Raw genomic sequence first — 144179 nt, 5'->3', positions numbered from 1 at the left:
ATCTCCAAACTCAGTGGCCAGTCACCTAACTCAAGTTGGACGTGCTAAGATCGACCCAGTCTGGAAAAGAGAAATTTCCCATGAGTGGTCATCCCACTTCCGGTTGTCTTGTCTATGTCCAAAACTCTCTCCCTTTACACTGTCTGAACTGGAAGATGCTTTGAAGAGGGTTAAACCGGGAACAGCTGCTGGCTATGATAACATAACCCCAGAACTCATTCTTAACTTGGGCCCCGCGGCAAAGAAGTGGCTCACTACATTCCTGTCCCACATCTTGGAATCCGAATCTATGCCCAAAATTTGGCGTCGTACCAAGATAATAGCAGTTTTGAAACCAAAGAAAGACCCAACACTGACCGCCAGCTATAGACCAATTTCTCTCCTCTCCGTGTGTTACAAACTCCTTGAGAGGCTGCTTCTGTCACGTATTTCTCCTCTTACAGAGAAATTCCTATCACCCGCCCAAGCTGGTTTCCGCCCAGAAGATCTACCTGCCAACAAGCCCTGGCCCTCTCAACTTACATTGAAATTGGATTCTAGAAGAAGTTAAAGACGGGGGCTGTCTTTGTTGATCTCACAGCAGCCTATGACACGGTCTGGCACCGTGGTCTCCTAGTCAAGATCTCAAGATGCCTGCCTCCATGGGTGGCCAACACTATATCGTTTCTTCTCCAAAACAGGAGATTCCGGGTGCATCTGGGTGACAAGTCTAGCAGATGGAGACTTGTCTCAAGTGGCCTCCCCCAGGGCTCTGTTCTGGCTCCTACGCTATTTAATATTTACATCAATGACCTCCCAGAAACTTCTTCAAGGAAGTTCATCTACGCCGATGACATCTGCTGTGCAACTCAGGAATCCAAGTTTGACATCCTCGAGGAAACACTCATGAAAGACATGTCTCTGATATCTGATTACTGTAAAAAATGGCGACTAATCCTAGCACTGCAAAAACGGTATCATCTGTTTTCCATCTACACCATGCCTCGGCCTCGCGTGAGCTTAATGTGCAGCTTGCCGATACGAGAATCCGTCATGAAGCCCAGCCAGTCTATCTTGGCATTACTCTCGATCGCACTCTGTCATTTCACGAACATCTCATAAAAACTGCAGCAAAGGTGGGCGCGAGGAATAACATCATTGCAAGACTGGCCAGCTCCTCATGGGGCACGAGCGCTTTCACACTACGATCATCATCTCTGGCATTATGCAATTCCACTGCAGAATACTGTGCCCCAGTATGCTTCTGTAGCCCCCATGTCCACTTGGTTGATTCCAAATTATATTCCTCCATGAGGTTAATTTCTGGAACCATCCGTTCCACCCCAGTTCCATGGCTGCCAGTTCTTAGCAACATTGCCCCAACAGATATTCGTCGGGATGTGCCATCATCTAAGTTCATTTCCCACGTCTTCGCTCGACCAGACCTGCCAATATACGTGGATATCTTCACCCACCCTGTCCAAAGCTTGAAGTCTGGTCACCCAATCTGGTCCCCTACACCTACACTGAACTTCTCTGTTCCAGACTCTTGGAAACAGAGTTGGCAGTCAGCTGAGGTAAAGACCAAACACCTCATCACAGACCCCTGCAAGCGTCAACCCGGCTTTGACCTAGCACGTTATGATTGGGCCCTCCTTAATTGCTATTGAACAGGCCATGGCCGGTGCGCCGCTATGTTCCATCGCTGGGGAGCCAGAGACCCGAACTGCCCCTGCGTCTCCAGACAGACTATGACCCACATAGTCAACAACTGCCACCTCTCCAGATTCAAAGGAGGTCTCGAAACTTTACATCAGGCGCAACCTGACGCTGTTGACTGGCTTCGAAAGAAGGGCAAACGCTAGAAGAAGAAGAAGAAGACCAGACCATGAAGAAAACCAAACTAAAGGGTAGTTATAAGAGTTACTTCCTAATGAGTGGTTTGAAAGCAAGTTCTATGCCATATATATGATAATTAAATGTATTTTCTGTGTACTATATACACTGATTTAATATGCAAGGATTAATATAATGCAGAAGTTCATAAAGTTATATTATTTGATGTTCATTAATAAATACATGCTACAGAAAATATATTTATTGATCCTGGAAATATTTTAACAGGAAAGAATGACAAGAAATTTAAGTTAAAATAGCTAATATTGAAGAGAATTTATATATATATATATATATTTCACCAGAGCACTGCTCAGCTCTGGTTTATGGTGGTGTGGAGAATGAACCTGGGACTTTGGAGCCTCTCTCTTGAGAGTCTGTTTGCATAACAATTATGCTATTTGCCCCACCCAAGAGTTTTTTTTTAAAAAAGTTTTACATTCTCCTGCAGGTAAGGACTGGGGCTTGAACTTGGGTTCTTGTGCATATTAATGTGTGCATTCTACTGTATGTGCCAATGCCTTTCTCCCACATTCCTCAACTTTTTTTTAAAGATTTATTTATTAATGAGAGAGAAAGATCACTGTTCTGAGTAATTGACCTCAGGACCTCATGTTTGCAGGCCCTGTGCTCCCCTGCTTTACCCACCACTCCTTGAGATATTAAGTGCTCCCGTTTTTTCCTTCACTATATTATTTTTTCTTCAATAAATATGTGTCAAGTGGGGAATAAATGAATTGTCTACCTCTTGCATGGAGGGTTTTGTCTCTGCCTCACCATCTTGCCTCTTGTATCTTAGCAACCAGCCAAGTGCCTGGTAAAAGCTAATATATGCTCAGTAGACATGGGTTAACTTTCTGGCAGGTTTTGAATATTACAAAAGTGAGGGCATTGTAAATGTCTTCTCTTTCAGATACATCCCCAGACTGTCCTTATTCAGAGTGTGAGTCTTTGGGTTGTGTGGCTGCTGAGGGATCTGAATGAAAAAGTGACTGTCATGTGGGTTTTGCAATGCAAGTCAGAGCTTGCAGAAAAGCATATGTGCATTGAGGCAGCTTAGAAAACTCTGACCCAGTTCATTTCTGTCTGTTTGCTTAAATCCCTATACTCTCCCTGCACTTTACTCTGTGTGTTTCTTACCTTGACCAACTCTTGGACTACTTGAAAAGTAACCCATACTCTTGGTGATCAGTAAATTGTAAAAGGCAGTAGCCTTGAAATTCCCTTTTTATGCAGTTGTTTGTTAAGTGCTTTTAGTATGAGTTGCTTGTAGTATGAGGTGGAAAATTCCTTGCCCCTTCCCCCTTGAATAAGCAGGACCTAATCAGTGAAGGCCACCCATTGTTCGAAGGACCCTGCCTGGGGACAAGCCTTATCAGGACCTAATCAGTGAAGGCCACCCATTGTCTTGTAAGTTGTTTGAAGGACCCTGCATGGGGACAAGCCTTATCAGGACCTTTGCACAGACTTTGTGGTGTGCTGTCTACTGGATGGGTGGTCATAGCCGATGGCAGGAGGATGTGGCAACCCTGCCTGGTTGAATTCTATTGGTTGTGTGATCTTACTATATTTGAAAATAGCCCGCGCTTTGCTTTGAATGGATCATGCTTTTGCTAAGTTTGAAATGATTGGATCTTGTGTTTGCTATAGCCTGTTATTGGATGTAGGTTGATAAGGTGATGTGCTCCCCCTCCCTGAGTGTAGTCTGAATTCCTATAAATTGTATGGTTTGAGCCCTGTTCGGGGTCGAGCTTGGTAGACTAACACCAGTCACCATCTCGGCCCGGATTGCAATTCGCCAATAAACATCTTTGCTTCCTTACAGTGGATGGTGGTTTGGTTTATGCTCGCTAACATTTGGAGGCTCCAGCGAGATCCCTCAGATGGGAATTCCTGAGGACACCCCATCCCGGGTCCGGACCCTCAGAGGCCTTGGAAGCCCTGCCCGGCGCCGGTAAGTTAGGCCTAAATTTTGTGCGGTACCGTTTTGTTTTCAGTTTTGTGCCTCCGGAGGACTGGTAGATCAGGCCTGATTTTTGGTGCACGTCCCCGCGGGGCCTGAAGGTCTGTGGATTGCGGGACGCCGCGGTGTAATCCCAGACCGCGGTGCTGAGAAGTGACGACTTCCAGGCCGTTGGGGCAGGTCAGACTGGTGACGAATCTGAAAGAGGATCGACACCCTAGGGATCTGGAAGAAGATCCGACAGCCCCGGTTAGGCAGGGTGGTAATAGGACTTGAGAGATAGTTCACGCCCTGACCGCGATTTGTCTTGTGTGGCCACTCTCTGTCTGTCCTTTTTCTTTCTCTCACCCTTTGGCAATTCGCGAAAAGGCTGAGCTTGATAGTGCAGCTGAGGGGGTCTGGCCAGAGCTACTCTCTGGTGATTCCCGAAGGCCTAACTGGCAATATTCCTTAGTAGCAGTGGCTGGAATGGTAATTGCCCAATCTTGACTGAATGGATGGTCTGCTGCGTGTGTGTGAATGTTATGTGCCTCACGGCCTGAAAAGCTACGGGGCTTGAGTGGGCTCTAACCTGCGTGTCCGTGGGGTCGTTTCAGCTAAGTGGGGGTTCTCAATGTAGTTGAGACCTAGACCGGGGATCATACGGTCACCCCTAAGCTAAGACCCCTTAAGGTCCCGCGAGGGGCCCGGCCAGGCGAGCATAGTTGTGTGCCTGACATCCGTCAGATGTCAGTTCCTTTTCCCCACTTACAATCTGCCTTGTTGGTCTCGCAGCATTTGCGGTTTGTCTTTTTGTTTGTCTCCTTCCCTTATTTTGTGTTACGGTACCACAGGAGGTTAAAGGTTAAAAAATTTTAGAAAAACTGGAGTCTCCATTAATAAAAACTACTTGCAACCTAAAAAGGGAAGAAGGTCCCAAGTGGACACCCTTTGGGTTGATAGGGAAAAAGTGTGTGAGAATGAGAAAACGGTGTGCCAGCTGGCTGTAAGAAAAAGTATAAAAAGAATCCGTGAAATCTGGGGTGTTAGATATTGTCTGGACATTTGTTAAGCGCGCTTGTCTGTCTGTGTGTGTCTTGTCTGTTTGTCAGTCTGTGTTTCGTGTTCACTTACTTTCACTTTGCAGGAATGGGCCAGGCGGCATCTACCCCACTGGACCTGGTTACTCATAGTTTGGGGGTAGGAGTGCATAAATATAAACTCATGACTTTTTGTTCCTCAGAGAGGCTCACCTTCGATGTAAGATGTGTTTCTGTGCTTTTTTGTGTCCCTGTGTCTTTTTGGTCAACATTAAGAAATCATCTCAGAGCGACGGGACCAGATTTGGTTCCGGCCTGAAGTTGCCAGCTGAATTTTGCCTTGTCTTTGTCTCTCTTTTAAGCCTGAGTAGCAGAATCATGTCCTCAGGCTAGTCCAGGCAGGACCCTGAGGGTGCCACCCCGCCCTCACAGGAGTCAGGCTGGCTGGTCACAGCAGGGGCCTGGAGCCAGGCCAGGCAGCAGCTCTAGTGCAGGGGCGACACCCCGCCCTGCCTCGGTGTGGCTGTGACCTGGGATGGGCCCATGGGTGCAGATGGGTGATAGTGCTAGCATGTGTGTGGCTTTACCCATGCCCCCGGAGCTGACTGGAGCTGTCTGAAAACTGTCCTTGGTCCTCTTGGGCTCCTCGTGGAGAGAAGCTGAAAGAATTTGTTTCTTCTTCCTTGTTTTTTTAGGGCTAGTTAAGGTTGTCCTAGGAGCTATTGGATAAAAAGAAAAATCTTAGTATATAAATGTGAGATGTTTCATCTTGAAAAATTGTGTGAGTGCAGATCTAAATTTGTGTTTGACCAGGTATGTTGCTAAGATGTGTCTGTACTGGTTAAAAGCTGCTCTTTTCCCTTAAACAATCAGCCCAGATATATAAATGATAAAAAGGTGGCTATGAGATGTCTTACATGTTTATATGTGTGTTTTAGGTTTGTTTTTGTGGCCTAAAAATGTTAATCTTAAGGTTAAAAGTGTAAGTAACTTTAAAGCTGCATTCTTATCAAAGTTCTTAAAAAAAGAGTTTTCAATACAGTTCTTATGTGGTAATATAAGGGTAAAAAATTCATTTGCTAAGACAGCTAAAGATTTAAAGTCTTGAGTATTTAATGTGACAATTCATCTTCTCCAAATTGATATGCAAATTATCTATTTTATAGATATTGGTCCACAGCAAATTTGGCATTTGTCTGACATTGAAAATGCTTTGAGAAGTCACTAGTATGTGTTAACTCTCTAAGTAATTAGAGTTTGTTTAAAGTTTAAAGAAAAATTTAGTTAAACTGAATTTGGTTTAGAGATCCTGGTTATGGAAATTGCTACAGGAGGTTAAAAAAATAACTTTTAAATGTATGCTCTTTAAAATTCAAACAGAGTCTCTCAAGTTAGGTATCATACACTGAAGATGTGTCTCTATCTCTTGTGTGAAAAATGGCAGGAAGGTTATTGACATGTAAACGTTTTAAAATACCTTCTCAACTAAAGAAGTAGAACTGGCTTAGGTGAGTGCAAAATAACACATTGGTTATATTAATGATTTTCTAGCCTGAGGCTTTTGCTCTGGTTTTATATCTTTCTGCTTTTAAAAATTATCTGGTTTGTTTTAAGACACTGTCAGAGATTTATTCTTGACAAATGGTATTTTTGGTCTGATAGATTTGTTTTGGCAAATCCTGATTTAACAAAATTATTATTTTAAATATTTAAGTTATGAGGTTTATTTTAGCCCTTTAAGTTGCCATATTAGAGTTCTAAGGGGTAAAATCTATTAAGAGTTTTATATCTACACTTATTCATGATAGCTTTGTGATGAGTAAAGATCTTAACAAAAACTGTTTTGATATTGTGCTTAAATTGTCCAAGCAGTTTAAAATAATGCTAAAAAATGGTGATCATTTTATTATGTCAACACATTAGATATTGACTTTATATACTATACTGGTATATCTGTTTGTTAAAAAGACCTTCTAAAATTACATAGAGATGTATAGGCAAATTCTGGTCATTAGATTGTCAGTTTTGGTAAGCTCTTAATCTGGTTTTGTGTATGTCTTACTGGTTACAAATGTACGAGTACGGCAGTGATACCCCTTCAATCATACTGCCAGGTTCTCTTAGGGGGTCTCCAAGAGGCAGTAAAATGGCCCACAAATTTCTCTAAGGTAAATAGAATGACACTAAACTGGGCCTTTTGTTGCTCAAATCTGCCCCAGGTGTTAGAAAAAAGTTACAGAAGACAGAAAGATTTTAAAGAAAAGCTGAGAGATTGCTCAGAGGGTTTTTAAGAAGTTGGTAAATGTTTTGACATTAGACTTTGGAAAGAAAGAAAGGAAGAAAGAAAGAAAGAGAAAGTTGGGGCAGTGCCCAGAGGGAAAAGGAAAGTCAGAAAATAGGGGCTAAGGGTAGAGAAAGATCAGTGATGTTACTGCAAAGAAAAAGGACACTGGAAGAAAGGCTGTTTTATCAACAAGCCATTTAGACTGCTGGTGGATGAACTTAAAGGCATAAGCCGGGGAGTGCTGACCCAAAAACTTAGGCCATGGCACAGACCCATTGCCTATTTGTCAAATATTGGACCCTGTGGCTGCTGGATGGACAAAATGCCTGAGGACAATAGCACCTGTGGCACAGCTGGTAAGGAAAGCAGACAAGCCATCACTGGGGCAAGTCCAATGCCCACCTAACCTGCTACCAAGTTCTGTTCCTAGACCAGCCATGGGTGAAATTCAGTGCTGCCACCAGCCTGAACCCTGCCACCCTGATGTTGGAGACGGATCCTGAGGCTCCCTACAAAAGCATGACTGCCAAGAGGTATGCCTTTGCTACATGGCGTGTGCATGGAGCATGTGGGGAGAGAAGATTCCTGACTCCCACCGGGAAGATGATCCAGCAAAAGAACCTACTGGAGGCCGCATGGACCCTGCAAGAAGCAGCCGTGACCCATTGTTCCGGACATCAGAAAAGAAACTAGAGGGCAGATGAAGCCACTTGTGCAGCTACACAACAAGCAGGGCCAGCCTTGACATTGATTCTACTAGGCTCCCTGCTTCCAAAGGACCCTGGATACAGTAAGGAGAAATAAGATGGGCAAGAGATTAGGACTAGAGACTAAATAGATTTTACAGAAGTAAAATCAGAGACTTTTGGGTATAAGTACTTGCTGATATTTATAGACACATTTTCAAGTTGGGTAGAGGTTTAACCAATAAAGTCTGAGGGGGCATAGATGGTGAGCAAGAAAATTTTAGATAAAACAGTGCCCAGGTGGAGAGTTCCCTCTCACCATTGGTTCTGGTAAGCAGACATTCACTGTTTTTGTGTCTCAGTTAGTGGCCCGAGAAATGGGAACAAATTGGAAATTTCATTATGCTAACGAGCCCCATATCCCTGGGCAGGTAGAGAGATAAATTAGACCTTAAAGGAGACTTTAACTAAATTAACCCTTGAAACTGGCAGGGGATGGGTATCGCTCCTGGCTCAGGCCCTTCTGAGAGTACACTGTCTCCCATTGTAAACAAACTGTCTCCCTTTGAAATGGTTTTTGGCAGACTGCTGCTGTCATGATCTGTGATGCTCTTGTCTCTGATCTATCCCACAACTGTTACCAAGTTCTTACAGATCTCCAGACTATATTGCAGGACAATTAGAGTGCTGTGCTACAAGCCTTTGGGAAGGACCCTGTCACCTGCTGCCTGCTCCACAAGGCACACCCAGTGAGAAAGACCTTATATTGTGATCCTGAGTACACCAACTGCTGCAAAGGTTGCCGGAAAGTGCCACTAGATTCATCACACTCCTTTGAAGAGGACAGTTGCTGATCCCACTGACCCAAAAGAAAAAAAGATGAAGATGAATCAAAGATTTGATTCTCGGCTAAGACAAGTGGGGAATGTAAAAGGCAGTAGCCTTGAAATTCCCTTTTTATGCAGTTGTTTGTTAAGTGCTTTTAGTATGAGTTGCTTGTAGTATGAGGTGGAAAATTCCTTGCCCCTTCCCCCTTGAATAAGCAGGACCTAATCAGTGAAGGCCACCCATTGTCTTGTAAGTTGTTCGAAGGACCCTGCATGGGGACAAGCCTTATCAGGACCTTTGCACAGACTTTGTGGTGTGCTGTCTACTGGATGGGTGGTCATAGCCGATGGCAGGAGGATGTGGCAACCCTGCCTGGTTGAATTCTATTGGTTGTGTGATCTTACTATATTTGAAAATAGCCCGCGCTTTGCTTTGAATGGATCATGCTTTTGCTAAGTTTGAAATGATTGGATCTTGTGTTTGCTATAGCCTGTTATTGGATGTAGGTTGATAAGGTGATGTGCTCCCCCTCCCTGAGTGTAGTCTGAATTCCTATAAATTGTATGGTTTGAGCCCTGTTCGGGGTCGAGCTTGGTAGACTAACACCAGTCACCATCTCGGCCCGGATTGCAATTCGTCAATAAACATCTTTGCTTCCTTACAGTGGATGGTGGTTTGATTTATGCTCGCTAACATAAATAAGAGAGAAAAATAAGCAAAATAATTCCCTGAACTCTTCCTCCCCCTTCACATACGATGTCACATGGTTCCCAAACAATCACAGCCAACACTTTAGTGTATCTTTCCTCAAAGACTTATACAGGCTTGCACAGTATACTTATGCCAGGGAACAAACTTCATAGTTAACTTTGTACCACCTGGCATATAAGTTTGGCATTGTTCCCACTGAACTTTTCTCCTGTTTTTTGCAGAGCAGATTGTTGGCAGGGAAATAGCCTGGGTGCCCTAGCTTTGCTGTGGACTGAAGCCTGTGTGTTCTGCACCCCGAGTAGAGTCCAACTAGTCTCTAGTCTCTGTTGGGACAGACTGGGGAGCAGGATGGAACAGTTGTTTCTTTCTTTTTTTTTTCCTCCAGAGTTACTGCCTGCATTACGAATCCACGGGAGGCTATTTTCCCCATTTTGTTTCCCTTATTGTTGTGCTTGTTGTAGTTGTTTTTGTTGGCATAGCTGTTGTTGTTGATGTTGTTGCATAGGATAGAGAGAAATGGAGGGAGGAGGGGAATACAGAGAGTGGGAGAGAAAGATAGACACCTGGAGACCTGCTTCAACACTTAGGAAATTACCTCCAGCAGGTGGGGAGCTAGGGCTTGAATCAGGATCCTTACTCTGGCCCTTGGGTTTTGTGCCATGTGCATTTAAACTGCTGCACTACTGCCCAGCTCCCCGGAGCAGCTGTTTCTATTACTGATGAAGTTCTAGTTCTTGCCTTCGGCAAGGTGTTGTTTTCGACGGGTTATGTTGTTTTCGCCAGGCTGGCTTCACGGGCGGGTAACAGACGACCAGGGACTCATGGTTGAGCTGTAGGCAGTATCTCTTTATTCATGCAGGACGCAGCACTAAGACGAGCTAAGTTAAACTCAAAGTACAGTACAGTACAACTCACAATGCTGTCTTTATATATACTTGCCAAGTAGTGTGGAAACAGGATGTGACATAGAGAGGGTGGAGAGAAAAGTGACTGGCGAAAATCAGAGTGTGACAAGGAGGGGGTGGAGCAGGCGAGAATCCTATCACTGAACCACAAATGCCCTGGAGGGAGGGTGGTACTTGTTAACAGTGGTTATGTAAATAGAATGAAGTGGTTATGTAAATAGAATAGTGTTAAGCAGGGGGGATTTAAACCAAATGAAACATAAGGGGTCTCATGCATACCAACAACAAGGTATACATGACTGTGTTTAAGGTGTGAGAAGTCATAGCTAGCAGTGAAGAGTGTGAAAAACAACAGTGCAGGATGGTGGGGCAGGTAAGGGAATGGAGGGGCAACTGGATAAAGAAGTGTCAAGTGCGATGAGACAAATACTGCTTTGTAATTTAAAAAAAGACCATTGGAGGTGATGATGCTGAGTGAAATAAGGGAGAGAAAGGCAGCTACCATTTGGTTTTGCTCATGTGTGGAATATAGAGGGTTGAAACACAAACTTAGGAAAGGAGGGGGTAAGGGATGGAAGGGAGGGGGAAAAGAGGAGGAGAAATGATAAATAATGAAGGAGAATGAAGAAAGGAGAAGACAGGTGAAGGGGGTGGGTGGTAAGAGGAGCCAAATTGTCTCTAAGACTTTGTGAGGTGGGTCAGGTGGCAGCACACATGACCTGAAGCACAAGGACCAGTGTAAGCATCCTGGTTTTAACCCCAGGGTATTCACCTACAGGGGGCTGCTTGACAAGTGGTGAAGCAGGTCTGCAGGTGTCTACCTTTCTCTGTTCCTCTCTGTCTTCCCCTCCTCTCTCCATTTCTCTCTTTCCTATCCAGCAACAACGATGTCAATAACAACAATAATAACCACAAGGATGATAAAACAACAAGGGCAACAAAAAGGGGGGGGGGGCACAAAAACCTCTAGGACTGGTGGAGGCACCAAGCCCCAGCAATAACACCAGAAACAAAACAAAACAAAAAAAACTTTGTGAGAACTATGGTTATTTTGTGGTGGGGGTAGGGTGTCACATAACTCTGGTGGTGGGTGTAATGTGCAACTATACCCTTGTAATCTTATCATCTTGTCAGCCACTATCAGATCACTGATGATGATAATACTGAAAAAGGTTCATCCCAGCTATAAACTCATTTTTTAGGTTAAGAACAGAACATTAAAAAAAAAGTCAACCTAAACTGGAGTTTGTGTATTGCACCAAAGTAAAAGATTATGGGGTGGGTGAGTGGTAGAGTACAGGTCCTGGAAAAGGATGACAGAGGACCTAGTGGGGGTTGTATTGTAATGTGTAAAACTGAGAAATGTAACTGAGAAATGTTATGCATGTACAAGCTATTGTATTTACTATGGAATGTAAAACATTAATCCCCCAATAAGTGAAAACATAAAAATTAAAATGAAATAAAAAAGTATGAAAGGGGGAAAAACCTTCAACAGAGAAAGCCAGAATGACAACCTGTGGAGCAGATCTGACAGCAGCATTCTAGCAACGGGGTGGGGGCTGGGGGCCCAGGTGATGACCTCTGAGCCTTTGTTCTTTGTTGCTTGCTTGCCTGGCCACGCCCCTTCGGCAGGTTGCCCACATTTTCTCTCTGAATCCTGAGAGTGTAGGAGGGCAGGAACCCAGCTCCATTGTAGCACTGCCCTTCTGGCACTCTTGCCCTAAATACTGAGCCCAGAGGGTGTGGAGGGGAGTCTAGGAAGAGCCTTTGCCCTATATTAAAAAAAAAAAAAATCAAATTGCCCATTCAGTTTTAGTGTAATTTGGAGGCACAGCCAGAAGTCAGACAACCCCAGTGCCTGCCTTGGTGGGCGAGCCCCACCGCCCACCTCCGTGGGGAGGGTGGAAACCATGCGCCCTGCGGACAAGACAGGCCTCGGCCCTTCTGCCGCCATGGGTGCCACTGCAGAAGAGTTGACCATCTGGCGACAGCACATGAATAAGAACAAGCTGCATACCCTAGCTCGGCTGAGCCGGGATGGTAAGGACACCACCCACCCCTCTGTGTCCCTCTCCGTGGGCAGGCTGGTGGGGCTGGGGGGCGGGTAGGGGGAACCCACACTCTGACAGCCTGGGGTGCCCCAAAATCTGATATGATCTGTATACTGGCAACAAGTCTGTGCCCAATAAATGCCACTCACCACAGCCACCTCCAAGCTTCCTGGCCAGGAAAAGACGGCCGGTGGCATCCCTGAATCCTGGGCTTGTGTTTTGTTAAGAAACTGGGGTGAGGAGGGCCCAGGTTCAAGGCCCCAGTTCCCACCTTCAGAGGGTGGAGATTTTTAGGAGCAGTGGAGCAGTGCTGCAGGTATCTCTTCAGTTTCTCTTGCACTTTCTCTCTGTTTTCCCCCTCTGTTGGAAAGTAAGTGGGGGTGAACGTAAAAAGAGCTGCTTAATGTTTGGGAGAGGACCAGAGCAGCATCTCCTAGAAGACTTTCTAGGCTTGTTTGAAAGTGAACCCCAAGGGGGTGCTGAGCTCTTGGCAAAACAGGTGCCTCATGAATGGCACCACCATTACCATTAAGTCACTGGGCTCTTGCCCAGACTCTCACTAAATGATGTGAGATAAACCAGGAAGAGGCATCTCTTCTTTCCCTTCCTTGGCATCTATTCGACTTCCATATTTTTATAAGAACTTTATTCTGCTGTCAGGAACAGGAGAGCTATGGTGTTTTGGTTCACTGGAAGTCATCTTCCTCTGTTGGACATTTAATTACTTTCCCAGTTTTCATATTTCCATTAAATTATAGTTAAAACATTTCTTACTAAACATCGGTTATTTTTTTTCCCCCAAACAAATTCTGAAATGAAACATAACAGGTAATGGTTTTATGGGTCTTCTTTTTAAAAATTATTTTAAAAATATTTATTTACTTATTTCCTTTTGTTGTTCTTGTTTTATTGTTATTGTTGTTGCTATTAATGTCATAGTTGTTGGATAGGACACAGAGAAATTGAGAGAGGAGAAAGATAGATAGCTGCAGCTGACCTGCTTCACCCCTTTAAGCCACTGCGCTACAGTCCGACTCCCGATGTTATGTGTCTTAAGAAATCTATGCCTGGGCAAATTTCTCATTTTTTTTCTTGATTTCTTTCTGATTTCTGCTAGTATTCCTTCCACCAAGCCATTTGGCTAGAGGTCAGGTTGCCTGGGAGATGATTATGTCACAAAGGCCACCCTGACTGCCAGTCCCCAGGTCATAAAGGCTTGTATTGTTATATGGGAAGCTGGGGAATGTTATGCATGTAAAAACGATTGTATTTACTGTTGAATGTAAAACACTAATTCCCCAATAAAGAAAAAAAATGACATTTGTGAACTGTGAAAAAAAAAAAAAACGTGGGCACTGTTGGGGAGACCAGTATGTGACAAAGGTCAGCCTGGATGCCAGGTCCCAGGTCATAAAGGTGGACATTTCCCAGCACCTCCAAGTGTATGGCTGTGTGCTGGGTACTGGGGAACTGATCAAAGTCAAACTTTTTTTTTTTAGTTTATAACCTAGTAGGGGGAGATACACAAAACCCAGTAAGCACAGATATAAACACACATGTACAGTGAGTGTGAGCTGTAATTTGTATGGTTACTAGGAATGCTATTTTTTAAAATTTCCTTATTGGGGGATTAATGTTTTCCAGTTAACAGTAAATACAATAGTTTGTAGATGAATAACATTTCTCAAGTTTTCCACATAACAATACAACCCCCACTAGGTACTCTGCCATCATGTTCCAGGATCTGAACTACAAGGAAGACTTTTACAGAGGGCGAGGGTGGGGTATGTTTCAATGTTGACTAGAGAAGGGGGAGATGTGAAGTGAGAATCAGGATCAGTGGAGCAGGAGGGGAGGATTTTCTTTGGTAGAGGGAACAAGGAGAACAAACACACTTGACTGAGGGTGGGTGGACAGTGTGTGAAAGGAGGTGAATGACAACACTATGGCTGCTGTCTGACTGGGCATGGAAGTATGTGATTTTTTTCCCACCAAGGTTATAGTTGGGGTGTCGTGTTGGTAATACAAAGTCAGCACTCTTGGCAGCCATATTTTCCTTTTAAGACAGCAGAATTTAGAGAGTAGGGAGAGAGAAAGATAGTCACCTGTAGTCCTGTTTCATTGTTTGTAAAACATCCGCACTGCTGGTGGAGAGCCAGGACTCAAACTCAGGTCCTTGCACAGGTCCTTGCACAAAAAACTATGTGCACTTAACTGGGTGCATGACACGCAGCCAAAGTGTCTGTTTAATGAGAGGGAAAAGTCATGTTATTTGGGGCACTGTCAGTCACATCACATAGGTTGGCATTGAAGATAATCCTAATGAGGGGGTAGAAGAGGAATGAACTCCCAAGATCTGTGCTGGGAAACACTGGCTCAGGTGGTAGTGTGGAGAATTAAGTGGAGGTCGGGAGTGCCTTTAAGAGTGATCTAAGTGACAGCTCAGGTGGTGGCACAGTGGATAAGATGTTGGACTCTCGTGTATTTGTTATACTTTTGCATAGAGAGTGCAAAAGCTCACAAGAACAAAATTTCATTTAAGGAGTTGGAGGCTGGGCTTGGACCTGGATAGCACACATGCAAAGTACTTCATTGTCCAAGGAAGCATTTTGCTAACTCAATTTGTTGGATTTTCAAGCTTGAGGTCTTGAGAATAATTCCATGGCATCCTATGTGCCAGAATGGTTCTCTGGTTCTGTCTCTTTCTCTCTACTTATTCTTTTCCTCATAGGGTTCCCCCTCCCCACCCCTCCTCGTGTTTTAAACTTTAATCAGGAAAATGAAAAGGCCACGCACTAGTGAAGCATGTGCGCCACTTAGGCAACAATGGATGACCTAACGTGGAACAATTGTTTCCTTTCAAAGTTATCTAAGAGAGAAAGGATGGCAACTTGGCATGAATTGGTAGAATGAAGTGTAGAACGTGGACAGACTCAAAGTCCAGTGGGACATGAAAATCTATTGGTTACGTTGATGGAGTACACGACAGGATAAAACAGAGAGGAACTTTCCAAGCAGCTTTTGAGCTCGGGTCTATGCAAGTGAATCAAGTGATGATGCTATTCGTCGAGAGCAAAAACCTGAATCGAAAACAAGATTTAATGGAAGCCCGATTCTAGTTTTGAGTGAGTTGTGTGTGGTTTTTCCCAGAGCACTGACCTTTGCAGGCTTATGGTTGTGCTGGGAATTGACCCTTGCACCTCAGAGCTTCAGGCTTGAGTCTTTTTGTATAACCATTGTGCTATTTATTTCTCCAATCGAAGCATATCGATTGTGGGATATTCAGGTAGGAAGTCAAAAGGTGATTGTGTGTATGTTGGTGGTAGGGGGTTGACAGGAGGGAACCTAGGCTTCTGAATTTGCCTTTGGCAGAGATCTGCATAGTGATGGTTGGCAAGGTCCTGGGCATGATGTAAGCAGAGGGCATGGAGGGAAAAAAGAGAATGTGGGGCTAGACCTCAACAAGCTCCAGCACTGATGTCAAAACTGAGCAAGTGAACCTGCTGAGGGAACTGAAAAGAAATGGCAGAGAGACATAGGGAATCCCAAGAGAGAATGATGCCACAAAGCCAGCCTTTGATGCCACAAGCCCTCATCTCCAGGGCACAGTGGATGCAGGCTCAGTGAGCTTGTTGGCAAGGTAACAGTGTCAGTGACTGCTGCAAAAGCCTCATTGGTTGAAGGGTAGAGAAGTATTTTTAAATATAAAAGTCATATTCCAATTCTCTGACACACTGACATATTGGGTCATCAGAAAAACTAGTTCGAAATCAAGTCTGTAAGGTTTCTAAATCTATACCAACTGAATTGCAGAGGCCTGAAACTATTCTAGAGGGGGGCAAGCGGTAGCTCACCGGCTTATGTGCACATAGTGCAAACTGCAAGGAGCTGCACAATCATACCATTTCAACCCCTTGGTTCCTCATGAGCAGGGGAGTCTATTCACAAGTGGTGAAGCAGGTCTGCAGGTGCCTACCTTTCTCCTCTCTGCAGTATTTTCTCCTCTCAGTTTCTCTCTGTCCTATCCAAGAAAAGAAAAAAAAACGGTGTCCAGGGGCAATGGGTTCATAGTGTAGGTACTAAGCTCCAACAGCCCTGGAGGAAAAAAAAAGAAAAAGAAAAACTTCTGAGAGTGAATACTGTGCATGTGTTCTCTGTCTTCAATGAGAAGTAGGAAATATCAGGTCAAAGGAATTTAATGTTGTTCTTATTAGAACATCTACTAGATTCTTAAAAGCAAAACCACACAGTGGATTTGTATAGTATCCAGATGAAGAAACATGACTCTTACATTTCCAATTTAGCTCTCACAAGCCTTTCTACTCGCATTTGGTTGCAAGAAATACTGTTTCTCTGGGTCCCAACTAGGTCATTTTCTTTTTGAATAGATGTGTTTCCTGAAATCTGAGCTGCCTGCCACAAATCTATGTGAAAGACAGTGATTTTGACGCACTAACTTGGAAAGGGCTCCCTTAGATCCAAATAGTGAGATTCTGTTTTATTCCTATGTATATTTGATCATGATGAAAATTTTAACTTGGTGGGTACAAGTTGGACTAGGTTGGAGGATCTCTTTTGTGCTTAGCTTCCAGGAGGAGAATTCTTTGGTGATGAAAATATGACAGGATAGAGGAAATAAATGATCAGATTCAGAGCTTGTTTGGAGGTTCTAGCAGGGGAGCACAGCTACTCTTATGCCCTCAACCAAAGACCAGTCACTTCTACTTAGGGAAGGCCATCCTCCTCGACCGAGTGCAGGACATTGGGAGGATCACACATGGAGTGGTGAGGGAGGAAGGTGACACCCGCCTAGCCAGCCAGATCAGCCAAATCAACCTGACAATCAATGGGGTGACAGATGTCACAGCCAGATTGCCCTCACATGCCCTGATTAGTTTTAATACATTGATTAGCTATGATTTAGACCATGTTTTAGAGGATAGGGCAAAAATCTTAGTATTTGACTTACTTACCTTTAGTACTTGGCTTATCATAGCATATGTTTTGGGGTAGGTTTCCACCACCAAGTTTGTCTCCAATGTCCATAAGAGCAATTACTAGTTCTCCTTGAACAACCTGTGCTTCCTTCCTCGGACATCAGAAAGACTGTGTATAACCTCCACATACTGGAAGTGAAAGACTATGGTATCTCTGTCTCGGGTAGTGGTTTGGGGGTGGAGGAAATATTCCAATGAATTGAGTGAGAGTTTGCTTTATTCCAGAAAGACTTTCTTCGAGCACACATCATGATGTGCTATTTCTTACATATTTACAGAGCTTAGCAGGGGTAAAGTTAAAAAATCAGGGAAACAGACTTTCAGGAAGGACCTTATTTTCTGTCTGTTCCTAGCTGAGAATGACTTGCTATTTGACAGAGTGTTTTCCATTTGAATTTGGATAGTGACAGGGGCACTTACATAAATAAAATTATGTTTTTGTTTTCTTTGAATTTCAGAAGTCTCTATGATATGGAGCTATGTTTGTGACTTTATTCTACAACAGCTGAGGCTGCAAAAGGTAGGACTTAGGAAGGTGACAAGGCAGTAGAGCACAGACCCTGCACACATGCCTGAGATCTTGAGTGTGAAGCCTGGCACTGACTGTGCTGGTGTGGTGCTCTGGTATCATGCTCTCTCACCTCTCTCTGTCTCTGTCTCTCTCTCTCTCCATATATATATATATATATACATATATATATATATATATATATATATATATGCAACTATGGCATCCCTATAGCTTCTCTTAATATTATAGCCTTTGAGCTAGAAATGGACCTACTCTATGATCTTGCAATTCCTCTCCTGGGGATATATTCTAAGGAACCCAACATACCCATCTAAAATATCTGTGTACACATATGTTCTTGGCAGAACAATTTGTAATAGCCAAAACCTGGAAGCAACCCAGGTGTCCAACAATAGATTAGTGGCTGAGCAAGCTGTGGCATATATATATATATATATATATATATATATATATATATATATATATATATATATAATCTACTTAGCTATAAAAATGGTGTTCACCTTTTTCAGCTGATCTTGGATGGACCTTGAAAAATTCATGTTAAGTGAAGTAAGTCAGAAACAGAAGGATGAATGTGGGTTGATTGCACTCTCAGGAAGAAGTTAAAAATCAAGATTAGAAAGGAAAACACAAGTAGAACCTGAACTGGAATGGGTGCATTGCACAAAAGTAAAAGACTCTAGAGTGGGTGGATGGGGAGAATACAGATCCAAGAAGGATGACAGAGGACTTAATGGGGGTTGTATTATTATATGGAAAAATGGGAAATGTTATGCATGTACAAACTATTATATTTACTGTTGAATGTGAAACATTAATTCCCCAATAATTTTTTTAAAAAGAAAAAATATATCATAGCCTTCTAATTGGTTATATTTTATGCAAAAATCATGTGAAAACTTTGAGTCTAAAATTCTCTCAGGATTCTTCTTTATTATCCCTTCAGAGAAGTCAGCATCTTTTCTTCCCACCTTTTTGCTGCATTTCTAGGGGATCTACATACCTGCTTTTGGGACATTTACTTTTATGTGGCAAAAACTAGATGCTGGGAACAGGTTTAGCTCTATCCAGATACCGATCTTTATCATGTCAGAGAAGCTATTGCAGCTACACGGACTACGACAAACTAAAATCCACACACCTGGTAAGTCCCTTTACTGGCTAAGCCTTCCCATTAAAAGAGAGACAGTTACTTCTGAGTATCTGCCATCCGCTCACTGTCTTTCCCGCACACAACTGTCCTTTTCTCTTCCAGGGGATATCCCCGTTGTACCACTGAATTTTATCATGGTTGCCATAGCGGGGCATTATAGCAGGGACACAGTCGAAGGATGCATTAAAGAAACTCTGCAGCTCTTATCACGATCAATCTGCACACGAAAGAAAGTTGAATTTACTTTCCAAGGAATCGGTATCCTTACAATTGAAAATGACAAAGTAAAAATGAAATTTTTTCAGGACTTCTTGTCTGCAGTGAATACAAGTGGCAATCTGGAGAAAGATATTGCAAAGGTAATATTGACCTTCTAATTGTTTCTCTTTCTTACAGTTCTCTGTTGTCTACAGAGGTGTCATCCTTCAGTTGTTGGTCTGTCTTAGATGACAAGTGCCCCATGGGCAAAGAAATGCTTGATTCTAAGTGTCTTACTCAGAGTCGATTCACAAGCAGTGAAGCAGGTCTGCAGGTGTCTATGATTCTCTCCCCCTCTCCATCTTCCCCTCCTCTCTCCATTTTTCTCTGTCCTACCCAAAAACAAAGACTTCAATAACTACAATAACTACAACAATAAAACAACAGGGGCAATAAAAAAGAGAATAAATAAATATAAAAATAGATAAAAGTATCTCACACACATAATTTCTTTTTGATTATTTTTCTTGGGGAATTAATGTTTTACATTCAACAGTAAATACAATAGTTTGTACATGCATAACATTTCTCAGTTTTCCACATAACAATAAAATCCCCACATGGTTCTCTGTCATCCTTTTTGGACCTGTACTCAACCACCACTGCACCACGGAATCTTTTACATTCTTCTTCTAGCGTTTGCCCTTCTTCCGTAGCCAGTCAACAGCGTCAGGTTGAGCCTGATGTCTGCTTGTTGCTGGCTTTGAAAGTGACTGGGATCCAATGTGGATTCAGTCGGCTAGGAAGGATCGTCAGTTTCCCCAATAAATGGGTACTCACGGGATGCACCATGAGAAGGTTGATCCAATGCAATATACCAACTCCAGTTCAATTTCTACTTGTGTTTTCTGATCTTGTTTTTAAGCTTCTGCCTGAGAGTGGGATCATCCATATTCATCCTTCTGTTTTTGACTTATTTCACTTAACATGGTTTCTTCAAGATCCATCCAATATGGGCTGAAAACGGTAAAATCACCATTTTTAAAACCTGAGTAGTACTCCATTGTGTTTATAGACCACAACTTGCTCAGCCACTCAACTGTTATTGGACACCTTTGTTGCTTCCAGGTTTTGGCTATTACAAATTGTGCTGCCAAGAACATAGGTATACACACATCTTTTTTGGATGGGCATGTTGGGTTCCTTAGGATATATCTCCAGGAGAGGAATTGCAGGATCATAGGGTAGGTCCATTTCTAGCCTTCTGGAAGTTCTCCAGACTGTTCTCCATAGAGGTTGCACCAAGGAACAGCAGCGCAGGGGGGTTCTTTTGACCCCACAACCTTGTAGCATTTGTTGCTGCTACCTTTTCTGATGTATGACATTTTCATAGGAGCGAAGTGGTATCTAACGGTTGTCTTTATTTGCATTTCTCTGACAGTCAAAAACTTGGAGCATTTTTTAATTTGTTTCTTGGTCTTTTGGATCTCTTCTGTGGTGAATATTCTGTCTATGTCTTCTCCCCACTTTTGGATGGCGTCATTTGTTTTCTTGTGATTGAGGCTGGTAAGCTCTTTATATATTTTGGTTATTAGCCTCTTGTTTGATGCATGGCATGTGACGATCTTCTCCCATTCTGTGAGGGATCTCTTGGTTTGGGTATTGGTTTCTTTTGCTGTGCAGAAGCTTTTTAATTTGATGAAGTCCGATAGGTGTATATTTGCCTTAGTCTACTTTGTAACTGGATTCATTTCATTGAAGATGTCTTTAATATTTATATGGAAAAGAGTTCTGCCAATATTTTCCTCTGAGTATCTGATAGGTTCTGCTCTAACATCTAAGTCCCTGATCCATTTAGAATTTACTTGTGTGTTTTGTGATTCACATTCATTCCTCTGCATGTTTCAACCCATTTTTCCAACACCATTTGTTGAAGAGACTCTGCTTTCCCCTTTAATAGTCTGGGCACCTTTGTCAAAAATTAGATGTCCAATGTGTAGGGGCTTTCTTCTGGGTTCTTGGTTCTATTCCACTGGGTAGTGTGTCTATTCATGTTCCATTACCAAGCATGTTTGATTACAATGGCACCATAAAAGAATTTGAGATCAGGGAGTATGATCCCTCCAGTTCTGTTCTATCTTAAGATTATTGTTGACAATTCTAGGTCTTTTCTGGTTCCAGATAAACATTTGTAGAATTTGTTCTATTCTCCTACAAAATGTGTTTGAATTCTTGATGGGGATAGCATTAAATTTGTATATGGCCTTGGGTAGTATATTCACTTTAATAATGATAATTCTTCCAACCCATAAACATGGAATTATCTTTCCACTTCTTTGTGCCTTTTTTTCAATTTCCTTGATTAGTGACTCATACTTTTTAGTATACAAGCCTTTCACTTCTTTGGTTAGGTTTATTCCTAGACATTTTATTGTTTGTTGTTGTTGTAGTAAAAAGAACTGATTTCTCAATTTTTCTTCTTCTAACGTAGTGTTTGCATAGAAGAATGCCACTGAATTTGAATGTTAATTTTGCAGCCTGACACCTTACTGTATTGCTTGATGATTTCCTAAAGCTTCTTGCTGGATTTCCTAGGCTTATCTATGTATACTATCAGGTCATCTGCAAATAGGGAGAGTTTGATGTCTTCTCTTCCAATCTGTATGCCTTTAATTCCTTGCTCCTGCTTGAATGCTAGGGCAAAAACTTCCAACACTATGTTGAATAGTAATGGTGATAGTAGGCAGCCCTGTCTAATACCTGATATGTGTGGAAATGCTTACAGTTTTTCACCATTGACTATGATTTTGGCTGTGGGATTCTGAGGGATCAGAGCTCCAGGACACATTGGTGGGGTTATCTGTCCAGGGAAGTCTGGTGGCATCATGCTAGCATCTGCATCCTGGTGGCTGAAAAGAGAGTTAACATATAAAGACAAACATGTTGTTGACTGATTATGAACCTAAAGGCTTGAGTGGTACAGATGAAGAGTTGGGGTTGGTCTCCATTCTGTGGATATCTAATGGGCATATTTTAGTTATATTCATTTTTCTAGCTTTATTTTTTTATTTATGAAAGGAGACATTAACAGAACTGTAGGATAATAGAGGTACAACTGCGCACAATTCCCACCACCCGATCTCCATAACCCATCTCCTCCCCTGATAGCTTTCCTATTCTCTATCCCTCTGGGAGTATGGACCCAGGGTCATTGTGGGTTGCAGAAGGTGGAAGGTCTGGCTTCTGTAATTGCTTCCCTGCTGACCATGGGTGCTGACTGGTCGATCCATACTCCCAGTCTGCCTCTCTCTTTCCCTAGTAGGGTTGGTCTCTGGGGAAGTGGGATTCAGGTCACATTGGTGGAGACTTCAGTCCAGGGAAGTCTGGTCGGCATCATTCTGGCATCTGGAACCTGGTAACTAAAAAGAGAGTTAACATACAAAGCCGAACAAATTGTTGAACAATCATGGACTTAAAGGCTGGAATAGTGCAGATGAGGTGTTGGGGGGGTACTCACTGCAGACTCTTGTGTACTTCTGCTTTCAGGTGTATATTTTTCCCTGGTTTATGGACACATGTGAACATGTGCTTTATCTCAGGGGATCTGGTCTATATCTAGGATTGGGGACTTTGTTGGGGAGTGGACCACCTGGAATGGAATTAGAGAATACTATGAAAGGAAAGGTCTTACCTGAGTGATGAAGCTGAAGGGTTGTTGTCCCACACCTGAAGTCTCTGGACACAGTCTGAAGTGAAGCATGCTGGGGTGGCCTGATAGTGACAAAGAGTCATTGTTAAAGTATGCTAGTCTCTTGCCCTTATTGAGCTTTTGCAGTCCTTGCTTTGATAAGGATATCTTGGCAGTAAGTATAATAGGAAATAGGGAACGAACTTCCCTATTCTTTATCCCTCTGAGAGTATGGACTCAGGATCATTATGAGGTACAGAGTGTGGAAGGTCTGGCTTCTGTAATTGCTTCCCCACTGAACATTGGCATTGGCTGGTCAATCCATATTCCCAGCCTGTCTCTCTCTTTCCCTAGTGGGGCAGAGATCTGAGATAGGTGTGGCTCCAGGTAGAGTCGTCTGTCCAGGGAAGTCGGTTGGCATCATGGTATCATCTGGAACCTGGTGGCTGAAAAAGAGTTAATATAGAAAGCTGAACATATTCTTGACTAATCATGAACCTAAAGGCAAGGATATTGCAGATGAAGATTTGGGGTCTCTATTTTGGAAAAAGCAGGTCTATTTTAGGTTTATCCAAGGGGTTCATTTTTGCCTGAACCTAACAGGTAATATGCAGGTGGACACAGGTTATTGTCTGGGGAAATGGTGTAATAGTTGGAAAAGGGACTAGAAAGCTGGATCTGGGAGAAGAGTAGGGAGATCGTTATTAAATGGACGGTAAGCTTGAGGCTTTAGTCACTGAGCACCCAACAAGCCAGCCTTCCAGTAGCATTGCTTCCAGGGAGCCTTTGAGTCATCTATGTCCTGGAATGTAGACCAGGTATAAATCTCCTCTCTCCCTATTTTCCAGAAAACTCAAAATGTCAATTCAACTATAGCAAACATCAAAACTTCGAAGAGAAATCCAAACTGTGTTCTTTCCTTCCCCAGGTGAGTGCCTTGCCCCATAGGTTCCATGGACCTATCAACTCTGGCCTCCCAAACTCTCTGCCAACCACATACCACTCTGACAGCCCTGTACTGAATCTGGTGACAGAACTAGAAAAGACACATTCAAACTGAAACCAAAACCCAGAGGCATCCCCTCCTCCACCCCCCCCCCCCCGGAGTACTTTTGAGACCTCAGTTTAGAAGAGGCAGGTCACAGTCAGACTCAGGCTAAAAAAGAAAAGAGTCTTCAGTCTGTGACTTCTGCATAACAAAGTCCAGGCACTCACTCATGGAAGAGAAGTAGGTTTATTTCAGTATTATCATGCTGGCTGGGGTGCTGCTCAGAACTGAGAATTCTCCTAGTATCTTATTCAGATCCAGTGAGCAGGCAAACATTTTGGTCCATTCCTAGAATTGAATTTGAATTAAAAGGAAATAATGAAACACTGGAAAAAATTGAACAACCTAAACTGAGGAAATCCGTGTTAAGAATGAAGTCAGACAAAGATGATGTGCAAGGTAAGCCAAAGATTTTAGCTGTCTTCTCTTTTCTGCTAAGCAGCAGGGCATTGTTGCTGAGCAACTCCTGTGCCGAAAATCAGTACCATTAGAGTTATAAGAAATGTGTTCTTCTAAGAAACTGGTCTTCTAGAATTTTCTTTTTTTTTTTAATTTTATAATTATTTATTTTCCCTTTTGTTGCCTGTTTTTTATTGTTGTTGTAGTTGTTATTGTCATTGATGTCCTTCTTGGATAGGACAGAGAAATGGAGAAAGGAGGGGAAGACAGAGAGGGGGAGAGAAAGGCAGACACCTGCAAACCTACTTCACTGCTTGTGAAGGGACTCCTCTGCAAGTGGGGAGCCAGGGGCTTGAACCAGGATACTTATACCCGTCCTTGTGTTTTGTGCAATCTGCATTTAACCGGCTGCGCTATTGCCCGACTCCCAAGAAATATGCTCTTCTAAGAAACAGCTCTTCTAGGGAGTCAGGCGGTAGCACAGCGGGTTAAGCGCAGGTGGCTAAGCACAAGGACTAGTGTAAGGATCCCGGTTCGAGCCCCCGGCTCCCCACCTGCAGGGGAATTGCTTCACAAACGGTGAAACTGGACTGCAGGTGTCTATCTTTCTCTCCCCTTCTTGGTCTTCCCCTCCTCTCTCCATTTCTCTCTGTCCTGTCCAACAACAATGGGATCAACAACAACTACAACAATAAAAACAAAAAAAGAAGAGCTCTTCTAGAATTTTCTATCACACCTTAACTAAAATCCATGAGATTCTCAACTAAGACTCTTTGCTGTCTCTCTACTACTTAAAAGACTCAAGTTCATATGGCTACCGGGGGAGTGGAGTGGCCTAGGTAGGTAACAGAAATACATCAAGTGAGCTGCATGTAACATGTTCCATATATATATTCTGAGTATGAGTTTTACAACTGTCTTATATGGCTTAATAGAAAATAGTAGGATTCTCATGTCTGTAGCTGATGTGACTTTGGTTGAAACATATGTAGAAATAACAAAGGTTTTATTTATTTTTTCTAAGTTACTAGAGATAGCTAGAAGTTGCCAGACAATGTTTTGAGGACTGTTCCTTTCATAAAGAGATACTATTTGTTATCTTAAGTTGTTATTTATGCAATCTTTTCCTTTCATTTTCTTCCTTTCTCTCTCTCTCTCTGTATCTGTCTCTGTGTCTCTCTACCAGGGATTGAACCTGTGATTTCAGAGCATCAGACACAAAAAAGTCTTTGGCATAACCACTATGCGATCTCCCTGGCCCATTATGCATTATATTAAGCACTTAGCACAGTTGGTGTAGAGTAAGAATGTGTTATATGTTCCTATTGTAATTTTCTCTCTTCATTGTATCTATGACCATTAAAGCCTCAAAGGAAACGACTGAAAGGAAACTTAACTCTATCTCTTATTCCGCAGACAACTTTCTACCTAGACCTCCAGGTCAAAAACCCATTCCAGCAACTGGAAATATTGTTCCCATAATATTGCCTATCTCAGTGGAGCCTAATAAGACTGTCTTTACAAAAACAGGGACCAAAAGGTAACATGCTGGTCTTTTGTGGAGTGTGGGGATTACACTGTACTAAGTGTAGTTTGAGTCTTATCTTGATTCAGGGATATTAGATGTTTCCATCCATGCCTTCACATGGTGTCCCTGCATTTGTGCTCCATGGTGAGGACTGCAGGGATGTCCAGGGCTCACAGTCTATCAGAGGGAAGCTAGGTGTGCATGGTCGTCAGCAGTGCCAAACACACTGGAGACCTCACTTACCTTGTTTAACTTTGCTTTAGAATGTTAATTCCACAGGCAGAAGGTGTGTGTGTGTGTGTGTGTGTGTGTGTGTGTGTGTGTGTGTGTGTGTGTGCGTGTTCACTGTACCTCCCATGCCTGAGAAAGTGCAGTCAGTAATGCTCAAAAGTCAAGTGTAAACAAGCATGCTGAGATTGAAATCCAGGGTTATCAGACACATAGGTCACTAACCTATACAATGCAGAGCTCAGAAGAGAACCACTCAGCTGTCTTCCATTGGCTATATTTGCCTCTAATTTCACTCTAGATGTGAAATTGTGTTGTTGTTTTTTAATTATTTATTTATTTATTCCTTTTTTCTGACATTGTTGTTTTATTGTTGTAGTTATTGTTGTCTTTATTGTTGGATAGGTCATAGAGAGATGGAGAGAGAAGGGGAAGACAGAGAGAGGGGAGAGAAAGATAGATACTTGCAGTTCTGCTTCACTTCTTGTGAAGCGACTACCCTGCAAGTGGGGAGCCAGGAACTCAAACTGGGATTATTAGGCCGCTCCTTTTGTTTGCGCCATGTGCACTTAACCCGCTGTGCTACTGCCCGACTCCCTGTTGTTGTTTTCTTATAGTGTGCCACATCCACCCAGTCCATCAAAGAACACCAAAACAGAACCTAAGACCTCTGAGACTACAACTTGTAGGGATCATGAGAGAGCAGGACAGGTACCAGTCTCCTCAGACAAGCAAATGATGGGGGTGGGTGCCACTGAACACAAACAGGGCTGGGAGAACAAGGGTTCTGAGTGAACATAGACCCTGCACATCAAGTGGGATTGTGGCCACTCCTGCAACCCGAGGACTCAGCCTATCAAACCCATCATGCCAATCGCTGTTAAATGTCCTTTTATCAAACACACTCCTGAGACTGGAGAAATCCAGTCATGGGGGAGGCACAGGAAGAAGTGTGAAGATAAGAAAGCAAAAGATAGGAACAGACCCTTGGTGTCATTGTAGGAACTTTGTTACGTGTGTATGCAGCGCACTAAGGCCAACAGTGCACTGTATTCTAAAGTCGAGAACAAAGAAGAACAGGACGAGCAATTTCTACATCAATACCAGATAATGAACAACAAGGACACTGCATTCAAAGACCAGGTAGTGTTATGCATTGATTGAGAGGTGGTGCAGTAGGGGCAGCAGACAAGACAAGGCCACTGCAGATGTCCTGCGCATGTCTCCCTGGCAGTGTGCCAAATCAGGCATTTCATGTGAGAATAAAGTTTGGGTCATGGCCAGGTTTCCAGGAACAGACTAAAGTCTTGTTTGGTGCACTATGTTTAGGAGCTGAAGCTAATTTTTGATCTCTTCACAGCTTATATAAATGCCCTGGGGAGGGGTTTGGAGGATTAATGCCTTTACTCTTCTCTGCTGCATGAGTGCAGGGAAGAACATAGATAGCCACCATTTTCAGCTGCCATTCTGCTTGGCTTGCTTGACCCATCAGGCCTTGGGTTTGAAAAAGAAAGGTCTTGACTGGGAAACATTTTGTCAGGGAGCAAAACAAACATAGAAAAGCCCAATCAGTTTGGACTCATTTGAAACACAGTCTTTGTAGAGAGAAAGGTTAGTAGCCACAGAAACAGAATGACATTTTCAGTGTCTGTTGGTTTTATTTATTTATTTTCTTTTTCCTTGCAAAGTTGAGACTAAAATCAGAAAAAGAAGAATGCATGAAGAATGCTGCATATAACCTTGGTGTCGCAGATGCTATAAAATCACAGAGGAATCAGAAATGCCACTTTTCTGTAAGAATTGTTTCTGCCTCTCACTTGCATATAACCCTGTCTGGGAATGTTTGAACCCACCCTCTGGAGGGCAGATTAAAGGTATTCCAGTGGGCTTTACAAGAGTGACACTTACTTTCTGAGTGGGAGCTCATAGAATCCATAGAATCTTGGGCCCCTCCCCACACCCCCAGAACTGAGGTCTCCACAGGTGTAAGACCCTCAGGTGAGCTTTAGGTGCAGAAGTTTCGAGAAACCTCATTACAGATGGTAGTGAATATGCTTCACCACCATTTTCATGTTTTTAGTCACTTTGGCTTCTTTTTTTATCTACCTAAATCATCCTTTTTTCACACCATTATCTAGTTAACCTGAGAACTCTTGGACATGATAGATAGTCCACTGTATTGCCTTTGTTCACCATGCAGGGCTTTGGGCCTAGGGTAGAGCTTAGTAGAAGAACCTATGATTGCACACCTTTGGCCCTGGGGTTAGATTGTTCACATACACACACACACACACACACACATACACACACACACACATATTCACATCACACACATATACATACATACATACACATACCATGGGGAAGAAAAAAAAGACCTGTGACCTCTGGTCAGTTCTGCTCAGAGTCACCTTGGAGCAGGTGAGTTCAACATGTAGCTGCTTCATCAGCACTTTGAAAAATGACTTTTCTTTCTTTTAGATAGATGTAGAAAGCAACCACAGCACTGAGGCTCCTTCAGTGTGGTAGCGCAGGGCTGAAACCCAGGTCTTACCAACGACAAAGCAGTCACTGTATAAGCCAGCTATTTTCCTAGACCATCAGTTGCTTTCTTGCTCAGCTCAAAGAAATGAACTGCTCCTCTTTCATCCTAGAATCCATACATCTTTGAGAACCGACCAGAAAGTGCTGCTATTGTCACTGAAAAGAAAAATGAGTATACTAAGAACCTTCTTAAACAAATAGATGCCAATAGTAAACTGGCCAAGAAAAAAAAAGAAAGCCAGGAAGTCTTGGAGCAGCTAGAACGGCTGCAACTCAAACAAAAGTGAGTTTTGGTGGACTTGCAGGGAGACTCCGGTGGGGAAGGGTTGGGCAGCACAGCTAGTGCTTCAGCACATCTCAGGCAGCCAACCAGGATCCCCATGCAGCCCGTCATCGCCACCATGCTTAGTGTCAGGACAGCCTTAGTGGCCAGGCACAGTTGTCAGTCAGCACCATGGCCTTTGGCTTTGTGGTCAGTGGTGTTAGTAGAGGAAGAAGGGGCCAGTCTGAGGCAGGGACCCTTCCCAGTGTAGGTTTATCATCAGTCTCTTGGGGGCCCTGGAGCCAAGGTCAGGAGTGTGGGGGCCCAGACTGGAAGCAGGGTTCAGGCCATCATGGAAAGCATTCAACATACTCATACCTGCCATTCTTCTGTAGCTCAGACAGGGATGAACATTTCTCTCATTTCCCACTTCTGAGGAAAGAGAGTGTTTTGTTGCACATGGCTTGAGGCTGAACATTTGAGTCAGGGAGGAGGTTAGGAGAGAAGTGAAGGAAACTGCTGTGGGAAATACTCCCCCAAATGGAGGTAATTCCTGCCTCCATAAAGCTAAACTCTCTCTCTCTCTCTCTCTCTCTCTCTCTCTCTCTCTCTCTCTCTCTCTCCCCCTTCCTCCCTCCTTCCCTCCATTCCTTCCTTATTTGCCACTATGGTTATTTGGGGCCTGGTGCCCTGACACTTCACTATTTTTGACAGTCCTTTCTCCCATCCAAGTACTAACCAGGTCTGACCCTGCTTAGATTCTGAGATCAGATGACATCGGGTGTGTTCAGGGTGGTATGGCCATAAACCTGACAGTCCTTTCTTTGATAGACTGAGAGAGAGAGAGAGAGAGAGAGAGAGAGAGAGAGAGAGAACAGGAGAGACACCTGCAGCACTGTTTCACTGTTTGTGAAGCATCTTCTTTCCAGGTGAGGACCTTGAGCTCAGGTCTTTACACATGGCAGCATGTGTGCTCTCCCAGATAAGACACCACCAGGCTCCAAGGCCCGTCTCAATCAGGTGTAATGGAGGCTTCCAGAAGGAAGTGCCAGCTGTTAATTCCTTGGAACTTATTCCCACTGTAACTTGTTGGGTGTGTTTTGATGATGTTGGTCTCCATTAGAATAAACTGTGGTCTCACCTCCTCCTCTTCCAATTATCAGGATTGATGAACAAAAAGCTGAACTGAAGAAACATCAATTTGAGCAGAGAGAAATGTATAAGAAAGCACTGGAATACCAGGTAAGTGGACGGGTTGCTATTTTGAGAACTGTACACTGCTTCCTAGCACTCTGAACATAGGTGTGTGGAGGGTAGAATACTGGGCCCCCACCCACCTAGCAGGTTTCCTCATGTGAGTTTGGGTGCCCTGGCTCCTTCCTATAAACAGTGGGTCTGTCAGTATACCCCAATGCTGCAGACTTCACACTGGCTCTCTCTGTTCCAGCTGAAACACAGGCCTTCCAGACTGCCCATCTATGAGCCCATGGGCACCTTCACCAACTTTGGGCAGAATGAGAAGACCCTGGAGGCCGAGAAGCGGCAGAGAAATATTGAATACATGAAGCAGCAGGTGGAAGCCGCTGCAGGCCACAAAAGACAGCTTATCCTCAGCCACATAAAAAATCTGCAGCAAGAAAAAGAAATGCTCCAGAAAAACCAAGAAAAGTAAGGGGCCTGGCCCTTCCTTCCCCACCATAATCCTCTCCTCCTTTCTCTCCCTCTCCTCCCCCACCCCTTGACACCGACCTTAGTAGAAACATGTGTGGACAGGTGGAGAGTCATGAATGACCCTAGCTCGCCCCAGCCTGCTTCTCATCTCTACGCCCCTGTCAACTTCTGAGGCTGTTGCATGTCACAAGCCACCTTATGGGATGAGTATATATCCAGGGATTAATGTTTTACATTCAACAGTAAATACAATAGTTTGTACATGCATAACATTTCTCAGTTTTCCACATAACAATACAAACTGCACTAGATGCTCTGTAATCATTTTTGGACATGGACTCTCCCCCCACTGCACCACAGAGTCTTTTACTTTGGTGCAATACAGCAACTGCAGTTCTGGTTCTACTTGTGTTTTCTCTTCTGATCTTGTTTTTCAACTTCTGCCTAGGAGTGAGATCATCCCATACTCATCCTGTTTCTGACTTATTTCATTTAACCTAATTTCTTCACACTCCATCCAAGATGGGCTGAAAATGGTGAAGTCACCATTTTTATCACTGAGTAGTATTCCATAGTGTATATAGACCACAACTTGCTCAGCCACTCATCTGTTGGACACCTGGGTTGCTGGTAGCTATTACAAATTGTGCTGCTATGAACATATGTGTATACAGATCTTTTTGGATGTGTATGTTGGGTTCCTTAGGATATATCCCAGGGAGAGGAATTGCAGGATCATAGGGTAGATCCAAGAGATGTGTTTTTAGATGAGTTAAAGGAAACAAACAGCTTTTGAGTGGGGATTCATTGACAGAAACAAGGTTTTGGCTGAAAGCAAGCGGTTCTGGACCCCTTAACTAGGGTTCACTCTATCTGCTCATGTTATTGACTCTTTTTCTTTTTTTTTTTTGTTGAAAAAAAATTATTTATTTTGGGTTGAGATTGGTAGAAAAGTAGAGAGAAACCTGTTGCACTTTCCTCCTGAAGTTGGGGACCTGAGGCTTGAACGTGGGTCCTTGCACACTACAATGTGTGCCTTCAGCTAGGTGCCCCACCATCTGGACTCCACCTTTACCTCTTATTCCAAAGAGTGAGAGCAAAACCAGATTTCCCACTGAATCCAAAGGAGAGAGGACTAGGCGGGAGATGGTGGCAGTGGATGGAGTCAGACTCTTGCCTTCCCTCCAGGCATTTAGCAGAAAGATGTGCAGAAGAGGATCGAAGGAACACCATCAATCAACACCTGAGAAAAGAATGGGATAAAGATGTTGTGCTGAAGCATCAGCGAGATGAAGATGCCAAGGCCTTTGACAAGTAATTGCCTTCTGGGGTTGCAAGTTGCCTTCTCTCCCCATTTCCTCTCCTCTGATCTGTGGGTCTATAGAGCTTCATGAAAATGAGTGGGGATTGCCAAGGGAACTCCATGGAGGACAGAAGTCTGGGTTTAGTGTGGGGACAGCTGTGCTGCCTGCTAAATGTCTACCAACTGTGTTTTCCTCTGCCTCTACTCAAGGGACCTTTGTTTTCCTTTTGTGGACGGTGGGGAACAGAGTGTGGGGCATTTCTCTTTGGAAATAACAAGTTTCAAGCAGTGAGTTATTTTCCAACCCAGGCTTATGGAGTGTTAAGAGCAGAGCTGAAGAATCATGGGTAAATGGGCAGTCAGATAGGAATGGATTCATGGGTAATGGGTGCTATACTAAGTGAGACACCCAGCAGGAAACAGGAAACAAGACCATCCTCCCAGAGGGTGCCTGTCCCCTCTCCTCAGCCCTGTCTCTCTCTACTCACCACCCAGGAGCAGAGCCTAGGGCCATGGAGGTTGACAGCTAGCCTGGGAAAGTCTGATGATCTTTTGTCTTATTTTCATCTGCCAATGGGGAAAGTTAACATGTGCCTGACTGAGAATGTGAAAAACCTGCAGAATCAGATGGAGCCTATCCCTTCAGATATTAGCAAAGCCTCAATATGCCAAACTTTTTTTTCCTGGACCTTTGGTCAGGCTTATAGTGGAGCTGGGAATTAAACTGAAACTTAAAAGGAAGTGAAAGTCACTTGCAGACCACTATGTTATCTCCCTAGCCCCAAGTATTCTAAATGACCAATTAGCGACTTGTTATCCTAGGTGACCCATGGATAACTCCTCCTCCTCCTTCCTCTCCTCCTACTCTTCTTCCTCTCTCTACTCCTCCTTCACTCTGGCTAATGATGATACAGAGGATTGAACCTGGGACCTCAGAGCCTCAGACATGCAAGTCTTTTGCACAACTGCCATGCTAGCTTTCCCACTGGGATACAATCTGTTCTAGAGAAGATGTTTTGATTTTAGTGGAAGGTGTTTCCTCCCCCTCTCCCATGTAGGGCCGTCATTTGTGGCAGTGAGTGAGAGGAGAAGGGCAGGCTGGGGGCAAGGGGAACAGGTAGTTGGGGGGGGGTCACTGTCCTTGTCTCCTTTTCACAGCTTTGAGGAAGGCCTCTCACTATTACTTGTGCTTCCTCCCCTGCAGGGCCCCAGACAAACTATTTATTTTGGATCAGTGTAATGACTACAAACACTGCAGACAGTGTCAGCGAGACCCGTCCAACAAGGGCAAGACCCACTTCTGGCCTTATAACAAACACTTGCCAGGGTATCGCATGCTCCTGTGATGCCAGAGTCCGATCCTCGCCTCTCAGTTGTCTTGGGACTCCAGCAGGATGCCATCTGGGAGCTTGCGGAGGAGATTGTGTCTGTCCTCCCACCTTTTGTGAATCCATGTGTGCCTGATCACCCCCAGCCTCCCCCTAGTCCACCTGCACCCCAGAGCATAATGTGACAGCTGTGGGGAGGAGTTATGTAGCCTCAACCTAGGGTGTAGTGCTGTCCTCCACCCACACCACCAACATCAATCTAGCCTCAACCTCACAGCACCTGCTGCCAAGGTGGCAGGGGTGAAGGCACCCAGCCTCACCTGAGCTGTGGTGCGCTGCCCTCACACCCGCCCGCCCCCACATCCCTTTCCCTCACAGCCCTGATTTCAGGACAGCTGGTGAGAGTGCTCCCAGCCTAACTCTGGACTATGCATCTGACCTCAACCTCCAGCCTGCACCAGACCACTCTCATCCCTCCCACTAAACTTCCCTATCTCCCAGTCTAAACCCCTTGCCCAACCCTCCCCATTCCTCTATTCCAGCCCATCCCCATCCCACCCCTCCCCCCCTCAAATCCCACACCTCCCACTCTACTCCTCCCTGAACCTACCCCCTCCCCATTACCCCTCCCTCTCCACTCCAAACCTCTCCCATTCCATTCCCTCTCCCCCACTTTACCCCTCCCCCAACCCACCCCTCCCCACTTCACCCCCCATTCCCCTCACTCTCCCCCAGTCTACCACTCCCCAAACCCACTCCCTTCCCAACCACCTCTCTCCTCCCACTCCAACCTTCTCCATTCCACCTCACTCCACCAACCTCCTTCCCCCCACTCCACCAGTTCCCTTCAGTCCAAGCCAACCCTTCTTGTCCACCAGTGCAGCCTCCTGTCCTCTAGGCTCACCCTTGACCCCATATCACTCAATTCCAGGGCAGCTGGGGAGGGGACCCCAGCTTTACCCCCTAGCTATGCAGTGCTGTCTTTATTCTCATGCCCTTGGCACCCAGTCCATGCTACCCAGAGCATCTGCCAAAGAAGCTGGGGAAGAGGCACCCAGCCTCACCTCGCCTGGGGTGTATTCCTGCTTGTGCATGTACCCTCCTTGTGTGTCACCCCCGTCCTTTTCTAAAAAAGCACAACCTCCTCTTGGAATTTATGTTAAAATAATAAAGCATTTCTATGTGCCTGCTTGCTCTTAATCTTTTTTTTTTTTTTCTCATCAAGACTTAACCACTATGGGCTGACTTTTTGAGAGACAGAAGCAGCACTGAATTTCCCTCAATTCTGTGGGTGCCAGGTTTGAACCAGGGTCATGCACATGACAAAGCAGCACACTGTTTTAGTGAGCTATTTTTCCAGTCCATAGTTCTTTGTCTAATGTGGTGCCTTGTTCGAGGTGGAATCCAGGGGCCTCATGCCTGCTCATTGTGACTGAGCTACCTTCCTCGGACAACCTGTAAGTCTGTATGTTTTAGAGAGAAGACAAGATCAAACTACTGTCCCACCATCCATGGAGCCCAATCCAAGGCTTCAGCCCTCCAGGGAATTCTTTCAGACAGAGGGAGAGCAGGAAAGACCCCAGTAGGGCAGCTTCCTCCAGTGTGGTGGGGGTTGGGCTCTAGCAGGGTTGAGTGTAGGGCCAAGCAGGGTCTGTTCAGGGAAGCTTTTCTGCCAGCCTTCCACTGGCCTTTATCCAGGGTGCTCCCATGTAATGGTAGGTCTCCAACTCAGGGCCTCCTGCATCAAGGCTTTATCACAGCTCCCTCCTGGGTCCCTGCATGTAACAACTTTCTGTAGCTAATGGTAAGGAACCCAAGGCCCTGTGCTTGTGTAATTCCATTGCTCAGAGGCCTCCTGGCTTTAAATGTTCCACTGTGTCCAGAGGGGGAGAGAGACTAAAGTTACCCTAGCACCGGTCCCCTGACCATGAAGCTCCCCACCCCTTTTACCATTCATGGTACTCTCATGTGGTACAGGGGCTCGAACCCAGGGCCTTAGTATGAAGAGCTATTTTCTGCCTCTCTCCTCCAGAAAAGTTGCTTGTGAATCTGATCATGCCTCCCTAAGCCTGGACTTTTCTGAAGGAATGAATGTTCTGGAACAACCCCCAACCCCCATGAATCTTTAGCCCGAATCCAGGAGTCATGGGACAGAGCTATGCTTTGGGGACACTACACTGAGTGTCAGCACACTGGGAGATATGGAGAGACTAAGACCTGCACGAAAGGGGCCTGTTGTGGCTGAAAGATGGCAGTGTGGCTCTAGGCAGAGCAGGCAGCAGGGGTTTCCTGAGTGTCTGCTTCCTGTGTCATGCAGTATCATCACTGGCACACTCGATGTCAAGGATTGAAGTCAGGATCTCATGCTTGTGACTCGTGTATTTTAGTTACTGCTCCACCACTCTGCTCTCTCACTTCTCAGCTGCATGTCCTGAACCACTCTCCTCCCGTCCAAGTGACTCCCCACATGGCACACTTCTGTCCCCACCAGCAGCTATGGGCACTGTCAGGGCTGAGCTCCAGGTGGGGCTTTTAGATTTCTCACAAGCTTAGGTTCAGAGCTGGCAACAGAAAGTCTGGAGAAATCCTTAAGCCAGATGTTGAGGGAGGTTCTAAAAAGATGGGCACTTAGGGCCTGTGGGACAAGATGTCCCTGGGCTTCTGCTCTTGAGCAGAGAGTTTAGGGATAGACAGTGACAAGGACAGCCATCAGAGGTCATCTGTATTGTGGGTGTCCCTCCCTTGTCCCTGCCCCCAGCCCTGCAGAAATGGCATCAGACCATCTGCACACTCATGGCTTCCCTAGGCCAGGTGTAGCTGTCCAGTGAGAAGGAGTCGTAGTCAGGAGTGTAGACCAGGGAGAAAACAAACACCTCCTTGTCCAAGGGTTCCGGGCAGTAAGTGGCCAGGTTGTGCTTGTAGGCATATGTGAGGACCTGTGAGATGGTCGGGGTGGGGGATGAACGGCCGTTAGTGTGCCCCTAAGGAGGGCACCAGCTAGGGGAGCAGGGACAGGAGGACTATATACTATGAAGCTCCTCAATTCTAGGAAATGAAAAAACACAAATAATAATTGGGGCCAGGTAATCACACATCTGATTGAGCACATTTGATACAATGCCCAGTGACAAGGGCTCAGGCTCCCAGTCCCCATCTGCAGGAGGGACGCTGCACAAGTGATTGAGCAGTACTGCAGGCATCTCTCTGTCTCTATCTCCCTCTTCCCTTTCAATTTCTGATTCTATCCAACAAATATTGCAAATATTAAAAATGATTGGGGAAATAAATACTTCAGTTATATTCATAGAAGCACTATTTGTATCAACCCAAGTTTCGAAGCAACCAGATGCCCAATGACAGATGAGTCGCTAAGAAAGTGGAGCACTGGTGGAACACTGATCAGCTGTGAAAAATGACAAGGTCATCTCCTTTTCCTCATTGTGGATGGAACTTGAAAGAATCATGTGAAATAAGATCAGCCCCAAAGAGAAGGATGAATACTGGATGATCTCACTCACAGGCAGATCTTAACAGTCAAGGACAGCAAGGGAAAACAAGTAAAATTGAACTGAGTTTCATGTATTGCACAAAAACAGCAAAGGACTCTGGGGAAGGTTGTGGGAAAATGGCCGTGGGGGAGCTTGAAGGGAGGATTTCTGTTGCATGATGGAACAGAAGGACCTAAGTTAAGATTGAGAGTGTTCTGCAGGTGAGAGATTGCACCCATGTGTCAACAACTGTCCTGTAAACCACTATCCAGCCAACATAACAGTAAAAAATTGGTTTAATCAACAAAAAAGATGTAAGGTATATATGTATATGTATATTAATATAAATAACAATATAATAATGTCCTCAGCATTCCTGGAATCATCAAAGATAACTTCACTGCTCCACATTTGTTTTTTCCACCAGGGGCATTTCTGGGGTTCAGTGCCTGCATGGATCCACTCTTCCCTGTGGTTATTATTTTTTAATGAGACAGAGATAGTGATAGATAGAAGTGAGAGACAGAATTAGAGGGAGAGACAGAATTGGAGCCACCTGCAGCACTGCTCCACTGCTTATGAAGATGCCCTTGCAGATGGGGATCGTGGCTTGAACCTAGGTAACCTGTGCTCTCTACGAGGTGAGCTACCACCTGGCCACTCTGATTTACGCTTATGGCCTGGGCTCTCAGGTTCCATTTCTGGTTCTATACAGTCTTCTGTGTATACACATGTACATTAACACATATGTGCATGCATAAGATGCACATGTACACACATGTGCAGCTATGTCTTTCCATACCTGTGTGTGCACAAACATATGTGGGAGCACTGGGTGAGAGCATGGCTGACAGGAAGCAAGGAGGGGACAGCCCAGGTAGCACAGTTCCAGCTTCCTCTGCACCATTCTCCCCTCCTCTCCGCAAGCCACAGAGAAGGCCACTTGCCTCCCTGCCAGTGTCACAGGGCAGATGTCCTCATCTTGATGGTGATTCTCAGAGACACATCTCTGATGGAGCTGAGGGGCGGGTACTGTCTCCCCTGTGACAGGTGCTGCTCTGATACCTCCTGGACATTTTGCTGGGGGGTGGGGTGGGGTGCTCTTGGGGAGGGGAGTAGGGAATGGGAAGAGAGAAAGAAGTTGAGTTTGGCCATTTCCAGAACAAAGCCAAAGTCTGAGCCTTGGCTTGGTGGGGGGTGGGGGGAGGTTGGCACTGACTAAACTCTCAGAAACACTCAGCTTCACTCACTACAACAGGGAGACACCAGCAGTTGAGTACAGGTCCCCCAAGCCCGAGGGTACGCCTTGCATGTGCCAGAGCTCAGCAGTCTCTCTCTCCCTCTCTCTCTCTCCCCTCATCAAAATAAATATTTAGTCAAATATAGCTGTTCTTATGAATGCCCAGAGTTGTCCAGAAAGAATCCATGAAGCACATCAGAGTCTTCTAAGAGTGGAAGCAGCCTAAATGTAATGATAAGCTGAGTAAGTACCAGGATATATATTCCATGGAATACTACTCTGCGTCCAAAAAAACTTGACATTGTGATCTTTGGGGCAACATGGATGGAACTGGAAGTGATTATGCAGGCTCTAGGTCCCAGAGCCTGCCTATTTCAGCCTGCCCACCTACCTGCCCTCCAGCTGCCCACCTGCCTGACCATTCACCTGTCCACTTGGATACCCACCCACTTGCCTGCCAGCCCCACAGCTCTTGGGTCATGTCCATGCCTCCTCCAGGCTCCCAGGCCCCAGGTCATCTTCCCCTGGAGGGCTCATCTGCCCGCTGGTAAGGGCCTTCTGACCTGGATGTTGCAGTAGCACTGCTCAGCTGTGCACTCGGCCCTGCTGGTGGGGTTGCTCAGTGCGAAAATTATGGAGCACTCATGGAAGGAGGCCATGTCCCTGAGGGAAAGCATCTGATAGATATCTTTTATCTTACTTATTTCACTAAGCATAATCAGGTGATTGACACAAACTCTCTCTTCTCAGTCCAATCCTACAATACTACGATATTTTATTTTATTTTATTCTATTTTTTGCCATCAGGGTTCTTGTTGGGACTCTGTGTCTGCACACCTCCACCAGTGGCCCCTTTCCCCTATTTCCTCCAAAGAGAAACACAGAGATAAGGGGGACATTGCAGAATAACTCCAACTTTGGGAATCTCCCCTCCTGCTGCTGCTCCCTTTGGTGACATGGGACTTGAACTCAGGCCTTTAAGTCTGGTCACGTGTGCACTCTGCCAGGAGGGCCCCTGCTGTCCCCATAGTCCCAAGACTTTTACCCAGTAGCTGCTCAACAAAAACGTGGCCTGAGCAAAGAGCTTTGCCAGCATGGAGTCTCAATACCTCCGAGCCTGGCCGACCCTCCTACCTATGATGGTTGTGGGCTTCACTTGCTGCACCACCTCCTCCAAGGAGCCCATCTCAGCATGGTCCTGGGCAAAAGTCTCTTTTTCAGGGCTCAGATGGCTCCTCCCCTGCAAAGACAGAAAGAAAGGGTGTAGCTGTGAGGAACCTGGGGAGAGTTGCTGCATTTGAGCCACAGAGAGCACTCTGTACTTCTTTCTGAGAGAGAGAAATAGAGAGAGAGAGAGAGAGAGAGAGGGACACACACACACACACACACACACACAAGGGTAGCCATCACAGCATCAGAGCTTCTCCCAGTAATGACACCCTCCCATGTGGTGCTAGGGTTTGAATGTGATTCAAGTGCATGGCAAGGCATACACCCTGCCCACTGAAATATATGGCTCTCAGATGCAGGTGTCCATGGTACTTATACTTTAGTATTATTATTATTGCCAGTAGTGTTATTGCCCAGGCTCAGTGCTTACATAACTCCACTACTCTTGGTGGTCACTATTTCCTTGTTCCTTTCTTACCTTCCTCCTCCCTCCTCCTTTTCTTTTCTTTTTTCTCCCTTTCTTTCATGGAGACAGAGAGTGACAGAAAGGGAGTAAGGAGAGACATCTTCAGCCTGTTCTATAATTTGGGAAACTTTTCCTTTGAAGGTCAGGATCAGGCACTTGAAACCTTGAACTCAGGTTCTCACAAATGGGAACCTTTGTGCTCTACCAGGTGTGCCACCTCCTAGCCCCAGTTTTTACATTTTCATCTCTGACCTTTGAACAGTCTCGTGGGTCCCTCTCCCCAGTTTTCTAAGCTAGTGGAATCTGGGACTTGAGTTCAGGCTCTAAGTGACATCTGAGTGGGGTCACTCTGTGCTGCAGGGTAATTATCTTTCTCTCTCCTTTTCCCCTTTCTATTTCTCTCTATCTCTTCCTCTCTACATAAAAAAGGCAGCCAGGACTAATGAAGCAGTGTAGGCACCGAGCCCCAGTGGTAACCCTGGTGGCAAAATCAATCAATCCATCAATCCAAATAAAGAGCAGGCCCTGCCCTCATCCTCCTCCTCTCTCTCCTGCCTGCCAGACTTGCCTCCTCACAGGTGAGCACCCCATCTCCAGCTACTGTAAGATACCCCATGTCTTGCCCCCAGGCCAACCCACCTTGACAATGAGTCCCCTGGAGTCCACCATCCAGATCTTCTTGGTGGCCTCAGCCGCAGGGATGCCTTCCTGCTTCAGGGCCATGACCAGGAGGTGAGTGATGCCCAGGGCAGCCTGGGGGTGCCATACAGGACAGGCTCAGACCCAGGGAGGCAGCAGCCAGCCCTCCTCCCTCCACACCTGGGAGACGCAAGGATCCTCAAATGAGAGAGGGTGCTAAAAGCCCATAGGTCTGGATGTTCCTCCAATGCAGTGCCCGTGCACATGGCAAAGGAGCGCAGTGTCCAGATGAGGCATCGTGCCAGGCTGCCTCTAGGATTCTCCATTTCCTGGCAGCACTTACAACCCCGACTCCTCCCCGCTTCCTTGGAAGACGAACACATGGCTAGAGAGCCGGCTTCTGGTGACCCACAGAGCCGCAAGTATCCCAGCCACTGCCATGGAGGCTGTGCCTGTGACAGAGCAGAGTGGGCTCAGCTACTTGGTGGGGGTGGGGGGTGCCCCGTGTGTCCAGCTGGCTCCTAGAGAGACTGAGGAAGACCTAATTAACAGTCTGTTATGTAAAGACAGAAGCTGCTGTGTAGCCCTCCCACTCAGAAGCAAACATAGTAATGGACCAGATCAAATAATGATAATCTTGTGGATATTAAAACCAGTGAATGGGAACCAGAAGAGAAGAGGGGCTCTTTAGGGAGAGGTAGGAAATCAGGGTCAGGGGATGCTGATTTTCTTTCTCCCAATAAACCCCGCCCCCCAAACACACACACCAGCCCTTTATATTGATTTGCTGTGTGGGGACTCAAGCACAGTCTTTGGCCTACATTTTTATCCCAGTGGATCACCAGGGCCTTACACTACTGCAGACAGGGGAGAAAAGATTCGAACATGAATTTACAGCTTGGTTTGCAGAGCATTTAGATTGTCTGGGGACCTAGTAGGAGTAGGTCTCTTGGGCTGATGAAATCATACTCAACTCAAAGAAACTTCCAAAGCCAAGTCAGGGAGTCACAAATCTGAACTCACAGATCTTATGACACAAAAGATAGATATCTTTCCCCAAATGACAATAGGCCCTCGAAATCCAGCAAAGAAGTCTCTGGTCCCCTTTTTTGGATAGGTATTTCCCCAGAGCCCTCTTTAATGTTGATCTCTTGGAGTCTAAAGATGTGTTTCTGCCAACTTGATGATTTTTTGAGAGCCTGTAAATCTTCCCTAGAAGAATTCCAGGGTTTCCTCAGCCTGGGAACCTATTTCAGCACAGCCTTCTGCCTCTTGGAGGAGGGATTGTGCTCTGACCAGCAGATGGCTCAAAGACCATCATCAGAATAGCCCCAAGGCAGGGCCTTGGTGCTGGGAGTGGAATGTTCTCTCTGGTGGCTGGAATCTGAATAACCCTGACAGTATCCACTGCCAAGGTGCTCTCTGCTCTACTGACAGGCAATTTGCTCCCCCAGGTCACCAAATATAATTTTCCTAGACTTCTGAGCAGCACCTTGACCTTTGACCATTGGTACTCTCTATATCCAGCAGTGTATGTGGCTTCCTGAGCCCCCCAACCCCTTGGCTGCCTAGCTGGCTTTGGGTGTTCTCCCTGGGGTGCCTTTGGAGGAAAAAGTTACTCCCCCCACAACACACAGTTCAGCCCAGAACCTCAAAGGCTGAACAACAAGTCTTGAGCTCTACAACAGAAGGTTTGTTTTTTTCTCCAACATTGACTTTCATGGGGGTTGGGGGTGGCTCTTGGGTGACATATTAAGGACTTAGAAAGGGGGGATCAGAAGTTGGCTCACCCTGTAGAGTGTACACATTACCATATATAAGGTCCTGGGTTCAAGTCCCCCAGCCACCCTAAGGGAGTTTCTGCAGAGGGGTGGGGGCTTCTCAAGTGGTGGAACAGTACTGTGGTATCTCTCCTTCCCTTGAAGTCTTTCATTCTCCATCTCAAGGAAAAAAATGACCATTGGGAGTAGTGGAGTCAGGCAGACACTGAACCCCAGTGATAACCCTGGTGACAAAGAGAGAGAGAGAGAGAGAGAGAGAGAGAGAGACCATAGCACCTCCAGTGTGTGGGGGCTGGGCTCAAACCTGAGTTGTGCACAGGAGAAAGGAGTGCACTATCTGAATGAGCTGTTGTGCCTGTCTCCTTCAAAGCCTCCCACCTTAACCATGTTTCTTTCAAATATGTATATGTATTTCATATATATGTAGTTTATCTTTCTTGCTAACATTTATTTATTTATTTACATTATTTATTTTATCTGATAGAGCAGAGAGAAACTGAGAGGGGGGAGGTAGAGAGAACCTCCAGCACTGCTTCACCACCTACGAAGCTTTCCCCTTGCAGGTAGCAACAGATTGAGGACTTGAACTTGGGTCCTTGCGCATGATAATAAAGCCCTTAACCAGGTGCACCACCACCCAGGCCCCAATACTTCATATATCTGTATGTGTGTATTTCAAATATGTATATTCAAGAGGGATTTCATTATTTATCCATTTATTTTTTAAACAAAGCACTGCTCAGTTCAAACTTATGGTTCTGCTGGGATTGTACCTGTACTTCAGAGGCTCAGGAGTGAAAACCCTTTTGCAAAACCACTGCAATGTCCTTTCAGGATGCTAATCCCCAGATTCTTGGTCACCTGACAAACCCTTCAGATCAACTAGGGAATGAGGGCTGAATAGGGAGCCAATGTGGCCTCCAGTTGAACCATTTATTGTAGAAGGTGGGCTTGTTGGAAGCTAGCCATAGTGACTGGCCAGCTGTCCCTGTGGGCCCATTGTCAGCCCCGTGTCACAGTGAGGCTGAGTTGGGTCACTTAATGGAAGCCACAAGTGGCCACTGGGAGGCATAAAGGTGATGGGACCTGATGTGCCCTCCCCCATCTACCCCTATAGATACAGGGACCAGGGAGAAACCAGGAAAGACCAGGTGGGCTTCCCTCTCCCCAGCCTAGTGCAGAGTTACTGGACTCCAGCAAGGACTCTCCTATCACCACCCCCTTTTTGGTGTCTTCTGGGACATTCCTGGTCCCAGACAGACCAGCAGTAGTCCCCAGAGTCAGAGCTACGTATTTCCTCCCAAATTCTGCAGTGAGTCTACCCAAGGATGAAGGACACATGCCCCCACCCCTACTTCCCAACCTCAACTCCCGGACTGCTTTACTTGGCCTGTTCTGACTCAGCATGCTGGCAGCTCTGCCGGGACCAGAGAGAAAGGCAGGAACATCTGGTGCAGCATGCCCAGACACTGGACTGGCAGTGAGCATGGATGCTCCCCAGAGAGTCCTGTCCCTGTGGAGTGTCCTCTATCTGCAGTCACAGGCCCTAGGGACATCTTTCTAGTCCCCACTGTTGAGGACCCCTCTCTGGATCCTCCTTGGCACTTCCAATCCAGGTCGTGCTTATCAGTGTCTACTAGAAGCCCCTCCCAACCCCTGGGGTCTTCAAGGCCACCAGAAAGGGGACACACTACTCATAGTTCGTCATTCCCTGTAAATGCAGACATGACAGACATATGGTTGAGAGAGAGAGAGAGGAGGGACATCTGCCATACTGCTTCAGTACTCATGAAGCTTCCTGCTGCAGGTGAGGACTGGGGGCTTGAACTTGGGTCCTTGAGCATGATAACCTGTATGATCTACTAGCCATGCCACCATAGGACCCCTATATATTAAGTGCTTTAAACATTTACTGTATCTGCCCCAGGTCTTTGTTAGCTTCTTCTGTGGAGAGAGGCTGAAACTGTAGCTCACTACCAGCTTGTACTAGCTGGTTGCATTATTTAGAATGCCCTTTACATGTTTCATTCCTTTTTTTGGTCACCAGTGTTCTTCATAGGGCTCAATGCCTAAATTATATATATATATATATATATATATATATATATATATATATATATATGTATATATGGTATGATAGACGTCAAGAGACAGAGATAGATTAAGAGAGATAGATAGAAAGAGGAGAGACACCATGGCACTGCTCCATTGCATGAAGCTTCCCTCTTGTAGGTGCTCCCATATGGTGTCCAGAGGCTCGACCCTGCGTCCTTGTACAGTCACAGATATATGCAGTCATGTAATACTCATCTCCCTGGATGCAGCTATGGTCTCCAAGGAGCAGTGGTTTAGCAAAGCCCCAGCACTCTCTCCCAGGTCACAGGGAAGCCTGAGTCATGAGGCAGTGGAGCCACAGTGGCACGCTGGCAGCAGGTGGTCCTGTGTGAGGGAGCCAGTCCCAGATACTCAGTCCCAAGGCAGAACCTACCTTGGATGTCATCACTGAACATGCAGTACTTTTCTCAGTCTTGTTTAGCAGACGGAAAGCATTGGCACTGGCCAAGTCCTCAAACTGGATGAGGCAGTGGATTCCGTATCTGAGTGGAGAAGTCAGTGAGAGTATATGCTACTATGCAAGAGGTCCTGGGTTTGAACCTCAGCCACAACATGTGGGCAAATGTGGATGGGGAGGGACTTCACAAGTAGTGGACCAGCACTGTGGTTTCTCTTCTCTCTGTGTCTCTCCTCTCTATCTCTCTGTCACTCACCCTTTATCTAGAGGAAAGAAAATAAAAAGCTTCTGTGAGCTGTGGAGCTGTGCAGGCACTGAACCCCAGCAATGAGTTGAAAGGGTGAGATACTGAAAGGGATAGAGAGCTAGTGAAGGGGAGACACCTCCACAGCACTGCTCCTCTGCACAGGAAGTGTCTCCCCTGCAGGTGCTCACACACAGTGGCCTGGGATTCAAACCAGGGTCCTCTGGCCACGTAACATGTGCACTCTACCAGACAAGCCCCCTAGTGCCTTGTTGCTCCCTATTTTTTGTTTGGGGTGGGGGCATGAAACAGAAAGAAACAGCACTGGTCCACCAGGCATAAAGTGCCCCTGGTGTTGTGATGCTATCACGTGGTGCTGGGGCTTGAACCCAGCACTTGCAGCTACTCCCAGCTTCTTGAAGAGTCCCTGAAGAGCCACTGAGACACGCAGTTCATTCAGTTCCTCATCCTGTGTCAGGGTGCTCTGCCCCAAGAGAAGCCAGAGCACTGTGGGAGGTGCTGGCTTATTTAGGCCAGAGGACAACCTCTCTGGGCATTTCTGGATGACATCCCTCTGGCTCTTCTCCAAACATCTACCACATTCCTGCCCCTTTGAGCCTCAGTCTCATGTGTCCTCCTCAGCATACTCGTCCCTTCAGATACATTTTCAGCTCCTTTTTCTGGATCTTTCTTTTTGGCTCCAAGTGTGTGTGTGTGTGTGTGTGTAGCTGGTCGATGTGATTTGGGGCAAGACAGAGCAAGAAACTCACTGGCCTTAGCTGGGCTTCCCCTGGGCAGTTCTCCACAGAGTGAGGGCACCCTCATTCCAGGGAGGAGATGTCCCCTCATTAATCTCACAGCCAGTATCCACAGGACCTGCTCACTCACTCAACCTGGCCCCAGGTAGGGGTGAGGCATCCTGAATGCTAGAACCTTTTGTGGGAAGGACACATTTCCCCTCCACTCATAACATCCTGAAGCCTGCCTCCAGTCAGAACAGCTCGGGCCTGGAGGTTTCCCTCTTTGGACTTTAGATGCTGGGTTCCCTCCCCTATGTGCCTCAGGAACCACCCAAGCCCACACCCCACACACACTCACCACTGATGGCCCTTACTGTCTCTGAATTCAGAGGTGAGGTCAGCTCAGTTAATTGTTTCTTTGTTTAAATTTTGACACAGGGTTGGTCCTGGAGCTTGGTGCCTGCACAACAAAACCGCTGGTTCTGGCAGTCACTTGTTTTTCTTCCTTTTTGTAAGTTATAACTTTATTTTATTTATTTATTGCTGGATAGATACAGAAATTGAGAGAGGAGAGGGAGATAGAGAAGGAAAGAGACAGAGACACACATGCAGCTTTATTTCAGTTCTTGTGAAGTTTTACCGTGCAGGTGGGGACCAGGGGTTTGAACCAAGATCCTTGCACACTGCAGTGTGTGCTAAACCAGGTGCACCACTGCCTGCCTCTCTCCCCAACTGTTTTTCTTTTAGTTACTTGTTCAGAGGTAGAGACAGACAGACAGAAGAGAGACACTGGAGCATAGCTCCTAACTTTTCCCTCCCATTCACACCTGCAGGACCATCTTTTCCTTTCTCCTTTTATTTCTTCCTTCCTTCATTTCTTTCTCTCTCTCTCTCTCTCTCTCTCTCTCTCTCTCTCTCTCTCTCTGTCTTTCTTCCTTCCTTCCTTTCTCTCTTTCTCCCTCCCCTCCAACATTGCTTAGCTCTTGTTTATGGTGTGATTGGGGGTTGAACCTGTGACCTCAGAGCCTCAGGCAGGAAAGTATTTGTGTAGAATCCCTGTGCTATCCCCCCAGCCTTATGTTTCTAAGAATTTATCCTAAGAAGATAATCAGGATGGAACACAAACACTGATCCGTAGATACTCAGTGCTAGAACTGGGTTTCTATTTGCCAGGAGATGAGAAACCAGTTGTGGGAGGGAATTTCTTTATGGAACTCTGGATACACCCAGCATCTGATCAAATGACACCTTTCAGCAGGGAGGCAAAGGATACAGCTTAATGGTAATACTAAAAAAAACCCATGCTTGAGGCTCCAAGGTCACAGGTTCAATCCTTAGCACCAACAATAAGCCAGAGCTGATTGGTGCCCTGGCAAAACAAACAAACAGACAGACAGACACAAGCAAACAAACAAAGCAATGACACAGTAGGACAAAAGGTAACTTGGGAGGGAACTCAGAATACACATGACCTTGAGAACAGCTGAATTCTGGTGGCTGGGAAAAGGCATCTTAGGCCTTAAGGATGGCTTTGGTGGAAAAAAGACTGAAGAAAAGAGTCTAGAATGGGAACCACTATTCTACTTTCACCACTTCTCTTCATGTTCTCCATGACTTTAGCTTTTTGGAACCAGGACTAAGGCATGGGTAATTTCATTGCCCAGGACCACATTTTTCAGAAACAGAGAGAGAGAGAGAGAAAGGAAAAGGAGGAGGTGGTGAAGAATGAGTAAAGTCATCACAGCACCTGAATTTCCCCTGCTGCCAAGCATCCCTGTGTGGTGTGGGGGCTCACACCTGGGCCAGGCCCTTGTCCTACTTGGTCTGGCTTCTTTTCCTGGTTCCTTTTAATTTGATGTTTTATTAGTGACTTAATAGTGTGCTGCAAAATCATAGGATAATAGGGGTCTAATACCATACTACCCCTACCATCAGAGTTCTGTGTTTCCATCCCTCTCCAGCAGAAATTGCTATAGTTCTGAGGTCATAGGTGTCGGTTGAGTATATTTTCCTCTCTCTCTCTCTCTCTCTCTCTCTCTCTCTCTCTCTCTCTCTGTGTCTATATATAGGTGTGTATGTAGTTATATTTTTGCCCATTTTTATTCATTTTAATTATTTATTCACTTCCTTTCTAAGTCACACCTACACCTATTACTTCTTCCAAATGTCCTCCCTTTTTCCCCTTTTCTCCAAGATAAGCAAAAAAGTACCTGACTTCCTCTGGTTTTTGAGATTCTCTTCCCTCTCAGTGATGGTATAGAAATAAAGATACTTGGTGACAAACATTTCAGGTCCCAGTGGAATTCAGGTCATCTTCCCGTAACATTTTCCCCCTCTGGGAGTAAGAACCAAAATTCTTTTTGGGGCAACAAAGGAGTTCTGGCTTCTGTAACTACTTCTCTGCTGGACACATATGTTGCCTGGCCTGGCATCTCTCTCTCGCTCTGTCTCTCTCTCTCCTTCTCCGATGTGGCCTGTGCAGAGGAGGTGCCGTGAGGCAGAAGCATCCCTGCCCTTGTGACTCAGGTTGGGGCATTACCTGGTTGTTGGTGCTCACATCCAGCATCACAGGCAGGCACTGGTGTAAGTTGATGCCCCCACATGCTGTGTATAGTGCCAGCTTTCCCACAGGGATGCACATGCCATAGCAGCCCAGGTGCCCCAGGCCAAGGATGCGTTCCCCATCTGTCACCACGACACCTGCAAGACAGGGGGAATGCTTCTGCAGTGGTCCTCCTCTGGATGCCAGCCTACTTGAGCCAGCGTAGGACTCTGACCCCTTGACTCCCCTCTGAGGATTTGTGGTTTCTGCAGGCTCAGTGGAGGGAACCCATCTGTCATCATCCTTCAGAAAAACCAAGGTTACCATGCACCAGGATATGGGTTCAAACCCTCAGCCCCCACTATCCCTGGAAGCCTTTCTCTGGCCCACTCTAACTCTGTCAGGCCTATCAGGTGTGTGAGCCTGTCTTAGCTAAGACAGGATGACTCTTCCCTTGGTGCTGCGGTGGCTTTCTTTCTGGTCCAGGCTGAGAGGACCCAGTGCACCACAAAGTAACAGCACAGAAGAGAAGAACCCTACCTTAATGTCATCCTCAGGCAGAAGTTGAGCATGCTGGCAATGTGGCCCTTGTCATGAATGGTGATGAACAGCCCACTATGGGAGACACAGCCACAGTCACCAGAGGGCGCCAGAGGCCAGGCATGCTAATCACCAGGCTCTGTCCTCAGGCCTGTCTAGAGGTTATCATTTAGGAAGCCACATCTTGAGTGCAAATGGCCTCCCACTAGACTGTTTATTCTGTGGGGCCAGAAAACACCTGTCTTCTCACTGGCGCCACACCCATAGCCTACCCTACCATCACCCTCCACAGGGCACTTGTGAGCTTGTTGGATCCAGGACACTCACATACATACAAGTGCACTGGTCTGCATCTTATGTTTTTGTTTTTATTTTTGTATTTAGTGAATAAAGCCTCTGGGAATATGATCAGAGTGACTTCAAAATGAGGATGACATGGGATAAAAAGTGCCGGGGCATGACCTAGCAGTCCATAAATGAGGATGGAGGTGGGTTACTTTTGCTAGAGAGTGATACTATAGCTAGATATATCCTGCTAACCCCTCGGAGGAACTAGATCCAGCTAACTGGCATGTGGAAACCCTAATCCTAGTGACCTTACTTAGAAATTGGGTTTTTGCTGACAATTTAAGGTAAGAGGCGCTGTCATCTAGTCTGTCAGTTGTCTCCCAAAAAGAGGAAAGAGAGAGACACACAGGGAGAAATGGGTGCCCCAACCAGCAGGGCGGTGAACAGGTGCTAGGAATCCAATGAGACCTGAAATGATGGAACATGAGACACGAAGAATGACAGCAAGACAAGTTTCAGATCAAGCTGCATTTTATTGTGAATACAGGCATTATAAGGCTTTGGGGAAGGAAAGGGAATGCTGGAGGAGGGGGGAGGGTGCTGGGATAGCCTGAGGGTACTTCTTCCCGAGCTAGTGCTCTCTGGGTTGGAGAGAACTCAACTGGAGCCGATCTAGGCTGCTGCGTGGGAGAGGGATCAGGAACTCGTGCCGCACCAACTTTGCAGGAGATACACTCTGGAACTCTCGGAGCTGGAAAGCAATTTCCAAGTGTCTTTAATCAGAAGAGCAGCTGTTTTTATACTCTCCAAGTAGGGTGGAAACAGGATGTGATATAGAGAGGGTGGAGAAAAAAGTGACTGGTGAAAATCAGAGTGTGACAAGGAGGGGGCAGAGCCGGCAAGAATCCTATCACTGAACCACCAATGCCCTGGAGGGAGTGCTTTATGTAAATGTAAAAGTGATTTATGTAAATAGACCAAAGCTTTGAATGGGTTCAGTAAATCCCTATATAGGCATATGGTTAAGCAGAAGCCAGGGGGAGGTGGTATACTACCCAACAGGAGGGGGAGCAAACTACAAAGCGGAATTTTCCTTGCAACAAATGGAAGGAACCAAACTGTGTGTTGACTCACTTGTGTTGACTCACTTGATTACTAATAAATGGTTTACCTGAGGGGAAATGGCCTGCCCAGGGGGGAATTAACACTTGTCTTGAGGGGTTCCGTTGTCTCAAAGCTTATCATCTATAAAGCAGAGAAATGGCTCCTGGCATATCCTCCCTTTTTATAATTTAAAATTGAGGCAGGCAATGGGGGTGAGGAGCAGAGACCCTAACAGCAGGTTTGGTGGGCGTAACCAGAGGAAGGAAGTATTGACCTGATTCCTCCCGTGGAGTGGGTGCAAAACCAACCTGCCCGCATCTTATAAGGCTCTCGGTGTCTTTTTGGGGAGGGGAGGCAGAGCCACAGTTTCTAGGGAAACAATTTTTGTTGCTGACACCAACCTCCATGCAAATCAGGTTTGCTTCACGGGGGACTCAGAGGCGGACGATAGGGTCCTCCCCCTGCAGTGCTTTGCCTTGTACCCCTTACTGGTGTCCTTGCCCTGCCATGGTTGGATGTCTCGATGCATAATTCTGAGTTTTATGCCATCTGAAAAGGGGGTCTGTCATCCTCAGGTTTAGCCAGGCCTCTGTCAGCCAAATCAAGTCTGTGATAATGTATTTGCAAAGGTTTTGATGCCAAGGAGTCAATCTGCCATTTTATAAAATCAGTAATCTTATTAAAATAAAGGACCTTAAGGTAATCATTAACAAAAGACTAATAAGGGTCTCATAAGGGGCTCTGTAGTGACTCAAGACTATTTGTGGTGGAGTCTATAACCTGTTGTAATTTGTCAGAAAATTCATGGGAGAAATATATAGAGTGTCCTAGCGTGCCACCAGCAAGTCTAAGGGAAGCAGTCAGTGGATGTGATGTCTAGGGGAAGAAACACAGCACGTCTGGTCTTCTGGTCAGCGCCAACTGATGAAATTTTTCTCTTCATAGAGGGTCAGCTGTGGAACAAGCAAAACTAGGAGGCAAGGACCAGGTAGAGAAGAATTGACATGAAAATATAGGATGGTGTTGTACCAAAACACAGAGGAGGTGCATACACATTAGAAGTCAAGGTGAGGTTCCTTGAACATCGAGGAACATTTTGAGAAAAGTGAGCAGTCAATAAACATGCAAAGATAAAGTCAGCAGTGGTAGGTCAGCAGAAAGAGAAGACTTGGATAGGCTGGTGAGGTTAGCTGGAGTATCTACTGCCATGGCATCCTTTGTGGTAAGGACTTGCCAACAGGGACTCTGTGGATTTTGCAAGAGCAATGTCATCCACCATAATAAAAGGAAAACAAACATGGACATCCAGTGTTGAAAAAGAGAAAAAGAATATGTCTCTGTGACTGGAAAAGTGGGTGGCTTTGTCAATGAGATACAATAAATGGACAATTCGAATTTTTGTAAATATTAAGAAGATTTAGTATGTTACTTCATTGACACTTTAGCCAACTGAATACTGGGGGGTGCATTTCCCTTTTTTTATTAATTAAGCTTAAGGGTTTTAGTTTTTCTTTTTTTTAATTTTTTTTAATATTTATTTAATTTATTCCCTTTTGTTGCCCTTGTTGTTTTATTGTTGTAGTTATTATTGTTGTTCTCATTGTTGGATAGGACAGAGAGAAATGGAGAGAGGAGGGGAAGACAGAGAGGAGGAGAGAAAGACAGACACCTGCAGACCTGCTTCACCACCTGTGAAGCGACTCCCCTGCAGGTGGGGAGCCGGGGTTCGAACCAGGATCCTTATGCCGGTCCTTGTGCTTTGCGCCACCTGCGCTTAACCCGCTGCGCTACAGCCCGACTCCCAGGGTTTCAGTTTTTCTTGTTTGAGCTGTAGCCCAATAAATTTAGAAAAAATATCAACTGAGAAAAAAAAGTTTTTGTTTACTAAACATGGGCAGGTGAATTACATCAATCTGTCAGAGAGCATTGGCTTTTATCAATGGAGATTAATCTTAAAAGTCTGAATAACAGGATCTTAATTAAACAATGCAGGAGCCAGTAAAGTGCTCTCACTATGGCAGGTCAAGCGTTAAAATATTTAGAGGCTTGTAAAAAAAATGAGAAAAATTTTAGGATATGAGTGACTTTAGGAGTCATCACACACCCATAAATAAAAATAAAAAATGTTTAGTTTTAAATCTTACCATATGAGCAGTCAGTTCTTCATGTGCAGATGTACCTATAATTATTTACTTAGAGAGAGAACTTGTACCAAGTTAATTGATGATCTAATGGTTAGAATTGGCTTGAGTTTTTTTTTTCTATGATTTTAGAAGGCTTTTTATTAGAATATACCAATATGTTATAGAAAGTCAATACCTAAAGTGTTGACATGATAAAATGTTTACCTTTTTTTGGCATTATTTTAAACTGATTAGACAGTTTAAGCACACTATTATACCTTTAGTTTACTAAGATCTTTACTCATCACAAGGCTATCATGGGTAAACATAGATATAAAACTCTTAATAGATTTTGTTCTTTAGAACTCTAATATGACAACTTAAAAGGCTAAAATAAAACCTCATAACTTAAATGTTCAAAATATTAATTTTGTTAAATCAGGATTTGCCAAAACAAATCTTCTATCAGACCAAAAACACCATTTATTACCTTAATTTATCAAGAATAAACCTCTGGCAGTGTCTTAAAACCAGATAATTTTTAAAAGCAGAAAGATATAAAGAGGAAAACCAGAGCAAAAGCCTGTGACATGTAAATAATTAACATAACCATTGTGTTATCTTTTACTAACCCAAGCCAGTATTAAAAACAATTTTAAGTAAAATGTTAAACTTTATTTGCTAGGACCTTTGTTTATCACAAAGCTATCACACCCTTAAGGCAGCTATGAACAAGGGTGGGTACACGACTTAATTGATCTTTCACTTTGACTTGGATAGGTAACTTAAAAAGCTAAGATAAAACTTATAACTAAAATGTTAAAATAAATTTTTACTGTTAACATTTCTTTTAGATGATTATTTTACACTAAATAATTTTGTTGAATCACATCTGTTGAATGAAAATTTTTTATCAGGCCAGGAATATGTTTAACCCTTTTTTTTCCTGGCAAGGCCACTGCTCTACACTGACTGGGTTATTAGAAAGTCAGTTCAAGCATGGAATTAAATTAACAAACAGTGGCAGTTGATATTGAGGTGCTGGTAATATCTACAATTTTCACAAGAGTGAGAGAGACTGTAGAGGCATTTTACCATGCCTAGAGATCTCAGAAAATATTTTAACTAATGAATTGATGTTGATATTAGCTATCAGAAGGACGAAACTGTCTTATATTTTACTCTGGTAAAGGTGTGCCAACTCTATGAGTCCGGATCTTTAAAACCACATTTAGCTTAACTAAATCTTATTTAAAACTTGAAACAACTTTAGTTACTTAGGGGTTAACATACATTAATGAAAACAAGGTTAGCACAGACTTAAAACATACATTTTTGGTGAAAAGAAAATTTTCCCTTTGAAAAACCGCTTTGTTTTTTGGATTTCTAACTCACAGACTATCTAACCAGGTGGGGCTTTTGTAACAAGGGAATGATTGACTGCAGTCTTTGCCAATCTGTGGAGCAGGGGCTCTGAGCCGTGATTGGCTGTGCAGGCGGAACAGGCGGGCTTAGTTTACCGCCGCCGAACAGAGAAAAATCCTTGAAATTTTTTTTCTAGGCTAAGGTACATTTTACAGTTTTAAAGAAAGTGGTCTAATCAGTATTATTGGCCAAATCAAGGACCGGAGCACAAAACGGAGGGGCGGTGGTGTAGGGAGGCAGTTTGGACAAGGAAGAGCATAGGGGTTAGGGTTAGCCAGTTTGAGCCTGGCTCCGAGTAACAGGGAAAGCCAAAACCTGTCTTGATTTAGATGGTTTAGTTTTAGTTTTAGGGATTGGGTTTTTTGGTGAGGCTAAGAATGTAAGCTCTTCTGTAACTGCAGCTATTTCTTTCATTAATTGAAGCTGCTCTCTCCGGTCAGCAAGGACCTTGCGGAGGGTGGAAATTCCTGTAAGGGCTCCTGAGCGTGCCTGCCTGATAGAAGGATTGTCAAGAAGAGGGTCAGGCTGGAGAGCAGGGGCACGGATATAGGGAGGGAAATTAAAGGGAGGAGGACACCAATCAGGATTGTAGTATCTGGCAGCCTCTTTTTCTAGCAAAGCCTCATTCTCTGAGGGAAGTGCTTCAGGAGAGGGGGGGTTTGTAAAACTGGATAGAGGCGGGGAAAGAATGCTGGGTTTCATTCTCATGTGAATTAGCAATAGGAGGGTCAATGGAGAGAACTTCAGTGAGTGCGGTGGAACCTGTAGGGAGGGGAACAGGGCTTTTACTTTCATCTGGTGCTGGGAGGCTTTTATTTTGACTGGGTACTGGGGGATCAAGATCAATAATCACAGAAGGGCATGGGGATGGGGACTTTGTCCTGGACAGCGGACTAGAAAGTTGCCGGAGGACCTTTTCACCCTCTTTAATAAGGTTTTTAATATCAGGGTGATTATTATAAATGTTTAAGATATCATTAAATTCCAGTAACAAACGGCAGAAACAGTTACACGTTCAGGAAAAAAGACTGATAGTGATCATTAATACAGTGACCAATTCTCCAATGTTTTTCATCTATAGTGCCTTCCTGGGGGAACCAGGGGCAAATATTTCCAATATAATCTAAAAACTTCTTTAATTCTTTCTTTTTAACCCTAGTTCCTCGTGTCTTGAGTGACTCTTTGAGTCCTATAATGAATAAATATTGTTTGCTAAATTCATGTCCCATGGTTTTGCTTACCTCAGCCGCTGTGACACTCTCCTCCAGATGCTACTCACGGTCCAGTATCTCTGTGGCTATCTATGCGAGTCTTTGCGTTACCCTCCTTCGGCCAAGGTGACTCATTGAATTCCGGTAGGCCTACCCTCTCCATCAGCGGAGTTTCTAGGTCCAGAAGGCTTCTTCGCCCCACGTTCTGGGTGCCAGAATGCCCCGACCAGCAGGGCGGTGAACAGGGGCTAGGAACCCAATGAGACCTGAAATCAAAGAACATGAGACACGAAGAATGACAGCAAGACAAGTTTCTGATCAAGCAGCAAAATTTTATTGTGAATACAGGCATTATAAGGCTTTGGGGAAGGAGAGGGAATACTGGAGGAGGGGGGAGGGGGAGCAACCTTCAAAGCGGAATGTTCCTTGCAACAAATGGCAGGAACCAAACTGTGTGTTGACTCACTTGTGTTGACTCACTTGATTACTGATAAATGGTTTACCTAAGGAGAAATGGCCTGCCCAGGGGGGAATTAACACTTGTCTTGAGGGGTTCCATTGTCTCAAAGCTTATCATCTATAAAGCAGAGAAATGGCTCCTGGCAAATGGGCATGTAGTGATGATGGCAGACTGCAGGAGAATCTACAAACTAAGGGGGGACTAGGCTTGCTTGTGAAGTTCACAAGCTACAGAGATAAGACAGGACCCCCCCATAGCTTTTAGAAAGCTCATGACCCTACCATTACCTTCATTCCAGGATGCAAGCCTCCAGCAGTGAGATGAGACATTTCACTGTTTGAAGCCACAAGTTCTGATGTATTTTCAGAAACCAGATACTGAGGAATCAAACTCATGCATGTCCTCTGCCTCTGAGCTAGCTCTGCAGTCCATCCCCCACCACAAGCAATTTTTCTGGGAGAAATCATGGTTTACAGGACAGTTACTGACACCTGAGGACAGTTTCTTATCTCCTTGTGATAGATGGAGATCTCAAGGGCCAGTAGACCATGTGAATAAACATTCAGTCACTGGTTATCAGAGAAATGCAAGTAAGAACAACAAAGAGATGTCAGCTGTGAGGATGTCAGACATCAGAAATGACAGAAACACCAAGTGCTGCGAGGGGATGGGGAGAGGGAAAGCCTTCTATACATCTGGGAGAATGCAAATCAAGCCCTGTGGGAAGCAGTCTGGAGATTCTTTTGATTCTTCTTATTTTTCTTTTTATCAATATTTTTAATCATTTTGTTGGGGGATAATGGTGTACACTATAGTTGTTGACACATATAAAATTAAACCAGGCTCCGTGTACATTGTAATGTGTGTGCTCTACCAGGTGTGCCACCACCCAGCCACTGTAGACTCTTCAGAACACTAGAAACAGATATGTTGAGAGGAAGATCCAGATGGTGACTGGAATGTAGCAGCACCAGTGGGCTGTGACATCAACTGCTAGAAAGCATTGAAATCCTGGCTTCAGTGGACAAGCAAGTAGGCATCCTAAAGTAGACCAGGGAGGTGATTATAATTCAATTTGGATTAAAAATTAGATCAAAAAGAAAGGAAAATTCTTGCTTATTTGTCTCAGCCCTCCTCTCCCCATAACCAGACCTCAGGGGTAGAGAGCTGCTGCTAGCAGGTTCCCCATGGAGCTCCTTTCTTTACCAAGATTCATGGCCCACCAGGGTGCCAATAAACCCTGCTTCCAAATTTCTAGGCTATTTTTATTGTTTCTCTGATTTAGGGACTTAGACCCATTCAAGTGACAATTAGCTGATCAAGCAAGCCTCTCCCAGCCTGCTTGAAAGTTTTTTCTTTCTTTTTTTCCACATTCGCTTTGTATTGTGTTTTCTTTCTCAATCAGTTGTCTAGACTAAACTTACATAGGCTAACAGGGAGATGACCAAGCTGTAGACTCATTGCTTGGGCTTTTACTCTGCTCTGTTTTACAAATACTATTATATATACACGCATATCCCTTCCCCCCTCAGGTGACCAAAATTAACTCTTAGTATACTTTCCATTGCTAGATGACAAGAATTATCACCCACTGTGAGAGAAACTTGTCTCACTTTTCATACCTTCTCTATACACTATCGCCCTTCTCTCACATCCAAGCCAATTAAAAAAAATATATATATACATATATATATATATATATATATATATATATATAAACTCTCCTTTCACTGATTTTTTTCCTGTTTTCTCCTTTTCTTTTTTCTTTTCTCTCTTTTTTCCCCCTGTATTCCTTTCTTCCTTCCTCCTCTCTCTGCCTTCTGAATTCACTGATCCTTATTTGTGAACTATTTCAGGAAAGAAGTCTGACTCAGAGGGGACTCTGTGGGTGTCTCTGCTCTACTTCCCCTTCCCCTCTTGCTACCCTAGAATCTACAGTAGACAGTAGATTTGCATAATTGTCTATTCCTGCTATCCCTTTTTTCCTTTCTCTTTCTTTTCCATTTAAATTTGGTTGCTATATTTTCTTGAACTGGAGACATTGTGGGAGTAACTAGTATTGGTTAAACTTCTTCAGTCATTGCTTTAGTTACCATTGTAATTTCTGAGAGTGGTGATTGCATTTGTCATAAAGGTATTTAGTATAGTGTGACTTGTACATAAAACAAAGCAACTGAGGAACAGCAGAACATAAAAATAAAAACACATTAAAATGGGTAGATCAAGGGCAAATAAAACTGCTACTCCGATGAATGAAGACAAGAGCCTAGAAGAAACTACAAATCAGACAGAAGTAACCCTAGATAAGAAAAGCATGCAACAACAACAAAAGCCCTGGACCAGATGGCTTCACAAACGAATTCTACAAAACTTTCAGGAAACAGTTAATACCCATACTTCTTAAGCTATTCCATAAGATTGAAGAAACAGGAATACTGCCTTCCACCTGTTATGAGGACAAGATCACTCTGATACCAAAAGCTTATAGGGACAGAACAAAAAAGGAAAACTATAGACCAATATCTCTGATGAACATAGATGCCAAAATATTAAACAAGATCTTGGCCAACCGGATACAGCAACACATCAAAAAGATTGTGCATCATGACCAAGTGGGATTCATCCCAGGAACGCAAGGCTGGTTCAACATCCGTAAGTCAATCAATGTCATTCACCACATCAATAAAAGCAAAGCCAGAAACCACATGATTATCTCAATAGATACAGAGAGAGCCTTTGACAAAATCCAACACCCATTCATGCTCAAAACTCTACAAAAAATGGGAATAGATGGGAAATTCCTCAAGATAGTGGAGTCTATATATAGCAAACCAACAGCCAACATCATACTCAATGGACAGAAGCTGAAAGCATTCCCCCTCAGATCGGGGACTAGACAGGGCTGTCCACTGTCACCGTTACTCTTCAACATAGTATTGGAAGTTCTTGCCATAGCAATCAGGCAAGAGAAAGAAATCAAAGGAATACAGATTGGAAGGGAAGAAGTCAAGCTCTCACTATTTGATGATATGATATGATATAGATGATATGATAGTATACATAGAAAGACCTAAAGAATCCATTAGAAAATTACTGGAAGTTATTAGGCAATATATTAGGCAAGGTATCAGGCTACAAAATCAATGTACAAAAATCAGTGGCATTTTTGTATGCAAACACTAAATCTGAAGAAGAAGACATCCAGAAATCACTCCCATTTACTGTTTCAGCAAAATCAATCAAATACCTAGGAATAAAGTTGACCAAAGAAGTGAAAGACTTGTATACTGAAAACTATGAGTCGCTACTCAAGGAAATAGAAACTGATACCAAGAAATGGAAAGATATCCCATGCTCATGGATTGGAAGAATAAATATCATCAAAATGAATATTCTCCCCAGAGCTATATACAAATTGAATGCAATACTCATCAAAGTTCCACCAAGCTTCTTTAAGAGAATAGAACAAACACTACAATCATTTCTGGAAACTGAAAACACCTAGAATTGCCAAAACCATCTTGAGGAAAAGAAACAGAAATGGAGGCATCACACTCCCAGACCTTAAACTATATTATAAAGCCATCATCATCAAAACAGCATGGTACTGGAACAAAAATAGGCACACAGACCAGTGGAACAGAATTGAAAGCCCAGAAGTAAATCCCAACACCTATGGGCATCTAATCTTTGATAAGGGGGCCCAAAGGATTAAATGGAAAAAGGAGGCTCTCTTCAGTAAATGGTTCTGGGAAAACTGGGTTGAAACATGCAGAAGAATGAAATTGAACCACTTTATCTCACCAGAAAAAAAAATCACCTCCAAATGGATCAAAGACCTAGATGTCAGACCAGAAACAATCAAATACTTAGAGGAAAACATTGGTAAAACACTTTCCCACCTACACCTCAAGGACATCTTTGATGATTCAAACCCAATTGCAAGGAAGACTAAAGCAGAAACAAACCAATGGGAATACATCAAATTGAAAAGCTTCTGCACATCCAAAGAAACTATCACACAAACAAAGAGACCCCTCACAGAATGGGAGAAGATCTTCACATGCCATATATCAGACAAGAAACTAATCACCAAAATATATAAAGAGCTCAGCAAACTTAGCACCAAAAAAGCAAATGACCCCATCCAGAAATGGGCAGAGGATATGAACAAAACATTCACCTCAGAGGAGATCCAAATGGCTAACAAACATATGAAAAACTGCTCTAGGTCACTGATTGTCAGAGAAATGCAAATTAAGACAACACTAAGATACCACCTCACTCCTGTCAGAATGGCATACATCAAAAAGGACAGCAGCAACAAATGCTGGAGAGGATGTGGGGACAGAGGAACCCTTTTACATTGCTGGTGGGAATGTAAGTTGGTACAACCTCTGTGGAGAGCAGTCTGGAAAACTCTCAGAAGGCTAGACATGGACCTTCCATATGACCCAGTAATTCCTCTCCTGGGCTTATACCCAAGGACTCCATAACACCCAACCAAAAAGAGGTGTGTACTCCTATGTTCATAGCAGCACAATTCATAATAGCTAAAACCTGGAAGCAACCCAGGTGCCCAACCACAGATGAGTGGCTGAGAAAGCTGTGGTATATATACACAATGGAATACTATGCAGCTATCAAGAACAATGAACCCACCTTCTCTGACCCATCTTGGACAGAGCTAGAAGGAATTATGTTAAGTGAGCTAAGTCAGAAAGATAAAGATGAGTATGGGATGATCCCATTCATCAACAGAAGTTGATTAAGAGGATCTGAAAGGGAAACTAAAAGCAGGACCTGATCAAATTGTAAGTAGGGCACCAAAGTAAAAACCCAGTGGTGAGGGGTAGACATGCAGATTCCTGGGCCATTGGGGGGTGGTAGTGGGTGGGAGGGATGGGTCACAGTCCTTTGGTGGTGGGAATGGTTAATGGTTTTTATGTACACTCCTAGCAAAATGTAGACATATAAATCAGTAGTTAATAAATATGAGAGGGGGAAAATCAATTGTATGTCTCAAAGTTTCTCAAAACACAAACTGAATCCTTTTAATATATAGGCTGTGTATTTGATATGCGGACTCTCTCAAAAGCCTAGACCAAGTAGATTAGAAGCATCCAATAGCACAGCTATATGCAAGATACTGGATACTGTACAGCAAACCATAACAAAAGGACTTTTTCAAAGTTAACCCAATTAACGAATAATGTGATGATAACATTAACTATCGATTGTCTTTTTGAACCCTAAGACAGCAGGAACCTCACATCTCCACTATAGAGCCCCTACTTCCCCCAGTCCTGGAACCCTTGGATAGGGCCCACTTTCCCGTATGTATCTCCCAATCCAAACCAAATAATATTGCATCCGCCGATCACAACCTAACCAACGCAACGATTGCCACCACAACATGCTTCACCTCAGACTGTTCTAGAGACTTCACGTGTGGAATGACAATCCTTCAGCTTCATTACTTGGGTTCCAGATGCCACCAGGATGCTGGCCAGGCTTCCCTGGATTGAAGACCCCACCAATGTGTCCTGGAGCTCAGTTTCCCCAGAGACACACCTTACTAGGGAAAGAGACAGGCAGACTGGGAGTATGGACCGACCAGTCAACGCCCATGTTCAGCGGGGAAGCAATTACAGAAGCCAGACCTTCTACCTTCTGCAACCCTCAAAGACCCTGGGTCCATGCTCCCAGAGGGCTAGAGAATGGGAAAGCTATCATGGGAGGGGGTGGGTTATGGAGATTGGGTGGTGGGAATTGTGTGGAGTTGTACCCCTCCTACCTTATGTTTTTGTTCAGTAATCCTTTCTTAAATAAAAAATTTTAAAAAATGAATAAAACACCATAAATTCATAATTTGTTCAAAAGTTTACAAAAAAGAAAAGCATGCAAGCAATAATAAATTTATTAATCACAGAAATGAAAACAACTTTGGAGGAAAGGAATAACAGTATTAGGGAAACAACAGATGAGACCCTCAAGGAAAATACTAACTACCTTGAGGCAATTAGAGAACTGAAAGCTGAAATAGCTGTAATGAAGAAAGCAACCAAGGGAAGGGAAAACAGACTAACAGAGGTAGAAAACAGAATTAACCAGACAGAGGATGAGCTAGAGAAAACTAAGAAAGAGGTGAAAAATCTCAAAAAGATATTGAGAGACACTGAAAACAGAAACAGGGACATATGGGATGGTCTCAAAAGAAGTGACATTCACATAATTGGCCTGCCAGAGGCAGACAGAGAGGAAGGGGAGCAAGCATTCTAGATGAAATAATAGAAGAAAGCTTCCCAGACCTGAACAACAGAAAGGAAATTAAGACCCAAGAGGCTCAAAGAGTCCCAAACCGAATCAACCCAGACCTGAAGACACCAAGACACATCATAGTCACAGTGAAAAGAAGTAAGTATAAAGAAAGAATCCTAAAGGCTGCAAGAGAAAAACAAAATCACATGCAGAGGAAAACCTATAAGACGATCAGCAGACTTCTCTACCCAAACTCTAAAGGCCAGAAGAGAATGGCAAGATATCTATTGAGCCCTGAATGAAAACGGGTTTCAACCAAGGATAATATGTCCCGCTAGATTTTCATTGATACCAAAAGGAGTCATCCAAACTTTCTCTGACAAACAACAGTTAAAGGAAGCAATGGCCACCAAAATGACCCTAAAAGAGGTTCTAAAAGACCTCTTCTAAACAAGAACATCACTATAATACCTGCAACTTATCATATAAAAACTTGTTGAACAATGGCACCACAACACATTAAATCCATAATATCAGTAAATGTCAATGGCTTAAACTCACCCATCAATAGGCACAGAGTGAAAGGTTGGATCAGAAAACATAATCCAACCATATGCTGCTTGCAAGAATCCCACTTGACCCAACAAGAAAAACACAGACTTAGGAAAGGATGGAAAACTCCTACAGGCTAATGGACTACAAAAAAAAAGAAAGAAAAAAAGGCAGGGACAGCCATTCTCATCTCAGACACAATAGATTTTAAATTAAATAAAGTAATAAAAGATAGGCAAGGTGATTACATAATGATTAAAGGATCAATCAGCCAAGACGATATAACAATTATTATATAACAATTATTAACATCTATGCACCCAATGAGGGACCATCTAAATACATCAAACACCTTCTCAAAGAACTTCAAAAATATATCAATAGTAATACAATAATAGTGGGAGACTTTAACACCCCACTCTCACACTTAGATCAACAAAACACAGAATCAACAAACAACAGAATTAAATGAAGAGATAGACAGACTAGACCTCTTGGACATTTTCAGAGCTCTTCTCCCCAAAAAGTTGGAATACACATTCTTTTCAAATCCACACAACACATACCCAAGGATAGACCACATGTTAGGCCAGAAAGACAGCATCAAAAAAATTCAAGATCATTGAAATCATCTCAAGTATCTTCTCAGACCACAGTGGAGTAAAACTAACTTTTAACAACAAACAGAAAATTATTAAAAGTCACAGAATCTGGAAATTAAACAACATACTGCTTAAGAACCACTGGGTCAGAGAGACACTCAAGCAGGAAATACAAATGTTCCTGGAAACAAATGAAAATGAAGGCACAACCTATCAAAATATTTGGCACACAGCTAAAGCAGTAATGAAGGGGAAACTCATAGCCATACAATCACATATTAAACAACAAGAGAAAACTCAAATAAACAACCTTACTGCACACATTAAGGACTTAAAGGAAGAGGAACAAAGGAACCCTAAAGCAACCAGACAGACACAAATCACTAAAATTAGAGCAGAAATAAACAACATAGAAAATAAGAGAACCATACAGAAGATCAATGAAGCCAAATGTTAGTTCTTTGAAAGATTAAACAAGATTGACAAACCCCTAGCCAGACTCACTAAACAAAAAAGGGAGAAGACTCAAATTCATAGAATTGTAAATGATAGAGGAGATATCACAACTGACACCACAGAAATCCAGAAAATCATGCAAGACTTCTATGAAGTACTATACACCACCAAGATGGAAAATCTGGAAGAAATAGAAGAATTCCTAGAAGCATATGCCCTTCCAAAACTGAACCAAGAAGAACTACAAAACTTAAATGCACCAATCACAGACAAAGAAATCGAAACTGTTACTAAGAATCTCCCCAACATAAAAGTCCTGGACCAGATGGATTCACAAATGAATTCTACAAAACCTTCAGGAAACAGTTAATACCCATACTCCTAAAACTTTTCCATAAGATCAAAGAAACAGGGACACTCCCTTCCACCTTCTATGAAGTCAACACCACTCTGATACCCAAAGCAGATAGAGACACAACAAAAAAGGAAAACTACAGAACAATATCTCTGATGAACATAGATGCCAAAATATTCAACAAGATCTTGGCCAACCGGATACAACAGCACATCAAAAAGATTGTTCATCACGACCAAGTGGGATTCATCCCAGGAATGCAAGGCTTGTTCAACATCCATAAGTCAATCAGTGTCATTCACCACATCAATAAAAGCAAAGCCAAAAAAAACATGATTATCTCAATAGATGAAGAGAAAGCCTTTGACAAAATCCAACACCCATTCATGCTGAAAACTCTACAAAAAATGGGAATAGATGGGAAATTCCTAAAGATAATGAAACCCATATATAGCAAACCAACAGACAACATCCTACTCAATGGATAGAAGTTGAAAGCATTTCCCCTCATATCAGGGACTAGACAGGGATGCCCACTATCACCATTACTCTTCAACATAGTATTAGAAGTTCTTGCCATAGCAATCAGGCAAGAGAAAGAAATCAAAGGAATACAGATTGAATACAGCCAGAGTGAAGGAGGAGTAGAGACATGAAGAAGAGTAGGAGGAGAGGAAGGAGGAGAAGGAGTTATCCATGGGTTACTCATGATAACAATCTGTTAATTGGTCATTTAGAATATTTGGGGGCTGGGGATATAGCACAGTGGTTCTTCAAATGACTTTCATTCCCTTTTATGTTCCAGTTTGATTCCCAAATCCACTATAAGCCTGATCTGAGCTCTGGGGGAAAAAAGTTTGGAATATTGAGGCTTTGATAGCATCTCCATCTGTTTTGGCACGTTTTTCACATTTTCAGTCAGGCACGTGTTAACTTTCCCTGTTGACAAATGAAAATAAGACAGGCTAGCTGTCAACCTCCATGGCCCGTGGCTAGAGGCTCTGCTCCTGGGTGGTGAGTAGAGACAGAAGATTGAGGAGAGCTGACAGAAGCCCTCTGGTAGGATGTTCTGGGCCAGTTCCCTGCTAGGAGTCTCACTTTGTATAGCACCCATTACCCATGACTATTCAGCTCCATTTTTTAAAATTGATTTTTATTTAAGAAATGATAAATTAACAAAACCATAGGGTTCATCTCCATTCTTAACCAAGCACCCATTTACCCATGATTCTTCAGCTCTGCTCTAAATTGAAAATTCCATAAGCCTGGGATGGAAAGTCACTCTCCTTGCTTCCAACTTGTTATTTCCTAAGAGAAATGCCCTGTCATCTGATTCCACCCAGGTTTGCCCACCCTCCATAAAAGGAAAACCAATTTCCTCTGAGTAGAGACAGACCAAAACACTGTTGGTAGATTTTTGTTTTCCTCCAGTGTTATTGCTGGGCTCAGTGCCTGCACCATGAATCCACTGCTCCTGGAGGCCATTTTTTACCCCTTTTTGTCGCCCTTGTTGTTGTAGCCTCGCTGTGGTCATTATTATTGCCATTGTTAATGTTGTTCGTTGTTGGAAAGGACAGGGAGAAATGGAGAGAGGAAGGGAAGATAGAGAGGGGGATAGAAGATAGACACCTCCAGACCTGCCTCACCGCCTGTGAAGCAACTCCCCTGCAGGTGGAGAGCCGGGGGCTCCCGGTCCCTGCATTTTGCACCCCATGTGCTTAACCCACTGCGCCACCGCCCAACCCCCACTGTTGGTAGATTTTTAACAGGCAACACAGCTATCCCCACACTAAACCCAAAGTTCTATCCTCCATAGAGTTCACTTGGCAGCCCCCACTCACCTGCATGAAGCCCTGTCAAGCCCCAGATCAGAGTGGCAGAAACGAGGAGAGGAGGCAACTTACAACCCCAGAGGGCAATTACTTGTCAAAAGCCATGGCATCTTCATCTCACTGCTGCTTCAGCACAAAGTCTTTATCCCATTCTTTCTGTAGGCTGAAATTGATTCTATTCCTTCTATCCTGTTCTGCACATCTTTCTGCTAAATGCCTGGAGGGAAGGCAAGAGTCTGACTCCATCCACTGCCACCACCGCACCCCCAAGTCCTCTCTTCTTTGGATTCAGTGGGAAATCTAGTTTTGCTCTCGCTCTTTTAAATAAGAGGTAAAGGCAGAGGCCAGGTGGTGGTGCACCTAGTTAAAGGCACACATTACAGTGTGCAAGGACCCAGGTTCAAACCTCATGTCCCCAGCTTCAAGAGGGAAGTGCAGCAGGTTTCTCTCTGCCTCTCTCCCTATCTCTATACAAGATCGATATTTTTTTCAAAAAATAAAAGGAAAAAAAAGAAAAAGTGTCAATGACATGAGAAGGAACAGCGAACTCTAGCTCTCTGATAACTGAGGGGTCCGGGACTGCTTGCTTTCAGCCAAATCCCTCTTCTGGTCAATCAATTACCACTCAGAACTGTTCATTTCCTTTAACTGATTTAAAATCTCATCTCATAGGGTGACATGTGACATGTGACAGCTTCACAATGTGACTGGGGAGAGTGAGATGAGAACCAGGGTGGGGTGAGCTAGGGCCAGTCATGAACTCTCCATGTGTCCACCCATGTTTCTACTACAGTGTCAAGGGGGTGGGGGAGGAGGGGGAGGGGAAGGAGGAGAGGGTTATGGTGGGGAAGGAAGGCCCACACCACTTACTATTATTAGATTTTCTGCAGCATGTGTTTGTCTTGTTGCTGACTTTCAATGTGGCTCGAGATAATTTTTTTTCTTTTATCTCCTACAGTGGCTTCTGTCTGTTCTTTCATACATTCTATGCTTCACTGCTGCTTTCTCTTTCTTCCCAACGATGGTGTAGGTGCCCATGGGCTTATAGATGGACAGTCTTTAAGGTCTATGTCTCAGCTGGAACATAGAGCCATTGTGAAGGCTGCAGCTTTGGGCTACAGTGACAGACAGAAGTTGTATTTCTTTTTTTTTTTTTTCTTCCCTATGGGGTGTGTGTGTATGTGTGAGCAATCAAACACCAGATCCACAGGTGTGCAATCACAGAGTCTTTCACTACTAAGCTCTACCCCTGGCCCAAAGCCCTGCATGGTGAACAATACAGTGGACTATCTATCATGTCCAGAGAGTTGTCAGGTTAACTAGATAATGGTTTGAAAAGAGGATGATTTAGGCAGATACAAAAAGAAGGCATAGTGACTAAAAACATAAAAATGGTGGTGAAGCATGTTCACTACCATCTGAAATGAGGCTTCTAGAACCTTCTGCACCTACAGTCCACCTGAGATTCTTCCTCATGTGGAGACCTCAGTTCTGGGGGTATGGGGAGGGGCCCAAGATTCTATGGAATAAGCTCCCACCCAGAGAGGAAGTGTCACTCTTGAAAGGCCACTGGCATCCCTTCAATCTGCCCTCCAGAGAGTGGGTTCAAACATTCCAAGACAGGATTATATTCAATAGAGAGGCAGAAACAACTCTTACATAAAAGTGGCATTCTTGTTCTTGTTTGCTCTGATAGCTTCTGCAAGGCTGAGGTTATAGGCTGCATTCATTTTTTTAAATATTTATTTATTTTTATCAATGAGAAAGAGAGAGATAGAGAGAGAGAGAGACACAGAAAGGACAAAACATCACTCTGGTACATGTGCTGCCAGGGATTGAACTCAGGACCTCATGCTTGTGAAACAGAGCTTTGTCCACTATGCCACCTCTGGACCACTAGGCCACACACTTCATAAAATGTTCCTTTTTGGCATTTAGTCTCAACTTTGCAAGGAAAAAGAAAATAAATTTTGAAAGGCTGGAAATGTAATTCTGTTCACGCAGAATACTAATTTTCTAATCTTTCTTTCTACAAAGGCTACATTTCATAGGAGTCCAAATTATCAGCTTTTCTGTGTTTTTTGTTTGTTTGTTTTGTTTTTTGGCTGAGGAGAGGTTTTTCAGTCAAGGCCTTTAATTTTCAAATCCAAGGTCTGGCCCAAGTAAGCCAAGCAGAATGGCACCTGAAAATGTGTGGCCATCTATGTTATTTCCTGCACTCATGCATCAGTGTAGAGTAAACCCTCCATTCATCCTCCAAGCCCTTCGCCAATGCATTTATATAAGCTGTGAGGAGATCAGAAAGTAGCATCAGCTCCTAAACGTAGTGCACCAAACATGCCTTTAGTCTGTTCCTGGAAACTTGGCCATGACCCAAACTTCATTCTCACATGAAACGCCTGATTTGGCACACTGCCAGGCAGATATGCGCAGGACATCTGCAGTGACCTTGTCTTGTCTGCTGCCCCCACTGCACCACCTCTAAATCAAAGCATTGCACTACCTGGTTCTTGAACACTGCTTCCTTCTCCTTAAGCATCCGATATCTCCAGAATCTGCTCATCCTCTAATTCCATTTATGTTTGCCCACACTGTAATATACCGCACTATTGACCTTGTTGCACTACATGCAGAGATAGTATATTTCCTACAATGACACCATGTGTCTGTTCCTACCTTTTGCTTTTTTACCTTCACACTTCTTCTTGTGCTCCCCCAAGAATGGATTTCTCATGAAGTGTGTTTCATTAAAGGAGGTATCAACAGCAATCAGCAAGATGGGTGTGATAGTCTGAGCTCCTTGGTTTGTGGCAGTGGCCACAATTTTGCTTGATTTGCAGTGTCTACATCAACTCAGAATCCTTGTTCTCACAGCCGTCCTCTGGGGATGTGGCAGAGAGATGGTAGAATCACAGGTCTTTGCTAAGCTTTATGAGTGTCCAGAATATCTGCTTGATTAGGCCGGATTCATTAACATAGTAGAAGCACTCTCCTTGTAAGAAAACACAGATTCCCCCCTTTCTCTGCCACCAGAAGGTCTACTTCAGGACAATTTTGAAGAGCCACCTTGGCATGTGAGGAGATTTGGTGCAGGAGAGAAGCCAGGGAAGCTGTGGTGGAGTCCATGGCTAGCTGGAGCTTGTCTTTGAAGTCTTGGGCTTTTACGAGACTGTTATCCAAGGACCCTCTGACCACAAATGTAAGGTTAGAGATATGTAAGGTTGTTTTAGGGTAAGCATCAGAGACCACCTGAGGCCAGTTCAGTGAAATTTGAGTCTTTTTTAAAAAAATATTTATTTATGTATTCCCTTTTGTTGCTCTTTTTTATTATTGTTGCAGCTATTATTATTGCTGTTATTGATATCATCATTGCTGGGTAGGACAGAGAAAAGTGGAGAGAGGAGGGGAAGACAGAGAGGGGGAGAGAAAGACAGACACCTACAGACCTGCTTCACCGCCTGTGAAGTGACTTCCCTGCAGGTGGAGAGCCGGGGTTTGAACCGGATCCTTCAGCCAGTCCTTGCACTTTGTTCCCTGTGTGCTTAACCCACAGTGCTACTGCCCAACGCCCAGAAATTTGAGAGTCTTTATTATATCAACAACTAAAATTACTGCTCAGAGTGCTGTCTGGAGTTTACTGTAGCACAACCATTTATAGAGGCCAGTTCAGGAAGCAAGCTAGGTTACAGAAGCCCAAGATGTGGGGGTTGGGCGGTCTGTTGCTGCAGTCAGGACAACTTGTTATGGAAACAATCAACAATCAACAATTAATAATTTCAGAACACTAGTATCTACTTTTTGTTGGCAAGTAAAGTGGTTGAATAGGTTCAGGTTAAGTCAAGATGGAGTCAGTTACATTAAGGAAGTGGGGATCGTGCCACATTCCCCACTAGTTTTAGGAGATAATACCTAAAATCTTGAAGATCGTCTTTGCCTGGTTTGCCTTTTGGTCTGATATTTTCAGTAATATTATCCAATGATATAATTCTGGTTTTTAACTTGAATTCAATTCTAGTAGTGGGTCAAAATGTTTATCTTGGGAGCTGGACGGTAGTGCAGCGGGTTAAGCGCAGGTGCACTAAGCGCAAGGACTGGCATGAGGATCCCGGTTTGAGCCCCCAGCTCCCCACCTGCAGAGGAGTCGCTTCACAGGTGGTGAAGCAGATCTACAGGTGTCTGTCTTTCTCTCCTCCTCTCTGTCTTCCCCTCCTCTCTCCATTTCTCTCTGTCCTATCCAACAACGACGACATCAACTACAACAACAATAACCACAACAACAATAAAAAGACAACAAGGGCAATAAAAAGGGAAGATGAATAAATAAAATTACAAAAAAAATTTTTTTTTAAAGTTTGTCTCTTCACTGGACCTGAATAGGGCACTAGGAGAATTCTCACTTCTGAGAGCACCCCAGCCAGCCTGATAAATCTGAAATTAACCTGCTTGTCTTCCTGGAGTGAGTGTCTGTACTTGGTTATGTAGAAGTCACAGACTACTGTCCAATGTTTCATTGTTGGTTTTTAACTTGAATTCAATTCTAGGAATGGGTCAAAATGTTGTTCACTGGATCTGAATAGGACATTAGGAGAATACTCATTTCTGAGCAGCACCCCAGCCAGCCTGATAATTCTGACATAAGCCCGTCTCCCAGGAGGGAGTGTCTGGTGTTGGTTATGCAGAAGTCACAGCCTTAGACCCATTCTCTTTTTAGCCTGAGTCTGACTGTGACCTGCCTCTTCTAAACTGAGGTCTGAAAAGGTAATCTTATGCAGGGTGGATGGGGTTGACTTTGGGTTTTGGTATTAGTTTGAATGTCCTTTTTCTAGTTCTGGCACCAGATCCAGTACAGTGGTGTCAGAGTGGTATGCACTTGGCAGAGAACTTTGGAGGTCAGTGTTGGTAGCCTCGTGGAACCTGTGGGGCATTACATTCACCTAGGAAAGGAAGGAACACTGTTTGGATATTTCTTTGAAGCTTCTGTGTTTGCTATACTTACATCCACAGTTTGAGGTTTCTGGAAACTAAGGAGAGAGGAGTGTTACAGCCGGTCTATAGATGACTCACAGGCTTTCTGAAAGCAATGCTACTGGAAGGCTTTCTTGTTGGGTGCTCAGTGACTAAAGCCTTGAGCTTACCATCCAATAAAGAATGTTCTCCCTACTCTTTTCCCTGACCCAGCATTCTAGTCCTTTTTCCAACTATGACACAAAATCCCTAGATAGCCTGGGTCCACCTGCATATTAGATGTCTGGCTCAGGCCAAAATTCCTTCTATCTCCCTCCAAGATGGGTCAGAGAATGTGGGTCCATTATTTTACAGAAATGATTCCCAAAGTGCAAGACTTGAGCCAGTATTTGGTGCATTAGAGGACTTTATTACACCGGTGTATAAGAGACTCCAGGTCCCTCTGAGAAGTTCTCCCCACAGTTTTGTAAAGCACACAGTTTTAGTGAGGCCCCCTTCAGCAGAGGGGTGGAGGGAGCAGGTTTGTTTCACAATTACAAAGTAGGCAGAAACAGACAAAGGCAATCTTTCCAGTAACTGCTATAGATCTTCCTTATCCGTGGTTTGGTTAAAAAGGGGGAGAAAATAGTGCCTATCATGGATCAGTCTTGAGACAGCTCAATTTATTCCCTAGTCATCAGGTACCTTTAGCACTGCTGTCTGGGGCCCATTAGCTTAGCAATGTGGAGGGGAGGAGGGGTAGCAACTACATCCACTGTTTTAATTGCCAAGAGAGCAAGCACAAAGAAAATGCAGTCTGAGGCTATGTCTCCATATTAGAGAGGAAAGGCACTTCTTTACCAGATACATAGATTAAAATATTCACATGGGTAAATCAGGAGAGTATGCACTCTATGTTCATCTCTTTCCCATAATAGTTATTTTTAATAGCTACATTATATATATACATATATATACATATATATATATATATATATATATGTAAATATCACAACTTTCTCAACCACTCATCTGTTGTTGGGCACCTGGGTTGTTTCCAGGGTTTAGCTATTACAAATTGTGCTGCTGAACATAGGTGTACACATATCTTTTTGGTTGGGTGTTATGGAGTCCTTAGGGTATATCCCTATGAGAGGAATTACTGGGTCATAAGGAAGGTCCATGTCTAGCCTTGTAAGAGTTCTCCAGACTGCTCTCCACAGAGGGTGGGCCAGTTTACATTCCCAACAGCACTATAGGAGGTCTCCTTTGTCTGCACAATCTCTCTAGCATTTGTTGCTGCTGTCCTTTTTGATATATGCCATTCTTACATGGGTGAGGTGGTATCTCACTGTTGTCTTTATTTGCATTTCTCTGATAATCAGTGACCTGGAACAATTTTTTCTATGTTTGCTAACCTTTTATCTCTTCTGTAGTGAATATTCTGTTCATCTCCTCTGCCCATTTTTGGATGTGCTCATTTGCTAACACATTTCTAATAATGACTTGTTCTTTGAAATATTAAATCTCCTAAAAGCTTAGACCAAGGAGTACAGAGACAACTGTTTGCATTACTTTCTAAGACATGGTTTTTATAAAAATAGCATTAAAGGACATAAATTATGGTAAGGTTTTCTATGATATAGCAAATCTTAAGAATGGGGTTCTCAAAGTTAACCCAATTGCCAAATAATTTGGTTAGAGCAATCTATTGCCTTCTTAAACCCTAAGACATCAGGAACCTTTCCCTTTCCCTATAAAGCTAGTATTTCTCTCAGTCCTGGAACCTTAAGGGTGGGGCTCACTTTCCAGCATGCTTCTCTCAAGTCATACCAACTGATACTGCATCAACCTCATCAATGCAACCAGTACCACCTTGGCATGTTTCACTTCAGCCTGTGTTCAGAGACGTCAGGCGTTGAATGTCAACTCTTCAGCTTCATTACCTTTCCTAGCTCATAGGTCTCCTAAATTCCATTTCAGGCGGTCTACTTCTTAACAAAGTCTCAAAACCTAGATATAGACCAGGGCCCATGAGATAGGGCATATATACACATGTATTCATAAATTAGGGGAGAATAAATACCTTTAAGCAAAGGTGCACAATATTTTGCAGTGAGTCTATAAGTGAAACAAAGTAGAAAAATTAAAAAGACACCATAAAGTACCTAATCAAATAGTTTCTACTTAGACCTAGATACCTATTTCATCTATTTCCTATTACACTTCCCTCCATCACTCCAAAGCTAACCTTGTCAAAATAAGGACTATTAAAGCTGAAAAAGGGCAAGAGACTGGCATACTTTAATGATGACTCTTTAGTCACTACCAGGCCACCCCATCACCCTAGTCAGGGAGTCCTGGGATTCCCACGGAGACACGATGGGCCTAGACCTCTAAGAGATCCCTGTCACCACTGCCACTGGTCATCTCCATCAGGACCAATATAATGGACCCCTTTGTGGGCCTCTTATGTTGAGGACCTTTCCCTCAAGGTAGATCAACAATGGTAGGACTGTTCAATTATCCAAAGGGAGGTTGGATAACTTACCCTACCTACCAGCCGAGGAAGATAGGTCCTGAAATTAGTGCAGCCTAGAGTGTTTCTAGTAGTGACCACAGAATCTGAGCTCAGACCTACAGGGATGCAGAGGTTACATAGGCTCCTGTGATGAATATGGGCCTCAGATCAAACTGGTGGGATTTACAGTTAACAATATTTATATAGTTTTCCCATATTTGGGAACTACTCTCTTCCCTCATCCAGCTTTCCAGTCCTTTTTGCAACTATGATGCCATCTCCCCAGACAATAATTTGGGTCCACCTGCATATCAGATCTCAGGCTCAGGCAAAAACTAGTAAATAAAATATACCTACCTGCTTTTTCCAAAACAGAGACCCCAAATCTATATCTGCAATATTCTTGCCTTTAGGTTTATGATTAGTCAAAAATTTGATCTTCTTTATATCTTAACTCTTTTTCAGCTACCAATTTCCAGACTGTCGTGAGCATAGACCGAAAAAATGACCCTGATATTCATTAATTAAATAGGAGAAAGAATTCTGCCAGTGGAGACCAAGGCTGTTATTTTATAAGTGCTGCAGTACTCATTTAGTGACACTAGATGGGGCGGCTCTAACAATATGTTACACTTTAACATCACACTCTTAGATTAAATTATTTAAATGCAGTTTATAAATCTCAATAATATTCTGACATCAAATTCTTATAATTACAATTATGTATCCCAAATACCTCCTCAGTATAAGACAGGTAGGTGCGCAGGTAAGGTCATAACAAGTGATGTCCTCAGGTTGAGAAAGCTGGTCCAGGCAGAGTTCTGGTCCGGCTGGGTCCTGGTTCTGGTCCGGCTGGGTCCTGGTTCTGGTCCTGATCTGGTCTGGTGTTGGTCCTGATCTGGTCCATTTCTGGTCCAGGGAGATGGTCTGAATCCTTTACTGGCTTGGTTCGGAATCTGCAGATGCCTCCGTGACTGATGTCAGTGTGTTGATTGCCACGGGGTATGCTGGATGTATTTACAGACTACCATGCAGTTCAAAAGTTGCCATCCATGTTCAAAAGTCTGGGGCTTTTTATTCCTGAGCTAGGCTGGAGTGTGGATTAGGTCATTTCCAGTCAATGAAAATTGGGGGCTTCGTGACATGTACGTCTAACTTTATCAGGCTATACAGATGTAGCGCTTGCCCTGCACAGGACTATATCTTATGCTGGTGTAAGAAGCATTTGAGAGAACTCAGGGGCCGCATAGGGCTTGCCCTGCACAAGACTTTATCTTATGCTGGTCTGCAGGGGGCATTTCAAAGAACGGGGCTTGCTCTACATGTGACATTATCTTATGCGGGTGCAGGAGCATTTCAGGGCGTATGTCCTATATAGGACTGGATGGATCAACCTGCCAATGCCCATGTTCATCGGGGAAGCAATTACAGAAGCCGGACATTGACCTTCTGCACCCCATAATGACCCTGGGTCCATACTCCCAGAGGAGTAAAGAATAGGAAAGCTGAAAAGTGCTCTGGCTAACTTTTAAAAATAAATAAATAAATAATAAAAAGAGCACTTGAGTGTTTAGACCAATATTCCTAGTTCTAGATTGATTTCTTCCACTTGACCCAGCAGGAGCACCACCTGGAGGACACCTATCACTCAGTCTCATAAATATCCATGAGGGCTGAATAGGGCGGCCCTGAGCAGAACAAGGGGCGGCGCCTAGAAACCCATCCCAGGTCACATCCCCCTGGTCTGAGAGCACAACCCAGAGGGGACTTGGCCCGATGGGGCGTGGCCTGGATCAGCGCCCACGGGAGAACTCAACTGGTGCCTGCGCACCTGCCAGAGACTCTTCCACCAACAGGATGGGGGAGGCCAGTCCGGCTTCCTCTAGCTTTTCAATGCCGGTCTCAGTTTAAAAAGTTGGGCTGTGAACATCCCTGTGCATAACGTGAGGGTTTTAATATGGAGCAGTGCGGTGGGCCACCAAGGCCGAATGGGCGAGTCCACAACCCAGACGTCAGTGTCTTCAATGAGGCCCAGCGCAGAGGGCTGGGCAGTGTTCCTGCAGCGTTTGCGTAGGAGCTGGGGTTGAGGGGAAACCCTCGGAGCCCGCCTCTGCTGGCCAGGGGTCCTGCAGGGGTCCAGCGAGGAGAGGCGAGGCGAGGCTAGGCGAGGCGCTGCCTTCAGAGCCGGGCAATCACTCTCAGTCGTGGACGGGACAGACACGTGCGGGCAGGCGCCCTGCGCCCCATTGTCAGCAGTGTGGCGGTCACCCGCCCACGGAGGCTGGGAGCCCTTTGCCACAGTGGTGGCAGCAGGGGAACATGTCCAAGAGGGAGGCGGCTGTGAAGGCAGGAAGCTACATACCTGCCGCTAAGAAGCAGAAGCTGAGCAGCTAGGAGAGGAGAACAGCAACCCGGACCTGTCTGGGGATGAGATTGTGAGTGTGGCGCTGGGGCTGGCAGCACAGGGCTCTGGCTGTGCTCTGCTCCCACCCCGCTGGCAGCAGGGAGTCTGAGCAAGGACTCCTGGCTTCTTGAGGTTCTGGTTTTTACAGACTTATCTCCCTTTCCCTTTCTTCCCTTCCCCTTCTTTCACCACCCCTGGTCATTGATAATTGACATTGATAATTTAATAAATTGAATTAATTAAATTAATAAAATAAATTAATAAAATAAATAACATTGATAATTTTCTAAAACATTGTTAAAAGTTCTGTTAATGAGACTGGAGCAGGAACCTGGCATGTGCGGACTGGGGGTTCGAACCTGCGACCTTGCGTTTGCAAAACCTGCACCCTGCCTGCTGTGCCTCCTCCCCAACTTCCAGAGTCGGATCTATTACTGTTATGATTATGATGACTATTACTAAATTTTTTAAGCTCTGCCATGAACCTTGGTGAATCATCTAGGCCTGTATTGACTGACTGTGTTGAGGCAGTCACGAGACATGGAATAATAATAACAGGTTGGCATTATTAGGGCAAGGGAGACCTGCATAATGGTTCTGCACAATCACTTTTCTGCCTGAGGCTCCAGAGTTCCAAATTCAGCCCCCAGCACCACCAGCAGCCCGTGCTGAGCCATACTCTGATAAAAAGGAAAAGAAAAAAAAAAAAGAATATTACCACTAAGCCCAGTTTCATTGTGAAGTTTCTATCCAGTGAGGTCCTCAAACTGTCTCAGTGACGATGTGTTCAAAGTTGCTCTTCTAAAATATGAAGCCTCTTCTGATAGATCGCAAGATCATAGCTTAAACTGGTTTGTCACAGGAGGCTGGTGTAAGTTTCTCAGGGTGTGTGATGTTTATTTGCTTTGGACCCCTGTTAGGAGTAAGGTTACATCTTACACATCTAGTCCCTAGAGTCTCCATCACTGAAATACACCAGCACAGACACAGCCTTTGCAAGCTAGGCCTTGACTTTCAAAGTATACAAGATAGTGGGGGCTTGCCTGTGGTATTTGTACTTGAAATTTCTGGAGACTGCATTTTACATCATTTTTCCTTTCCTGCTTGAGTTCCAATATTACTCTGTATTGGGAGTTTATATTTTGTTGCCCGTGTTTTATTGTTGTAGTTATTATTGATATCGTTGTTGTTGGATAGGACAGAGAGAGAAATGGAGAGAGGAGGGGAAGACAGAGGGGGGAGAGAAAGACACCTGCAGACCTGCTTCACTGCTTGTGAAGCGACTCCCCTTCGGGAGGGGAAGCAGGGGCTTGAACTGGGATCCTTACACCAGTCCTTGTGTTTTGCACCACCAGGAGTTGACATTTTTTACCTCATTTACTCCTGTCCTTGGGAAATGTTTTATTCTCTTAAATTTTGTTAGGCAAGTTTTTGTAGTGATTAGAAGCTGAGACTGGATACAGTTAGTAGGTTAGAATTCCCACAGATAGGGAGTCGGAGGTATCACAGCAGGTTAAGTGCAAGTGAGTTTGAAACCTGCAGCCCTCCCAAGCAAAAGATCAGTTATGCGAAATAAGCCAGAATATTAAAGAGACTGGCACACATGAGGCCACATAGAGGTAGTATCATTCCGACCATTCTCACTGGGGGTGCTTTCTTTGTATTTTTTGCTGATATGTCAAGTCAACAATTCTAGAATGCACTTGGGACTTTAATGCTTAGAGGACTCTACTGTTTGTAGTGTCCAGTTTCTTCTTTTTTTCTTCTTGTGATAAAGGGTAAGTGACAGATAATGAGATAGACTGTAACACCACTCCACCACTTGGCAAACCCCCCATCCATCCAAGATGTTACCATGTGGTGACTTGTGCTGGCACCTTGGTAAGCCATCTGCTGTCCCCAACCTTCCCCTTTTTTCTTTTCTCTAGATGATAGGTGAGATATAAGAGAGATAGAGAGACAGCAGAGACCCCACAGCACACTCCAATACTCCTGAAGCCCTACCCCCACCCCACAATCTGTCTTCTATGGTAGCCTGGGACTCAGACCCAGGGTCTTAGACATGGTAGCCTGTACACTCCACAGGTGAGCCTGCTGACACCAGCTGGTATGCTTTTTAATCTTTATTTGGAAACAAAAAAGTCTGTTTCTTAGAAAATGCTTTTTCTTTTTAGATCAGTCAGGCTATCCAGTAAAAGTAATTTGCTACTAAAAAAGAGTGTTAACACTTGGTGGATTTTTTTCCCTAAACTTATTCCTTGCAGGATGATGCTGTCAGTGTAGAAAGTGGCACAAATACAGAATGCCCCAATACACCTACAAATACCCTGAATACACATGGAAGGAAAAGCTGGTGGAAGGGAAATGGAAGTCAAAGAAATGTAAATCCTCCTTCAACTGTGTGAATAGTCTCAAGGTACGTGCTGAACACTCAGCATTACAGTTACTTTGCAGTGGAAAGCATCTTTAAGAAACTGTCCAGTTTAGAGTAATTCCAATTTACATTACTCTCAAGTTTTCTGTTTTGTAGTTGAGATACATAGTCATTTTGTATTGCTTAACTTTTTGCTTTGCTTTGTTTTAAATGGGTAATACTTGGCACAGCAGACTATTTTGTCTATGTTTTTATTCAAATTAGCTATTGTGGGAAATGTTACTCTTTTGATAAAAATCTTAAAAAATATAAGGAGCACTTGTTTGTAAAAATAGTTGACCATTTAACCTTAAGTCTCTATGAATCGAGTGATATTTCTGTGCAGTTCATACATATATGTTTTGTTTGTTGCTTGTGATTGCTTTCAAAGAAAAGGGTATAAATGTGGGCTGGGGAGATAGCGTAATAGTTATGCAAAAGAGACTTTCATGTCTGAGGCTCCAAAGATCTCAAGTTCACTCTCCAGCACCACTATAAGCCAGAGCTGAGCAGAAGTAAAAACAAGTGTGTGTGTGGGGGGGTGAGAGTGTGTGTGTAAGGAGAGGGTATAAATGTAATACATTTTTGATTGTTGAGTATTTGGGGAAGACAGACTAGGTTACATAAGTAATTATGCCCTCAGGGGAGACTGGTGGTGGCACACCTGATTTAGTGCCCATTATCTCCAAGTGCAAGTTCAAGGACACAGGTTTGAGCCCACATTCCCCACCTGCAGGGTCACACTTCACAAGCAGTGAAGCACATATTTCTCCCTCCCATTCTCTATCTCCCCTTCCCCTCTCTATTTCTCTCTGTCTTGTCAAACTGGGGAAAAAATGAAAACAAAAAATGGCCACTGGGAGAGGTGGATTAGTAGTGCTGACACGGAATCCCAGCGATAACCCTGGGGGTGGTGAAAATTGCTTCCTCAGTAGATTCTATTGATAAGAGGGAGGGTTGACTGGTGCTTTTAGGTGTTTTCCTCTACATCTGTTCCTTTTCCATTTTGGAGCTGTGGGTTATTGAAACCAGAGTCATTCTTGGGTACCATCTTTTGTCTTAGTGTGCTAGGGTCCTTGGAGGGTCACTGCTGACCTTATTCTCTTGCTATGGCCTTCCTGGCATAGTCAGTCACCAGGGCAGGGATATGCATTACATTGATATGTACTAAAAATGATGTCCACAAGAGGGAGATATCAGGGCACTTCCTTAGTGGTTTGACCACTAGGTTTGCATGGGAGACCTCCATTACACCAAGGTTACTTTGGGAAAGTTGGTAAGAAGCATTACCACTTAAAGAGGAGTCAGAACTTTTGCTCAGTTGTCCACCCTGTTAAACACTGGACCTTGTGCAGAGTGCAGACACTGGAAAACGCTGCCAGAATTAAGACTGGAGCTACTCCCATACCTGATGTGGTGTGTTAGGGCTGCTACAGGGCTCTGGAGGGAGAGCTCCCAAAGCCCACTGATGTCCTGAAGACCACATTCTTTAGCAGAAGGGCTGAGAAGCTGACTGAGGTGTAGGGGGAAAGCACACAGAGGAAGAGTCATTAAAAGTACTGATTTTGATTCAAAATCTTATGATGGTTTAAGAAAATAGAAAGCAAGTTTCAAGCAGTTTTCTAGATAAGTACTTGTCACCAAGCCTCTAAGTTAAGTCTTTGTAACAAAATGTTACCATGCAGCCAGTGTTTGAAAATGTCATAACTGGGGGCCAGGTGGTGGGGCACCTGGTTAAGCACACACAGTACAGTGTGCAAGGACATGGGTTCAAGCCTCTGGTCCCCCCCACAAGCAGGGGGAGAGCTTCGCAAGAGGTAAAGCAGAGTTACAAGTGTCCCAGTCTCTCCCTCTGCTCCCCTCTCAATTACTCTCTATCTCTATCCAATATTAAATAAATAAAATAAATTTCTTCAAAATGTCATAACTGGACTGTTAAGTCTCTTTAGGTATCAGAAAGTGATGATATATAAAACAGTGGCTTCCAGAATTTTGGAAGAATGTTGTATGGAGAAATGGTCAAGTGGCTTACCCTGTTTTTGATTTCTAAAATATTCATTTGTTTTGCTTCATGTTTATTTTATAGGAGGGTCACAACCAGCCACTGTTTGGGGTTCAGGTTAACTGGCTCAGTAAAGAAGGGATCCATTAGTGTTCGCAACTGTAGGAATCAAAAGAGTAAGTCTTCCTGGATGTGAGCTGGTCGATGCAGGTGTGTGCATAAATACTGAATTGTGATGTCTTTGAAGTTTATGTAGTTGGCTTGGCTGTTTTTTGTATAAAGCTACAGGCTCAGGAGATATCAAAATGATTATACAAAAGGCATTCATCTCTGTCTCTTTAAGGACCCAGATAGAAACCCCAGTATCACCCATAGCCAGAGCTGAGCAGTGCTTTGGTTTTGGAGTCTCAGTCTCTGATTAAGTAATTTTAATATATATATGTATATATTTAATTAAATTTTACATGTATATATATATATATATATATATATATTCTAAAAACTGAAGTACTTTAGAAATTGTCCTATCAGGTGAGGGCAGATCACAGAATGATTATGCAAAGAGACTCTTCTTTCTGGGGCTGGGTTGTAGCATGCCTGGTAGAGTGCAGTGTGTAAAGACCCTGATCCAAGTCGCCAACCCCCACCTACAGGGGGAATAGCTTCATGAGTGCGGAAACAGTGTTGTGGGTGTGTTTGCCTTCCTTTTCCTCTTAATTTCTGTCTCTTTCCACTATAACTTTTATTGATTTGTTTTATTTTAATATTTTTACCATACCACTGTTCAGCTTTGGTTTATAGTGGTACAAGGCATTGGAGCCTCAGACATGAGAGTCTTTTTGCATAGCCATTATACTATCTACCCCCACCCACAATAAAAATTTAAAGAATATTTATTTGTTTATCAATGAGAGAGAGAACCAGATTATTACAGTCACATGCATACCAGGATTGAAATCAGCACCTCTTGCCTGAGATCCCAAGGCTTTAGACACTGTGCCATCTCTCAGGCTAGTTTGTTTTTAAAAAATTGTCCTATCAAAGCTAGTATTAATGACTTTTATATTTATTTGGATTTTCAGGGGAGTTTTTTTCCCTCTCATATTCTTTTTAATTTCTGTAGAATTATAAGCCATTTGTTTTCTAATTTTTACATTATTTTTTATCATTTATAAAGTGGAAATATTGGCAAGACCATAGGATAAGAGGGGTATAATTGCACACAGTTCCCACCACCAGAACTCCCTATCCCATTCCCTCCCTTGAAGACGTCCCTATTGTTTATCTCTCTGGTAATATGGACCCAGGATCATTATGGGGTGTAGAACATGGAAGGTTTGGCTTCTGTAATTGCTTCACAAGGGCAGAGATTCATAATTCTAACCTGTCATGAGACAGATTTTTATATTTTATTATTTCAGTGGGGGGTAGATAGCATAAGGGTTATGCAAAGAAACTCTCATATCTGAGGCTCTGAAGTCCCAGGTTCAGTCCCCTGCACTACCATAAGCCAGAGCTAATCAGTGCTCTGTTTTTAACCATATATGTGTGTATGAGTGTATATATATGTATGTTTGGTTTTTTATTTGTTTATTTTTGACCTGAGAACCCCATAGTTCCCAGGTCTCCAGTACAGTCTCCAACACCGTTAAAAACCAGAGCTGAGCAGTGTTCTGGTCTTTCTCTCTGTATCTCTCTCATTACAATAAATAAAATATTAAAAGAGAAAGGAAGAACGGTGACTTGTCATTCAGTTATTTCTGACTGGCTCTAGTTGGAATACAGCAAGGGCCAGTATGCTGTAGTCTTGGGTGATGGCCACTTGATTTGTTCAATAGTTACTGATCTTTGTGAAAGTTGGGAAGAGATCAGAGCACTGCCTGGTTCTGGCATATGGTGGTGTCTTGGAGTGAAGCTGAACCTCAGGAGTTTCAGTCATACAAGCTTGGTGTGCAGCTTGCAGGGCTGCCTCCCTGGCCCTGGCCAGTGTTTGGGTAAATAAACTTCATTGGTACACAAGCAGTGTCTGGCTGTCACTGCAGAGTTGAGTAGTGCAGCAAAGAGCCAAATAATAAAAAAATATTGAGTGGAAGGCATTGCTTTTGTTTATCACATGCTGTAGATATTTCTTTTTGTCTCCAGGGTCATCCCTGGGACTTAATGCCTGCATTACAAATCCAAATCCATTGCTCCTGGTAGCCATCTTTGTTCCATTGTTATTGCTATTGTTATTGTTTTTGTTTTGGATAGGATGGAGAAATTGAGAGGGGGAGAGAAAGATACCTGCAGATCTGCTTTGCCCATTGTGAAGCAATCCTCCCTGCAGGTGGAAGTCTGGGGCTTGAACCAGCATTCTTGAGCCAGTCTTCGCACTCTGCACTATGTGCTCCTAACCCTGTGTGCCACCCCTCCATGTAGCTTTTTGATGAAAAGACTTGTTTAAATCTAATGGTGTAAAGAGAAATGAGAACTTCTGTGTCAGAAACTTTTATCGGTTCTTGAGAACCTCCACGTGTTGAATTATAACCCTTTTACTTTTTGAAAACAGTAACTTGTTAACTGACATATCTTAGGCTGATGAAAATGTTTACACTTGTGGTTGGACATATGATAGCAATACCAGCCATCTTCTGCAGGCTGTGGCTGTATGTAGAGGCATAATTAGGATTATTAATCCATAACAATGTAGTGCATAAAGGTAGGTTTCTGGTTCAGTTGTAGTGCAATTGCACTTCCCCCCCTCTCCTCTCCCCTCTCCCCTCTTCTCCCACTTACCCCCTCAGTGCACCCCTGAGTACTACCTCAGAAGTATTTCTCCTCATTCAGGAAAACTGTCATAGCACTGAAGCTTCCTTCAGTACTTTGGGGGCTCAAACTGGGCTCAAAAGTGCACGGCCAAGTAAGCATACTATAAAAGTAAGTTATGTTTGCCTGTTCTAAAATGTTTTTAAGACCTAAAGGTATTTTTTTTTCTGCTTTTGAAAGTTTGAGCTCATACCTGTAAATTTACATGAGATACAAATATTTAAAGTTGCAGTATAATCCCATTTTTGTACTTTACACAGCTGATGTCCAAGCTTTTTTAAAAAAAATTTATTTATTTTGCCCTGTTGTTTCCCTTGTTGCATATCGTTGTTATTATTGCTGTTGTAATTGTTGTTGCATAGGACAGAGAAAAATCGAGAGAGGAGGAGAAGACAGAAAGGGGGAGGGAAAGATAAACACCTACAGACTTCCTTCACCACTGGAGCAACTCCCCTGCAGGTGGGGGAGACATGGGCTAGATCTGGGATTCTTATGCTGGTCCTTGCGCTCTGCTCAACCTGCACTTAACACACTGCGCTACCGCCTGACTCCCAAAGTCCAAACTTTTCAAGTTACTATATATTACTATATAAAAGTCTACAGTAAGTGATTTTGACCTTTTTTTTTTTTTTGTCTGTGCTAGACAGACACTCTGGTGGCAATATTTGGTAGTGTGGAAGGGCACAGAGATGAAGTTCTGAGTGCTGTAAGTTGAGAGCTGCAGGGCAGTGACCTTCAGGTGCATGTAGCTGGGCATGGCCCTTGTGGGCCTCTTCCCTTACAAGAAAGAATATGATTTGTCTCATGGAATCTGCCAGCTTCACTGACTTATAGAATCGAGGTTTTTATCTTACAGGTGAAAACCTGAAGGAAGTTTCTTGGTTTTTGCTCCATATTCTTTTTTTTACCAAAGGACTGCTCAGCTCTGGCTTATGGTGGTATGAGGGAGTGCACTTGGGTCTTTAGAGCCTCAGGCATGAGAGTACCTTTGCATAACCATTTGCTGTCTACCCCCAACCCTTGATCCATACTCTTTTTTTTATTTCTTTGTTGGGAGAGTAGTGTTTTGCATACCACAGTAAATACAATAGTTTGTACATGCATAACATTTCTCAGTTTTCCACATAACAATACAATCCTCAATAGGTCCTCTGTCATCCTTTTCTAGGACCTACACTCTCCCCCCACCCCCAACCCAGAGTCTTTTAATTTGGTGTAATCTACCAACTCTAGTTCAGGTTCTACTTGTGTTTTCTCTTCTGATCTTGTTTTTCAACTTCTGCCTGAGAGTGAGTTCATCCCATATTCATCCTTCTGTTTCTGACTTATTTCACTTAACATGATTTCTTCATGTTCCATCCAAGATGCGCTGAAAATGGTGAAATCACTGTTTTTAATAGCTGAGTAGTATTCCGTTGTGAACATAGACCTCAACTTGCTCATTCACTAATCTGTTGTTGGACACCTGGGTTGTGTCCAGGTTTTGGCTATTACAAATTGTGCTTCTGTGAACACAAATCTTTTGGAAGGGTGTGTTGTATTCCTTAGGATATATCCCCAGGAGAGGAATTGCAGGATCGTAGGGCAGGTCCATTTCTAGTCTTCTGAGAGTTCTCCAGAATGCTCTCCCCAAAGGCTGGACCAATTTACATTCCCACCAGCAGTTCAGGAAGGTTCCTTTGACCCCACAACCTCTGCAGCATTTGTTGCTGCTATCTTTTCTGATGTATGACATACACACAGAAGAGAAGTGGTATCTGATGGTTGTCTTTATTTGCATTTCTCTAACAATCAAAGACTTGGAGAATTTTTTCATGTGTTTCATGGCCTTTTGAGTCTCTTCTGTTGTGAATATTCTGCCCATGGCTTCTCGCCATTTTTGGATGTGGTCATTTGTTTTCTTGTTGTTGAGTTTGGCAAGCTATTTATATATTTTGATTATTAAACTATTGTTATGTGATTCAGTTTCATTCTTCTGCATGTTTCAACCCATTTTTTCCAACACCATTTGTTGAAGAGACTCTGCTTTCTCCATTTAATAGTCTGGGCACCTTTGTCAAAGATTAGATGTCCATGATGTGGGGGCTTACTTCTGGGTTCTCACTTCTATTCCACTGGGCAGTGTGTCTATTCATGTTCCATTAGCAAGCAGTTTTGATGACAGTGACCCCATAATACAATTTTGAGATCTGGGAGTGTGATGCCTCTAGTTCTGTTCTTTCTACTCAAGATTGTTTTCGCAATTCTAGGTCTTTTCTGGTTCCAGATAAACATTTGTAACATGTGTTCTCCTAAAAATGTGTTTGGGATCCTGATGGGGATATCATTAAATTTGTAGATGGCTCTGGGTAGTATATTCACATTAATGATGTTAATTCTTGCTTGATAGTGTTTTTTAATGATATTTGTGGGGTTGTCAGAAAAGTCATGACACATTTTACATAGAAAAGTACTTCATTACTTTTCCTGCAACCCAAGACATAATACAGGTTTGTGTGTTAAGGAACTGGGTTTAAGTTACTTACTATTAATAGTTGGTTACAAGATTATAAGATATACACTTTATAGTTCCATACCATGTCCACCCTTCCACCTCCCAAAGCTAACCACTGTAGTTCTCTTAATTCTTAACAGTTTCCTTGCTTCTGTTTTGTTTGGATGCCCCACCCTTTGATAAGTTCATGTAAATCAGTTCTCTAAATTCTACATATGAGTGAAACTATCTGGTAGTTTTCTTTCATCTGTTTACTTATTTCACTAAGCATAATCACCTTCAGTTCCATCCATTTGTCCCAAAGGACACAATATCATCTTTTTAACTGCACAGTAGTATTCCATTGAATATATATGTCATAACTTCTTTGGCCAGTCATCTGATGAGGGTCATCCAGACTGCTTCCACTTTGGCTATTTTGAATAACGCAGCTGTGAACATAGAGGTGCATATGTCCCTTCTAATTGGCACTTGAATGGGATGCTTTTTTGTTCTGATAGAAGGAGAGACACCGCAGCACCAGAGCTCCTTTTTCCATAGTACCCACCATATAGTGCTGGGCTTCAGATCGGGGCATTGCGCTGTGTGATGAACTCTCTCTTGTTCCCTCATAATATAATTTTAAATACTAAGTGTGTCCTACCTACCTACCATTGCACTGCTCAACTATGGCTTATGGCAGTGCTGACGACTGAGCCTGGGGCCTTGGAGACTCAGGCATGAAATTTTATGCAGAACCATTTTGCAGTCTCCCCTTCCCCTGAGTTAATTCCCCTCCACTGAAATAGGTACACTTCTTTATACTTGGGTGTTCTGACTCATTTGATGTCACAGTACCTCCCAGACTGGGTGGCTTCAGGTTTGTTTGAAAGTGAAGTGACAGAGCTACTTATGAGAAGAATCCCCCCTTCAACTTAACTTTTTTTCTGCTGTTTCTCCTGGTATGGGGTTTTTCTCTCTCTCTTCCCTCCTTGGAGCTTCATGTGGCCCAAGCATAATTCTGAGACGGGTGTAATGTACCCACTCCACATTTGCAATACTTAGATTTTTTTTAAATTTTTTAAAATTATATTTACTTATTGGATAGAGACAGCCAGAAATTGAGAGTAGGGGGAGATAGACAGAGAGACACCTGCAGCCCTGCTTCGCCACTCGCAGAGCTTTCCTCCTGCAGGTGGGGGCCAGGGGCTTCAACCTGGGTCCTTGCGCACTGTAACATGTGCGCTCAACCAGGTGCGCCACCACCCGGCCCCACAATGCTTAGATTTATCGAGGTAGTTTCATCCCCCAGTGAAGTGATCACTTGCTTTTATCACTACCAAATAATTTTTGTTTATAGCCTCTGGTGGTCTGTGCATTCCTTATGTAAGTGATCAAACAAATGAATGTGGCAATTTCATTCTTCCTTATTTTGTTTTATATCTTAATTTTTATTTATATAAAGGAAACACTGACTAAAACCACAGCATAAGAGGGGTACAACTCCACAAACTTTTCACCACTAGAACTCTGTGTCCCATCCACTCCCTTGATAGCTTCTTATTTTTTATCCCTCTGGGAGTATCGACCCAGGGTCATGGGGTCCAGAAGATGGAAGGTCTGGCTTCTATAATTGCTTGCCTGCTGAAGATGGGCATTAGCAGGTTGATCCATTCTCCTAGGCTGTCTCTCTCTTTCCCTAGTGGGGTGGGGTTCTGGGGAAGTGGGGCTCCAGGACATGGGGTCATCTGGGGAAGTGGGGCTCCAGATGATGGGGTCATCTGTCCAGGGAAGTCCGGTTGGCATCATGTTAGCATCTAGACCCTGGTGGCTGAAAAAAGAGTTAATATATAAAGCCAAACAAATTGTTGACTAATCATGAACCTAAAGGCTATAAAAGTGCAGATGAAGAGTTTGGGGTTGGGGTGGTCTCTGTTTTGTAGATAGCTAGTAAGCCTATTTTAGTTATATTCCAAAGGACCCATGACTATACTAGTTGTGTTTTTTTTTTCTTCCTGAGAATGACATTTGACATGAAAGTGGATCTAAGTTACTGTCTGGGGAGATGATATCATGACTGGAAAAAGGACCCGAAAGCTGTATCAGGGAAGAGAGTAGTTCCCAAATATGGGAAAGGTGTATAAATATTGTGGACTGTAAACCTCATCAATTTGATCTGATCCTGGGCCCATATTCAGCTTAGGAGCCTATGTGACCTCTGCATCCCTATAGATCTGAGCTCACATTCTGTGGTCATGAGTAGGAGCGTTTCAAGCTGCCCCAGTTTCAGGACCCATCTTCCTCAGGTGTAGCATAGAGTATTTTATCCATCCTCCTCTCAGAGGATGAAACATTCTGTACCGTTTTTGATCCACATTGAGGACAAGGTCCTATGGGGATCCACAGAGAGGTATATAGTGTTGCTCCTCATAGATACGACCATTAGCAATGGTGAGAGGAATCTATTTGAGATCTAAGCCTATCATGTATGTATGGGATACTCTGGACTCCCTGACTAGGGCCCCAGCTGATGGGGTGGCCTGATAGTGACTAAAGAGTCATCATCAAAGTATGCCAGTCTCTTGCCTTTTTAATTTTTTATATTTATTTATTTATTTATTTTCTCTGTTGTTGCCCTTGTTTTTCATTGTTCTTGTAGTTATTATTGTTGTCGTCATTGTTGGATAGGACAGAGAGAAATGGAGAGAGGAGGGGAAGACAGAGAGGGGGAGAGAAAGATAGACACCTGCAGACCTGCTTCACCGCCTGTGAAGCGACTCCCCTGTAGGTGGGGAGCTAGGGGCTCTAACCAGGATCCTTATGCCACTCCTTGCGATGTTTCTTGCCTTTATTCAGCTTTTGTAGTCCTTACTTTGATAAGGTTAGCTTTGGAGTGACTGAGGGAAGTATAATAGGAAGTAGGTGAGGAGGGTATCTAACACTATTTCATTAGGAACTTTATGGTGTCTCTTTAGGTCTTTCTGCTTGCTTGCTGCATATACTGACTCACTACAGACTATTGTGCCCTTTTGCTTTCAGGTATATAGTCTGCCCTAATTTTTTTTTAAATTTTTTATCCTAATTTATGGATACATGTGAATATAGGCCCTATCTCACGGAACCAGAGCACTGCTCGGCTCTGGCTTATGGTGATGCTGAGGATTGAACCTGGGACCTTTGGTGCCTCAGGCAAGAACATCTTTTTGCATAACTGTTATGCCATGTCCCTAACCCAATACCTTTGTCTTTTACTGTAGTAAACTCTACAGTCTTTTCATACTTAGAAAAAAGCTTTTCTACGGTTCGAACCCTGGCTCCCCACCTGCAGGGGAGTCGCTTCACAGATGGTGAAGCAGGTCTTCAGGTGTCTATCTTTCTCTCCTGCTCTCTGTCTTCCCCTCCTCTCTCCATTTCTCTCTGTCCTATCCAACAATGACAACAACAATAATAACTACAACAATAAAACAACAAGGGCAACAAAGGGAATAAATAAATAAAATTTAAAAAGATGAAAAAAAGCTCTTCTAAATAGATGAGTAATGAGTGATTAGGTAAAGGGGTGAGTTGGATGCTTACACTGTACTTGAGGTCAGCCCACTACTCTATTCTTCAGAAGTTCATGAGTGCTCATCTCAATTGAATCTCAGGTCCAGAGTCGGGTGGTAACTCAGCAGGTTAAGCACACATGGCGCAAAGCACAAGGATTGGTTTAAAGACACCAGTTCGAGCCCCTGGCTCCCCATCTGCGGGGGGGGGGGGCTGTGCTTCACAAGTGATGAAGTGGGTCTGCAGGTGTCTATCTTTCTCTCCCCCTCTCTATCTTCCCCTCTGCTCTCCATTTCCCTCTGTCCTATCCAACTAGGATGACTCAATAACAACAACAATAATAACTACAACAATAAAATAAGGGCAACAAAATGGAATGAACAAATAAATAAATATTTTAAAAAAGAATCTAAGTTTGTTTCCCTCACTTCAGGCAACTGCCATGGCATGAACTTTGTAGTGGAAATCAGGTGCCAGAGAACAGAAGATAGCTACAGCAGCAGGACTTCTTCCTGGAGGAATATGAGTTTCTTCAGTCGGAATTTATTGCCTAGTTGAAACTTTATACTAAGATAAGCATTTGGTGCTATGAATTTACCTTTAGCCCCTTGTTATATTTGTCTTATTGATTTATAGTTTGATTCCATTGTGGTCAGAATATATTTTATGATTTTCTTTATTTTGCTTTTAAAATACTAACATGAGAGAGAGCCAGGGCACCACTCTGACATGTGATGTTAGGAGTAAAACTTGGGGCCTCCTGCTAAATTTTAAGTCTACCCCTCTGGTGTTGAGATATATTTAACATATTTTTGCAGCTACTAATCAGAAATGCTGTATGAACTAGACGGCATTTTGGAAACCTGTTTTTTTTTTTTTTAATGGCATGGAAATGTAAAAAGATGACAAGAATATGTGTCATCTTGTCAACATTGGGTTGTCAGAAACATGATGCGTTTTTGCATAGGAAAAATATGTCATGACATTTCCAAAATTTAATGGCATAAAAGTACATACAACTTTGTGAATGTGAACATAGCCTCTCTTTTGATTTTAGGGTGCTGGGCAGTGGCACACCTAGTTAAGTGCACACATTACCATGCATGCTTCCATGGTTCACTAGTGGTAAAGCAGGTTTGCAGATGTCTCTCTCTGTCTCTTTCTCCCAGGGTTATCACTGGTGTTGGGTAGCTGGCAATACAAATCCACTGCTCGTGGAGGCCATTTTTTAATTTTATTTGATAGGACAGAGAGATATTGAGAAAGGGAGGGAGACAGAGAAAGAAGACACTAGGGCCAGTCAGTAACACACCTTTTTAATTAAGCACACACATCACAGTGTACAAGGACATGGGTTCAAGCCCTTGGCTCCACATGCAGGGGGAAATCTTCACAAGTAATGAAACAGTGCTGCAGGTGTCTCTGTCTCTCTCCCTCTCTATTTCCTCCTCCCCTCTCTATTTCTCTCTGTCTTTCCAATAATAATAAATAATAATATTTAAATTTTTTAATTTACTTCTTTATTGGGGAATTAATGCTTTACATTCAACAGTAAATACAATAGTTTGTACATGCATAACATTTCCCGGTTTCCAATTTAACAATACAACCCCAACTATGTCAATTATCATCCTTCATGGACCTGTATTCTCTCCACCCACCCACCCCAGAGTCTTTTACTTTGGTGCAATATGCCAACTACATTTCAGGTTCTACTTATGTTTTCGTTTCTGATCTTGTTTTTCAACTTCTGCCTGAGAGTGAGATCATCCCATATTCATTCTTCTGTTTGTGACTTATTTCACTTAACATGATTATTCCAAGGTCCATCCAAGATTGTCTGAAAACGGTGAAGTCACTATTTTTTTACAGCTGAGTAGTATTCCATTGTGCATATATACCATAACTTGCTCAGCCACTCGTCTGTTGTTGGACACCTGGGTTGCTTCCAAGTTTTGGCTATTACAAATTGTGCTGCCAAGAACATATGTGTACACAGATCTTTTTGGATGGATGTGTTGTGTTCCTTAGGATATATCTCCAGGAGAGGAATTGCAAGGTCATTGGGTAGGTCCATTTCTAGCTTCTGAGAGTTTTCCAGACTGTTCTCCACAGAGGTTGGACCATTGACATCCCCACCAGAAGTGTAGGAGGGTTCCTTCGACCCCACACCCTCTCCAGCATTTGTTGCTGTTACCTTTTCTGATGTATGACATTCTCAAAGGAGTGAAGTGATATCTCATTGTTGTCTTCATTTGCATTTCTCTGACAATCAGAGACTTGGAGCATTTTTTCATGTGTTTCTCATCCTTTTGGATCTCTTCTGTGGTGAATATTCTGTCCAAGTCCTCCCCCCATTTTTGGATGGGGTTATTTGTTGTCTTGTTGTTGAGTTGGGCAACTTTGAAATTTATGCGGAAAAGAGCTCTGCCAATATTTTCCTCTAAGTATCTGATAGTTTCTGGTCTAACCTCCAAGTCCTTGACCCACTTGGAATTTACCTTTGTATTTGGTGAAGTACAGTGATTCAGTTTCATTCTTATGCATGTTTCAACCCATTGTTTCCAACATCATTTGTTGAAGAGACTCTGTTTTCCGCATTTAATAGACTGGGCACCTTTGTCAAAGATTAGATGTCCGTAGGTGTGGGGCCTCATTTCTGGGCTCTGAATTCCACTGCTCAATGTATCTATTCATGTTCCAGTACCAAGCAGTTTTGATGACAATGGCCCTATAATACAGTTTGAAATCTGGGAGTGTGATGCCTCTGGTTCTGTTCTTTTTTCTCAAGATTGTTTTGGCAATTCTAGGTCTTTTCTGGTTCCAGCTAAACTTTTCTAGCATTCTATTCTCCAAAAAAATGTGCTTGGATTCTTGATGGGTATAGCATTAAATTTTAGATGGCTCTGGGTAATATATTCATTTTGATGATGTTAATTCTTCCAACCCATGAACATGGAATATCTTTCCACTTCTTTGTGTCTTTTTCAATTTATTTGAGTAGTGACTCATAATTTTCAGTATACAAGTATTTCACTTCTTTGGTTAGATTTACTCCTAGATATTGTTGGCTAGTATGCCAGCTCCCCCGTCTTCTGTCTCTAGTCCTGCTTAACCAAGCACTGGTATGCCTGTATGGGATTGGTCTGATCCCACTCAAAGCTGCAGTCTATTTACATAAATCACTAACTATGCACCACCCTCCCTCCAGGGCATTGGTGGTTCAGTGGTAGAATTCTCACCTGCTCCGCCCCCTCTCCTTGTCACACCCTGATTTTCACCAGTCACTTTTCTCTCCACCCTCTCTACATCACATCTTGTTCACACCCTACTTGGAAAGTATATATAGGACAGGATTGTTCCTTTTAGTTTAGCATAGCTTGGCTTAGATAGTGCTGAGTCCTGCATGAATAAAGAGATACTGTGTACAGCTCAGCCATGAGTCCCTGGCCGTCTGTCTCCTGTCAGTGAAGCTCAGCACGACAAGATATATTATTGTTTCTGTTGCTATAGTAAAAGGAATTGATTTCTGGATTTCAATTTCTTCTAACGTAGTGTTTGCATAGAGGAATGCCACTGACGTTTGAATGTTAATTTTGTAACCTGACACCTTACTGTATTGCCTGATGATTTCCAAAAGCTTCTTGCTGGATTCTTTAGGTTTTCCATGTATACTATCATGACATCTGCAAATAAGTAGAGTGTGACTCCTTCTCTTCCAATCTGTATGCCTTTAATTCCTTGCTCCTGCCTGATTGCTATGGCAAGAACTTCCAACACTATGTTGAATAGTAATGGTGATAGTGGGCAGCCCTGTCTAGTACCTGATCTGAGGGGAAATGCTTCCAGTTTTTCACCATTGAGTATGATGTTGGCTGTAGGTTTGCTATATATAGACTCCACTGTCTTCAGGAATTTTCTATCTATTCCCATTTTTGTAGTGTTTTGATCATAAAGGAATGTTGTATTTTGGCAAAGGCTTTCTCTGCATCTATTGATATGACCATGTGGTTTTTGGTCTTGCTTTTGTTGATGTGGTGGATCACATTGATTGATTTATGTATACTAAACCAACCTTGCATGCCTGGGATAAACCCCACATGGTCATGATGAACAATCTTTTTGATATACTGCTGTATCTCGTTGTCTTGAATTCTGTTCAATATTTTTGCATCTATGTTCATCAGAGATATTGGTCTGGAGTTTTCTTTTTTGTTTGTGTCCCTGCCTGCTTTTGGTATCAGAGTGATGTTGGCTTCATAGAAGCTGGAAGGGAGTATTCCACTGTCTTCAATCCTCTGGAAGACTTTTACAAGTAGAGGTATTAGTTCTTCTTTGAATGTTCTGTAGAATCCATTGGTAAAACCGTCTGGTCCAGGACTTTTATTTTGGGAAGCTTTTTGATAACTGTTTTAATTTCATTAGCTGTGATGGGCCTGTTCATGTTATCCACTTCCTCTTTACTTAGTTTTGGAAGTTGGTAGGTATCTAGGAAATCGTACATTTCTTACAGGTTCTCTAGATTGGTGGCATATAGTTGTTCATAGAAGCCTCGCATGATATGTTGAATTTCTGTGGTGTCTGTTGCGATATCTCCTCTTTCATTTACTATCTGATTTATTTGGGTCTTCGCCCTTTTTTGTTTTGTGTGTCTGGCTAAAGGTTTGTTGGTTTTGTTCACTCTTTTGAAGAACCAACATTTACTTTCGTTGATCTTTTGTATGGTTTTCCTATTCTCAATGTTATTTATTTCTGCCCTAACTTTAGTGATTTCTGTCCTTCCGGTTGCTTTAGGGTTACTTTGATCTTCTTTTTCTAGGTCTTTAAGATGTGCAATCAGGCAGTTTATTTTTGCTTTTTCTTGTTTCCTAATGTGTGCTTGTTTAGCTATGAACTTCCCTCTTAGTACTGCTTTAGCTGTGTCCCAAATATTTGGATAGCTTGTGTCTTCATTTTCATTGAAGTCTCGAAACATTTTGATTTCTTCCTTTATTTCTTCTTTGACCCAGAAGTTGTTAAGAAGTGTACTGTTGAGCTTCCACATTTTGGGACTGTTACTAATCTTTTGTTGATTGTTAAGTGTTAGTTTAATTCCACTTTGGTCTGAGAAGATGCTTGGGATGGTTTCAATGCTCTTGAGTTGAATGATGCTGTGTTTGTGGCCTAATATGTGGTCTGTCCTTGAGAATGACCCATGTGGATTTGAGTAAAATGTGTATTCCTGTTTCTTGGGATGAATGACTCTGACAATGTCCAATAGTTCCAGTTTATTTATCTCTTCATTTAGCTCCCTTATGTCTTTCTTGATATTCTGCCTGGATGATGTGTCAAGTTGAGAGAGTGGGGTGTTGAATTCCCCTACTATGATTGTGTTGCTGTTAATATATTGCTGTAGCTCTTTCAGTAGAAGTTTGATGTATTTAGATGGCTTCTCATGGGATGCATAGATGTTAATAATTGTTCAGTCCTCTTGATTGACTGATCCTCTGAGCATTAAGTAGTGTCCATTCCTATCTTTTTTAATCTTATCTATTTTAAAGTCTGTCATGTCAGATATGAGAATAGGTGTTCCTGCCCTTTTTTGTGGGCCACTGGCTTGTAAGATAGTTTTCCATCCTTTCACTTTTGAGTCTGTGTTTGTCTGGTTGAATTATATGGGTTTCCTGTAGACAGCATACTGTTGGGTTGTGTTTTCTGATACATCTTCCTACTCTGTGTCTTTTAATAGGTGAATTCAGGCCTTGACATTTATTGATATCAAGGAGTGAAGATATTTTAATGCCATTCTTGTAGAGTTTTAGAGTGTTTTGATATATGTCTGCCGGGATAGCCTGAGGTTACTTCTTCCCAAACTAGTGCTCTTTGGTTTGGAGAGAACTCAACTGGAGCCGATCTAGGCTGCTGTGTGGGAGAGGGATCAGGAACTCGTGCCACACTAACTTCGCAGGAGACACACTCTGGAACTCTCGGAGCTGGAAAGCAATTTCCAAGTGTCTTTAGTCAGAAGAGCAGCTGTTTTTATACTCTCCAGGTAGGGTGGAAACAGGATGTGATATAGAGAGGGTGGAGAGAAAAGTGACTGGTGAAAATCAGAGTGTGACAAGGAGGGGGCAGAGCCGGCAAGAATCCTATCACTGAACCACCAATGCCCTGGAGGGAGTGTGGTGATTTATGTAAATGTAAAAGTGATTTATGTAAATAGACCAAAGCTTTGAATGGGATTAAATCTATCCCTATATAGGCATGTGGTTAAGCAGAAGCCAGGGGGAGCTGGCATACTATCCAACATCTCCTCCTTTCTTTTTAACTATTTGCCATAGTATCAGGAGTGTGGGACACTTTGTGAGGCAGGGAGACTGATAAGCGGCACACTTTTTGGGGTTCTACTGTCCCTCCTTGCTCAATCTCTCCGTAGAGAGAGAGACTAACCGGTTTGACACACCCCTCAGGCTCAAGCCATTCCAAGCTCAACCATATCCTCACAATTCCCCCAACATCTCCCTCTTACTTAATGGCCATATATAACTGGGTCAATGTCTGTAAAAGGCTTCATCTCTGTCAGGGGAATAGCAGTGTAGGGGTGAACAGAAACCTGTTGGGAAGAAAGCAGAATGATAGCGTGTAAGTGTCTTCAAATAGAACTAGCACAAGACAGGGAGGGATAAGTAAGATTAGCAAGAGACAGAGTGAGCCTGATGGGTGGAGGAGTGGGGGCCTGATAAGCTGAGGGGCTAGAGGGGTGATCTGGCATTGCAAAATCCCAAGTCAACTGGCGGAAAGTTCTATGAACTGCTACAGTCATTCTTCAAGAAGTCCAGCAGTATAAAGGGAGTGTCCAGTAAGTTCTATAGAAGCATCAGTCCAATGTCAATGGCCAGGAAATAAATGCCACATGTCTATCTTGATGGAGGAGGACTGGAACTTTTCTTCTCTGTAGAGAGTGACCTGGAGTCGCCAAAACATGATGGGCGAAACAGAAGCAGGAAGAGCAGACACCGATGGTTGAGAGAAAGGCAGTAGGAAAGTCTTGTCCTTTAGAGTCTGTGAATCAGGTTCTACAGATTGTGTCAGGTCACATCATGGGTTTTGGGGGATGGCTGTAATTGTGGGTGATGTCAGAGGTCAGGGGTCCAAGATGGATTTCTGGGGATTCTATATGAGCAGATGCTTCTTTATGCAAAGGCTTGTCATAGCTGTAGTCAATTACTTATGAAAAAACTTTGTAACAAATTAGAAGTTTGCTACAATTGATAACTCAATGATTATAATTGGTTTAGGTATCTTTATAATTTCGTGTAAAGGTCATCTTATGTGACCTCATGTAGCAGTCTCTATATAGCAAAAATTTCATACCGAATTTAAGTCACATATATTGATTCTTAACTATTTTTACATTGGGTTTTTAAGCAAACTCAGGTTACTAGAATTAACACATTTTAGTGACAATTTTTTTTGGTACATTTACAATATCAGATTGATGACAAATTTGTTGTGGTTTAATTTCCAGATAGCTTACAGGACATAGTTTATAACACCAAGGAGGAGAAAATCTTGTAAATAAGACATATCATTTCAAATGCGAATTTAGATCTACTGTCATAGTTGAACCATCTTTACTCACACAGTTTAAGACTAAACATTTCATATTTATATCAAGACTTAAAAAAGAAATCAAAAAGGGAAATGAACAATTTTTGGACTGTTTCTGGACGTCTCCAGAAACCATGGCTGTGTCCAGCCGTTTTATATAAAGTTAGTTAACTTTCAGAGTACTCTGAGCACAATGGGTCATCCAAAAATTTTTGTCACTCAATTTTTTTTTTTACTCACTCACTCACAAAATACAACTGGCCAGTCATAGCACAAGACATTTGGTGTTAGGGGGGGAAAGTTCTGTGAATCATATATTTTTTATTCTGCTATGCTGTATTATGGATCCTGGGGTGCATCCTGCAGCCAGTCCTCTTGTAGCCAGTCTTCTTGCAGTGTTTCTTGTTAGTCAGGGATATCAGCGCCATCATGTGGGTATTGCCGAACATGGTGGGCAGGAACCCAAACAGGCTTGGAGTAATTTTGTGGAAAAATGCATGTGAAACCCCTCCCCATAGTCAACAGGGGGTCAGGTCCTTTCCATATTTCATCAAGTGAGTCTTTCCATTAAACTTTAATAGCTGGGAGGGTGGGTGGTGTTTGCCAATGAAGAATAATAGGAGGTTGGTCTGAGTTTTTGTAAATATTAAAGAGATTTAATGTAGTTAAGGCTTTTGCCAGCTGGATATTGGGGGGTACATTTCCCTTTTTTCTTTATTTAATTGATCCTTAAGAGTTTGATGGGTCCTCTCAACAATGCCTTGTCCCTGTGGATTATACGGAATGCCTGTAGTATGAGTAATGTTCCAGAGGGAACAAAAATCTTTAAATTGTTTGCTGGTAAAAGTAGGTCCATTATCTGTTTTAAGTTGAAGAGGTAATCCCATTACAGCAAAACAGGAGAGCATATGGCTTATAAGCTTTTTTGAGTTTTATCCAGTCTGAGCTGTAGCCCACATAAACTTAGAGAAGGTATCAATTGAGACAAACACATATTTTTGTTTGCCAAAGTTGGGTATGTGGGTAACATCAATTTGCCAAAGAGTGTTGGCTTTTTAACCTCGAGGATTAACCCCCAGAGTTTGAATAGCAGGTGTTTTGATTAGACCTGTATAGGAGGAACATGTAGCAAGAATATGTTTTAACTGTGGCAGAGGAATATCAGGAAATCGAGCTCCAAGACCTTTAAGATTAACATGGGTTAGGGAATGAAAGTCAGCAGGATTAGAGACAGAAGCTAGGAGTATTCCTGTGGTGGCGAGGTGGTCGGCTGCAGCATTCCCTTTGGACAGGGGACCAGGAAGAGGGCTATGGGAACGTAGGTGCTGAACATACAGTGGTTGAGTTCGAGAACAGAGCATAGAGACAATTTGAATTAAAAGAGGAGAAAGTGGGTTGTCATCAATTCTTACATAAGATCGAGCAAGCCATGGAAGTAAGTTAACAGTATACACACTGTCAGAAAAAAGGTTGAAGGATTCTGGTACAGCTTTTAATGCAAGGAAAACAGCATAAAGTTCTTTGTACTAAGGGGAATTATCAGGAAGTTCAGTAAAGAGAGGTTTGGAGTATTGCTGGTCTGGATAATATATAAGAGCAGCTGCTCCCTTTTTACCACCATCAGTGAACACTGTAGGAGTTTAGGTACTAGTAGAGGCAACAGAGGTAAAGAAGCTATCGAATTATTAGAGGGAAAATGATTATCTAATTGTCCTGGGAAGCCCATTAAACTTATGGCAAAACGAGAATGGTGGCATATAAGCCATTCTGTATCTGTGAGATAAAAGGGAAGAATGATTGAATCTGGTTCCCTTCCTAAGACCTGAACCGATCTGTTTCTTCCTTGGCGAACCATAAATGCTAAGGCATCAATCTCAGTAAGGAGTCTTGGAGCTCCGACTACTGGCGTATGAAGCCATTCAAGAACGCCATGTTTCTGCCACAATGCCCCAACTACCGTGGGTGTGGAGTTAAAGATTAGAAGATTTACTGGAGAGGAGAGGGAGAACCAAACGAGGTGCATGTCCTGGAGAGCCGGGTTAACTTTTTCCAGTGTCAAGGAGGCTTCGGGGGTTAACATACGCTTTGAGGAGGGCTGTTTGTTTCCTTTTAACAGATCGAACAGTGGTTGCAGGCAGCTCGTAGGCAGATAAAGATACTGCCTAAGCCAATTCAAATTTCCAAGAAAACTTTGTAAAGAAGCAAGAGTGAGGTTAGAAGGAAAAGTAACACAAGGTTTTAAAGGACGAATCTGCGTTAGGGAAATCTCTGAGCCTAAGAAAGATATTGGAGGAATTAACTGTATTTTCTCAGGATCTACATTAAGTCCACTTCTCTTTAAGGCAGGGATTAGAAAATCACATAGGGCGGAGAGATCTGTATCTAATTCTTCACATATTAACACGTCATCCATATAATGAAAAACCTTAAGGCCCTTATGAATATATGAGAAAAGGGCAGATTTAACAGCCTCTTGACAAATAGTAGGACTATTATCCATGCCCTGGGGTAGTACCACCCATTCAAATCTATCGGCAGGGCTGGCATTATTAATAGAAGGAACAGAGAAAGCAAAACATTTACAATCTTGTGGGTGTAAGGGAATAGAGAAAAAACAATCCTGTATATCAATAGCTATGATTGGAATTCCTGTGGGAATTGTGGAAGCAAGAGGCAAACCCCTTTGGGCGGAGCCCCAAACCTGCATGGTTTTATTAACTGCACGAAGATCTTGGAGGAGGCGGCATTTTCCTGAGCACTTTTTAATCACAAAGACTGGAGTATTCCATGGGCTCTGAGAATGATGAATGTGTCACAAAGATAACTGCTCTTGGATGAGTTCTTTTAAAATTTCTAGCTTCTCCCTAGGCAAAGGCCACTGTTCCACCCAGACAGGCTCATTAGAAAGCCAATCTAAGCGGAGAGCTCTGTTACAAACAGTGGCAGTTAGTATTGGGGGTGCTGGTTGAGTCTAGCAGTCTCACAGGATTGAGTGTGGTGTCCTGCAGAGGTGTCTGAGGATATCACTACATCTAAAGATTCCAGCAAGTCTCTTCCCAATAAATTGGTGCTTATATCTGCTATGAAAGGCTGAAAGTGTCCGGTAGTCCCTTCTGGATATTCCCACACAAGGGAATCTCGTGTGTGGAATGCCTGAGTCAATCCTCCAACACCATGTAAGCGTGGTCCTGGGAGGAGTTCCCAACTCTGGCGAACCTCTGCTTGTCTTAAGATTGTCTTATCTGCTCCCATGTCAGTCAAACACTTAAAAGGAATATTACCAATCTTTAGTGTCATAGTTGGGTGACCCCTTTCTAAAACAGGGGTGGTCCATAAAATCTCAGGCTCCGAATTCGAGCTGTTCTCTTGCTCCAGCCGGTTATTTCTATGCTGGAAGTTCCCACATACCACGGATTCCTCCTTCTGCTCACCCTCTGTTATTGTTACTTGGCATGGTGGGTGTAGCAACGGATTCAGTCCCAAGCTGGGCTTCTGTTTGTGGAAGAAGGGCACAGCACCAAGCGGGCAACCTGCTTCCTTCCCTCTTGGGGGCGTGGCTAAGGGAAGCCCCACACCTAGTTTAAATCCCTGTTTACATTTGGCAGAGGCGTGCCATTCCTATGGAACGTTGAGCAACAATCTCTCCTCCAGTGAAATCCTTTCTGGCATCTGGGACAAGGCATTCGTGGTCTCTGATTCCCTGTCTGGAGGCCGAGTTGCCCTGACTGGAGGCAGGGTTGCCCTGACTGGAGGCAGGGTTGCGGTCTATTTTCTGGACATTGGTTACACCAATGCCCTTGGCGACCGCACTGAAAGCAAGCCCCTTTTTGCTTATGTAAGGTAGCTGCATAGGCTTGTAACATAGGTCCTTGAAAAGAGCTTGATCTGAGATCCTGTGTAGCTAGAATCCAAGTATCTGGGTGTTCGTTTTTAAGAGTGATACAGGCCTGTCGAAATTGCGGAAGCATTCCATCCCAGACTATGGATCGCAGGAGGAGAAAATGAGCGTCAGGATTATAAATCTTCTTTTCCAAACTCGACTGGACCCTGGCAATGAATTTAGCGAGGGATTCATCAGGTTCTTGTTGCAGGGAGAGAATGGGGGCTGAGGCTGCTCCCATGGGTGGTGTTAATCGCTCCCATGCTTTTAATGCACACAGGCGTACCTGACCAAAATACCCCGGTGGAAACTTGGCTTCCGCCTGTTGAATCCCTGTTTCTAATTGGCCTGTTCCAAGCAATGCATCAAAATTCCCCACTGGCTGATTTTGAATATTTTTCCGCGATTGTTGTGAACATTCTTTGCGAAAGAATGCCTCCCATTGCAGGAAGAGGGGACCTGGGAGCGTAGCGCGAGTTACATCCCTCTTATCTTGGGGGGTATTAAGGTTCTGAAGCAGGCCTTGTAAAATGGAACTGGTCAATGGGCCATGAACACTGTCACCCTTGATAGCCTGGCGTAGTTCCTTCAGGTTTGTGGCGGAATATGGATACCAGGCCTGAGGTTTTTGTCTATTGGGGGCAACATTGACCAGAAATGTGTAGACTTGCTCTGATAAGTGTGTAGCAGTAGGAGTAGTCACCAAAGTGGAAGCTTCTGGACAAGTGGCCGAAGAAGTGGTTTTGGAGGCTACAGGAGAATTCGGACATGTGTCTGTCAAAATGGGTGTGTGCTAAGAAGCAGCCGTGGAGGCAGCAGGAGGTTCCAGACACGTGTCTGCCAAAATGGGGGTGCCTGAAGAAGTGGCTGTGGAGTCCAAAGGGGAATTCGGACACTTGTCTGCCAAAATAGGGGCCTCAGGGCAAGATGCCAAAATAGGGGCCTCAGGGCAAGATGCAGAGGAATTAGGGTGGGTCAGGATCACGACAGGCCTTTGCTTCTTCTTGTTTTTAAGGTGCTGCTTAAGTTCTATGATCACTTCCTTTATCTCTTGGACCTCAGCCTCTAGGTCCTTAAGCGTTTTGAGAGGTTGCCCTATATATCCCTTAAAAGCTGCTATGATGATAAACAGGATATAAGGTGCAGCCCCGAGAAAATGTCCCAGATATATAAAAATTGTATACTGGAAAAAGAATGCATAATTTGGAAAAGATTTTCCATGGTGGAGAGATCTCAGGAAAACAATAAGAAAGAAAAAAATCACTGCGCCTTAACACAATATTGCAGATACCCAAAAGGTGTGTACTTAGCTAGGATGTCTTCTTGTAAATCTGCTGCTTACATGTCCCTTTTCGGGCGCCAGATGCTGAGATAGCCTGAGGGTACTTCTTCCTGAGCTAGTGCTCTCTGGGTTGGAGAGAACTCAACTGGAGCCGATCTAGGCTTCTGCGTGGGAGAGGGATCTGGAACTCGTGCCACACTAACTTCGCAGGAGATACACTCTGGAACTCTCGGAGCCAGAAAGCAATTTCCAAGTGTCTTTAGTCAGAAGAGCAGCTGTTTTTATACTCTCCAGGTAGGGTGGAAACAGGATGTGATATAGAGAGGGTGGAGAAAAAAGTGACTTGTGAAAATCAGAGTGTGACAAGGAGGGGGCGGAGCAGGCGAGAGTCCTATCACTGAACCACCAATGCCCTGGAGGGAGTGTGGTGATTTATGTAAATGTAAAAGTGATTTATTTAAATAGACCAAAGCTTTGATTGGGATTAAATCTATCCCTATATAGGCATATGGTTAAGCAGAAGCCAGGGGGAGCTGGCATACTATCCAACATATTTCCTATTTTTGATGGTCTGATTGTTTATAGGAGACCTTTCAGAACTTCTTTTAGGGCAGCCTTGGTGATAGTTGAGTCCTTCAACTGTTGCTTGTCTGAGAAGGTTTTGATGCCTCCATCTAGTGTGAATGACAGTCTAGCATGATATAGTATTCTTGGTTGAAAGCCTTTCTCATTGAGCACTTGATAGATACCTTGCCATTCTCTTGTGTCCTGTAGCGTTTGTATGGAGAAGCCTGCTGCTAATCTTATGGGTTTTCCTTTGTAGGTGACTCTTTGTTTTTCTCTTGCAGGCTTCAGAATCCTTTCTTTATCCTTATTCCTTTCCATTCTAAATATGATATGTCTTGTTGTTTTTAGGTCTGGGTTAATTCTGTTTGGGACCCTCTGGGCTTCTTGAATCTTTATGTCTTTGGTGTTGTCTAGACTAGAGAAGTTTTCAGCTATTATGGCCTGCTTTCTTCCTCTCCTTCTCATTCTTCCTCTGGTATGCCAATAATTCGTATATTGTTTCTTTTGAAGTCATCCCATAGGACTCTGTTGTTGTTTTCAGCATCTATTAATCTCTTTTTGAGATCTCTTACTTCTTTTTTAGTTGTCTCTAATTCATCCTCAATGTTGCTAATTCTGTCTTCAGCCTCATTGATTCTATTCTCTCTGCCCTCTACTGTTTTCTGGAGTTCATCTATTTTGTTGCCCTGTTCTGACACTGTTTTTGCTTGTTCAGCTAATTGCGTTCTTAGCTCAGCGATTTCAGCTTTCAACTCTCTAATAACCATGAGATAATTAGTATTTTCTTCCATAGTGTCATTTGTTGTTCCTGTATTTCTGATTTCAATTTTTTCACACTCTTTACTCACTCCTGTTATTATTTCCTTAGCTAATGTTTGGATGTTGAACTCGTTATTTTGTGCTTCACCCTCTGGAGGACTTTTAGTGGACTCTTGTCCTGGTTCAAATCTCCAATATTTCTTCTTGTTATTTTCACCATTTTATATATTATTTTATGGGTTCCCTTTATCAGTACCTTTCCTATTACTGATCACTATTGCCTGGATTGACTTGTGTCTAAGTAAGTTGATTAAAGGGTTCACAGTGGTAGAAGTTAACAGTTGTTTCATAGTATTTTAATCCCTGAGTTGGAGCTCAGTCATTTAAAAGCCTCTTTTTTTTTGTTCCCTGTAGCCTATGGGAGTGTGAGTGCTTTTAAAATATCAATAGGCTTCAGCTTAATCACTGACTCCTGACCAAGAGACAAATCAGGGTGTGGCAGAGATAATCCAGTGGTTATGCAAAGAGACTTTCACAGCCCCTCAGATATGCCACCGAGGTATAGGTCGTCTCCTGAGTTTCCTGGTTAGATGTCTGTCCCCTGGTGTCCCTCCCTATAGCTGCTCCAGATTCTGAGGGCAGTAGCAATGGAGACTCAGAGTTGCACTTGGTGAGTCTCTGGGGAGTCCTCTCCTCCCTTCAGCTGTCCCCTTGTTGATGGAGCAGACTGGAGGTGGTGTCTCAACTGATAAACTGCTGGACTGTGAGCAGTCACTTAATCTCTCCTTATGCTTCTCTCTCCTATCTGTCACCAGCCACACATGTTTGTACTCACCGGTGATTTAGTGGGTTCCTGTGGTCATTCTAGTCCTCTCTTGTTTTGATCCTGGGTGGTCTCCTTTGGTATCCTAGTTGATCAGGGAGAGGAGAGGAGAGGAGAGAAAGCGATCTGCTGCTGCTCGTAGCTCCACCTCCAGAAGTCTCCCCGGCGATTAGTTTCTTGTCTGATGTATGGCATGTGAAGATCTTCTCCCATTCTGTGAGGGGTCTCTTTGTTTGTTTGATAGTTTCTTTGGATGTGCAGAAGCTTTTCAATTTGATGTAGCAGGAACCTCACATCTCCACTATAGAGCCTATATTTGTTTCTCCCAGTCCTGGAACCTTAGGATAGGGCCCACTTAAATGCATGCCTCTCCCAATCCATATGAAATAATAATGCATCAACCGATTGCAACCTAATCAATGCAACGATTGCCACCCCAACATGCTTCATTCAGACTGTGTCCAGAGACTTCAGGTGTGGAATGACAACCCTTCAGCTTCATTACGAGGGTGAGACCTTTCCTTTCATAGCATTCTCTAACTCCATCCCAGGTGGTTTACTTTCTAACAAAGTCCCAAAACCTAGATATACACCAGGTTCTGTAAGAGAGAGCATATGTTTACACGTGCCCATAAACAAGTGCAAAATAGATACCTGAAAGCAAAAGTACACTAGAGTTTGCACCACCAGGTTTCAGATGCCATCAGGATGCTGGCCAGGCTTCCCTGGACTGAAGACCCCAACAATATGTCCTGGAGCTCCGATTCATCAGAGACCCACCCTGCTAGGGAAAGAGAGAGGCAGACTGGGAGTATGGAACAACCAGTCAATGTCCATGTTCAGCGGGGAAGCAATTACAGAAGCCAGACCATCCACCTTCTGCAACCCACAATGACCCTGGGTCCATGCTCCCAGAGGGATGGAGAATGGGAAAGCTATCAGGGGAGGGGATGGGATGGGATATGGAGATTGGGTGGTGGGAATTGTGTGGAGTTGTACCCCTTCTACCTTATGGTTTTGTTAATTTATCCTTTCTTAAATAAGAACTAAATTTAAAAAAATATTTTTGTAAAATCGTGTTACTCTAGCTTATTTTCACTGAGATGAAAAGAACTGTTGAAAGTAATAAAAGTATGCCTTACCTGTTTGTAAAGATCTTTATTTTTGTAGTCCTTGCTCCTGGAAAAAGAAATGCAATGTAGTTAAATATAATCTCCAGAGTGGGACATTAATTTTGGTTCTGCCAGTCCAAATAAAGGTTGGATCATTTACTTCTAAAAACAAAACAAAAGAAAACAAAAAACAAATGAGATTTTGCTGTTGCCATGTGCTGACCTTGGATAAGTATCTTAGAATTTGTTCCAGTTTCCTTATGTATGGAACAGGGATAATAAGCTTCATAGGGTTATTGTACCAATCCAGTCAGTTCACACATGTAAAGTAATTGGAACACAGCCTACACTAAACCGTAAATACATTTTTTAAGTTTATTTAAAAAAATAGGCTTTAAAAGTTTGTCAGCAGGGCTGCAATACTCTGACCTGACTTTCAAATAGACTCATCACCAAAGCTTCCTCCAGTGCAGAGGGAGCTAGGCTTGAACCTAGGTTCCAGGCATGTCAGAGCATCCCAGTAATGATCTATTTTTATTTGTTTGTTTATTTATTTTTTATTTATTTTAACCAGAGAACTGATCAGCTCTGGATTTTGGTAGTGTGGGGGATTGAACCTGGGACTTTGGAGCCTGAGGCATAACCATTATGGTCTTTGAATAACCATTATGCTATCTCCCCCCACCCACACCACACTATTAAAGTGAGCTATTTTGATGGTCTGAAAATTTTATTTTGTTTTCTCATATATATATAATTTTAAATATATATGCACATATATGTGTGTGCATACATATATACAAACATGTATATGTATGTATATATGTATATACATATATATATACATATTCTTTATTAGTGTGCCCTGAGGAATAAACTTTGTGCTGTGAGCATACTGAGCAAACTCCAAAGCCCATTTTTTCTTTCCATTTATCTAGAGAGACACCTAGCACCATGCCACCATTCCTGGAGCTCTCCCCCCACTCCTCCCACTCTCCATGTGCTCTCTGGTACTCCTGTTTCATACCTGGTTTGAACCCAGGAACTCACACTCAATAAGCTCATCTATTTCATGAGCTATCTCCTGACTACAGTTGGATACAGAATAATTATTAACCTGTTTTTCAATATGTAAAATATTGCCATAGGACTTTCAGTGGGCATATTTTCCCCTTTTGTTGCCCTTTTTTGTTTTTATTGTTATAGTTATTCTTCTTCTCATCGTTATTGGATAGGACACAGAGAAATGGAGAGAGGAGGGGAAGACAGAGTGGGAGAGAGAACAAGGCACCTGCAGACCTGCTTCAGTGCCTGTGAAGCATCTTCCATGAAGGTGGAGAGCTGGGGGCTCAAACCAGGATCCTTATGCTGGTCCTTGTGCTTTGCGCTACATGTGCTTAACCTGCTGCGCTACCCCCAAAATCCCTGTATTTTTCTCTCATTAAAATAAAATAAAATGTTTTAAAATTGAAGTGATATTATGAACATTACCCATTACCTAACATTTCAAAAACTTTTCTCCATCATCTTAGTTCAGGAGAAAGCTAAACTCTCAGCCATGCAAGTTAGACTGTGACTGTGGTATGCAATATATCAGCAATTTAAGTATATGGTACAAAACTTTTTTTTTTTTTGTGAGAAGGATAGCAGGGAGAGAGAGAGAACCAGCTATCACTCTGGTACATGTGCTGCCAGGGATCACACTACTCAAGGCCTAATGTTTGAGAGCCCAACAGTTTATTCGTTGTGCCACATCCCAGAACTGGCACAGAACATTTTGACAAATAACAAGTTATGATTACTTACAAGATAAATAATTATTTAAAATAATAATTACAGGGGCTTGGCTGTGGTGCACATGGTTGAATGCACATGTGCAAGGACCCACATTCAAGCCTCTGCTCCCCACCTGCAGGGGGAAAGTTCACAAGTGGTAAAGCTGTTCTGCAGTTGTCTCCTCTTCTCTCCCTCTTCCCTCTCCACTTCTCTTAGTCTCTATTCAATAATGATAAATAAAGTATTTTTAATATGAGGTATAGGGTGGGGGTAAATAGCATAATGGTTATGCAAAGAGACTCTCATGCCTGAGGCTCCAGAGTCCAGGGTTCAGCTCCCACACTACCACAAGCCAGAGCTGAGCAGTGCTCTGGTTAAAAGAAAAAATAAAGACTTATAATTTACAGATATGGTAATTGAGTGATGGAGAGATAGCTTGATAGTTATGCAGAGCTTCTCATCCAGCTTCACCTCCCCACACCACTACAAGCCGGAGCTGAGCAGTACCCTGGTTAAATGAAAATGTAAAAAGTGAAAGATGGCAAATGAGCAGCAGAGAAAGGAAGAAAAAGTTTTCTTAGATTTTTAAGTTGAGTTAGAATCTGTGACTTCCTCAGAGGCAACCCATGTCATAGGATAACATCTGTGCAAATCATATATCTAATGTGGGTTTAATATTCAAAATGATAACTTAAAGGAACCCCTGCAACTCAAAGTGCCAAATACCAAATAACCCAAGTTTGTAAACAGGCAAAACCACTGAACAGATATTCCTCCAAAGAAGATCTACAACAGATACTTTTTGTGTGTGGGAAAAGTTGAGTACTCACCAGAGAAATGCAAGCCAAAACTTCTGTACCTGCTAGGGTGGATATTATTCAAACAGGGAGGAGAAAAAATCAGAGCCCTGGGTGGGTAGGTAAAGTGGTGAGGTCCCTGTGGAAAACAGACTAAATGTTGCTCTCAAAATGAAAATTAGAACTACTTCCAAATGTAGGCCCTTGAAGAGGTCTTTGCACACCCTTATTCGCTGCATAGTTAGTATGCACTAGTCTTGAAAATGATAAAATGTAGGTATCCCCATGCTAACAGAGCTGCCAAGGCCCAGACCCCTAGACTGGAACCCAAAGCCCAGATCTGAAAATTCTTCACTGGTGTGTCTAGTGCAGACTGCCTTTGGACTGGTGCTCCTTCACTCCAGTTAACACAAGTCTGTGGTTTCTACCTAGTGCACATCCTATAATAGAAAAACAAAGGACAACAGCCCAGTAAATGCTCATTCTAAGTCTTGATAAGGCCTCCCTGAAAAATGAACGGAGAGAAATTGAGAGGAGAGGGAGAGATAGAGAAGGAGAGAGGAAGAGAGATACCTGCAGCACTGTGCCACAGCTTTTGAAGTTCCCCCCTGCAGGTGAGTACCAGGGGCTTGAACCAGGTCCCTGTGCCTCTTTCTCTCTCCCTCAGTATCCCCCCACTCCCTCTCAATTTTTCTTTCTGTCATATCAAATAAAACAAGAAAATTAGAAAAGAAAAAATAGCCACCCAGCACGGTGGATTCATAGTGCCAGTACTGAGATCCAGCAATAAACCTGGTGGCTTTAAAAAAAAGAGAAAAAGCCCAAGGGGCCAGGGAGTGGTGCACCCGGTGAAACACACACATTACTGTGTACAAGGACCCATGTTCTTGCCCTGGGTCCACACATGCATGGGGAAAGCTTCACAAGTAGTGAAGCAGGACTGAAGGTGTCTATCTCTATTGATAAAAATTAAAGGATAAGGTAAAAGGACTTAGAAATGTGTATGCTCAACTGATTTCACGACCAATCAACCCCAATATAAACTTTAAATGTAAGTCATAAACATATAGTGTATCTTTTAAACAAATGCCCTCTAAGCCTCCCATACTGGCACCAGAATTTTCAAGCTTTTTCCTCTTTTCAATGGTCATTATATACAGTAAGCCATACGCCATTATGAAAAAGAAGAAACCAGAAAAAGGAAAAGAAAAGAGAGATGTGTTGATCTACAGATGTCAAGAACCTGGACCAGGCAGTGGTGAAGTTGGTAGGGCAGAAATGACAATACACAAAGACTCAGTTCAATCCCTCGGTCCATGACCTCTGCCCCCACTTGCAGGGGGAAAACATCAAAAAAGGTGAAGCAGAGGGAGCCACGCTGTAGCGCAGCGGGTTAAGCGCAGGTGGTGCTAAGCACAAGGATCAGCATGAGGATCCCGGTTTGAGCCCCCGGCTACCCACCTGCAGGGGAGTCGCTTCACAGGCGGTGAAGCAGATCTGCAGGTATATGTCTTTCTCTCCTCCTCTCTGTCTTCCCCTCCTCTCTCCATTTCTCTCTGTCCTATCCAACAACGATGACATCAACTACAACAACAATAACTACAACAACAATAAAAAGACAACAAGGGCAACAAAAGGGAATATAAATAAATAAAATTATAAAAAATACATTTTAAAAAAAGGTGAAGCAGTGCTGCATGTGTCTCTTTCTCTCTGCATCTCTATCTTCTCTCAAGTTCTTTATGCCATGAATCAATATTTTTTTTGAATGTCACGAATGTGTTCTATAAACAAAGGCAAGTAGCAGAGTGCTGAGCTGTGGGCTCTGTCACAGTCACCTTCATTGGTAACATTTTGTAGGATCTTCACATCAAGATGTATTTGGAGACAACTCTATGAACGTGAATGAAAATGAGTAAATAAACTGTACTGCATCAAGCTAAAAGGCTTCTACACTTTGAAAAAAGCTATCCAATAATAACCAGATGACAACAGTAACTGGGAGAAGATATTTGCATTTCCTACTTGTAGAAGTGACTGATACTAAATATCTATAGGGAACTGGTACAAATTACAAGGGGAAAAAAAGCAATAAATATATGGTCCAACCCTTGGAATATACCTAATATAGACTTTCCTAGTTTCTTTCCATATGAGGAGCCCTGGTTTTATCTGTTCTGTGGTTTTTTTTAGAGCATTTTATTTATTTATGAGAAAGATAGGAGGAGAGAGAAAGAACCAGACATCACTCTGGCACATGTGCTGCCGGGGATCGAACTTGGGACCCCATGCTTGCGAGTGCAAAGCTTATCTCTGCCTCACCTTCCAGACTACTGTCTGTTCTATTCTTACTTTTACGTTCCTGTTTATTAAAATATTTGTCCTGCTTGATATCTTGCTGCCACCAAGTTGCAGATGCTACCATGATGCCATCCTGATTTCCATAGGCAGACAGAATCACTAATGTGTCCTGAAACCTCACCTCCTTACTCCATTAGGTAAAGATAGGAATATCCTGGGGTTATAGATCGACCTGCCTAGGATCATGTTCAGAGGAGAAGCAATTACAGAAGCCAGACCTTCTCCCTTGTGCAGCCTGTAAAGAATTTTTGTCCATACTCCCGGAGAGATAAAGAATAGGGAACTTTCCAACAGTGGGAATGGGTTGTGGAACTCTGGTGGTGGCAAGTATGGAGTTGCCCCCCTATTAGCCTAAATCACTAACAAAACTTTAGTGATGGCACAGTGGGTTAAGTGCACATGACAGGAAGCACAAGGACTGGCTCAGGCATCCCAATTAGAGCCCCTGGCTCCCTACCTTCAAGGGAGTTGCTTTAAGGGAGCTGAAGCATGTCTGCAGGTGTCTGTTTTTCCCTCCCTTCCCCTGTCTTCCCTTCCATTATCCATTTCTCCTTGTTCTATCCATCAACAACTACATCAATAACAACAACAATAACCCCAACAATGACAAAACAACAAGGGCAACAAAAGGGGAAAAATTAGCCTCTAGGAGTAGTAGATTCATGGTGCACGTACTGAGCCCCAGCAATAACTCTAGAGGCAAAAAACAAACAAGAAATGTGGCCAAATAACTGAACAGTTGTTGAAAGAAGAGATACACATGGCCTACAGACACCTGAAGAAATACTTAACATTAGAGAAGTGCAAATTGAAACTGTACTGAGATTCCACTTACCTTACCATTGAGATTCAATTACCTTATGACTCAGCAATAAGTAAAGAGATGAAAGACAATTACCAGATAGTTTCACTCCTGTGGAATCTAGAGTACTGATACTCATGAATAAGATTTTTAAAAAAAGGAAAAGAGAAAAAAAAAAACCCATACTGTGTGAGTACAGTGACGATTGGGACACAGAACTTTGGTGGTGGGTGTGGTGTAGAACTATATCCTCTAATTTCCTGTGACCCAGTATTGATCACACACAAACTAAAATCTACACTGAGATTTCACATTAAACCTGGAGAATGACCTACATCAACAAAACAGGAAATGACAAATGTTGGGTAAAGTTGTGGAGACAAAGAGACTCTATTACACTGATTGTGGGAATGTAAACTCTGCAGCACCTTTGGAAGACTGGAGGATCCTTTAATAAAAATGAAATTACCTGATGATCCAGTGTAGGAGTAAATGTATATATCTTAAGTGTAGGGGAATTGTGAGGATTTGGTTGAGCATGGTGTAGGACCTCCTATTGAAAAATGGTGCCTGGATGGCACGACCTTCCTATTAGTCTCTCTCTACCTGAGATTGAGCATGGAGGAAAACGACCACCAGGAAATGTCCCCTCTGTCAGTCGCTCTGCCTCACAAAGACTCTCCACGTAGCCCATTTCCTTGTTTCCAAACCAAGTGGTTTGTTTACTCAGAGGTAAATGGAAGTTCATTTTCCTTGATCACATATCCCATATATTATTGTTCAGCTCCATCAAACAATAACTAGGATCATTTTCCTTACTCCTCCACTCCCTTTAAACTTACATGATCTATCTTCTCTTTGCCCTTAATACCCCTCTCTGTCTGCTAGTTATTGATAACCTTAATTTCCTCATTCCTTTGATCAATTAAACTCCTTGCTCAACATTTTCTAGGAATGCTCTGATCTTTTCCCAACCCATTACCTCTCTTTGCCCCTATTCTCCCAAACTATATATGGAATAGATAACTTACTTCCTCCTACGACCCCTTATAAACCCTGCTTTGCTGTTGAATAAACGGATTGTTATCAGACACGAGTCCCGGGTCATCTCTTGTCACGGCACTAGCACCGGACGCCGAGTTAGTCCTGTAGGCTCACTCCTGCTGCCATGGAAGATTCTCCTAGAACCCTGCATCTGGTGTACAGAAGGACAGGTAAGCCAGGAGTCTATGCCCGAGAAGAGGCCTCCCCACAAGAAGTACAGCATCTTAGCATGCCAGGTTTGTAGCTGCCTCAGGTTTGCACATCCCATGGCCTAACTGCTCTGCAGGGCTGATGACGTCTAACTTTTCAAACGCTAATTGGTGTCTATGGATGCCACAGCTCCAGTGCCCAAACCCTAACCAAATCTTCATCTCACAACACCCTCATTGGTCACATTATATAACTGACCCTTCTTCACTTGAATCAAATCCTTTGTGTTTTGTCCACCCAAAGGTAGTAAGGGGCTGGCAGATGGCTTCTTCTGAGTGCACACATTACCATGCATGAGGACTCGTGTTCAAGTCCTAGGTCCCACATGGGACCATCTACAGGACCCAGGGAAGCTTTATCAGTGGTAGACAGTGCTATAGTATCTTTCTTTTTCTCCTTGTCTCCATAAAATAAATAAAATAATTAAAAATAATTATAAGGAGAATAATAATAATGGCTTCTGTAAATGGTGGAGTCTTCAGGTACTGTGCCTTGGTTATAACCCTGATGGCAAAAAGGAAAATAAAAAAGTCATAATCAGTTTTCACTATAGCAATACTTAGAATACTTAATCTTTCAGGTGTTTGATGCCACTTCATCTCTCTTAGAAATTCCTCTGAGTGTCACTGTCATATAAAGTATTTGTGCCATGCCAATGAAATGCAAAGTCCATTTTAATGCAATGCTAAAGAATTGAAGAATTTGTCTGTGAGTGTTAAGTGTTAACCCTCTTATCCCAGGGTTTTCAGGAACCACTACACCTTTTAAATGAAGCCTGAAGTGACTGGCTTAGCATTCCGGTGGGTCATCTCAGCTAGAAGTAATTTCCCTCCACATCTTCCTGGCACACCATCTTCCCACCTTTCAGAAGCTCCTTCATTTAGCTTGCAGCTGATACACTGAGTCTTTGTATCAGTTCAAGTCTCAGGAGAGCTGAACAAGAATCATTTAAGGGGGCTTCACAGTGCATAAGGTGGCACTGTGCTCTAACTCTGGACTTAAGAAATTTGCTTTCTGGGGGGCTGGGCTGTGGAGCACCTGGTTCAGCATGCATAGTACCATGTGCTAGAACTCCAGTTCAATCCCCCAGTCCTCACATGCAGCAGGGAAGCTTGAGGAGTAGTAAAGCAGTATCTCAGGTCTCTCTTCTCTCTCTCTCTCTCCCTCTCTCCCTTCTTCCCTCCCTCTCTATATTCTGTCTTTAACCAATCATAACAAATGTAATATAAAAGAAAAAATAAATAAGTTTGATTCCTGACTTTAAAATGCCAGAACTCTGGTTCTGTCTCTGTCTTCCTTTTCAGAAAATAAATTTTTATGGTCCTGAAGACAGGCAATGGTTAAAACATTATACTCCAAAGCATGAGATTCTGAGTTCAGTGTCCAGCTTCGCTTGTGCCAGAGGAACACTCTGATTATTTCCCTTTCTCTCATTTGTGTAAGTTTTTTTTTTTCTTTTTGGCCTCCATGGTTGTCCCAGGGGCCCGTGCCTGATCAATGAATCCACTGCTCCTGGGGGCCATTTTTCCCATTTTGTTGCCCTTGTTGTTATTGCTGTTGGATAGGATAGAGATAAATCAGCGGAGAGGAAGATGGAGAGGAGAGAGAGAGAGAGAGAGAGAGAGAGAGAGACCTTCAGATCTGCTTCACCACATGTGAAATAACCCCCTCCTTCAGGTGGTGAGCCAGGGACTTAAACTGGGATCCTTAATGCTGGTCCCTGTGCTTCACACCATGTGCACCTAACCCACTGCACTACCACCCAGGACTCCCGTAATTGTTTTTAAAAAGTAGGAAGGTGGGTGGTGAAATAGTTCTCAATTGGGGGGGGAGGCGGAAGTGGTGGTGCACCTGGCCTAGTATGCACTGTTGGTATGTTTCATCTTGGATTGGTCTCCTTCCCCACACCAGGAGAATTGGTTTGGCCCTTGCTAGTTTTGTGGGCCCTTTCTCCCCGCCCCCTATGCTATGTAGTTCCCGAGTTCTGGCAGAACCGCTGGGGGAGAAGGATGCAGGACAGATCTGAGTGGTGATTAGTTTAAGGGTCTCTCTCTGCCACCAGAGCAGAAAGACAGGAGAGCACATGTTTGCCCGCTCGTGAATAAAGCTTCTCTGCCCAGCCGTGTGTCTCTGGTCATCTCTGTCTACCACCGTGAAGCTAGCCCAGCCTGCTGGAGCCCTGAACGTTAAGGGCACGCACATTACAGTGTAAAAAAAATTAAGCACCCCAGTTTCCACATGTTCCGACAGGTGCCTCTGTCTCTATTCCTCTCTATCTCTATCCAATAAAACAAGTTATTTTTATTTATTTATTTATTTATTTTTTCAAAAATAGCTCACGGTAGTCTGCTGCTTTGCCAAGTGTGCACCCATGTTCAAACCTGGCCCCCACTGATTTGAAGGAAGATTTGGTGCTGTGGTGTGTCTGTCTGTCTCTCTCTCCCTCTCCCTCTGCCTCTATTTAAAAAAAAAAAAAACTGGCTCTCATGCAATGATTTTACCACCCCAGACCACTTTACACACACACACACACACACACACACACACACACACACACACACACACACACACACACACGATTTTATTTGGGCACATACACATAGCCATTCATTTTCTCTTGATTGGTGACTGGTATCCTACCAATTAAGCAACAAGTGTGAATCATAGGGCCAAGCGGTGCACCTGGATAAGAGCATACAGTACAGTGCACAAGGACCTGGGTTCAACCCCCTGGTTCCCCTGAAGGGGGAATGCTTCACGAGGGCAGCAGTTTTCTCTCTGTCTCTCCTTTCTACCCCTGTATCACCTCTCAATTTCTGCTGTCATCAAATAGAAGTCATGTTCTTATAATTTGCATTTACTCTTAATGAGGACAGAAGAGATTCCATCCCTAATAGAGTTAGTAATTTAGAATAAAGAACATTCATCATTGTATTTTAATATAGAAAGTCATAACATATTTTGGAAACTCAAAACTCATAACATTTTTTGGAACATTCAAAACAAATGAATTTAACAATGGTTCAATTCATTGCTTAGCTTTTGTTGTTGGTGGTGTTTTTGTTCTTACTGTTATTGTTTTACAAAGTGATTCAAAACATACTGGTTTTATTGACAATGTTGTACTTTATTTACTAGGTAAAACAAAGCAAGAAGTTTCTGGGTTTTGAAAAGTATGTCTCATTTTGAAGTCCTACAAATATACCACCATTGATTTAGTCTTGATAACTCGTCTCTAAGATGTTATCTATTTTTAATTATCAATGAGTTGAAAGAGTGAGAAAGGAAAACCAATTCACCAAATATGTTTCTCAACATATATATTCTTTTTTTAAAAATTTCCCCCCTTGTTTTATCGTCATTGTGGCTATTATTATTGTTATTGATATCATTGTTGTTGGATAGGACAGAGAGATATGGAGAGAGGAGGGAAAGACAGAGGGGGAGAGAAAGATGTTTGACACCTGCAGACCTGCTTCACCGCCTGTGAAGCAACTCCCCTACAGGTGGGAGCCAGTGGCTCAAACCGGGATCCTTACCCTAGTCTTTGTGCTTTGCGCCATGTGCACTTAACCCGCTGAGCTACTGCCCGACTCTCAACATATATATTCTTATCACCTGATCAGCTGAAACAAATGCAGTTGAAACAAATTTAGAATAGATCTTTTTGCTTTTTTTGTTTTCTTTATGTATTTATTTAACCAGAGCCCTGCTCAGCTCTAGTTTATGGTGGTATGGGGGACTGAACCTGGGACTTTGAAGACTCAGGCATGAGAGTCTCTTTGCATAACCATTATGCTTAGAATAGATCTTTACTAGAAGACCAGACCATGAAGGACACCAAAGGAAAGGGTAGTTATAAGAGCTACTTCCTGATAGGTAGTTTGAAAGCAAGTTCTACCCCATACATGAAATAGTTTAATTAAATGTATTTCTATGAACTATATATACTAATTTAATATGCAAGGATTAATATAATGCAGAAGTTCATAAAGCTATATTATTTGATGTTCATTAATAAATACATGCTACAGAAAACATATTTATTGATCCTGGAAATATTTTAACATGAAAGAATGACAAGACATTTACATTAAAATAGCTAATATTGAAGAGAATTTTTACTTATTTATTTTTCACTAGAGTGCTGCTCAGGTCTGGTTTAAGGTGGTGTGGAGAATGAACCTGGGACTTTGGAGGCTCAGGTTTGAGAGTCTCTTTGCATAACCATTATGCTATTTACCCCACCCAAGATATTTTTTTTTAAAAGAAAGCTTTACATTCTCCTGCAGGTAAGGACTGGGGGCTTGAACTTTGGTTCTTGTGCATATCAATGTGTGCATTCTACTGTATGTGCCAATGCCTTTCTCTCACATTCCCCACCTTTTTTTTAAAGATTTATTTATTAATGAGAGAGAAAGGTCACTGTTCTGGGTCATTGACTTCAGGACCTCATGTTTGCAGGCCCTGTGCTCCCCTGCTTTACCCACCACTCCTTGAGATATTAAGTGCTCCCGTTTTTTCCTACATTATAGTATTTTTTCTTCAATAAATATGTGTTAAATGGGGAATAAATGAATTTTATACCTCTTGCATGGAGGGTTCTCTCTCTGTCCCACCATCTCACCTCATGTCTCTTAGCAGCCAGCCAAGTGCCTGGCAAAAGCTAATATATGCTCAGTAGACATGGGTTAACTTTCTGGCAGGTTTTGAATAATACAAAAGTGAGGGAATTGTAAATGTCTTCTCTTTCAGATACATCCCCAGGCTGTCCTTATTCAGAGTGTGAGTCTTTGGGTTGTGTGGCTGCTGAGGGGTCTGAATGAAAAAGTGACTGTCATGTGGGTTTTGCAAGGCACATCAGAGCTTGCAGAAAAGCATATGTGCATTGAGACAGCTTAGAAAACTCTGACCCAGTTCATTTCTGTCTGTGTTTGCTTAATTCCCTATACTCTCCCTGCACTTCACTCTGTGTGTTTCTTACCTTGGCCAACACTTGGACCACTTGAAAAGTAATCCATACTCTTGGTGATCAGTAAATAAGAGAGAAAAATGAGCAAAATAGTTCCCTGAACTCTTCCTCCCCCTTCACATACAATGTCACATGGTCCCCAAACAACCACAGTCAACACTTTTGTGTATCTGTCCTCAAAGACTGATACAAGTTTGGATAATATACTTGTGTCAGGGACCAAACCTAGCAGTTATCTTTGTACCACCTGGCATATAAGTTTGGCACTTTTCCCACTGAACTTTTCTCCTGTTTTTTTTCAGAGCAGATTGTTGGCAGGGGAATAGCCAGGGTGCCCTCGCTTTGCTGTGCACTGAAGGCTGTGTGGTCTACACTCTGAGTAGAGTCCAGCTAGTCCCTAGTCTCTGTTGGGGAGCAGGATGGAGCAGCTGTTTCTTTTCTTTTCTTTTCTCCAGGGTTATTTCCAGGGCTCAGTGCCTGCAGTTCGAATCCTCTGTTCCTGGAGGCTATTTTTCCCATTTTGTTGCCCTTGTTGTTGGGCTTATTATAGTTGTTTTTGTTGCCATAGCTGTTGTTGTTGTTGGATAGGACAGAGAAAAATGGAGGGAGGAGAGGAATACAGAGAGTAGGACAGAAAGATAGACACCTGGAGACCTGCTTCACCACTTGTGAAGCGACCTCCCACAGGTGGGGAGCTGGACTCGAACCGGGATCCTTACTCTGGCCCTTGAGTTTTGTGTCCTGTGTGCTTAAACCGCAGCTCTACTGCCCAGCTCCCTGGAGCAGCTGTTTCTATCACTGATGAATTTCTAATTCTTGCTTTAGGCTAGGTTTACTTGACTGTGTTTAATGTGTGAGAATTCACAGCTAGCAGTGAAGAGTGTAAAAAAGCAACAGTGCAGGATGGTGGGGCTGGTAAGGGAATGGAGGGCCAACTGGATAAAGAAGTTGCAAATGTGATGAGACAAATACTGCTTTGTAATTTAAAAACAAAGACCATTGGAGGTGATGATGCTGAGTGAAATAAGGGAGTGAAAGGCAGCTGCCATTTGGTTTTGTTCATGTGTGGAATATAGAGGGTTGAAACACAAACTATGGAAAGGAGTGGGGGGAGGGAGGGAAGGAAAAGGGAAAAGAGGAGGAGAAAATATGAATAATGAAGGAGAATGAAGAAAGGAGGAGAGAGATGAACAGGGTGGGTGGGAAGAGGAGCCAAATTGTCTCTAAGACTTTGTGAGGTGGGTCAGGTGGTAGCGCCCCAGCGCACATGGCGAGAAACACAAGGACCAGTGTAAGGATCCTGGTTTTAACCCCGGGCTAGTCACCTACAGGGGGTTGCTTGACAAGTGGTGAAGCATGTCAGCAGATGTCTATCTTTCTCTCCCTCTGTCTGTCTTCCCTTACTCTCTCCATTTCTCTCTAACCTATCCAACAACAATGTCAATAACAACAATAACATCAACAATATTAAAACAACAAGGGCAACAAAAAGGAGGGAAAAAAAACACAAAAAACCTCCAGGACTGGTAGATTCCTGGTGGAGGCACTGAGCCCCAGCATAACCCCAGAAGAAAAAAGGAAAAAAACAAATAAACTTTGTGAGAACTATGGTTATTTTGGTGTGGGGGTAGGGTGTCACATAACTCTGGTGATGGGTGAAATGTGCAGCTATACCCTTGTAATCTTAACATCTTGTCAGCCACTATCAGATCACTGATAATTATAGTAGTGAAAAAAGTTCATCCAGCTGTAAACTCATTTTTTAATTTAAGAGAAGAACATTAAAAAAAAAAGTCAACCTAAACTGGAGTTGGTGTATTGCACCAAAGTCAAAGATTCTGGGGTGGGTGGGTGGTAGAGTACAGGTCCTGGAAAAGAATGACAAGAGGACCTAGTGCGGGTTGTATTGTTATGTGCAAAACTGAGAAATGTTATGCATGTACAAACTATTGTATTTACTGTGGAATGTAAAACATTAATCCCCCAATAAATAAATTTACAAAATAAAAATAAAAAAAAAACAATATGAAAGGGAAAAAAAGGCAACAGAGAGAGCCAGAGTGACAGCCTGTGGAGCAGATAGGGTTGCAGCATTCTGGCAATGGGGTGGGGCTTGGGGCCCAGGTGATGACCTCTGAGCCTTTGTTGCTTGCTTCCCTGGCCACGCCCCTCCACCAGGTTGCCCTGCATATTCTCTCTGAATCCCTGGAAAGCAGGAGGGTAGGAACCAGGCTCAGCTGTGGCACTGCCCTTCTGGGTCTCTTTCCCTAAATACTTAGCTCAAGGGGCTTTGAGGGGAAGCAAGGAAGAGCCTTTGCATATATATTTAAAAAAATCAATTTGATCACTCAAAGATAGTGTAATTTCGAGGCACAGTCAGAAGTCGGACAACCCCAGTGCCTGCCTTGGTGGGCGAGTCCCACCGCCCACCTCCTTCGGTGGGGCGGGGGGAACCATGCGCCCAGCAGACAGGACTGGCCTCTGCCCTTTCGATGCCATGGGCGCCACAGCAGAAGAGTTGACGGTCTGGCAACAGCACATGAGTAACAACAAGCTGCACACCCTAGCTCGACTGAGCTGGGATGGTAAGGACCCACCCATCCCTCTGTGCCTCTCTTCCTGGGCAGGCTGGCAGGGCTGGGGGCCCTGGAGGGGAAACTTACACCCTGAAAGCCTGGGGTGCCCCAAACTCTGATATGATCTGTTTTATTGACACCAAGTCTGTGCCGAATAAATGCCACTCAACACAGCCACCTCCAGGCTTCCTGGCCAGGACTAGACAGCCAGTGGCATCCCTGATTCCTGGGGCTGTGTTAAGAAACTGGGGTGAGGAGGCCCAGGTTCAAGCCCCCAGTTCCCACCTTCAGAGGGTGGAGATCTTTAGGAGCAGTGGAGCAGTGCGACAGGTATCTCTTCAGTTTCGCTCTTGCACGTTCTCTGCCCCTCTGTTGGAAAGTAAGCCAGGGGTGAATATGAAAATAGTGGCTTAATGTTTGGGAGAGGACCAGAGCAGCATCTCCTAGAAGACTTTCTAGGCTTGTTTGAAAGAGAACCCCAAGGGGGCTCTGAGCTCTTGGCAAAACAGGTGCCTCAGGAATGGCACCACCATTATCATTATGTCATTGGGGCTCTTGCCCAGAGTCTCACTAAATGATTTGAGATAAACCAGGGAGAGGCATCTCTTCTTTCTCTTCCTTGGCATCTGTTCTACTTCCATATTTTTATAAGAACTTTATTCTGCTGTCACTGTTAGTCGTCGTCCTCTGTGTGACATTTAATTACTTTCCCAGTTTTCACATTTCCATTAAATTATAGTTAAAACATTTCTTACAAAACACCAGTTGATTTTTCCCCCCAAACAAATTCTGAAATGAAACATCACAGGTAATGATTTTATGGGTCTTTTTAAAAAAGATATTTTTGAAGTATTTATTTACTTATTTCCTTTTGTTGCCCTTGTTGTTTTATTATTATTGTTGTTGTTGCTATTATTGTCATAGTTGTTGGATAAGACAGAGAGAAAGGAAGAGAGGAGAAAGTTGACACCTGCAGCAGGCCTGCTTCACCCCTTCAACCCACTGCGCTATTGCCCAACTCCCGATCTTCTACATCTTAAGAAATCTATGTCTGGGCAAATTTCTCCATTTTTTTCTTGATTTCTTTCTAATTTTTGGTAGTTGTCCTTTCATCAAGCCATTTGGAGAGCCCATACTGTGACTTGGTGTGGCTAGAGGTCAGGTTGCCTGGGAGATGAGTATGTCACAAAGGCCACCCTGACTGCCAGTCACCAGGTAATAAAGGTGGACATTGCTGGGGAGACCAGTATGTGACAAAGGTCAGCCTGGATGCCAAGTCCCAGGTCATAAAGGTGGACATTGCCCAGCACCACCAAGTGTATGGCTATGTGCTGGGTACTGGGTTACTCATCAAAGTCAAACATTTTTTGAATTTATAACCTAGTGGGGAGAGATAAACAAAACCCAGTAAACACAGATGTAAACACACATGTACAGTGAGTGTGAGTCATAATTTGTATGGTTACAAGGAATAATTTTTTAATTTCCTTATTGGGGGATTAATGTATTCCTGTTAACAGTAAGTACAATAGTTTGTAGATGAATAACATTTCTCAAGTTTTCCACATAACAATACAACCCCCACTAGGTACTCTGCCATCATGTTCCAGGACCTGAACTACAAGGAAGATTTTTACAGAGGGCGAGGGTGGGGTATGTTTCAAGGCTGACTAAAGAAGGGGGGGGGATGTGAAGTGAGAATAAGGATTAGTGGAGCAGGAGGGGAGGATTTTCTTTGGTAGAGGGAACAAGGAGAACAAACACACTTGACTGAGGGTGGGTGCACACTTTGTGGAAGGAGGTGAAAGACAACACTATGGCTGCTGTCTGACTGGGCATGGAAGTATGTGATTTTTTTCCCACCAAGCTTATTTTTGGGGTGTTGTGTTGGTAATACAAAGTCAGCACTCCTGGCAGCCATATTTTCCTTTTCTTTTTTAATAGGACAGAAGAAATTAGAGAGTAGGGAGAGAGAAAGATAGACACGTGCAGGACTGCTACAGTGCTTGTGAAACATCCCCACTGCAGGTGGGGATCCCGGACTCAAACTCAGGTCCTTGCACAAAAAAATGATGTGCACTTAACTGGGTACATGACACCCAGCCAAAGTGTCTGTTTAATGAGAGGAAAAAGTCAGGTTATTCGGGGCACTGTCAGTCAGATCAAATAGGTTGGCATTGAGGATAATCCTAATGAGGGGGTAGAAGAGGAGTGACCCCCCAAGATCTGTGCTGGGAAACACGGGCTCAGGTGGAAGTGTGGAGAATTAAGTGGAGGTCGGGTGGTGGCACAGTGGATAAGATGTTGGATGTTGTTTCATATATTTGTTATTTGTTTGCACAGAGTGTGCAAAAGCTCACAAGAACAAAATTTCATTTAAGGAGTTGGAGGCTGGGATTAACCCTGGATAGCACACATGGCAAAGCACTTCAGTGTCCAAGGGAGCATTATGCTGAACCAGGTTGTTTAAGCATGAGGTCTTGATAATAATTCCATGGCATTCTATGTGCCAGAACAGTTCTCTGGTTCTGTCTCTTTCTCTCTACTATTTCTTTTCCTCCCTATCCGCAGCCCCCTGTTTTAAACTTTAATCAGGAAAATGAAAAGGCCATGCAATAGAGAAGCATGTGGACCACTCAGGCAACAATGGATGACTTAACATAGAACAACTGTTTCCTTTCAGAGTTATCTAAGAGAGAATGAATGGTGACTTGGCCTGAATTGGTAGAATGAAGTGTAGAGAGTGGACAGAGTTAAAGGCCTGTGGGACATGAAAATCTATTGGTTGCGGTGATGGAGTAAATGACAGGATATAGCAGAAAGGAACTTCCCAAGCAGCTTTTGAGTTTGGGTCTATGCAAGTAAATCAAGTGATGATGCTCTTTGTCAAGAGCAAAAAGCCTGACTCAAAGACAATATTTAAAGGAAGCTTGATTCTGGCTTTGAGTGAGCTGTGTGTGGTTTTCCCCAGAGCACTGGGCTTCGCAGGCTTATAGTTGCACTGGGGATTGAACCTGGGACCTCAGAGCTTCAGGCATGAGTCTTTTTGTATAACCATTGTGCTATTTATTTCTCCAGTCCAAGCATATTGATTGTGGGATATTCAGGTAGGAAGTCACATGCACAGGATCAAAAAGGTGATTGTGTGTGAGTTGGCGGTAGGGGGTTGGAGGGAGGGAACCTAGGCTTCTGAATTTGCCTTTGGCAGTGATCTGCATAGTGATGGTTCACAAGGCCCTGGGCATGATATAAGCAGGGGGCATGGAGGGAAAAAAGAGAATGTGGAGCTAGACCTCAACAAGTGCAATACTGAGCAAGTGAACCTGCTAAGGGAACTGAGAAGAAATGGCAGAGAGACACAGGATTCCCAAGAGAGAATGGTGCCACAAAGCCAACCTTTGATGCCACAAGCCCTCATCGCCAGGGCACAGTGGGTACATATCCAGTGAGCTTGTTGGCAAGGTAACAGTGTTAGTGACTCCTGAAAAAGCCTCACTGGTTGAAGGGCAGAGAAGCATTTTAAAATATAAAAGTCATATTTTTAAACACATGTAAAATAAATTCCAGTTCCCTGACACACTGACATATTGGGGCATCAGAAAAAGCAGTGCAAAATCAAGAGTCTGTAAGGTTTCCAAGTCTAGTCCAACTGAATTGCAGACGCCTGAAACTTTTCTAGAGGGGGCCAGGTGGTAGCCCACCGGCTTATGTGCACATAGTGCAAACTGCAAGGAGCTGCACAATGATCCTCTTTCAAACCCCTGATTCCCCACAAGCAGGGGATTTGATTCACAAGTGGTGAAGCAGGTCTGCAGGTGCCTGTCTTTCTCTTCTCTGCACTATTTTCTCCTCCTCTCAATTTCTGTCTGTCCTATCCAAAAAAAAAAAAAGAGAGAGAAAATGTTCATAGTGCAAACACTAAGCTCCAATAGCCCTGCAGGAAAAAAAAAAAGAAAGAAAAAGAAAAACTTAGGGAGTCGGGCTGTAGTGCAGCAGGTTAAGTGCAGGTGGTGCAAAGCACAAAGACCGGCATAAGGATCCCGGTTCGAACCCTGGCTCCCCACCTGCAGGGGAGTCGCTTCACAGGTGGTGAAGCAGGTCTGCAGGTGTCTATCTTTCTCTCCTCCTCTCTGTCTTCCCCTCCTCTCTCCATTTCTCTCTGTCCTATCCAACAACGACAACAACAATAATAACTACAACAATAAAACAACAAGGACAACAAAAGGGAATAAATAAATTAAATAAATATAAAAAAATAAAAACTTTTTAGAGTGAATACTGTGCATGTGTTCTCTGTCTTCAATGAGAAGTAGGAAATACCAGGTCAAAGGAATTTAATGCTGATCTTATTAGAACATCTATTAGATTCTTAAAAGCAAAACCACACAGTGGGTTGGTATAATACCTAGATGAAGAAACATGACTCTTCCATTTCCAATTTAGCTTTCACAAACCTTTCTACTTGCATTTGGTTGCAAGGAATATCATTTCTCTGGGTCCCAACTAGGTCATTTCCTTTTTGAATAGACGTTTTTCCTGAAATCTGAGCTACCTGTCACATGAAAGACAATAGTTTTGAATAGTGGAGAGGAAGTGTTAGGGAGGTACTCACTGCAAATTGGGTGGTGGGAATTGTGTGGAGTTGTACCCCTCCTACCCTATGGTTTTGTTAATTAATCCTCTCTTAAATAAAAAAATTTAAAAAATAAAGACAATAGTTTTGACACACTAACTTGGAAAGAGCTCCCCTATATCCAGATAGTGAGATTCTATTTTATTCCTGTGTATATTTGATCATGATGAAAATTTTAACTTGGAGGGTACAAGTTGGACTAGGTTGGAGTATCTCCTTTGTGCTTAGCTTCCAGGAGGAGAATTATTTTGGTGATGAAAATATGACAGGATAGAGGAAATATCTGATCAGGTTCTAGCAGGGGAGCACAGCTACTAATATACCCTCAACCAAAGACTGGTGACCTCTACTCGGTAGGCCGTCAGTCTTCAACCAAGTGCAAGGCTTCTGGAGGATCACACATGGAGTGGTGACGGAGGAAGGGGACACCCGCCTAGCCAGCCAGATCAGCCAAATCAACCTGGCAATCAATGGGGTGACAACTGTCACAACCAGATCACCCTCACATCTCCTGATCAGTTTTAGTACATTGATTAGCCATGATTTAGAGCATGGTAGAGAGGATAGGGCAAAATCTTAGTCTTTGACTTACTTACCTTTAGTACTTGGCTTACCATAGCACATGTTTTGGGGTAAGTTTCCACCACCCAGTTTGTCTCCAATGTCCATAAGAGCAATTACTAGTTCTCCTTGAACAACCTGTGCTTCCTTCCTAGGACATCAGAAAGAACTGTGTATAACCTCCACATACTGGAAGTGAAAGACTGTGGTATCTCTGTCTTGGGTAGTAGTTTGGGGGTGGAGGGAATATTCCAATGAATTGAGCAGTTTGCTTTACTCCAGAAAGATTTTCTTCAAGCACACATCATGATGTACTATTTCTTACATGTTTACAGAGCTTAGCGGGGGTAAAGTTAAACAATCAGGGAAACGGATTTTCAGGAAGGACCTTATTTCTGTCTGTTCCTAGCTGAGAATGACTTGCTATTTGAGGGAGTCTTTTGCATTTGCCTTTGGACAGTGACAGGGACACTTACATAAATCAAATTCTGTTTTTGTTTTCTTTGAATTTCAGAAGTCTCTATGATATGGAGCCACGTTTCTGACTTTATTCTACGACAGCTGAGGCTGCAAAAGGTAGGACTTCGGAAGGTGACTTGGCAGTGGAGCACCAACCCTGCACACATGCCTGAGGTCTTGAGATTGAAGCCTGGCACTGACTGTGCTGGATTGGTGCTCTGGTATCATGCTCTCTCACCTCTCTCTGTCTCTGTTTCTCTCTCTCACTCTCTCTCTCTCTCTCTCTCTCTCTCTCTCTATATATATATATATATATATATATATATATATATATATGCAACTATGGCATCCCTATATTTTGTCTTAATATCTTAGCCTTTGAGCTAGAAATGGACCTACTCTATGATCCTGCAATCCCTCCCCTGGGGATATATCCTAAGGAAGCCAACACACCCATCCAAAAAATCTGTGTACACATATGTTCTTGGCAGCACAATTTGTAATAGCCAAAACCTGGAAGCAACCCAGGTGTCCAACAACAGATGAGTGGCTAACAAGTTGTGGTATATCTACACAATGGAATACTACTCTGCTGTTAAAAATGGTGACTTCACCATTACTAGCCGATCTTGGATGGACCTGGAAAAATTCATGTTAAGTGAAATAAATCAGAAACAGAAGGATGAATATGGGATGATCCCGCTCTTAGGTAGAAGTTGAAAATCAAGATCAGAAAAGAAAACACATGTAGAACCTGAACTGGAATTTGCGTATTGCACCAACGTAAAAGACTCTAGGGTGGGAGGGAGGGGAGAATGCAGATACAAGAAGGATGACAGAGGACTTAGTGGGGGCTGTATTGTTACATGGAAAACTGGGAAATGTTATGCATATACAAACTATTGAATTTATTGAATCTGTTGAATGTAAAACAGTAATTCCCCAATAAAGAAATTTTAAAATGTGAAAAAGGTATCATAGCCCTTAAAGTGGTTATATTTTATGCAAAAATCATTTGAAAATTTGAGTCTAAAATTCTCTCAGCATTCTTCTTTATCATCCCTTCAGTGAAGTCAGCATGTGGTTATTTTCTTCCCACCTTCTTTTTGCTTTGTTTCTAGGGGGTCTACTTACCTGATTTTGGGACATTTACTTTTATGAGGCAAAAACTATATGTTGGGAACAGGTTTAGCTTTATCCAGATACCGATCTTTATCATGTCAGAGAAGCTATTGCAGCTGCATGGACTACAACAAACTAAGATCCACACAGCTAGTAAGTAGCTCTACTGGCTCAACCTTTCCCATTTAAAGAGAGACAGTTACTTCTGAGTATCTGCCATCTGCTCACTGTCTTTCCCCCACACAACTGTCTTTTTCTCTTCCAGGGGATATCCCCGTTGAACCACTGAATTTTATCACGGTTGCCATAGCGGGGCATTATAGAAGGGACACAGTCGAAGGATGCATTAAAGAAACTGTGCAGCTCTTATCACAATCAATCTGCACACGAAAGAAAGTTGAATTTACTTTCCAAGGAATCGGTATCCTTACAATTGAAAATGACAAAGTAAAAATGAATTTTTTTAAGGACTTCTTGTCTGCAACGGATAAAAGTGGCAATCTGGAGAAAGGTATTGCAAAGGTAATATTGACCATCTACTTGTTTCTCTTTCTTACAGTTCTGAATTGTCATCCTTCAGTTATTGACCTGTCTTAAGTGACGAGCGCCCCATGGGCAAAGAAATGCTTGTTTCTAAGTGACTTCTTCAGACAAAATGGTCAGAAGGGCTAAAAATCTGAAGGTCTGAGCCAAGGCCAGGAGAAAAGTATAGTATAAAAGTATCTCACTGGGAGTTGGGAAGTAGTGCAGCAGGCTGAGCACACTTGGCCCAAAGCAAAAGGACTGGCATAAGGATCCTGGTTCAAGCCCCCGGCTCCCCACCTTCAGGGGAGTCGATTCACAAGCAGTGAAGCAGGACTCCAGGTGTCTATCATTCTCTCCCCCTCTCTGTCTTCCCTTCCTCTCTCCATTTCTCTCTGTCCTACTCAACAACAAAGACATCAATAATGACAATAATAACTGCAACAATAAAACAACAAGGGCAATAAAAAGGGAATAAATAAATATATATATATATATATATATAATAGATAAAAGTATCTCACCCACATAATTTGTTGTTTTATTTCTTTATTGGGTGGTTAATATTTTACATTCAACAGTAAATACAATAGTTTGTACATGCATAACTTTTCTCAGTTTTCCACATAACAGTACAATACCCACTAGGTTGTCTGTCATCCCTTTTGGACCTGTACTCAGCCAACACTGTACCACAGAGTCTTTTATTTTGGTGAAATACGCCAATTCCAGTTCAGGTTCTACTTGTGTTTTCTGATCTTGTTTTTCAGCTTCTGCCTGAACATAGGTATGCACACATATTTTTGGATGTGCATGTTGGGTTCCTTAGGATTTATCTGCAGGAAAGGAACTGCAGGATCATAGGGTAGGTCCGTTTCTAGCCTTCTGAAAGTTCTCCAGAGTGTTTTCCAAATAGGTTGGACCAATTTACATTCCCACCAGCAGTGTTGGAAGGTTCTTTCGACCCCACAACCTATGTAGCATTTGTTGCTGCTACCTTTTCTGAAGTATGACATTTTCATAGGAGTGAAGTGGGATCTAATGGTTGTCTTTATTTGCATTTCTCTGCCAGTCAAAGACTTGGAGCATTTTTTCATGTGTTTCTCATCCTTTTGGATCTCTTCTGTGGTCAATATTCTGTCCATGTCCTCTCCCCATTTTTGGATGGTGTCATTTGTTTTCTTGTGTTTGAGGCTGGTAAGCTTGTTATATATTTTGGTTATTATCCTCCTATTTGATGCACGGCATGTGATGATCTCCCATTCTGTGAGGGATCTCTTGGTTTGCGTATTGGTTTCTTTTGCTGTGCAGAAGATTTTTAATTTGATGAAGTCCGATAGGTGTATACTTGCTTTGATCAACTTTGTACCTGGATTCATTTCATTGAAGATGTCTTTAAAATTTATGCGGTAAAGAGTTCTTCCAATGTTTTCCTCCAAGTATCTGATAGTTTCTGGTCTAACATCCAAGCCCCTGATCCATTTAGAATTTACTTTTGTGTTTGGTGGTTCACATTCATTCCTCTGCATGTTTCAACCCATTTTTCCAACACCATTTGTTGAAGAGACTCTACTTTCCCCTTTTAATAGTCTGGCACCTTTGTCAAAGATTAGATGTCCATTGTGTGGAGGCTTACTTCTGGGTTCACAGTTCTATTCCACAAGGCAGTGTGTCTATTCATATTCCATTACCAAGCAGTTTTGATTATAACGGCCCCATAATACAATTTGAGATTGGGGAGTGTGATGCCTCCAGTTCTGTTCTTTCTTCTCAAGATTGTTTTAACAATTCTAGGTCTTTTTTGGTTCCATCTAAACATTTGTAGAATTTTTCTATTCTCCTACACAATGTGCTTGGATTCTTGATGGGTATAGCATTAAATTTGTATATGGCCCTGGTTAGTATATTCATTTTAATGATGATAATTCTTCCAACCTATGATCATGGAATTATCTTTCCACTTCTTTGTGTTTTTTTCAATTTCCTTGAGTAGTGACTCATAAATTTTAGTATACAAGTCTTTCACTTCTTTGGTTAGGTTTATTCCTAGATATTTTTTGTTGTTGTTGTTGTTGTTCTTGCTGTAGTAAAAGGAATTGATTTATCGCTTTTTCTTCTTTTAACATAGTGTTTGAATAGAGGAATGCCACTGACTTTTGAATGTTAATTTTGTAGCCTGACACCTTGCTGTATTGCTTGATGATTTCCTAATGCTTCTTGCTGGATTTCCTTGGTTTGTCTATGTATACTATCATGTCATCTGCAAATAGGGAGATTTTGACTTCTTCTCTTCCAATCTCTATGCCTTTAATTCCTTGCTCCTGCATGAATGCTACAGCAAGAACTTCCAATACTATGTTGAATAGTAATGGTGATAGTAGGCAGCCCTGTCTAGTACATGATCTGCCTGGAAATGTTTTCAGTTTTTCACCATTGAGTATGATTTTGGCTGTAGATTTGCTATACATAGACTCTACTATCTTGAGGAATTTCCCATCTATTCCCATTTTGTATTGTTTTGATCATAAAGGGATATTGTATTTTGTCAAAGTCTTTCTCTGCGTCTATTGCATGTGGCTTTTGGTCTTGCTTTTGTAGATGTGGTGGATCACGTTGATTGATTTACATATATTAAACTAACCTTGCATCCCTGGGGTAAACTCCACTTGGTTATGATGAACAATCTTTTTAATATACGAGTATATCAAGTTGGCTAGAATTTTGTTCAATATTTTAGCATCTTTGTTCAGCAGAGATAATGGTCTGTAGTTTTCTTTTTTGGTTGTGTCCCTGTCTGTTTTTGGAATCAGATTGATGTTGGCTCATAGAAGCTGTGGGGTAGTATTCCTGTGTCTTCAATATTCTGGAAGACTTTTAAAAGTACAGGCATGAATGAACTCTTCCGTGAAGATTTTGTATCATTCATTTGTAAAACAATCTGGTCCAAGGATTTTATTCTTGAGAAGGTTTTTAATAACTGTTTCAATTTCATTGACTGTGATGGGCCTGTTCATATTATCTAGTGCCCTTTCTTTAATTTTGGAAGTTTGTAGGTATCTTGGAAATCATCCATTTCTTCCAGTTTCTCTAGCTTGGTGGCATATAGTTGTTTATAGAATCCTTGCATGATACATTGAATTTCTTCAATGTCTGCTATGATATCTGCTTTCCATTTACAATCTGATTTTTTGGGTCTTCTCCATTTTGTTTTGTGAGTTTGGTTAGAGGTTTCTCCACTGCTCATTCTCATGGACCATGGTTTCTTCTTCTTCTCCTCCTCCTCCTCCTCCTCCTCCTCCTCCTCCTCCTCCTCCTCCTCCTCCTCCTCCTCCTCCTTCTTCTTCTTCTTCTTCTTCTTCTTCTTCTTCTTCTTCTTCTTCTTCTAAGTCCTTAATGTGTGCAATCAGGTTATTTGTGTGTTTTCTTGTTTCCCAATGTGTGCTTGTATGGCTATGAACTTCCCTCTCAGTACTGCCTTAGCTGTGTCCCAAATATTTTTATAGCTTCTGTCTTCATTTTCATTGAACTCTCAAAATATTTTGATTTCTTCCATGATTTCCTCTGTGTCCCAGTAGTTGTTAAGTAGTGTATTGTTGAGCATTCACATTCTGTGACTATTACTAATCTTTTGTTGATTGTTAAGTGTTAGTTTAATTCCACTTTGATCTGTGAAGATGCTTGTGATGATTTCAATGCTCTTGAATTTGCTGATGCTGTCTTTGTGACCTAACATATGGTTTATCCTTGAGAATGACCCATGTGGACTTGAGTAGAATGTACATTTCAGTTTCTTGGTGTGAATGACACTGAAAATGTCCAATAGGTCTAGTGTATCTATCTCATTTAGCTCCCTCTTGTCTTTGTTGATTTTCTGCCTGGGTGATCTGTCAGAGAGAGGGAGTGGGGTGTTGTTGTTCCCTACTATGACTGTGTTGCTGTTAAAGTATTGCTGCAGCTCTTTAAGTAGACGTTTGATGCATTTAGATGGCTTCCCATTGGATGCATATTTGGTAATAATTGATCATTTCTCTTGGTTGACTGATCCTCCGAGTATTAAGTAATGTTCATCCATGTCTTTTAAATTTTATTTATTTTAAAGTCTATTATGTCAGGTATGAGAATAGCTGTCCCTTCCCTTTTCGTTGGGCCATTGGCTTATATGATAGTTTTCCATTCTTTCACTCTGAGTCTGTGTTTGTCTTGTTGAGTTAGGTGGATATCCTGTAGAAAGGATATTGTTGGGTTGTGTTTCCTGATCCATCTTCTTACTCTGTGCCTTTTAGTAGCAGAATTCAGGCCATTGCCATTTATTGATATCTTTGATTGAAGATATATTAATATCACTATTGTAGATTTTTAGAGTATTCATATATAGCATACTTATGGTGGTCCTGAGAGTTTATAGGAGATCTTTTAGAACTTCTTTCAGGGCAGATTTGGTGATAGTTGATTGTCTCAACTGTGGCTTATATGAGAAGGTTTTTATGCCTCCATCTAGTCTGAATGATAGTCTACCAACATACAGTAGTCTTGGTTGAAAGCCTTTCTCATTGAGCATTCTATAGATATCTTGCCATTCTCTTCTGGCTTGTAGTGTTTGTTTGGAGAAGTCTGCTGCTAATCTTATGGGATTCCCTCTGTAGGTGACTCTTTGTTTTTCTCTTGCAGCCTTCAGGATCCTTTCTTTATCCTTATTCCTTTCCATTCTAAATAAGATGTGTCTTGGTGTCTTTAAGTCTGGGTTAATTCTGATTTGGACCCTCTGGGCTTTTTGAACCTTTTATGGCTTTGATGTAGTCTAGACTAGAGAAGTTTTCAGCTATTATGTTCTGAAGAATGCTTTCTTCCCCTCCCTCTCTTTCTTCCTCTGGTAAGCCAGTGATGTGCATATTATTTATTCTGAATTCATCCCATAAGTCTCTGTTGTTGTTTTCAGAATCTCTTAATCTCTTTTTTGAGATCTCTTACTCCTTTCTTCATTGTCTCTAATTCATCCTCCATCTTGCTCTTTCTGTCTTCAGACTCATTTATTCTATTCTCTCTGCCCTCTACTGTTTTCTGGAATTCATCTATTTTGTTACCTTGTTCTTATACTGTTTTAGTTTATTCATCTAGTTGTGTTCTTAGCTCATCTATTTTAGCTTTTGGCTCTCTAATAACCTTGAAATAAGTAGTGTTTTCTTCCAGAGTATCATTTGTTGTTTCTGCATTTCTGATGACAAATCTTTCAAACTCTTTAATCACTCCTGTGATTATTTCCTTAACTAGTATTTGGATGTTGACCTCATTATTTTATGCTTCAACCTTTTTTTTGGGGGTGGCTTCTAAGTGGACTCTTGATGTGGTTCTTTTCTCCAGTATTTCTTCTTGTTGGTTTATATATATAAACCATTCTATATAGTATGTTATGAGGTCCCTCTCTCAGTACTTTTCATATTACAGATCACACTTGCCTTGATTGACTTGTGTCTAAGTAAGGTACTTAAAAAGTTCACAAGGGAGTTGGGCAGTAACACAGCAGGTTAAGCACAGATAGTGCAAAACACAAGGACTAGCTTAAGGATACAGTTTGAGCCCCTGGCTTCCCACCTGCAGGAGAGTCACTTCACAGGCAGTGAAGGAGCTCTGCAAGTGTTTCTCTTTCCTCTTCTCTTTTTCCCCCTCCTCTCTCTATTTATCTCTGTCCTATTCAACAATGATGACATCAATAACAACAACAATAATAACTACAACAATTGAAAAAACAACAAGAGAAACACAAGGGAATAAATAAATAAATATTAAAATAAAAAAAAGAGCTCACAGTTGTGGAACTTGACACTTGTTTCAATATTATTTCAGTCCCTGAGTTGGAGCACAGTAGCTGTTAAAAACTCTTTTGTTCTTTTTCTTCCCTCTAGGCTATGGGAGCCTGAGAGCTATTAAACTATAAGGCTTGTTATCTTAATCCCTCACTGCTGACCAAGAGGTAAAGCAGGGTTGGGGAGAGATAGCACAGTGATTGCAGAAAGAGACTCACACCCCAAAAATCCAAAGTTCCAGTCTTAATTGAGCTTCTCTGCCAAGCCAGGCAACACTGGTGGCCCTTGTGAGTTTCTAAACAAGTCCCATTTATAGTCTGTAGGTTCTAAGGCAATTATTATTCACCATTTTCTCATATGGAGAAAAACATGGAAAAGCTCCCACTATACAGCCCCACTACTAGGCCACTGAGATGTAGATGTAGCTCTTCTCCTGAGTTTCCTCCTCAGTTCTCTATTCTCAGATGTCAGCTGAGGGCCTCCCCCTGCTGCTCCAGCCTCTGATGGCAGTAGCAGTGGAGACTCACAGTAGCATTTGGTGAGTCTTAGGGGAGTCCTCTCCTCCTTTCAGCAGTCTTTTAGTTGGTAAAACAGACTGGAGGTGTTGCCTCAACTGGTGAACTGCTGGACTGTTACCGGCTTCTCAGTCTCTCCTTAGGCTCCTCTCTGTCCACAGACCACACATGTTTGCACTCACTGGTGATTTGGTGGGTTCCTGAAGTCGTTCTAGTCCTGATGTGGTTCTAGGTGATCTACTTTGGTATTCCTAGTTGACCTGGAACAGAAATGAAGAGAGAAACATAGCTGCTGCTGCAACATAGCCCCACCTCCAGAAGTCTCACACACATAATTCATATAAATCTCAAAACTTCCTAAAACAAGTATAGTTGCCATTACAATGTTATGAATGAGAGACAAGGAAGGGCTTAGAAGGTAATGTGGGAAGCCTCTAGTCATGGTGCTGTTAGGACTGTAACAGGTTTCCAAAATATTTTTTCGCTGCTGATTATCTAAAATGAAAATCACCAACCAATACTAATGCAAGTCCAGGAAATGTACCTTCACCTTTAAGTTGCCATGTTGTGAAAGCAACCTCATCCCTAGCCCCATCCTTGCTACTATCATGTAGCTGATGGGGACCCTTGTGTGAGGTTGTGCATAGAGCTTAAGGGATATCATTCTTTTTGTTTCCTCTTTTTTAGTTTTTATCTATAAAATGGAAATATTGAAAAGACTATAGGGGTACAATTCCACATACTAAAGGGGTACAATTCCACATAATTCCCACCCCCAGAACTCTGTATTCACTACTCTCCCTTGATAGCTTCCCTATTCTTTTTTTAAAGATTTTCATTTTTTATTGTTGCATAGAGACAGAGATAAATTGAGAGGGGAGAGAGAGAGTGAAAGAGACAGAGATATTTTCAGCCCTCATTCACATCTTGTGAATCTCTACCCTTGCAGGTGGGGACTAGGGGCTTCAACCTGGGTACTTATACTCTATAATGTGTGTGCTTATCCAGGCGCACCACTGCATGGAACCTAACATTCTTTTTTTAAATATATTTTTAATTTATAAAAAGGAAACAGTGACAAAACCATAGGATAAGAGGAGTACAACTCCACACAATTTCTACCACCAGAACTCTGTATTCCATCTCCTCCCTTGATAGCTATTCTCTAACCCTCTGGGAGTATGGACCCAAGGTCATTATGGGGTGCAGAAGGTGGAAGGTCTGACTTCTGTAATTGCTTCCCTACTGGACATGGGTGTTGACAGGCTGATCCATACTCCCAGCCTGTTGTTGTGGTGGTCTGGTGTCGGGCTGCACCGCAGAGAAGAGAGCGGACGTCCAGAACAAAGGGGTACACAAATATTTATTATAGGATGGGGGGGTTTGGTTCAGACCACGTAGAGCCAGCCGGCAATGGCCGTCCCCACTACCTGACCACGGGAGGAGAGCAGGGAGCAAGACTTAGAGAGGGAGAGCTGAGAGCCCAGAGAGAGAGGGGGAGTGAGGGGGCTTTTTATTGGGCGACAACCAGGGGTGACGTGTAGGGCCAAGATTGGTTGAAGGGGGCAATGCTAGGATTTCGCGGGGCATACTAAAACCTGGGGGTGGAGACTGCATCAGAATAACTCCTCAGCAACACCAGCCTGCCTCTATCTTTCTCTAGTGGGGTGGGGTTCTGAGGAATATGAACTCCAGGACACATTGGTGAAGTTATCTGTCCAGGGAAGTCCGGTTGGCATCATGCTAGCATCTGGATCCTGGTGGATGAAAAGAAGTTAATATATAAAGCCAAACATGTTGTTGACTAATCATGTACCTAAAGGGTAGAGTGGTGCAGATGAAGAGTTGTGGGTGGTCTCCATTTTAGTTATATTCCAAAGGGCCTGTAGGTATACTAGTTGTTTTTTCCCCTGAGCCTGAAATCTGATATGCAGATGGATCCTAGTTATTGTCTGGGGAGATGATGTCATGACTAGAAAAAGGACCAGAAAGCTGGATCAGGGAAGAGAGTAGCTTCCAATTGTGGGAAAGGTATATAAATATTGATGACTATAAACCCCATCAATTTGATCTGAACTGTGGCCCATATTCAGTTTAGGAGCCTATTTGACTTCTGTATCCCTGTAGATTCAACCTCACATTCTGTGGTCATCTGTAAAAACATTCCAAGCTGCTACAAAATTAAGACCCATCTTCCTCAGTTGTAGCATACAGTATGTGGTCCAGCCTCTTTTCAGAGGATGGAACATTCTCTATCTTTGTAGATACAAGTTGAGGGCAAGGCCATGTAGGGGTCCACAAAGGGATCTATTTTGTTGTCCCTGGTGACCAGTAACAATGGAGAGAGAGATTTATTTGAGGTCAAGGCCCATCATGTCTGTTTAGGAGTCTCAGGACTCCCAGACTAGGGCCCCAGCTGATGGGGTGGCCTGATAGTGACTAAGGAGTCATTCTTAAAGTATGCCAGTCTCTTGCCCTTATTGAGCTTTTGCAATCCTTGCTTTGATAAGGATATCTTGGCAGTAAGTATAATAGGAAATAGGGAAGGAACTTCCCTATTCTTTATCCCTCTGAGAGTATGGATTCAGGATCATCATGGGGAACAGAAAGTGGAAGGTCTGGCTTCTGTAATTGCTTCCCCACTGAACATTGGCATTGGCTGGTCAATCCATATTCCCAGCCTGTCTCTCTCTTTACCTAGTGGGGCAGAGATCTGAGATAGGTGTGGCTCCATGTAGAGTCCTCTGTCCAGGGAAGTCAGGTTGGCATCATGGTATCATCTGGAACCTGGTGGCTGAAAAAGAGTTAATATAGAAAGCTGAACATATTCTTGACTAATTATGAACCTAAAGGCAAGGATATTGCAGATGAAGATTTGGGGTCTCTACTTTGGAAAAGCAGGTAAGTCTATTTTAGGTTTATTCCAAGGGGTCCATTTTTGCCTGAGCCTAACAGCTAATATGAAGGTGGATGCAGGTTACTGTCCGGTGAAATGGTGTCATAGTTGGAAAAAGGACTAGAAAGCTGGATCTGGGAGAAGAGTCGGAAGATCGTTATTAAATGGGGGGGGGGGTAAGCTTGAGGCTTTAGTCACTGAGCATTCAACAAGCCAGCCTTCCAGTAGCATTGCTTCCAGGGAGCCTGTGAGGCATCTGGGTCCTGGAATATAGACCAGGTATAAATCTCCTCTCTCATTTTTCTCCAGAAACCTCAAAGTGTAAATTCAACTTTAGCAAACATCAAAAATTCGAAGAGAAGTCCAAACTGTGTTCTTTCATTCCCCAGGTGAGTGCCTTACCCCACAGGTTCCATGGACCTATCAACCCTGGCCTCCCAAACTCTCTGCCAACCACATACCACTCTGACAGCCCTGTATTGAATCTGGTGACAGAACTAGAAAAGTCACATTCAAACTGAAACCAAAACCCAAAGGCATCCCCTCCCTCCCCAGAGTATGAGTACCTTTTGAGACCTCAGTTCAGAAGAGGCAGGTCACAGTCAGATTCAGGCTAAAAAAGAAAAGAGTCTTCAGTCTGTGATTACTGCATAACAAAGTCCAAGCACTCACTCATGGCAGAGTGGTAGGTTTATTTCAGTATTATCAGGCTGGCTGGGGTGCTGCTCAAAACTGAGAATTCTCCTAGTGTCTTATTCAGATCCAGTGAGCAGGCAAACATTTTGGTCCATTCCTAGAATCGAATTCAAATCACAACAAAATAATGAAACTACGGAAACATCTAAACTGAGAAAGTCCGTGTTAAAAATGAAGCTGGACAAAGACGATGTGCAAGGTAGGCCAAAGATGGTAGCTATCATCTCTTTACTGCTAAGCAGCAGGGCATTGTTGCTGAGCAACTCCTATGCCCAAAGTCAGTACAATTAGAGTTATAAGAAATGTGTCTTTCTAAGAAACAGATCTTTTATAATTTTCTTTTTTAATTTTTTAAATTATTTTCCCTTTTGTTGCCCTTTTTATTGTTGTTGTAGTTGTTATTGTCATCGATGTCATCATTGTTGGATAGGACAGAGAAATGGAGAAAGGAGGGGAAGGCAGATAGTGGGAGAGAAAGGCAGACACCTGCAAACCTACTTCACTGCTTGTGAAGGGACTCCTCTGCAGGTGGGGAGCCAGGGGCTCGAACCGAGATACTTAAACCAGTCTTTGTGTTTTGTGCTACATTTGTTTCACCAGCTGCGTAATCCCCTGACTCCCAAGAAATATGTTCTTCTAAGAATCAGCTCTTCTAGAATTTTCTATCACACCTTACTTAACTGTAATCCCTAAGATTCTCAACTAAGACTCTTTGCTGGCTCTCTATTAATTAAAAGAATCAAAGTTCAGATGGCTACCGGGGCAGGGAGGGTGGCCTAGGTAGGTAACAGAAATGCATCAAGTGAGCTGCATGTAACATGTTCCATATATATATATATATATATATATATATATATATATATATATATATATATATATTCTGAGTACCAGTTTTACAACTGTGTTATATGGCTTAATAGAAAATAGTAGGGTTCTCATATCTGTAGCTGATGTGACTTTGGTTGAAATATACGTAGAAATACAAAGGTTTTCTTTATTTTTTCTAAGTTAATAGAGATGGCTAGAAGTTACTGGACAATGTTTTGAGGACAGTTCCTTTAATAAAGAGATTTTATTTGTTATCTTAAGTTGTTATTTATGCAATCTTTTACTTTCATTTTCTTCCTTTCTTTCTCTCTCTGTCTCTGTCTCTCTCTCTGTCTCTTTCTGCCAGGGATTGAACCTGCAAATTCAGAGCATCACATACAAAAAATTCTTTTGCATAACCACTATGCTATCTCCCTGGCCCATTATGCATTATATTAAGTACTTAGCACAGTTGTTGTAGAGTAAGAATGTGTTATAGGTTCCTATTGTATTTTTTCTCTCTTCATTGTATCTATATGACCATTAAAGCCTCAAAGGAAACTTAACTCTATCTCTTATTCTGCAGCCAACTTTCTACCTAGACCTCCAGGTCAAAAACCCATTCCAGCATCTGGAAATATTGCACCCGTAATATTGCCTATCACATTGGAACCTGATAAGACTGTCTTTACAAAAACAAGAACCAAAAGGTAACAACACACTGGTCTTTTGTGGGGGGGTGGGGATCACACTTTACTTTACTAACTGTACTCTGAGTCCTATCTTGATTCAGGGATATTAGATGTTTCCATCCATGCCTTCACATGGTGCCCTTGCATTGTGCTCCATGGTGAGGACTGCAGGGATGTCCAGGGCTCACAGTCTATCAGGGGGAAGCCAGGTGTACATGATCATCAGCAGTACCAAATACACTTGAGACCTCATTTACATTGTTTAGTAACTTTGCTTTAGAATGTTAATTCCTCAGGCAGAGGGTGTGTGTGTGTGTGTGTGTGTGTGTGTGTGTGTGTGTTCACTGCACCTCCCATGCCTGAGAAAGTGCAGTCAGTAATGCTCAAAAGTCAAGTGTAGACAAGAATGCTGGGATTGAAGTCCAGGCTTATCAGACACATAGGACACTAATTTCTGCAATGCAGAAGAGAACCACTGAGATATCTCCCACTGGCTGTATTTGCCTCTAAGATGATTGTTACTCTAGATGTGAAATTGTGTTCTTGTTTTTAATATTTATTTATTCCCTTTTACTGCCCTTGTTGCTTTATTGTTGTATTTATTGTTGTCGTCATTGTTGGATGGGACATAGAGAAATGGAGAGAGGCGGGGAAGACAGAGAGAGAGAGAAATAGAGACCTGCAGTTCTGCTTCACCACTTGTGAAGTGACTCCACTGCAAGTGGGGAGCCAGGAAGTCATACCAGAATCCTTACACAAGTCCTTCCACTTTGCGCCATGTGCACTTAACTCGCTGTGCTGCCACCTGACTCCCTGTTGTTGTTTTCTTATAGCGTGCCACATCCACCCAATCCTTCAAAGAACATGAAAACAGAACCTAAGACCTCTGAGACTACAACTTGTAGGGATCATGAGAAAGCAGGACAGGTACTGGTCTCCCCAGACAAGCAAATGATGGGGTGTCTGCCACTGAACACAAACAGGGCTGGGAGAACAAGGGTTCTGAGTGAACATAGACCCAGCACATCAAGTGGGATTGTGGCCACTCCTGCAACCCAAGGACTCAGCCTATCAAACCCATTGTGCCGATTGTTGTTCATATGTTCTTTTATCAAACACACTCCTGGAGAAATCCAGTCTTGGGGGAGCACAGGAAGAAGTGTGAAGGTAAGAAAGCAAAAGGCAGGAACAAACCCCTGGTCATTGTAGGAACTTTGTTACGTGTGTATGCAGTGCACGAAGGCCAACAGTGCACTATATTCTCATATCGAGAAGAACAAAGAAGAAGAGGAGGACAAGCAATTTCTACATCAATACCAGATAATGAGAGATAAGGACACTGCATTCAAAGACCAGGTAGTGCAATGCTTTGACTGAGAGGTGGTGCAGTGGGGGCAGCAGACAAGACAAGACCACTGCAGATGTCCCACGCATGTCTGCCTGGCAGTGTGCCAAATCAGGCATTTCATGTGAGAATGAAGTTTGGGTCATGGCCAGGTTTCCAGGAACAGACTAAAGGCATGTTTGGTGCACTACATTTAGGAGCTGATACTACTTTCTGATCTCTTCACAGCTTATATAAATGCATTGGCGAGGGGTTTGGAGGATAAATGGAGGGTTTACTCTACTCTGTTGCATGAGTGCAGGGAAGAACATAGACAGCCACACATTTTCAGTTGCCATTCTGTTTGGCTTGCTTGAGCCACCATGGCCTTTGGTTTGAAAAAGAAAGTTCTTGACTTTGAAACATTTTCTCAGGGAGCAAAACAAACATAGAAAAGCCCAATCAGTTTGGAATCATTTGAAACACAGTCTTTGTAGAAGGAAAGGTTAGTAGCCTGCAAAAAAAGAATGATATTTCCAGTGTGTGTTTGTTTTATTTATTTTCTTTTTCCTTGCAAAGTTGAGACTAAAATCAGAAAAAGAAGAATGCATGAAGAATGCTGCTTATAACCTTGTTGTCGCAGATCCTATAAAATCACAGGGGAATCAGAAATGCCACTTTTTTTGTAAGAGTTGCTTCTGCTTCTCTTGCATATAACCCTGTCTGGGAATGTTTGAACCCACCTTCTAGAGGGCAGGTTGATGGGATGCCAGTGGCCTTTAGAAGAGTGATGCTTCCTCTCTCAGTGGGTCTGTCAGTGTACCCCAATGCTGCAGCCTTCACACTGGCTCTCTCTGTTCCAGTTAAAAAAAAGATCATCCATACTTCCAGTATACGAGCCCATAGGAGACTTTATTATAAGAGGCAAAAATAAGAACACTCTGGAGGCTGAGAAGTGGCAGAGAAATATTCAATTTGTACAACATCCGGTGGAAGCCGCTGCAGGTGACAAGAAAGAAAGTATCCCCAGCCAAACAAATAGTCATCAGCAAAAGAAAGAAATGACCCAGAAACATTACAGGTAAGGGGCCTGGGCCTTCCTTCCCCACCATAACACTCTTCTCCTTTCTCTCCCTCTCATCCCCCACCCCTTGACACCAACCTTAGTAGAAACATGTGTGGACACATCGAGAGCCATGACTGACCCTAGCTCGCCCCAGCCTGCTTCTTTCTCATCTCAACTCCCCAGTCAACTTCTGAGGCTGTTGCATATCACAGGCCACCTTATGGGATGAGTATATATCTCAGCTTATGGGATGTGGGATTAATGTTACACATTCAACAGTAAATACAATAGTTTGCACATGCATAGCATTCCCCAGTTTTCCACATAACAATACAAACCCCACTAGGTGCTGTTTCATCGTTTTTGAACATGAACTCTCCCCGGACTGCACCTGAGTCTTTTATTTTGGTGCAATACAGCAACTGCAGTTCTGGTTCTATTTGTGTTTTCTCTTCTGATCTTGTTTTTGAACTTCTGCCTGGGAGTGAGATTATCCCATATTCATCCTTCTGTTTCTGACTTATTTCATTTCAAATGATTTCTTCATGCTCCATCCAAGATGGGCTGAAAATGGTGAAGTCACCATTTTTAAACACTGAGTAGTATTCCATTGTGTATATAGAACACAACTTGCTCAGCCATTCATCTGTTGTTGGACAACTGGGCTGCTTCCAGGTTTTGGCTATAACAAATTGTGTTTCTAAGAACATATGTGTACACAGATTTTTGGATGGGTGTGTTGGCTTCCATAGGATATATCCCCAGGAGAGGAATTGTAGGATCATAGTGTAGGTCCATGAGATGAGTTTTTAGATGAGTTAAAGGAAGCAAACCACTTTTGAGTGGGGATTCATTGACGGGAAGAGGGTTTCAGCTGTTTTGGTTTGCCTTTACTCAAGAAAGCTTTGTGTTTTTATTTTATTTTATTTATTTATCTTCGCTTTTGTTGCCCTTGTTGTCTTTCTTTTTAATTTTTTATTTAAGAAAGGATTAACGAACAAAACCATAAGGTAGGAGGGGTACAACTCCACACAATTCCCACCACCCAATCTCCTTACCCCCCCCCCCTCCCATGATAGCTTTCCCATTCTCTAGCCCTCTGGGAGCATGGACCCAGGGTCATTGAGGGTTGCACAAGGTAGAAGGTCTGGCTTCTGTAATTGTTTCCCCGCTGAACATGGGCATTGACTGGTCGGTCCATACTCCCAGTCCCTTGTTGTCTTTTTATTGTTGTTGTAGTTGATGTTGTCATTGTTGGATAGGACAGAGAGAAATGGAGAGAGAAGGGAAGACAGAGAGGAGGAGAGAAAGACAGACACCTGCAGATCTGCTTCACCGCCTGTGAAGCGACTCCCCTGCAGATGGGGAGCCTGGGGCTCGAACTGGGATCCTCATGCTGGTCCTTGCGCTTAGCGCCACCTGCGCTTAACCCGCTGCGCTACAGCCTGGCTCCCTGAAAGCTTTGTTTTTTCTTTTGTGCAGGGTGAGGAACAGAGTGTGGGATATTTCCCTTTGGAAATAACAAGTTTGAAGCAGGGAGAGTGACTACATCCTTGGCTTATGGACTGTTCTAAGAACAGAGCTGAAGAATCATGGGTAAATGAATAGTCAGTTAGGAATGGAGTCATGGGTAATGGGTCCTATACAAAGTGAGACACCCAGCAGGGAACAGGCCCAGACCATCCTTCCACAGGATGCCTTTCCCCTCTCCTCCGCCCTCTCTCTCTACTCACCACCCAGGTGCAGAGCCTCTAGTCCCGGGGCCATGGAGGTTGACAGCTAGCCTGAGAAAGAGTGATGATCTTTTGTCTTATTTTCATTTGTCAATGCAGAAAGTTAACATGTGCCTGACTGAGAAGGTGAAAAACTTGCCAAATCAGATGGAGCCTGTCCCTTCAGATGCTATCAAAGCCTCAATATACTGAACTTTTTTTTTTCCCCTGACCTTAGGTCAGGCTTATAGTGGAGCTGGGAATTAAACTGGAACATAAAAGAAAATGAAAGTCACTTGCAGAACCACAGTGCACTGTCAGTAGCCCCAAATATTCTAAATGGCCAATTAACCAATTGTTATCCTGGGTAACCCATGAATAACTCCTCCACTTCCTCTCCTGCTACTCTTCTTCCTGTCTCTACTCCTCCTTCACTCTGGATAATGATGATACAGAGGATTGAACCTGGGACCTCAGAGCCTCAGACATACAAGTCTATTGCAGAACTGCCATGCTATTTTTACCACTGGGATACAATCTCTTCTAGAGATGTTTTGATTTTAGTGGAAGGCATTTCCTCCCCCTCTCCCAGGTAGGCTCATCATTTGTGGCAGTGAGTGAGAGGAGAAGGGCATGCTGAAGGCTAAGGGAGCAGGTACTGGGGAGGGGTTGCAATCCTTTTCTCCTTTTCACAGTTTTGAGGAAGGTTTCTCACCATCACCTGTGCTTCCTCCCCTCCAGGGCCCCAGACAAACTATTTATTTTGGATCAGTGTAATGACTACAAACGCTGCAAACAGTGTCAGCGAGACCCATCGAACAAGGGCAAGACCTACTTCTGGCCCTATAACAAACACTTGCCAGGGTCTCCCATGATCATGTGAAGCCAGAGTCCAGTCCTCGCCTCCCAGTTGTCTTGGGACTCCAGCTGGATGCCAACTAGGAGCTTGAGGAGGAGACTGTGTCTGTCCTCCCTCCCTTTGTGAATCCATGTGTGCCTGACCACCCCCAGCCTCCCTCCCAGTCAACCTGTACCCAGAGCATAATGTAACAGCTGTGGGGAGGAGTTATGTAGCCTCACCCTAGGGTGGAGTGCTGTCCTCCACCCACACCCCTGACATCAGTCCAGCCTCAACCTCACAGCACCTGCTGCCAGGGTGGCAGAGGAGAAGGCACCCAGCCTTACCTGAGCTGTGGTGCGCTGCCCTCAAACCCGCCCCCCCCCACACACAACCCCTCTCCTCACAGTCTACTTCATCCCTCTCTGGCCATCCCCTCATACCCCAGTTGACCCTACCCCAGCCAACCATCCTCCCTGCAGTCTGTTTCCCATCTCCCTATCCACCACACTCCCCTCATCCACCACCGTCCCTGCAGTCCACCCAAGTCCTCCATCCACCACCCTCCCCTTATCCACCACCCTCCCCTCATCCACCACCCTCCCCTGCAGTCCACCTCCCTTGCCCCAGTCCACGTCCACATCCACTCAAGAGTCCACTACCCACCCGACTCAGTCCATCCTCACCCCACACCAAACTGGCTGTGCTGTGCTGTCCTCACCCTCACTCTACCCCCCCAGTCTACCCCCTTCTCTCCAAATCCACACCTCTCCCTTACTGCACCCCTCCCCTCCCAGTCCACTATGACCCACCAGTCCATTCAGGTCACCCCCACTGGATTCCCCCCTACAAAGCACCCAACCATTACTCTACCCTCCCTACACCCCCACATTCTGTCCATTCTCAGCCGTAAAGCTACCCATTGCCAGAGTGGCTGGGGAGAGCCACCCAACCTCCATTTGGCTTTGGTGTATTGCTTCCCCGCCCTAACCAGTGCAACCAACCTTCCCCTTTTTGAACCCCTTCTCTAAGTCCAGCCTCCTCCCTCCACCTTCCCTGTCCATCCTCACCCACTGTACCTGCTGCCAGGAAGGAGACACCCAGCCTCACCCTGACTGATGTTTCAACCCCCTCCTCCCACCAGTGCTCTCCCCTTCCTCATTAGACCCCCTTCCCACTCCCATTAGTACACCCTCCCTCCACCCCCACCTGTCTATCTTCCTTCTCTTACCAAACCCCTCCTCCCCATCTCCCATTAGTCCACCCTCTGCCCACCCCCCCCAGTCCACCCACAACCCCACAGCACCTGCTACCAGGACAGCTGAGGACAAGGCACCCACCCTAACACTGGCTGTGCTGTGCTGTTTTTGACCCCGGCCCCCACCACTGCACCCCTCCCCCCACTCAAAACCCCTCCAACCCCCTGCCCTCCTTCCACCACCCCATCTCCCTTCTACCTTCAGGCCCACAATACCTGCTGCCAGAGCAGCTGGGAGGCACCCAGCTTCCCTGGCAGCCAAGGCCATGGGGTTGAAGGTGGACAGGAGATGGGGTGGTGGTGAAAGGAGGGTAGTTGGGGTGAAGGGGTGTTGAGTGTGGAGGAGGGGTGGAGTGGTGGGGGGGTGGGCATTGAGGACC

The 144179-nt window shown here is 43.2% G+C and overlaps 2 protein-coding genes, 1 non-coding gene and 2 pseudogenes across 4 annotated transcripts; 4 read left to right on the top strand and 1 right to left on the bottom strand.

The window, feature by feature from the left end:
- The first annotated feature begins 27044 nt into the window (after window positions 1–27044).
- Window positions 27045–28930, top strand: LOC132533746 (coiled-coil domain-containing protein 81-like). The gene is made up of 3 exons (XM_060175787.1): window positions 27045–27242; window positions 27788–27892; window positions 28754–28930. The coding sequence occupies exons 1-3, from the start codon at window positions 27120–27122 to the stop codon at window positions 28928–28930; spliced, it is 405 nt and encodes a 134-aa protein (XP_060031770.1). The 5' UTR covers window positions 27045–27119.
- Window positions 28931–29974: 1044 nt separating this feature from the next.
- On the top strand, window positions 29975–32143 carry LOC132534058 (coiled-coil domain-containing protein 81-like). Of its 2 annotated transcripts, none has more exons than XM_060177482.1 (3): window positions 29975–30147; window positions 30353–30573; window positions 31773–32143. In XM_060177482.1, exons 1-3 carry the CDS (start codon window positions 30121–30123, stop codon window positions 31837–31839), a joined length of 315 nt encoding a protein of 104 aa, XP_060033465.1. In that variant the 5' UTR covers window positions 29975–30120; the 3' UTR covers window positions 31840–32143. The 2 variants fall into 2 exon arrangements, with proteins under 2 accessions (XP_060033465.1, XP_060033464.1); XM_060177481.1 differs by having other exon boundaries at window positions 29977–30147; window positions 31765–32138.
- A 3838-nt stretch (window positions 32144–35981) lies between these two features.
- LOC132533745 (NADP-dependent malic enzyme, mitochondrial-like) lies at window positions 35982–48356 on the bottom strand (annotated as a pseudogene).
- A 26666-nt stretch (window positions 48357–75022) lies between these two features.
- Window positions 75023–116251, top strand: LOC132533744 (polycomb protein EED-like; annotated as a pseudogene).
- Window positions 78542–78671, top strand: LOC132534171 (small nucleolar RNA SNORA3/SNORA45 family). The gene has a single exon (XR_009545844.1). It is a non-coding gene; the product is annotated as a small nucleolar RNA SNORA3/SNORA45 family (small nucleolar RNA).
- Window positions 116252–144179: the final 27928 nt, after the last annotated feature.

Source organism: Erinaceus europaeus, chromosome 17 (genome assembly GCF_950295315.1).
Source record: "Erinaceus europaeus chromosome 17, mEriEur2.1, whole genome shotgun sequence".
NCBI classification, from domain to species: domain Eukaryota; kingdom Metazoa; phylum Chordata; class Mammalia; order Eulipotyphla; family Erinaceidae; genus Erinaceus; species Erinaceus europaeus.
This window is presented reverse-complemented; position numbering and strand designations above follow the sequence as displayed.

Bases quoted from the DNA above. Each gene is read 5' to 3' on its own strand.
- LOC132533746 (XM_060175787.1), top strand. From the start codon at position 27,120: ATGCAGCGCACTAAGGCCAACAGTGCACTGTATTCTAAAGTCGAGAAC. The intron at 27,243-27,787 runs GTAGTGTTATGC...TTCCTTGCAAAG, and splicing joins ACACTGCATTCAAAGACCAG to TTGAGACTAAAATCAGAAAA. The intron at 27,893-28,753 runs GTAAGAATTGTT...CTTTCATCCTAG, and splicing joins ATCAGAAATGCCACTTTTCT to AATCCATACATCTTTGAGAA.
- LOC132534058 (XM_060177481.1), top strand. From the start codon at position 30,121: ATGTATAAGAAAGCACTGGAATACCAG. The intron at 30,148-30,352 runs GTAAGTGGACGG...TCTCTGTTCCAG, and splicing joins AGAAAGCACTGGAATACCAG to CTGAAACACAGGCCTTCCAG. The intron at 30,574-31,764 runs GTAAGGGGCCTG...CCTTCCCTCCAG, and splicing joins CTCCAGAAAAACCAAGAAAA to GCATTTAGCAGAAAGATGTG.